The sequence below is a fragment of the Crinia signifera genome, chromosome 9, assembly GCF_055691185.1.
Source record: "Crinia signifera chromosome 9, ASM5569118v1, whole genome shotgun sequence".
In the NCBI taxonomy this organism is placed as follows: Eukaryota; Metazoa; Chordata; class Amphibia; order Anura; family Myobatrachidae; genus Crinia; species Crinia signifera.
In genome coordinates this window covers 142497781-142641568 of record NC_139225.1, presented here as the reverse complement: position 1 = coordinate 142641568, position 143788 = coordinate 142497781, and the positions used below count along the sequence as shown (strand labels likewise).

Here is a 143788-nt window from a genome sequence, read left to right as displayed (position 1 = left end):
TTAATCATTGCTTTACCATATGCACATTTATTACTATTTTTTGCGTCCTCTTTCACAAAATAAAAATCTTGACATTTGTTAGTGGGAGACGCCATCTAGTGGCTATTTGATAAAAATACTGGTAGTGCACACTAACGTTCAGGGTTAATCAAAGCACCAATAATAATCTGAAAGTACCGGTATACTAATATTTTTATTTACCGTGAATGACAGAGATGCCTATTCTGTGCCCATGCTGGTTCGGCATTTCAGTGCTTTAGGACTCTAAATTTCACATTTCCTTAAATCTAAAAATCACTTAGAGCATAAGAATATTAATACTAATTTGAAACAATACAGAGCAATTTAAGTTTTTTTTTTATTAAAATAGAAAAAACATGAAAAATACAGTAAGAAACATTTCATTTTGCAGTAGGGTCACCAACAATTACACTAAAACATATAATTGTACAGAATAAATAACATTTCTAATGTTTCCTTGCAAACACTTCGGTGTTAAACCCAATTATCAGGTATTGAGCTTTGCAGTCCATGTGTGATGAAAGCAGTCAGTAAGTACCCAGCACAGGTAAACAGCATTGCAGCAAGTCCATGTCCATCAGAGCTGCACCTTACTGTAAGTCCCAGGTATTAATCTACCTCCTCAATGGTGGGCCCTGAGCTGTTACCTTGTCTGGCCTGTGCACCACAGCTGGAGCCGGGCATACCACCACCTGGCATTCCTCCCTGGTACAGCTTGGTTATAATGGGCTGGCACACCTTCTCCAGCTCCTTCTGCTGGTGGGCATACTCCTCTTTCTCAGCAAGTTGGTTGTTCTCCAGCCAGGAAATGGTCTCCTTACACTTCTCAGATATGATCCTCTTCTCCTCCTCACTGATCTTCCCTTTCAGAGCTTCATCTTCCACCGTGGTCTTCATGTTGAAGGCATAAGACTCCAGTGAGTTTTTGGCAGCAATTTTCTCTCTCTGTGCATCATCGTCAGCTTTGTATCTCTCGGCCTCCTGCACCATCTTCTCAATGTCCTCTTTGCTCAGCCGACCTTTGTCATTAGTAATTGTGATCTTATTCTGTTTGCCAGAGCTCTTGTCCACAGCAGACACATTGAGTATGCCATTAGCATCTATGTCAAAGGTCACCTCAATCTGGGGCACACCTCTGGGAGCAGGGGGGATTCCGCTCAGGTCAAATTTACCCAGTAAGTTGTTGTCTTTGGTCATGGCTCGCTCACCCTCATACACCTGAATGAGGACACCTGGCTGGTTGTCAGAGTAGGTGGTAAAAATCTGAGTCTGCTTGGTAGGGATGGTTGTGTTACGTTTGATAAGGACAGTCATGACCCCTCCGGCTGTCTCCAAGCCCAGGGAGAGAGGAGCCACATCTAACAGGAGCAGGTCCTGCACATTCTCAGACTTGTCTCCCATTAGGATGGCAGCCTGGACAGCTGCACCATAGGCCACAGCTTCATCTGGATTAATGCTCTTGTTCAGTTCTCGCCCATTGAAGAAGTCCTGAAGCAGCTTTTGCACCTTGGGGATGCGCGTGGAACCACCCACTAGGACAATCTCATTGATTTGTGATTTGTCTAGCTTGGCGTCTCTCAGGGCCTTCTCAACAGGCTCCAGTGTACCACGGAAGAGGTCAGAGCAGAGTTCCTCAAAGCGGGCTCTGGTGATGGAGGTGTAGAAATCAATGCCCTCATATAGGGAGTCAATCTCAATGCTTGCCTGGGTGCTAGAGGACAGGGTACGCTTAGCTCTCTCACAGGCTGTCCTCAGCCTCCTCAGGGCCCTTTTATTTTGGCTCATGTCCTTTTTATGCTTGCGTTTGAATTCATCCACAAAGTGATTAACCATACGGTTATCAAAGTCCTCACCGCCCAGATGAGTGTCACCCGCAGTAGCTTTAACTTCAAAGATTCCATCATCGATGGTGAGGATGGAGACATCGAAGGTGCCCCCTCCCAGGTCAAAGATGAGGACGTTACGCTCCCCACGTGCTCCATTGTCCAGGCCATATGCAATGGCAGCTGCTGTGGGCTCATTTATGATTCTCAGTACATTGAGTCCAGCAATTACACCAGCATCCTTGGTGGCCTGTCGCTGAGAGTCATTGAAGTAAGCTGGCACGGTGATGACGGCATTGGTAACAGGATGGCCCAGGTACGCCTCAGCGGTCTCCTTCATCTTCAGCAGCACCATAGAGGAGATCTCCTCAGGGGAGAATGTCTTCTCCTCTCCTTTATATTCCACTTTCACCTTGGGCTTTCCCCCATCACTCACCACCTGGAAGGGCCAGTGCTTCATGTCAGACTGCACCACAGCATCAGTGAACTTCCTCCCAATCAGCCGCTTGGCATCAAACACTGTGTTCTGGGGGTTGAGCGCCACCTGGTTCTTGGCAGCATCCCCGATCAGTCTCTCGGTGTCAGTGAAGGCCACATAGCTGGGGGTGGTGCGGTTTCCCTGGTCATTAGCAATGATCTCCACCTTGCCATGCTGGAAAATGGCCACACAGGAGTAGGTGGTGCCCAGGTCAATACCAATAGCTGCCCCGTTTGGTGCCATTGTATGCTGCTAGTCAGTATCAGGGGAGTCTTGTGGTGCAGTAGCCGGGCTGGGTGGTTCCTCAGGCAGATGATGTAGCCGGTGATGTTCTGCTCAAGGGTAACAGGTTGTGCTGTAGTAGCTGTAGGTCAGGTAGGTGCTGTAACCGGTGATCTGAAGCTCTGTGGTAGCTGTAGGTCAGGCAGATGATGTAGCCGGTGATCTGGTGTTCAGTGATATCAGGCTGCGCTGTAGGACAGGCAGGTGCTGTAACCGATGATCTGTAGCTAAGCTCAGTGAAACAACTGCTTTACCCGGGCACACAACCCACATATATACAGCACAGGCGCTGGGACGTCACCACCCTCACAGCCAATAACAGCACGGTCCTCACTATGCTCTTTGCGTCGCTCAGCAACTGTCCCGAACATTCCCGAGTGTTCTCCGTTGAACAGCCAATCACCGCGCAGCATTAGTTCAGAACATTCGCGAGGATTCCAGCGTGCTAGAATTTCAGACCAATCAGCGGCGGCGGCTGTCATCGGTCTGAGGGAAGTTTCCCGATGTTTCTCCATGGACGCCTTATGTCAGAATGATGTATCCAATCAGCGCGGGAGGAGGGGGCGTGGTGTGTGACATCTCTGCAACATTGCAGGAAAAGGAAGCGCTTAGGGTGCCACAGGCCACGCCCTCTCCTGCTGTCGGATTATGAGATCTAGTTGTCCGGAGAAACATCGCGAATGTTCTGTCAGAGCCGAGCGAGGCAAGGGAGCTGTCGGGCAATCACTAAGCTGGGTTAGTGGCGGCAGAGCACTGCAGTTTCGGGGGTTGCAGCATGTTAGATGAGCTTATTAATGGCATTTAATTCTCTCTCCTTTTGCGGCAGGCTGTCGATGCTGAACGAGGGTCCTAACTATATGTTAGCATTGTGCTATCGATGTTGTTTAATGCAAGGTGTAGCTCTAGTGTTAACCATCGACTGTTCTTCCATCGATTGTTGATACTATCAAGCGCATGGACAGAAACAATCGGTTGAGTAATCGATGTCTTCACCACGGTGCACATAGTTGCCAAGTCCGCTTGAAACAAGCGGATTTGGGCTTGTTTTTTTCGTGAGTTGCTTATTTTTTTTGATGGTTGCTTGTTGCTTGTTTTTGGGCTTATCATTTTTTTTAGTAGCTTGTTTTGGGCTTGTTTTATTTTGGGCTTCTCTGTAATTCAGTTATTCAGCACAGAGATAAGGGACAAACACAGGTGAGAACTAGGCTTTTAGAAATGGTAATGACTCCCATTATCTATGTTGCGGCTGGTGTGTATTAACCTTGCTCTCTCTGATCCTCCCCCATACCTGTCCTGTCCTTAAGTATGGGTCTACTCCCATGGGGAGGCGCCTATTACCTGCTTCTCTCTTTCCTTCCCCCTATTCAGTTCCTGCTACCTCCCTGCCCCCATCCTGATAACAGCTAGACAATGGGAGCACTTCATGGCCTTTGGTAGCCCAGACTTAATAGTTTATGGTCTCTCCTGGCTATTCGCCGTTCGCTCCTTTTTCTCTAGGGCTAATCTGATTTTAGCAATGATGCTTGTAGTAAGATTGTTCTATCTTTTCTTAAGATGTCCACGCATGGTACAATTTATCCCGCTCACATCACACAGCACAAAAAGTATGTGCTCAATAGATTGCATTGCAGCGCATTCAAAACGCATGCGATCTAGTACAAAACGTACATCGCCTGTCGCACCGTGTATGGTAAATATCTCTCAGTGTGTACAAAGGACAATGTTCACTTGAGATTTTTCTTTAGAGAAAAAAATGAAAGTAAAATATCTCATATTGGGGCAGATGTATGAAGGCGCGCTATGGGGAAGATGGGGGAATAAGCGCATGTTATGTGCACTGATACCGCTTCTCCCCCATGTAAGAAGGAGCCTGTGTGCATAGGCCGATATGTAAGGTAAATGTATGAACGGTCCACAGCGCTGACTGTTCCATCCCCTGCCGCTATCCGCTTCAACAGCTGCAGGGTGACAAAGCCCTATACCCAAAACAGTGACATCACTGTCCCTGCTGCTGGCTTCGGGCTGCGCTGGGATCTCACGTGAGTAGCGAGATCTCGCGCATGCCCAGTACAGCCGGCCATGGGGAAGGAGTCAGCGCGCAAGTTTGTGTTCGCCCGCTTCGGCAGACAAGATGTTAATATATCTTGTCGATGTCACTTCCTGCTTTGCCTCATCAATGAGGCGAAGCAGGAAGTGTTATAGTATTCTTTAAAAGTCAGTTTTTTGCTGATAAAATATCATTGTAAAGACATTACATGTAGATTGTATAAATAATACGTAAAATATAGTCAAATGTAAGTTGGGCTTGTTTTGGGGCTTTTTAGGATTAGATTGGGCTTGTTTTTTGGTCATCAGTTGCTTGTTTTACGTTTCAGAGTTGGCAACACTGGGTGCATAGTACTGGGCAAAATGGAGCTGCCGGTGTTATACCATCGGTGGCTGGGAGATGATGCTGAACTACCATGACAGCCCATCACTGGCTGCTAGAATGATGGGGTTTAACCAGATCTGATTTCTATTGTGTGAATTGGCATTCCATTCGATTATCGAATTACAATGACTGTGTATGTGTACGGCTGTGCAAGCCAGAATAGCGATTGAAATAGGGGTATATTTACTAACATGGGATGTTGCTATGGGCAAATAATCAGATTATACTTATTTATTTAGCACCTTCTATAAGATAACAGAGAGTATCTGATTGGTTGCCTATAGCAGCATTGTATATGAAATAGAACTCCCATCTTAGTAAATTTCCCCCATAGTGTGAATTTGGATGCAAAATGAGAGTTAGTGAACGTTTGTTGAAGGTAATGGGGGTGGAGGTGCGTTGCAGTAGTTTGGGGCCTTGTCAGAGCCAACAATTGCAGCCTTGTATTGCATTGCCTCGGTGTCCTAGGACCTTATTCTGATTGACTCCACCAGACGCCGCCCTGTGAATGGAGATGCGCCGCCCCCTCATTCGCACGGCCTGCAAATGGATTTTTTTACATCAGGGATGGGGAACCTTTGGCCCTCCAGCTGTTGTTGAACTGCATATCCCAGCATGCACTGCTACAGTTTTGCTATTCAGCCATAATAAATCTATTGAAGGGCATGCTGGAATGTGTAGTTCAACAGCTGGAGGGCCGAAGGTTCCCCATCCCTGTTTTAAATTAGCATCCATTTACAGGCCAGGGGGAAACGTCCACATCTTTCGATGGTCGGCGACTCTCAGGTCACTCAGATATGCGTGCACGTTCGAGAGGAAATAGGCGGGCAGCTGACATCACCCGATGTCAGCTGCCTGGCACCAACATCACTGGACGGTTTCCATGGGAACCGCCAACAGCAGTTTCATAGGAACGCCCATGAGACGCTGGGTGTTCCCATGGACGAGTACCCCGGCCCGCCGACCACCACCCACCGTCTGCAATGTTTGGTGCGTGTGTGGTGTACACGGTAGGTTCGGATCTTTAATCCGGGGTATCGAAAAGGCGACAGTAGGTGAGATTCAGATTTGAGGAAGCAGATGTTTAAAAGGGTTATACCTGCTCTCTAACAAGAGGGTAGGTCACAGCGGTAGACAAATCAATTTACGATAAACGGGATGCAGTTACAATCCCGGCGTTCAGAATCCCGACGCCAGAATCCCGACCGCCGAAATGGCGACACATTCTCCCTCCGTGGGTGTCCACGACACCCCTGGAGGGAGAATAAATTAGTGTGCCGAGCGTAGCGTGGCGAGCGCAGCGAGCCCGCAAGGGGGGGGTGATCCACGTCCCCCCCTTGTTGGCATTTCGGCTGTCGGGATTCCGGCGTCGGGATTCTGAACGCCGGGATCCCGACCGCCGGGATCCAATACTGAATCCACGATAAACACAAGGTTAACGGCACAATGCAGCGTAATCAAAGTCACTCACTTACTATGACAGAATTTACATAACAATTATTTATTTATTTTATTTCTTTGCAGTTTCTTATATAGCGCAACAGATTCCGTTGCGCTTTACAATAGTAGACAGTGATAAAACAAACTGGGTAACAGACAGACTTGGTGGTTAGAGGGCCCTGCTGCAAGCTTACAATCTATTAGGTATATAGGAGGGAAACACAAGGACAGGCATCAGTAATAGCATAGCAGTCCCAACAAGTTACAAGTCCAGAAGGGAAGCTATATAATACATAAGTGCCTCAGAGGGTTATGCGTGTAGAACTTAAATATGATAGGCTTGCCTGAAGAGGTGAGTTTTCAGGGAACGCTTGAAAGTTTGGAGGCTAGCGGAGAGTCTAATTGTGCATGGAAGGGCATTCCATAGGATGGGAGCAGCCCGATGAAAGTCCTGTAATAGTGAATGGGAGCTAGTGATCCGCTCAGATGAGAGACGCAAATCTTGTGCAGAGCGGAGTGGAACAATGCTGCCCTATCTAGTGCAATTTAACATCACATCCTGGGAAGACAACTTATACAAGGTTAACCCACAAGAACGTTATCTTAACGTACCAAATACACTTTACTTATTCTAATAACCACAATGTTACAGCGCCTAACAATGTGTGACCTAACGGGACTGGTACCCGATTACTGTCCTGAACCCGAGTCTAGGACTCGGCCTGTGCACAGGAATGACCCTAACAACTTCCCGGGGTGGTGTCTCTACTGGACAATCCGGCCTTCCTACGGATCAATAGCCTGGGTCACAAGTCAGTCAGGCCTTCCTAGTGATAACTAGCCTGGGTCACAAGTCGGGCAGGCCTTCCTACGGATAAATAGCCTGGACCTGTTGGGTGGGGAGATTTGCCTTGAGGGTCCCCTCTTTCTGGGGAGGTACAGGGGCAAACGCAGGATTTTCAGAAGGGGGTTTCCAGAAGGGCGGACCAAAGCACGGAGATGGACACTTAGGTGACCCAGTATATGCTGGTAAGTATTATAGATAGACCAAATGTATAATAATAATAATAATAAATATATATATATATATATATATATATATATATACACACGGGGGTCAACAGCAGTGCAGACCCCTGGGCATAGCAATGTATTGGGGCCCCTACCGATCCTCCAGCGGTAGGGGTGGGGGAAGCTTTGATTTCCCACGGGTGGTAGGGGGTATTATATCAACCGCTCAGCATGTAGGGCCTGGATCAGTAATTTCCACTAATTACCCCATTACTGCACAGATGGTGGGAGATGGGGAGGGAGAAGGGGGCATTGGGCTGAATGAAGGGGCCCTGATACATAACTTCCAGGGTGGTAGAGGATGTTTAATACGCAGAGGAGGGGTGTATAGTGGAGTGGGCTTATTATTCATAATTTTCAGGTGGGAGGACAGCTTGCTTGACTGCAGATATCTCCAGTTCCCAGAAATAGATTTCTTAGATTTTAATGGAATTAAAAACTAGAGAATCCCACCTACCAAATGGTATTGGTGACTAGGGGATCAGAGTTCAGGAGGCAGAGCATTCTGCTAACGAGTATATAAAACTACATACCAGGTGTGTGGAGCTGGAGCAGTAACCAGCTGCTGGAAGGCTGATATCTCTGGTTCTGGGACGAGTAGAGACAAGCTACTAGTGTCCATCAAAGGGGGAGAGTCCCAGCTTTTGGAATGTACCCTCAGAAAAACTCTGTCAGACAAAACCTGAAATATCTGACTGTAAAGTGCAATTAACAGGCTTGGATGGTGACCACTGATTTGAAGTCAGATATCTCCGGTTCTTGTACCTATGGAAAGAGGGGACCCTCAGCTTTCAGGCTAGGGCCCTTAGACTCCTGTGGGGTTTCTGGGTACTCAGAAACCCCCCCTGCGTGCGCTACTGAGGTAGGGACAATCACTCTTGGTCCATCCTGGACTAAGTGACAGCAAAGTCAGTTCCCACATGGCTTTGTTAAAACAGAAGGAGACAGACTCCCCTGATTTGGGGTGATAGCACAGATTCCCTTTTTGGGGAAGAACTCTGACCCTGAGGTGGGTGACACGTAGGGTTTCATCCTGGGGGGGAGATACTGTCCATGGGGCCCCCAGAAGAAATGGTGTTGGGGATTAGATGCCCTCTCCTAATAGGGCCAAGGATCCCCTACTTCTGGAAAAGTACTGGGGTTGTGTGCACGATGTATTGTACCTCCTCTCTTACTGGGCACTGGTATGCTGGGGTGACCTCTGTGTGGGGTCTCTGGTGCAAGGGGTGGTCTATCTGCAAGTATGCCGGAGGTGGCGGGTAAGTGGGTACCTGGGATCTCGCTGCAGGCTCCCGCCTGTCACGACTCTCCTCTGCGCTGTCCGGTCGGCTGGCTGTTAGGCGCTGGGTCTCTGCCGGGGGTGCACCAGTTTAGCGCCGCAGCATGGCCCTAGTCCCCCTTTGATATGCCGGGCATCCTGCTGTGTCGCGCTGTCAATCACCGCCGGGTCCCCGACAGGCGTCTCTTCACGGCGGGTGTCCCGTTCTCCGGCTCCCGGCGCAGTCTCTCCCCTGCGCCTCTTTGTCCACGCCGCCCTCTCTTTGCTCTCCTCGTCGCTCTCTTCTCCGTGCTTCACTCCTCTCCCGCCGTCCTGCCCACCAATCCCCGCTGGCCTCCCCGCTGTCCATCAACAGGGGTGGTCCCACCTCCCGTCTCATGATGCCCGCAGTGACAGCAAGGGACATCCACCCCCTCTCTGTGGTGGTGTCAAAGTCACATGCTCTGGGCAGTGGGACCGCTGCGGGGTGCCACACATGCACCTGGTGAACAATCTGTCGTGGACGCACACACCCGGCACATGTGCATTTGAAACACATCGAGCTCACATGCAAATTCCGGACGGACCTGAATAAGGTCCTTAGTCCAGAGTTACTGTCTGAGCCATCAGAAGATACCAGGCTATCTCACGAAGACTCTCAGGACAGCTCCATAGAGGTGATGAGGAAAAGGGCACCTGGTCTCTGGTAGGGATGGCCATCGGTGCAGTTGCCATCGATGGCCGTCTCTGGGTCGACAATGTCTACGCTGACAGTGACTAGATGGACCACTCTTGGTGGACACCTAAGAATGGGTGACATACCTTAGATCGACAATGACAGAAGCTTAAGGTCGACATGAGCATGGTCCACACTCAAAACGTTGATACATGTTTTTTAGACCGACTTGGTGCATAATTTACTATCCGTAGGGTGAGAATATAACAGTGTGCTAAATGCATCAAGGCCCACTGCCTGAAATAAGGGGGGACGCTGTACATTTATATGGTCTCCATGTTGACATAGACACCAAAAACTGTGAAAAACTCATATCGACCGTCTGTCAATGTCGATCTATGGTATTTTGACCATTTTTAGGTGTCGCTCTAGTCAGCAGGGCAGTGGGGTCTGCCGGGGGTCAGGTGCTAACCAGACATAGGTAGAGCCTGGCCGGGGCGAAGCAGAGTGCAGGGACGGGCAGTAAATATATATATATATAATCTAAACGAAGGTTGTGCTGGAGGGAGAAGGAAAATGACTTAAATGTTATTTTCGTGATAACCCTGTCCGAACTGTAAATAAACTGCTTGCTGTTTGTGATGAGATGGCCTGGTGTACAATTCTTACTTCACTGCCATTCCCAGCACTGGCTGGGTATCACATTTATATCTACCATGGTTAGGGTGGCAGACGTTCTTTTACAATGCCCTAGCATAACAAGCTTTATCTTACGCATTCCTCTCAATGTCCGAAGGTAAGGAAAGACAGCTTTCTTGTGTCACTTGCTGCAGATATGCGGAGGTAGGAGCCAACTAGCAACTAAATGGTCAGGTTCCAACTTCCACTAAGAATACTAGCACCCTATACATGGTGCAGTATATGCATCTGGTAGCATGGTGCAGGTATTTGTACAATTCTGGCCTTGGACTGGATTTCACCATCTGGAATCTGGGTACCTTATGGAAGATGAGAACTTTAAAGGAAAGCCACTGGTCAGTATATGGCAAGATTGCAGTGGAACATGCAAAGGAGAGCCCTACAATTGGGGATCTGGCCTCATGAGTTGTAATGGACGACTTGTAATAACCAAGCAGTGGTATCTGGGACAGATCTCCTTATGTAGGCCAGAGCCCAGTGATGTCATCCAGGTTAAAGTATGAAAAAGCCCATGTCATATAGAAACTGCACTGTGGGGAAGAGAAACAAGGAGAACCACACAAGACGACCATCAGGAGTCCGGACAACGTGTCACACTGTGGGGCAGATTAAGGGGCCCATTTATCAAGCAATATTTGCGGCTAAATCCCCGAAAGCACACGTTTTCGGGGTTAAGCCGCAAATACTAAGTATCACCTAACTGTATTAAAGAGGACCGCAGCAGGGATCTCCGATCCCTGCTGCGATCCCCCCCTGCACCGCCGCCGGCCATATCCCCCATAGGTTTCTATGGGGGATGCAAAGCTGCCCGATGTATAAACATCGGGCAGCCCTGGGCTATCGCCATTCTAATGTGGCGATAGCCCGTTGTAGCCTATGGCTACATATCGCACTGCCGCTTGGTCAGCGGGGTCGCTGGGGGGTCAGCGCATAACCGCTTATGCGCAGACCCCCCAACTTCCGGTTCAGGGCTTCGCAGGGACGGGCTCCTTTCGGAGCCCTGTCCCTGCGCCCTTCCAGATGATACATGGGGGCGAAATGATCGCATTTTACAGTAATATACCACCCAGATCGCATTGTAAATGTGATCATGATAAATGTGCCCCTTATTAAGCTCGGTGAAGTGATAAATTGTCTGTTCTTTATCACCGGCCAATCAGCTCCTGCCTGTAATGTTTCAAACCAAGCCTGTAACTTCACAGTTAGGAGCTGATTGGCTGGTGGTAAAGAACAGAAACTTTATCACTTCACCGAGCTTAATAAATCTGCCCCTCTGTAACTTAACACAAGTCCACTAATTTACCCAATACCAAAAAGAAGAAGTTTAATACAAGGCAAATATATGTACTGTACTGTATATACATACATACACATTAAAGTGGTCACTTTAACAGGTACAGCTGTACACCTGTTTGACAATGCAAATCTTAATCTTGGTGGCCCATTTTTATAGGATTGCATATGCAATGCAATATGGGCAGGATCTACCGCCCAGGATCGCATTGCAATATGTGATCCTATTGCTGGGATGTATGTCCCTGCAGGGACAAGGGCGCCAAAGGGGACCCGTACCTGCGATCTGCTTCACTGGTGCCAGGGTGTCTGCACATGCGCAGTTAGCACTGACCCAAGCCAGCAGTGAGGTCTGTAGCCCATATGCTACAATGGTCTAGCAGCAGGGATTGGAGATTCTTGCTGCGGTCCCTCCATGATACATTCGGGGGGATACTACATTTCTGGCTGTAAATATGATAATGAGCCCCTTGGTCTCGTAGTTGCTCTGGTGACCTGGTTGGAGGATGCACAGAGGAAGGTCGGAAAGTCACTGTGCTAATAAAGGAAGCTGAAGGCTGTAAGGACCTGAAGGCTTCCTCAGTTCCTTAGGCAGGCGGAGAAACATGTTATTGAGCCAGTGAGTACATCGCTAAGGGGCGTTCCTTTAGACAGTGGGAAGGGGCCCCTGAAGCGATAACAAAGGAGCAGGATGCAGGCAGAGCTACAATGGTCCTTGTGGACATGCCACATCATGCAATTCCGGTATTTCAGGCAGTGCACGGCGGAGGAGCTACAGTGATGTAACATGAGTCATTTGGTCGCACAGACCCCCGCCGATGGGAGGGGGGGGGGGGGGTTCGTCGAGGGAGAAGACCAGCATTCTGAAAGGTTTGCAACCCTTGGATACCACCTGCCCAGACCCCAGGTTTGGTACAGCACATTGGACCATAGCCTGAAAGCACCAGCAGCACTGAACAACTATAATAACAGTGGGAGAAAGGTGGAGGTGATTCCCAAGCAGCAACAATATCCTTAAGGTCTATGCCATACTATTGCCGAGAAACCATTTTTTCATACAGCGGGAGGTCTGTGGGGACTATACTTATATATCTATACCATCTGGCTATTATTCATGTCTATTATAGTGTGGATATCCGGATCCATATAATTTGGATTCAGTATTGAATCCCGGCGGTCGGGATCCCGGCGTTCAGAATCCCGACGCCGGAATCCCGACAGCCGAAATGCCGACAAGGGGGGGACGTGGATCGCCCCCCCTTGCGGGCTCGCTGCGCTCGCCACGCAGCGGGCCCGGTGCCTCGCTACGCTCGGCACGCTAATTTATTCTCCCTCCAGGGGTGTCGTGGACACCCCAGGAGGGAGAATGTGTCGGCATTTCGGCGGTCGGGATTCTGAACGCCGGGATCCCGACCGCCGGGATTTTAACTGCATCCCTATAATTCCAATAAGAGACAATAACACTTTTTAGTCTTTAGAAAGGACTCTGCCATAAATACAAGTTATATATCCGACTCCGAGCCTCATTCTCAGATTCAAGCTACAGCTAAAGTTCTCTTGGACTTTTAAGTATATCCTGTACCAAAGCCTCATTTTAGCTGACGCTATATTTAATATGCTTTCTCTCCACATGATGATTTTGCAAAGAGGGCCAGATATGGTGACGTGAAAATGTGTGGGGGCCGCCCATTCAGCCTGACATTCTTTGAACCATTAATCACATCAGAATGATCCCCCACTCTTCCCCCATTCACTGTATGTCCCCCAGCGTTCCCCCATTCAATGTATGTCCTCCAGCATTCCCCCATTCACTGTATGTCCCCCAGCGTGCCCCCACTCATTGTATGTCCACCAGCCTGCCCCCACTCACTGTATGTCCACCAGCGTGCCTATTCACTGTATATTCCCCGCCTGACCTCCCTTCTCTGTATTTCCCCCCAGCCTGCTCCCATTCACTTTATCTCCCCCACTCTGCCCCCATTCACTGTATGTCCCCCACTTTGCCCCATTTACTGTATGCCCCTACTTTGCCCCATTCACTGTATGTCCCCCAGCATGCCCCTCCTTCACTGTATGTCCCCCAGCCTGCCCCCATTCACACCTCTGGAGTCCTGTGCTGTGCTTCCCACGTCAGCCTCCAGCCACCCGCTGGAGGCTGCGGGCTGCTTGAAGTGACATCACGGGCCGCAATTGGCCCCCGGGCCGGACTTTTGACATGCCTGATTTAATGTATTTTAATTAAAATGAATGTAGAAAACATCCGGTTCCATCCAGGATTTCTCCTGATCTGCTGTGACAGCGCCTCTGAGTGCGGCAGGGTTTCTGGTGCTGGGATTTCTAGGCCTGAATTGGGCTCTATGTCCTGCAGTGACAGCAGATAACTGAATGTGTGCTGCGGATTTCTATGGATATATTACACTTACGCTGCTAGCAAATGAGCCCCACTCTGAGTGACCTGGTGCACAGTGCAGGGCAGTAACATGGAACGGCAGTCAGTACTAATCCCTGGTAATGGAGTGACAGCATGTATCCTATACTGCCCTGATGCACAGCATGTACACAGCACGGTTATTTTATATATTGAAAACAGAACCTATAGTCTGCGACCTAATCACTATATATAATGGCCTAAATTCTCCTCACCTTTTTGAGGTAAAGTACCGCCACTGACCACTAGAGTCGTTGGAACATGCCGTTGCCATTGTTGGTTGCCATCGATGGCAATAGTACTACTGGCCATCGATAGTGTTAAACTATGCAATGGATGTCCATCGATGCTTTTACATAACGATGGTCATCCATTTTTTTGACTGATTGGCCTGTGGGCCAATCAAAGCACAGGGACTGGGCTTCATGGGTGTCAGGGGCAGAGCTATGCTCTCTGTCCCAGCATAAAAAAAAAAAAAATAAGCAAAATATCGGTTTTGCTGTGCCATCGATGGAAGGAAACCATTTGCGGTACTTGTGTAGTTTCACGGCACCAGTAACTCTCATGCGATTTGATGTGCGATGCGCTTTATTACCTGTTCATACCCCCACTATCCACTACGGCATGGAGCTGATGTTATATAGTGTGGCGAGCCTGAAGCGTGGCGAGCGGACACGGATTACTTGACATGTATTCACTGAGCCCGAAGTGTGGCGAGGGGCGGTGGAATACATGTCAAGTAATCTGTGTCCGCTCGCCACACTCGGTGGTTCGCTGCGCTCGCCATACTAAATAAAGTCAAGGTAATAAATCACATCGCACATCAGAGGGGCTGGGGGCATGGCCTCGTGAAATGCCACACCCCCTATCTTTTAGGTCACGCCCCCTAATTTAAGGCGCACATGTCCCACTTCCCGTGACTGACTGTAAGTTGTGAGGTATACATTTCGTTCTCCCCCATCGATGGCAAAAGTATTAGACATCGGCCATAAACCATCAATGATTTTGGCTTTTCGATGACCATCTTTATTTCAAACTTCCAGGCTATGGACAGAGGGAGCTGTGAAGAGAGAGATTGGAGGTAGAAGCAGATAGGAACTAAAGCTGTGAACACATGGGCCAACATTGGCAGCCACTGGGACCCTGCAGGGTTCCAGCATCAGCTAACAGGGAGGGAGGGACAGCTGGGAGAACGGGAGCCATGCTGCATTGAGCATCATGGCCCTCATTCTGAGATAATAGAAATAGATTGTGCTGCACAGTCTATTTCTACATTCGATTCCAATGCCATGGGGCCATGCTAGAGATGGCCATCGACGAGTTGAAATCATTGATGGTTTATGGCCAGTGCGGAATACTTTTGCCATCAATGTAAGAGAACCAGATGGTTTCCCTACATCGATGGCACAGGAGAACTGATTATTTCCCACCAAGGTGTCGGAACACGTAGCATAGCCCTGCTCCGACGATCTGATCAGCCCACAGACCATTCAGTCAAAGACAATGGAAGACCATCGATAGCTAAAACTAACAACGGTTATCCATCACATAGTTTATGACCATCGATGGCTGGTTGCAGTACCGCCATCGATGCCATCCCTAGGCCAAGCATAGTGATCAAATCTGGATCTGATGCTGCATAGCATGGTACGAATTGCACCGTGTGTCCACAGCTTCAGCCATCATTTTTACGGGCATGTAACTAATGTGTTATACTTATCATAGTACATGTGATTGTATGATATCTGTGTTATCTGCATCATCTCAGTGTGGTTGCACATTACAGTGGGGCAGATGTATTAACCAGCGTTAAGTGCAAAAATGCACTTAACGCTGGTTAACTGGGGGGGATTACGTCTGTCCCTAATGTATTACTAGCGCACCTAACGTGCGCTAGTGACAGCCCGCCGAGTTACGCTCGGCGGGGCTGTCCCTGCAATCCCCCCCAGGGATTAACGGCCGGGGCGATGTATTAACAGCCTTCAAGGCGTTAATTCGCCCCGGCCGCTTCGCCAGCTCAGGGCTAGTGTTGTCCTATACCCCACTGTGGGGACAACGCTAGCCCTGCTTCTGGCTAGGGCTGCGCTGGAGATCTCGCGTTTTTTGCGAGATCTCGCGCATGCCCAGTGCGGCCGGCCGGGGGACAGGAGATAGCGCATCAGTATTAACTGATGCGCTATCTCCAGAAAGGGACATCGCCGAAGGGGGGAGTTAACGCTCCCCCGCTTCGGCAGACAAGATGTTAATACATCTTGTCGATGTCCCTTCCTGCTTCGCCTCGCTATTGAGGCGAAGCAGGAAGTATCATAGCGGCGCGATAAGCGCTGCTATGATACATCTGCCCCATTATATCCAATGTGACATTATTTGCACATTTCATACCTGTTACTTATAATGTATTTAATCATTGCTTTACCATATACACATTTATTACTATTTTTTGCGTCCTCTTTCACAAAATAAAAATCTTGACATTTGTTAGTGGGAGACGCCATCTAGTGGCTATTTGATAAAAATACTGGTAGTGCACACTAACGTTCAGGGTTAATCAAAGCACCAATAATAATCTGAAAGTACCGGTATACTAATATTTTTATTTACCGTGAATGACAGAGATGCCTATTCTGTGCCCATGCTGGTTCGGCATTTCAGTGCTTTAGGACTCTAAATTTCACATTTCCTTAATTCTAAAAATCACTTAGAGTATAAGAATATTAATACTAATTTGAAACAATACAGAGCAATTTAAGTTTTTTTTTTATTAAAATAGAAAAAAAAAACATGAAAAATACAGTAAGAAACATTTCATTTTGCAGTAGGGTCACCAACAATTACACTAAAACATATAATTGTACAGAATAAATAACATTTCTAATGTTTCCTTGCAAACACTTCTGGTGTTAAACCCAATTATCAGGTATTGAGCTTTGCAGTCCATGTGTGATGATATCAGTCAGTAAGTACCCAGCACAGGTAAACAACATTGCAGCAAGTCCATGTCCATCAGAGCTGCACCTTACTGTAAGTCCCAGGTATTAACCCCTTCCTGACAGAGCCTGTTTTTGCCTTCCTGACAGAGCCCTTTTTTTCAATTCTGACATGTCTCACTTAAGTGGGGATAACTTTTTTTTGCTTTTACTTATCCCAGTGATTTTGAGATTGTTTTTTCGTGACACATTGTACTTCAAGTTAGTGGTAAATTTTCGTCGATACAGTCTGTGTTTTTTTGTGAAAAATACCAAAATATCGTGAAAAAATGGAAAATTTAGCGATTTGCAAAATGTTAAATTTTCTGCTTGTGAGACAAATAATCTTACCACTCAAAATAGTGAATAACTAACATAGACCATATGTCTACTTTATGTTGACATCATTATTTCAACTTCCTTTTAATTTTTCGGGACACTAGGAGGCTTACAATATGAATAGCAAATTCTCAAATTTTCAAGAAAATTTCAAACACTGATTTTTTTAGGGACCAGTTCAGTTCTGATGTGACTTTGAGGGACTTGTATGTGAGACACCCCCATAAATGATGCCATTTCAAAAACTGCACCCCTCACAGTATTCAAAACAGCATTTTGGAAGTTTGTTAACCCTTTAGGTGTTTCACAGGAATTAAAACAAAGTGTAGGTGAAATTTCAAAATTTCTTTTTTTTTGCAGATTTGCAATTTTAATACATTTTTCTAAGGAACACAGTACATTTTACTAGAGAAATGTGACTAAAAATTGATTCCCCCAATTCTTTTGTTTTCATAAATATCCTATATGTGGCCCTAGTGTGCACGGTGACCAAACCACAGGCTTCATAATAGAAGGAGCACCTACTTGATTTTGGAGCCTCCTTTTTATGAGATTATTTTTTAGGCACCATGTAGGTTTCTAGGCACCATAACATGCTAAAAGTTAGGAACCCCCCCACAAGTGACCCCATTTTGCAAACTACACCCCTCAGGGAATTCAGCTAGGGGTATAGTGTACATTTCAAACCCGCAGGGGTTTCACCAATTGTGGTACAACTGGGCAGTGAAAATGAAAAATTATTTTTTTTACACAAAAATGCAGTTCTGGCTCCAAATTTGACATTTTCAGAAGGTATGAAGGAGAAAAAGCACCCCAAAATCTGTGCCCCAATTTCTCCCGAGTACAGCAATGCCTCACATGTGACCAAAAAATACCAGTTGGGTGCATGGCAGGACTCAAAAGGGAAGGAGTGATTTTTGGATTTTGCAGCTCAGATTCTGGTGGAATTTTGGTGGGTGCTATGTCGCATTAGCAAGACCCCCCAAGCACCAATACAGTGGAACCCCCCCACAAGTCACCCCATTTTGCAAACTACACCCCTCAGGGAATTCATCTAGGGGTATAGTGTACATTTCAAACCCCCAGGGGTTTCACCAATTTTGATAAAAGTGGGCAGTGAAAATGAAAAATTACATTTTTTTACACAAAAATGCAGTTCTGGCTCAAAATTTTTCATTTTCAGAAGGTATGAAGGAGAAAAATCACCCCAAAATCTGTGCCCCAATTTCTCCCGAGTACGGCAATGCCTCACATGTGACCAAAAAATACCAGTTGGGTGCATGGCAGGACTCAGAAGGGAAGGAGTGATTTTTGGATTTTGCAGCACAGATTCTGGTGGAATGAATGGTGGGTGCTATGTTGCACCAATACAGTGGAACCCCCCCACAAGTCACCCCATTTTGCAAAGTACACCCCTCAGGGAATTCATCTAGGGGTATAGTGTACATTTCAAACCCCCAGGGGTTTCACCAATTTTGATACAAGTGGGCAGTGAAAATGAAAAATTACATTTTTTTACACAAAAATGCAGTTCTGGCTCACAATTTTTCATTTTCAGAAGGTATGAAGGAGAAAAAGCACCCCAAAATATGTGCCCCAATTTCTCCCGAGTACGGCAATGCCTCACATGTGACCAAAAAATACCAGTTGGGTGCATGGCAGGACTCAGAAGGGAAGGAGTGATTTTTGGATTTTGCAGCTCAGATTCTGGTGGAATTTTGGTGGGTGCTATGTCGCATTAGCAAGACCCCCCAAGCACCAATACAGTGGAACCCCCCCACAAGTCACCCCATTTTGCAAACTACACCCCTCAGGGAATTCATCTAGGGGTATAGTGTACATTTCAAACCCCCAGGGGTTTCACCAATTTTGATACAAGTGGGCAGTGAAAAAGAAAAATTACATTTTTTACACAAAAATGCAGTTCTGGCTCAAAATTTTTCATTTTCAGAAGGTATGAAGGAGAAAAAGCACCCCAAAATCTGTGCCCCAATTTCTCCCGAGTACGGCAATGCCTCACATGTGACCAAAAAATACCAGTTGGGTGCATGGCAGGACTCAGAAGGGAAGGAGTGATTTTTGGATTTTGCAGCTCAGATTCTGGTGGAATTTTGGTGGGTGCTATGTCGCATTAGCAAGACCCCCCAAGCACCAATACAGTGGAACCCCCCCACAAGTGACCCCATTTTGCAAACTACACCCCTCAGGGAATTCATCTAGGGGTATAGTGTACATTTAAAACCCCCAGGGGTTTCACCAATTTTGATACAAGTGGGCAGTGAAAATGAAAAATTACATTTTTTTACACAAAAATGCAGTTCTGGCTCAAAATTTTTCATTTTCAGAAGGTATGAAGGAGAAAAAGCACCCCAAAATCTGTGCCCCAATATCTCCCGAGTACGGCAATGCCTCACATGTGACCAAAAAATACCAGTTGGGTGCATGGCAGGACTCAGAACGGAAGGAGTGATTTTTGGATTTTGCAGCACACATTCTGGTGGAATGAATGGTGGGTGCTATGTTGCACCAATACAGTGGAACCCCCCCACAAGTCACCCCATTTTGCAAAGTACACCCCTCAGGGAATTCATCTAGGGGTATAGTGTACATTTCAAACCCCCAGGGGTTTCACCAATTTTGATACAAGTGGGCAGTGAAAATGAAAAATTACATTTTTTTACACAAAAATGCAGTTCTGGCTCACAATTTTTCATTTTCAGAAGGTATGAAGGAGAAAAAGCACCCCAAAATATGTGCCCCAATTTCTTCCGAGTACGGCAATGCCTCACATGTGACCAAAAAATACCAGTTGGGTGCATGGCAGGACTCAGAACGGAAGGAGTGATTTTTGGATTTTGTGGCTCAGATTCTGGTGGAATTTTGGTGGGTGCTATGTCGCATTAGCAAGACCCCCCAAGCACCAATACAGTGGAACCCCCCCACAAGTCACCCCATTTTGCAAACTACACCCCTCAGGGAATTCATCTAGGGGTATAGTGTACATTTCAAACCCCCAGGGGTTTCACCAATTTTGATACAAGTGGGCAGTGAACATGAAAAATTACATTTTTTACACAAAAATGCAGTTCTGGCTCAAAATTTTTCATTTTCAGAAGATATGAAGGAGAAAAAGCACCCCAAAATCTGTGCCCCAATTTCTCCCGAGTACGGCAATGCCTCACATGTGACCAAAAAATACCAGTTGGGTGCATGGCAGGACTCAAAAGGGAAGGAGTGATTTTTGGATTTTGCAGCTCAGATTCTGGTGGAATTTTGGTGGGTGCTATGTCGCATTAGCAAGACCCCCCAAGCACCAATACAGTAGAACCCCCCCACAAGTGACCCCATTTTGCAAACTACACCCCTCAGGGAATTCATCTAGGGGTATAGTGTACATTTAAAACCCCCAGGGGTTTCACCAATTTTGATACAAGTGGGCAGTGAAAAAGAAAAATTACATTTTTTACACAAAAATGCAGTTCTGGCTCAAAATTTTTCATTTTCAGAAGGTATGAAGGAGAAAAAGCACCCCAAAATCTGTGCCCCAATTTCTCCCGAGTACGGCAATGCCTCACATGTGACCAAAAAATACCAGTTGGGTGCATGGCAGGACTCAGAAGGGAAGGAGTGATTTTTGGATTTTGCAGCACAGATTCTGGTGGAATGAATGGTGGGTGCTATGTTGCACCAATACAGTGGAACCCCCCCACAAGTCACCCCATTTTGCAAACTACACCCCTCAGGGAATTCATCTAGGGGTATAGTGTACATTTCAAACCCCCAGGGGTTTCACCAATTTTGATACAAGTGGGCAGTGAAAATGAAAAATTACATTTTTTACACAAAAATGCAGTTCTGGCTCAAAATATTTCATTTTCACAAGGAATGAAGGAGACAAAGCACCCCAAAATCTGTGCCCCAATTTCTCCCGAGTACGGCAATGCCTCATGTGTGACCAAAAAGTGGCAGGACTCAGAAGGGAAGGAGTGATATTTGGAGTTTGCAGCACAAATTCTGGTGGAATTTTGGTGGGTGCTATGTCGCATTAGCAAGACCCCCCAAGCACCAATACAGTGGAACCCCCCCACAAGTCACCCCATTTTGAAAACTACACCCCTCAGGGAATTCATCTAGGGGTATAGTGTACATTTAAAACCCCCAGGGGTTTCACCAATTTTGATACAAGTGGGCAGTGAAAAAGAAAAATTACATTTTTTACACAAAAATGCAGTTCTGGCTCAAAATTTTTCATTTTCAGAAGGTATGAAGGAGAAAAAGCACCCCAAAATCTGTGCCCCAATATCTCCCGAGTACGGCAATGCCTCACATGTGACCAAAAAATACCAGTTGGGTGCATGGCAGGACTCAGAAGGGAAGGAGTGATTTTTGGATTTTGCGGCTCAGATTCTGGTGGAATGAATGGTGGGTGCTATATGGCATTAGCAAGACCCCCGAAGCACGGTGAAATTATGAACCTAATATTCCATAGATGTGTGGTATAATTTAAAACACTCCTTTATACATAGGCCGGGTTTGTCGGGGCAAGTGTCACACTGGAAAATAGTTTGCTTTCTTATTCCCTTTTTATAGCAAACTTTGCACCTTTTTTGTGTCCTGCCCTTTTTTCCAGTGGAGGGGATTTCATCAGGAAAATGCTGCCCTGGTACAATACGGGGGCCAGTACTAGAAGTACTGGGGCCCTCTGCCTGCTGGTTCCCAAATATTAGGCCCTTTATGACTTCCTCTTGAAAGTGCATAAATGTCCCCCTCTGGCCGGTAGAACGGAATAGCACGTAAGCGTTATACAGTGCCATCTGGATGATATACACGGCCACCTTCTTGTACCAGATTTTTGTTTTCCGCAGGGCACTGTACGGCTTCAGTACCTGATCTGAAAGATCCACTCCGCCCATGTACCTATTGTAATCCAGGATACAATTAGGTTTTGAGGTGTGGGTACTGGTACCTCGTACAGGGACGGAGGTGGTACTGTCTCCGTGAATTGTTGTCAGTATAAGGACATCCCTCTTGTCCTTATATTTGACCAACAACATATTTTCGGTGCATATTCCCCTGCTTTCACCCCTTCTCATTACTTGGGCAATGTGCGTTTTTGGGAGGCCTCTTTGGTTCTTGCGCACAGTACCGCAAGCTGCTGTACCTCTTGAACCAAGGGCCTTAAACAGGGGGATGCTAGTGTAAAAGTTATCCACATAGAGGTGATAACCTTTATCCAGGAAGGGGTGCACTAAATCCCAGACAATTTTCCCACTAACACCTACGAGGGAGGGGGGGCATTCTGGCGGTTGAATTCTTGAATCCTTCCCTTCATAAACCCTAAACCTGTGGGTGTACCCTGAGGTGCTTTCACACAGCTTATACATTTTTATGCCATACCTTGCCCTCTTACTGGGAAGGTACTGGCGGAATTTAACCCTTCCTTTAAAATGTATAAGGGACTCGTCGATACAAATAAATTTTTCAGGGATGTACACCTCTTCAAATTTGGCACTGAAATGATCAATGACCGGCCTGACTTTGAATAGCCGGTCAAAGGTGGGATCATCTCTGGGTGGGCACTGTGCATTATCGGTGTAATGTATGAATTTAAGAATTGTCTCAAATCGAGTCCGGGGCATGGCCATACGGTAAAATGGAGTACTGTACAGAACATCTGTACTCCAATATTGCCTAATTTCTGGCTTTTTTACTATGCCCATATGAAACACCAGACCCCAAAACGTCATCATCTCTACTGCATCTACAGGGGTCCACCTAGCAAATGATGACGTGGGGTTTTGAGCAATAAACTGCTGGGCATATAAATTAGTTTGGTCCACCATTAAATTTATAAAATCATCAGAGAAAAATAATTTGAAAAAGTCAATTTCTCTGAGACCTGTGGAATCAAATTGGATTCCTGGCATGCCCAAAAACTCAGGAACCTGGGGCTCAAAATTGTCTGGTGGTGGGGTCCATACTAGATCAATTATTGGGGGGGGAATCTCAGCTGATCTACGGGGGCGTCTTTGAGGGGGTCCCTCATCAGCAGAGGAGGAAGAGGAGCTTAAGGCAAATCCTTCAAATTCCCCGCTTGCATCACTGCCTGTGTCAGAGTCTGAAGCAAGCATGGCATATGCCTCCTCCACTGAATACATTCTCCTGGATGATTGGGAGGACATTTGGGAGGACATTTGGGAGGACATTTGGGATGCCATTTTTATTTTTTGTGTTACCGGTAGTGAAATGTTTCAACACGTGTATAGTGTAGGGGGGGGCACAAACTTTATTTCAATCCGGGGGGTATGTAGTGTGTATTGTGTATGTGGTGCAGAAAAAAAAAAAAATGCTTTATACCAATAAAAAAAAAAAAAATGAAGGGGTTAAAAAAAAAAAAAGGGGTTAAAAAAAAAAAAAAGGGGTTAAAAAAAAAAAAGGTCCTGCGCCAAAAATTGAGCACAGATGTTGGTCAGTAACGTCTGTCACTGAACAGCGCTCAAAGGCAACAGGAATTTGATCAAAAAAAAAAAAAAAATAGATCAACCCTGTGCCGAAAGAGATGATCAGTGATGTACGTCACTGATCAGCGCACAGCGGCCACAGGACACCCACAAAATCACAGTGTGTGTAAAAAAAAAAATTAAAAAAATACCCCACAGCACACACACAAAAAAAAAAGGTGATCAGTGATGCGACACTGATTACCAGTGAGGTGCAGCAGGTGCACAACCTTTGGTGCAACTGACAGGTATATATAAAAAAAAAAAAACCTCTGTACCCCCAAAAAAGTTGCTGATCACCTCAGATATAGTGATCAGCACAAAAGGCGGGGACAGCAGACACAAAATTTAGCACTCTCTATCACTATCTCTCTCTATCTCTCTATCTCTCACTATCTAACACTATCTAACACTCTATGACACTGCAGCAGCAGCACTCACAGGTATATCTATATATAAAAAAAACCCTGCGCCCCCAAAAAGTTACTGATCAGTTAATTTATACTGATCAGCACAAAAGGAGGGGGCAGCAGTCAGTTATATAAAAAATATATAGCACAATCTGTCACTATCTCTCTCTATCTCTCTCTCTCTATCTCTCTATAACTATCACACTGCAGCAGCACAAAATATAGCACTCTGTCAGTAGGCCTCTCTCTCTATCTCTCTCTCTCTATCTCTCTCTCTCTATCTATAACTATATCACACTGCAGCAGCACAAAATATAGCACTCTCTGACACTATCTCTCTCTCTATCTCTCTCTATCTCTCTCTATCTCTCTCTATCTCTCTCTATCTCTCTCTATCTATCTCTCTATCTATCTCTCTATCTATCTCTCTATCTATCTCTCTATCTCTCTATCTATCTAGCTAATACAGTGCAGCAGCACAATTTCACAGGCACAATTATTGAACAGGATCCAGTAATCAATCAGCAGCGATCAAGTAAGTATTGCAGGCAGCAAGGTTCTGGTCAGTATGGCGGCAGGGGGGTACGGTGACCGCACTGCACGCTTTCCAGACCGGAATGGCGTCTGCAGTGCAGTCACCGTTAGTTTAAATCCCCCTCCTTGGCTGTGATTGGTCCGTCGGTCCGACGGACCAATCACGGCCTTTGGGGGCGGGCGGGGTGAGGTGGGGTGACACCAGTGTCACCCTTACACCCCGCGGTGATTGGTGCTGTACTTTACAGCACCAATCACCTCTGATCCCGTGTCACCGGCGAACGTTATTCGCCGGTGACACAGGAAAACGCTGTGAATGGCTGTTCACACTGAACAGCCAATCACAGCGATCGCCGACGGGGGGGCGGCATCGCAGCCCCCCCGGGGCATGCACGGACATGTCTGCTGTCAGGGACAGCAGACATGTTGAAACTGTCACCGCGTCTATAGACGCGGTGACAGTTTAAAGCCATGACGTACATTTACGCCATGTGTCGGGAAGTGCTTCCCGGCCATGACGTAAATGTACGTCAAATGTCGGGAAGGGGTTAATCTACCTCCTCAATGGTGGGCCCTGAGCTGTTACCTTGTCTGGCCTGTGCACCACAGCTGGAGCCGGGCATACCACCACCTGGCATTCCTCCTTGGTACAGCTTGGTTATAATGGGCTGGCACACCTTCTCCAGTTCCTTCTGCTGGTGGGCATACTCCTCTTTCTCAGCAAGTTGGTTGTTCTCCAGCCAGGAAATGGTCTCCTTACACTTCTCAGATATGATCCTCTTCTCCTCCTCACTGATCTTCCCTTTCAGAGCTTCATCTTCCACCGTGGTCTTCATGTTGAAGGCATAAGACTCCAGTGAGTTTTTGGCAGCAATTTTCTCTCTCTGTGCATCATCGTCAGCTTTGTATCTCTCGGCCTCCTGCACCATCTTCTCAATGTCCTCTTTGCTCAGCCGACCTTTGTCATTAGTAATTGTGATCTTATTCTGTTTGCCAGAGCTCTTGTCCACAGCAGACACATTGAGTATGCCATTAGCATCTATGTCAAAGGTCACCTCAATCTGGGGCACACCTCTGGGAGCAGGGGGGATTCCGCTCAGGTCAAATTTACCCAGTAAGTTGTTGTCTTTGGTCATGGCTCGCTCACCCTCATACACCTGAATGAGGACACCCGGCTGGTTGTCAGAGTAGGTGGTAAAAATCTGAGTCTGCTTGGTAGGGATGGTTGTGTTACGTTTGATGAGGACAGTCATGACCCCTCCGGCTGTCTCCAAGCCCAGGGAGAGAGGAGCCACATCTAACAGGAGCAGGTCCTGCACATTCTCAGACTTGTCTCCCATTAGGATAGCAGCCTGGACAGCTGCACCATAGGCCACAGCTTCATCTGGATTAATGCTCTTGTTCAGTTCTCGCCCATTGAAGAAGTCCTGCAGCAGCTTTTGCACCTTGGGGATGCGCGTGGAACCACCCACTAGGACAATCTCATTGATTTGTGATTTGTCTAGCTTGGCATCTCTCAGGGCCTTCTCAACAGGCTCCAGTGTACCACGGAAGAGGTCAGAGCAGAGTTCCTCAAAGCGGGCTCTGGTGATGGAGGTGTAGAAATCAATACCCTCATATAGGGAGTCAATCTCAATGCTTGCCTGGGTGCTAGAGGACAGGGTACGCTTAGCTCTCTCGCAGGCTGTCCTCAGCCTCCTCAGGGCCCTTTTATTTTGGCTCATGTCCTTTTTATGCTTGCGTTTGAATTCATCCACAAAGTGATTAACCATACGGTTATCAAAGTCCTCACCGCCCAGATGAGTGTCACCCGCAGTAGCTTTAACTTCAAAGATTCCATCATCGATGGTGAGGATGGAGACATCGAAGGTGCCCCCTCCCAGGTCAAAGATGAGGACGTTACGCTCCCCACGTGCTCCCTTGTCCAGGCCATATGCAATGGCAGCTGCTGTGGGCTCATTTATGATTCTCAGTACATTGAGTCCAGCAATTACACCAGCATCCTTGGTGGCCTGTCGCTGAGAGTCATTGAAGTAAGCTGGCACGGTGATGACGGCATTGGTAACAGGATGGCCCAGGTACGCCTCAGCGGTCTCCTTCATCTTCAGCAGCACCATAGAGGAGATCTCCTCAGGGGAGAATGTCTTCTCCTCTCCTTTATATTCCACTTTCACCTTGGGCTTTCCCCCATCACTCACCACCTGGAAGGGCCAGTGCTTCATGTCAGACTGCACCACAGCATCAGTGAACTTCCTCCCAATCAGCCGCTTGGCATCAAACACTGTGTTCTGGGGGTTGAGCGCCACCTGGTTCTTGGCAGCATCCCCGATCAGTCTCTCGGTGTCAGTGAAGGCCACATAGCTGGGGGTGGTGCGGTTTCCCTGGTCATTAGCAATGATCTCCACCTTGCCATGCTGGAAAATGGCCACACAGGAGTAGGTGGTGCCCAGGTCAATACCAATAGCTGCCCCGTTTGGTGCCATTGTATGCTGCTAGTCAGTATCAGGGGAGTCTTGTGGTGCAGTAGCCGGGCTGGGTGGTTCCTTTGCTGGCTCAGGCAGATGATGTAGCCGGTGATGTTCTGCTCAAGGGTAACAGGTTGTGCTGTAGTAGCTGTAGGTCAGGTAGGTGCTGTAACCGGTGATCTGAAGCTCAGTGGGAATGGGCTGCGCTGTAGTAGCTGTAGGTCAGGCAGATGATGTAGCCGGTGATCTGGTGCTCAGTGATATCAGGCTGCGCTGTAGGTCAGGCAGGTGCTGTAACCGGTGATCTGTAGTTCAGTGATACTGCTTTACCCGGGCACACAACCCACATATATACAGCACTGGCGCTGGGACGTCACCACCCTCACAGCCAATAACAGCACGGTCCTCGCTATGCTCTTTGCGTCGCTCAGCAACTGTCCCGAACATTCCCGATTGTTCTCCGTTGAACAGCCAATCACCGCGCAGCATTAGTTCAGAACATTCGCGAGGATTCCAGCGTGCTAGAATTTCAGACCAATTAGCGGCGGCGGCTGTCATCGGTCTGAGGGAAGTTTCCCGATGTTTCTCCATGGACGCCTTATGTCAGAATGATGTAACCAATCAGCGCGGGAGGAGGGGGCGTGGCGTGTGACATCTCTGGAACATTGCAGGAAAAGGAAGCGCTTAGGTGCCACAGGTCACGCCCCTCCTGCTGTCGGATTGTGAGCTCTAGTTGTCCGGAGAAACATCGCGAAAATTCTCTCAGAGCCGAGGGAGCTGTCGGGCAATCACTGAGCTGGGTTAGTGGCGGCGCCGCGGCAGAGCAGTTTCGGGGGTTGCAGCATGTTAGATGAGCTTATCAATGGCATATAATTCTCCCTCCTTTTGCGGCAGGCTGTCGATGCTGAACGAGGGTCCTAACTAAATGTTAGCATTGTGCTATCGATGTTGTTTAATGCAAGGTGTAGCTCTAGTGTTAACCATCGACTGTTCTTCCATCGATTGTTGATACTATCAAGCGCATGGACAGAAACAATGGGTTGAGTAATCGATGTCTTCACCACGGGGCATAGTACTGGGCAAAATGGAGCTATCGGTGTTATACCATCGATGGCTGGGAGACCATGCTGAACTACCATGACAGCCCATCACTGGCTGCTAGATGATAGGTGGTACTTAGATATAAAGTTTGTAGGAAAAGGCGTATAAAACCACTTTTGAATATTTAGATAGTTAATAATGTCTTCACTTTAATCCTTTTATTTATTTTTTTTCTCCGATGTTGTTGACTCTGTGGATGTAATACTGTACAGTCCCGATGGCTTAGGGAATGTTAAAACCCATGTAGGCTGCATAGACAGCAGAGCGAAACCCCTAGATAGAGAGGGCCTCTCAAAACTAGGTCCAACGGGCCAAAGGTTCGGTGCTGAGTCCAGGGAGGTAAAATGGGGTGTGTGCAGGGTTATTTTTCAGCAGGCTCCAGCAGGAACTGAGGCCCTTATTTTAGTTCACTCTTTCTGACAAAATATTTCTTAGATGGACAAAACCATGTGCACTGCAGGGGGGGCAGGTGTTACTTGTGCAGAGATAATTAGATTTGGTGGGGTTTTACTTCAAAGTGAGATCTATATTGCAGTGTAAAAATAAAGCAGCCAGTATTTACCCTGCACAGAAACAAAATAACTCACCCAAATCTAATTCTCTGCACATTTTAAATCTGCCCCCCTACAGTGCACATGGTTTTCTCCATCTAAGAAAGATTTTGTCAGAAAGAGTGAACTAGAATAAGGGCCTTGGTTCCTGCTGGAGCCTACTGAAAAATAGCCCTGGGTGTGTGCAATAGGTCAGGGTAAATGAAGGAGGTCAAGTAGGAGAGGTCTTGTCAGGGGGAGTGTGGGTAGTCATGCTGTGATCATGTTTATGTCTATGTATATGTATATGTCTTCTTACGGTACAAAAGAACTGTGTAGTATGCTATGTCTGGGAAACTGATACTACTTTTGTATTGTATGTATGTATGTTTATGTTCGTTTTTGATATTGAAAACTAAATAAAGACGCAATAAAAAAAAAAAAAAAAAGAATGATGGGGTTTAACCAGATCTGATTCCATTCGATTATCAAATTACAATGACTGTGTATGTGTACGGCTGTGCAAACCAGAATAGCGATTGAAATAGGGGTATATTTACTAAGATGGGATGTTGCTATGGGCAACTAATCAGATTATACTTATTTATTTAGCACCTTCTATAAGATAACAGAGAGTATCTGATTGGTTGCCTATAGCAGCATTGTATATGAAATAGAACTCCCATCTTAGTAAATTTCCCCCATAGTGTGAATTTGGATGCAAAATGAGAGTTAGTGAACGTTTGTTGAAGGTAATGGGGGTGGAGGTGCGTTGCAGTAGTTTGGGGCCTTGTCAGAGCCAACAATTGCAGCCTTGTATTGCATTGCCTCGGTGTCCTAGGACCTTATTCTGATTGACTCCACCAGACGCCGCCCTGTGAATGGAGATGCGCCGCCCCCTCATTCGCACGGCCTGCAAATGGATTTTTTTACATCAGGGATGGGGAACCTTTGGCCCTCCAGCTGTTGTTGAACTGCATACCCCAGCATGCACTGCTACAGTTTTGCTATTCAGCCATACTAAATCTATTGAAGGGCATGCTGGAATGTGTAGTTCAACAGCTGGAGGGCCGAAGGTTCCCCATCCCTGTTTTAAATTAGCATCCATTTACAGGCATGGGGGAAACGTCCACATCTTTCGATGGTCGGCGACTCTCAGGTCACTCAGATATGCGTGCACGTTCGAGAGGAAATAGGCGGGCAGCTGACATCACCCGATGTCAGCTGCCCGGCACCAACATCACTGGACGGTTTCCATGGGAACGCCCAGCAGTTTCATAGGAACGCCCATGAGACGCTGGGTGTTCCCATGGACGAGTACCCCGGCCCGCCGACCACCACCCACCGTCTGCAATGTTTGGTGCGTGTGGTGTACACGGTAGGTTCGGATCTTTAATCCGGGGTATCGAAAAGGCGACAGTAGGTGAGATTCAGATTTGAGGAAGCAGATGTTTAAAAGGGTTATACCTGCTCTCTAACAAGAGGGTAGGTCACAGCGGTAGACAAATCAATTTACGATAAACACAAGGTTAACGACACAATGCAGCGTAATCAAAGTCACTCACTTACTATGACAGAATTTACATAACAATGCTGCCCTATCTAGTGCAATTTAATATAATCAGAACCTGAGTAGACACCCCCCACATCCTGGGAAGACAACTTATACAAGGTTAACCCACAAGAACGTTATCTTAACGTACCAAATACACTTTACTTATTCTAATAACCACAATGTTACAGCGCCTAACAATGTGCAACCTAACGGGACCGGTACCCGATTACTGTCCTGAACCCGAGTCTAGGACTCGGCCTGTGCACAGGAATGACCCTAACAACTTCCCGGGGATGGTGTCTCTACTGGACAATCCGGCCTTCCTACGAATCAATAGTGAGGGATCACACGTCAGTCAGGCCTTCCTAGGGATAACTAGCCTGGGTCACAAGTCAGTCAGGCCTTCCTAGGGATAACTAGCCTGGGTCACAAGTCGGGCAGGCCTTCCTACGGATAAATAGCCTGGACCTGTTGGGTGGGGAGATTTGCCTTGAGGGTCCCCTCTTTCTGGGGAGGTAGGGACAGCAAAGTCAGTTCCCACATGGCTTTGTTAAAACAGAAGGAGGCAGACTCTCCTGATTTGGGGTGATAGCACAGATTCCCGTTTTGGGGAAGAATGCTGACCCTGAGGTGGGTGACACGTAGGGTTTTATCCTGGGGGGGGGGGGAGGAGATATTGTTCATGGGTCCCCCAGAAGAAATGGTGTTGGGGATTAGATGCCCTCTCCTAATAGGGCCAAGGATCCCCTACTTCTGGAAAAGTACTGGGGTTGTGTGCACAATGTATTGTACCTCCTCTCTTACTGGGCACTGGTATGCTGGGGTCACCTCTGTGTGGGGTCTCTGGTGCAAGGGGTGGTCTATCTGCCCTGTAGGGAGGCAGCGCAAGTATGCCAGAGGTGGTGGGTAGGTGGGTACCTGGGATCTCGCTGCAGGCTCCCGCCTGTCACGACTCTCCTCATGTTTTTTAGACCGACTTGGTGCATAATTTACTATCCAAGTGGGCGTAGGGTGAGAATATAACAGTGTGCTAAATGCATCAAGGCCCACTGCCTGAAGTAAGAGGGGACGCTGTACACTTATATGGTCTCCATGTTGACATAGACACCAAAAACTGTGAAAAACTCATATCAACCGTCTGTCAATGTCGATCTATGGTATTTTGACCATTTTTAGGTGTCGCTCTAGTCAGCAGGGCAGTGGGGTCTGCCGGGGGTCAGCGCTAACCAGACATAGGTAGAGCCTGGCCGGGGCGAAGCAGAGTGCAGGGACGGGCAGTAAATATATATATAATCTAAACGAAGGTTGTGCTGGAGGGAGAAGGACAATGACTTAAATGTTATTTTCGTGATAACCCTGTCCGAACTGAAAATAAACTGCTTGCTGTTTGTGATGAGATGGCCTGGTGTACAATTCTTACTTCACTGCCATTCCCAGCACTGGCTGGGTATCACATTAATATCTACCATGGTTAGGGTGGCAGACGTTCTTTTACAATGCCCTAGCATAACAAGCTTTATCTTACGCATTCCTCTCAATGGGCCTATTTTGGTTCATTCTTTCTGACAAAATCCTTCTTAGATGGGCAAAACCATGTGCACTGCAGGGGGGGGCAGATGTAACTTGTGCAGAGAGAATTCGATTTGGGTGGGGTTTTACTTCAAAGTGAGATCTATATTGCAGTGTAAAAATAAAGCAGTCAGTATTTTCCCTGCACAGAAACAAAATTACTCACCCAAATCTAATTCTCTCTGCACATGTTACATCTGCCCCCCCTGCAGTGCACATGGTTTTGTCCATCTAAGAAGGATTTTGACAGAAAGAATGAACCAAAATAAGGCCCATTGTCCGAAGGTAAGGAAAGACAGCTTTCTTGTGTCACTTGCTGCAGATATGCGGAGGTAGGAGCCAACTAGCAACTAAATGGTCAGGTTCCAACTTCCACTAAAAATAATAGCACCCTATACATGGTGCAGTAGATGCATCTGGTCGCATGGTGCAGGTATTTGTACAATTCTGGCCTTGGACTGGATTTCACCATCTGGAATCTGGGTACCTTATGGAACTTTAAAGGAAAGCCACTGGTCAGTATATGGCAAGATTGCAGTGGAACATGCAAAGGAGAGCCAAGGAACATAGTCATGGGCTACAATTGGGGATCCGGATTCATGAGTTGTAATGGACGACTTGTAATAACCAAGCAGTGGTATCTGGGACAGATCTCCTTATGTAGGCCAGAGCCCATTGATGTCATCCAGGTTAAAGTATGAAAAAGCCAATGTCATATAGAAACTGCACTGTGGGGAAGAGAAACAAGGAGAACCACACAAGACGACCATCAGGAGTCCGGACAATGGGGTTTATTCTAGTTCATTCTTTCTGACAAAATCCTTCTTAGATGGACCAAACCATGTGCACTGCAGGGGGGCAGATGTAACATGTGCAGATAGAATTAGATTTGGGTGAGTTATTTTGTTTCTGTGCAGGGAAAATACTGACTGCTTTATTTTACACTGCAATATAGATCTCACTTTGAAGAAAAACCCCACCCAAATCTAATTTTCTCTGCACAAGTTACATATGCCCCACCTGCAGTGCACATGGTTTTGTCCATCTAAGAAGGATTTTGTCAGAAAGAATGAACTAGAATAACCCCCAATGTGTCATACTGTGGGGCAGATTAAGGGGCCCATTTATCAAGCAATATTTGCGGCTAAATCCCCGAAAACACACGTTTTCGGGGATTTAGCCGCAAATACTAAGTATCACCTAACTGTATTAAAGGGGACCGCAGCCGGGATCTCCGATCCCAGCTGCGATCCCCCCCTGCACCGCCGCCGGCCACATCCCCCATAGGTTTCTATGGGAGATGCAAAGCTGCCTGATGTATCAACATCGGGCAGCCCGGCATCGCAGCCCTGGGCTATCGCCATTCTAATGTGGCGATAGCCCGTTGTAGCCTATGGCTACATATCGCACTGCCGCTCGGGCAGTGTGGTCAGCGGGGTTGCGGGGGGGTCAGCGCATAACCGCGCATGCGCAGACCCCCCGGCTTCCGGGTCAGGGCTTCGCAGGGAGGGGCTCCTTTCGGAGCCCTGTCCCTGCGCCCTGCCAGATGATACATGGGGGCGAAATGATCGCATTTTACAGTAATATACCGCCCAGATCGCATTGTAAATGTGATCATGATAAATGTGCCCCTTATTAAGCTCGGTGAAGTGATAAAGTGTCTGTTCTTTATCACCGGCCAATCAGCTCCTACCTGTAATGTTTCGAACCAAGCCTGTAACTTCACAGGTAGGATCTGATTGGCCGGTGGTAAAGAACAGAAACTTTATCACTTCACCGAGCTTAATAAATCTGCCCCTCTGTAACTTAACACAAGTCCACTAATTTACCCAATACCAAAAAGAAGAAGTTTAATACAAGGCAAATATATGTACTGTACTGTATATATAAATACATACACATTAAAGTGGTCACTTTAACAGGTACAGCTGTACACCTGTTTGACAATGCACATCTTAATCTTGGTGGCCCATTTTTATAGGATTGCATATGCAATGCAATATGGGCAGGATCTACCGCCCAGGCACTGGCGTAACTAAGCCACCGCAGCCCCCGCCATGGCGGGGAGGCGCAGAGTAACTATGGGCGCCTGGGGGGCTGCGGGGCTATAGTTACATGCTGCGCTGCTGCCCGGCCGCATCTGCGGTCACTGCCCGTCACTCGCTCCCGGCGCCGGCTCCTGCTGATAATGAAAAGTGATACTTAGAAAATGGCTGCCCCCGTATTGCAGACAGTTTTGGCAGCCATTTTCTAAGAGTCACTTTTCATTATCAGCAGGAGCCGGCGCCGGGAGCGAGTGACGGGACAGTGACGCAGATGCGGCCGGGCAGCAGCGCAGCGGTGACTGAGGGAGACAGTGACCGGCAGGTATGAGAATGGGGGGGGGGGGGGCGCCGAAAAATTTTGGCGGGGGGGCGCAAAATATATAGTTACGCCACTGCACCCAGGATCGCATTGCAATATGTGATCCTATTGCTGGGATGTATGTCTCTGCAGGGACAAGGGCGCCAAAGGGGACCCGTAACTGCGATCTGCTTCACTGGTGCCAGGGGGTCTGCACATGCGCAGTTAGCACTGACCCAAGCCAGCAGTGAGGTCTGTAGCCCATATGCTACAATGGTCTAGCAGCAGGGATTGGAGATTCTTGCTGCGGTCCCTCCATGATACATTCGGGGGGATACTACATTTCTGGCTGTAAATATGATAATGAGCCCCTTGGTCTCGTAGTTTCTCTGGTGACCTGGTTGGAGGAAGGTCAGAAAGTCACTGTGCTAATAAAGGAAGCTGAAGGCTGTGAGGACCTGAAGGAGGATATGGGCATAGCCGGGGGCCCCCCAGTGATGGGTTGTGAGCTGGGGGGAGCAGGGACTGACTGTATCCATGTGCAACCTCTGCTATCCATCCTTTGAGGCCTACCTGTCCCTTCCCCCTCAGCACTGGTGGCTTTGGCTAAGTTTCTTATCAACCTTAGTGACAGGCAGGGGGCGTTCCTGGGTGGATCCCCAGCGTCTAATGGGCATTCTCAGAAAAATGGTGGGCGTGCCCATAGACATTCTGGGCGGACCCCAGCGAACGCAGGCGTTACCCTGCCTGCTCAGGGCTTCCTCAGTTCCTTATGCAGGCGGAGAAACATGTTATTGAGCCAGTGAGTACAGCGCTAAGGGGCGTTCCTTTAGACAGTGGGAAGGGGCCCCTGAAGCGATAACAAAGGAGCAGGATGCAGGCAGAGCTACAATGGTCCTTGTGGACATGCCACATCATGCAATGCCGGTATTTTAGGCAGTGCACGGCGGGGGAGCTACAGTGATGTAACATGCGTCATTTGGTCGCACAGACCCCCGCCGATGGGAAGGGGGGGTGGGTTCGTCGAGGGAGAAGACCAGCATTCTGAAAGGTTTGCAACCCTTGGATACCACCTGCCCAGACCCCAGGTTTGGTACAGCACATTGGACCATAGCCTGAAAGCACCAGCAGCACTGAACAACTATAATAACAGTGGGAGAAAGGTGGAGGTGATTCCCAAGCAGCGACAATATCCTTAAGGTCTATGCCAGTGGTGGCCAACCCGTGGCTCTTGAGCCTCATGCGGCTCTCCCCCTTGTAAAGTGTGGCTCCTGCTCCCACTGCTGCCCGCCGCCCACCATCTGTCCCAGTCCCCCCTGTTGCCGGTTCCCTGAATCCCTTCTCCTTCTGAGGGGAAGAGAGTGCGCATCGCGCATCTCTCCTACCCCTTACTCTCCATCCTTGTGACTGGGCCGTCTGCCATTTAGAGCTCGCGGGCCAGCAGCCAATCAGGAGCCGGCCAGCGAGCTTTGATTGGTGGACGGCCCAGTCACAGGGAAGTGAAGGGGAAGGAGACGCACGGTGTGCTGTGCTCTCCTACCCTCGGTGACATCACAGGACTGCAGGGGGATGCCAGACTGTCCTCTCCCCGCCCGGCAGCAGCAGCAACAATGGTGAGTGCTGCTGCTGTGAAATTTGCACTGTGGGGGCATAGCAGTTTGTGGCACTGTGGGGGCATAGCAGTTTGTGGCACTGTGGGGGCATACCAGCTTTTTGGCACTGTGGGGGCATACCAGCTTTCTGGCACCGTAGGGGCATACCTGGCACCGTGTGGGGGGGCATATGTGTATCTGGCACTATTGGGGGCATATGTATATATGGCACTGCACTATTGGAGGCATATTTGTATCACACCCACCCAAGGGGTCAAAATAGACTACGCCCCTTTTTTTTGGCGCATGCGTCTTCGGCGCGCGCATGATGTCGGCTCTTTAGCTTGACTACCGATATTTTTTGGCTCTTTACCTCTGACCGGTTGGCCACCCCTGGTCTATGCCATACTATTGGCGAGAAACCATTTTTTCATACAGCGGGAGGTCTGTGGGGACTATACTTATATATCTATACCATCTGGCTATTATTCATGTCTATTATAGTGTGGATATCCGGATCCATATAATTCCAATAAGAGACAATAACACTTTTTAGTCTTTAGAAAGGACTGTGCCATAAATATAAGTTATATATCCGACTCCGAGCCTCATTCTCAGATTCAAGCTACAGGTAAAGTTCTCTTGGACTTTTAAGTATATCCTGTACCAAAGCCTCATTTTAGCTGACGCTATATTTGATGTGCTTTCTCTCCACATGATGATTTTGCAAAGAGGGCCAGATATGGTGACGTGTGTGGGGGCCGCCCATTCAGCCTGACATTCTTTGAACCATTAATCACATCAGAATGATCCCCCACTCTTCCCCCATTCACTGTATGTCCCCCAGCGTTCCCCCATTCACTGTATGTCCTCCAGCATTCCCCCATTCACTGTATGTCCCCCAGCGTGCCCCCACTCATTGTATGTCCACCAGCCTGCCACCACTCACTGTATGTCCACCAGCGTGCCCATTCACTGTATATTCCCCGCCTGACCTCTATATTTCCCCCACTCTGCCCCCATTCACTTTATCTCCCCCACTCTGCCCCCATTCACTGTATGTCCCCCACTCTGCCCCATTTACTGTATGCCCCTACTCTGCCCCATTCACTGTATGTCCCCGAGCATGCCCCTCCTTCACTGTATGTCCCCCAGCATGCCCCTCCTTCACTGTATGTCCCCCAGCCTGCCCCCATTCACACCTCTAGAGTCCTGTGCTGTGCTTCCCACGTCAGCCTCCAGTCACCCGCTGGAGGCTGTGGGCTGCTTGAAGTGACATCACGGGCCGCAATTGGCCCCCGGGCCGGACTTTTGACATGCCTGATTTAATGTATTTTAATTAAAATGAATGTAGAAAACATCCGGTTCCATCCAGGATTTCTCCTGATCTGCTGTGACAGCGCCTCTGAGTGCGGCAGGGTTTCTGGTGCTGGGATTTCTAGGCCTGAATTGGGCTCTATGTCCTGCAGTGACAGCAGATAACTGAATGTGTGCTGCGGATTTCTATGGATATATTACACTTACACTGCTAGCAAATGAGCCCCACTCTGAGTGACCTGGTGCACAGTGCAGGGCAGTAACATGGAGCGGCAGTCAGTACTAATCCCTGGTAATGGAGTGACAGCATGTATTCTATACTGCCCTGACATAGGCGAATCTAGAATTATGGTAATGGGTGGTCCCAGATGTAGACATAATAGTAGGGGAACCTTTGCGCGGCGTAGCCGCGCGGCAAAAAGGGGGCGTGGCCTCATGGGAAGGAGGCGTGGCATCACAAAAAGGGGTGTGGTATTACACTTTAGACCATACACAGTAATGCCCATTACACATTTTAGCAAACTCCGTAATACCCATTACACATAAAGCCACACGCCGTAATGCCAATTACACATAAGGCCACACACCATAATGCCCATTACACATTGTGCCACACATCATGATGCCCATTACATACATATCAAACTGTAATGCCCATTACATATTTGCCACATAAGTGCTGCTTACCTACGTGCTCATTGCTAGAGGGTTCTTGCTTGATGGCACCATAGTACCCATTACACATGATGCCGCACACCATAGTACCCATTACACATGATGCCGCACACCATAGTACCCATTACACATGATGCCGCACACCATAGTACCCATTACACATGATGCCGCACACCATAGTACCCATTACACATGATGCCGCACACCATAGTACCCATTACACATGATGCCGCACATGATTAAAGGGAATCGGGACATCTGTCAGAATGAACTTAGGTCTACAGTCATTAGGTCGACCCCACTAGGTCGACTGGCAGGAAGGTCGACCTGACTTAAGGTCGACATGGGCCAAGGTCGACATGACTTAAGGACGAATTTGCATAAAGGTCGACATGAGGAAGGTCGACTGGTCATAAGGTCGACATGGGTTTTTCACTGTTTTTTATCCGAATGTCGACACAGTCGACATGGACACAGTTGGCAATGAGAATCAGACCCTTGCATCGCTCGTTTCGCTCGCTATGCTTCGGACACGGTGCCTCGCTACGCTCGGCACACTATTTTATTCTCCCACCACGCCCTAGTGGATGGTAGGGCATGAAATACCGCCTGTCGGCACATGTCGGCTCAAAAAACAGTGAAAAACCCATGTCGACCTTATGATCAGTCGACCTTCCTCATGTCGACCTTTATGCAAATTCGACCTTAAGTCATGTCGACCTTGGCCCATGTCGACCTTAAGTCAGGTCGACCTTCCTGCCAGTCGACCTAGTGGGGTCGACCTAATGACTGTAGACCTAAGTTCATTCTAATAGATGACCGCTTCCCGATTAAAGGGGGGGGGGCGGGCTGAGGTGAAAGCGTGGAGAGGAATTGGAGCATAAACTGCAGGGGTGACAGTCATTGACAGCTGGGCAGAGAGCAGGGGGCTGCCCGGCTGTATTCAGAGCACTGCAGGTCACGGCTGTTTGAAATAATACCCCTTTCACAATAGAAAATGCAGGGATTTTCCCGGGAATATGGTCCCAGGATCATGCAGGGACATTCCCAGGCTGACCCCTTATACACCAGCCTAGTCCCTGCATTTTCTGGTATGAGGGGGAGAGACAACCACTCCCCTCTTCCTACACCCCTTTAACCAACCAGCTATATCTTCGGAACCAACTGACCCATTTACATGAGAACAGTATCATATTGAAGAACTTTTGAGTTGGCTCTGAATGATTTTGGTCCCATGAAACTTGGCTGTTTGGTTCCAGAGAAATCTGCCCTCAAAAAACATAAATAGTCATGAAATTACATTTAAGAAATGAAAAAAAAAAAACGGTTTAACCTCAATATCCCTGGAACCAATTAACCCATATGGATCCAGCCTTGTATCAGATTGAGGGCCCAGCGATTTGGGTTCGACTGAGATCAACCTCGAGCTTCATTGATGCAGAAGGGGGAGCTGGCAGCCGTTGAACTGGGTGGGGGTCGGAATTAGTGAGTCCCATGTTATTCTATAGGGAAAACGTTCCAGCTTTGCCTGGCCGTATCTCCGGTTCCCAGGGGGCTAGAGACACGGGGCTGGGCTCGTTGGAAAGCCCCTTCCCTCAGCTACAATGGTCCTGTGCACCCCCGGACCACCCCCTAGATTCGCCTATGTGCCCTGATGCACAGCATGTACACAGCACGGTTATTTTATATATTGAAAACAGAACCTATAGTCTGCGACCTAATCACTATATATAATGGCCTAAATCCTCCTCACCTTTTTGAGGTAAAGTACCGCCACTGACCACTAGAGTCGATGGAACATGCCGTTGCCATTGTTGGTTGCCATCGATGGCAATAGTACTACTGGCCATCGATAGTGTTAAACTATGCAATGGATGTCCATCAATGCTTTTACATAACGATGGTCATCCATTTTTTTGACTGATTGGCCTGTGGGCCAATCAAAGCACAGGGACTGGGCTTCATGGGTGTCAGGGGCAGAGCTATGCTCTCTGTCCCGGCATAAAAAAAATAAGCAAAATATCGGTTTTGCTGTGCCATCGATGGAAGGAAACCATTTGCGGTACTTGTGTAGTTTCACGGCACCAGTAAATCTCATGCGATATGCATGCGATTTGATGTGCGATGCGCTTTATTACCTGTTCATACCCCCACTATCCACTACGGCATGGAGCTGATGTTATATAGTGTGGCGAGCCTGAAGCGTGGCGAGCGGACACGGATTACTTGACATGTATTCACTGAGCCCGAAGCGTGGCGAGGGGCCGTGGAATACATGTCAAGTAATCTGTGTCCGCTCGCCACACTCGGTGGTTCGCTGCGCTCGCCACACTAAATAAAGTCAACTCCATGCCGTAGTGGATAGTGGGGTTATGAAAAGGTAATAAATCACATCGCACATCAGCTAACAGGGAGGGAGGGATGGCTGAGGGAGCGGGGGCCATGCTGCATTGAGCATCATGGCCCTCGTTCTGAGATAATAGAAATAGATTGTGCTGCACAGTCTATTTCTACATTCGATTCCAATGCCAAGGGGCCATGCTAGAGATGGTCATCGACGATTTGAAATCATTGATGGTTTATGGCCAGTGCGGAATACTTTTGCCATCGATGTAAGAGAGCAAGATGGTTTCCCTACATCGATGGCACAGGAGAAGCGATTATTTCCCACCAAGGTGTCGGAACACGTAGCATAGCCCTGCCCCGACGATCTGATCAGCCCACAGACCATTCAGTCAAAGACAATGGAAGACCATCGATAGCTAAAACTAACAACGGTTATCCATCACATAGTTTATGACCATCGATGGCTGGTTGCAGTATCGCCATCGATGCCATCCCTAGGCCAAGCATAGTGATCAAATCCGGATCGGATGCTGCATAGCACGGTACGAATTGCACCGTGTGTCCACAGCTTCAGCCATCATTTTTACGGGCATGTAACTAATCTCTTATATATTTGGCGACATGTGTCAATCATCCGGACACTGTGTCCGTAACGCTGGGCGGGGTCACACACCCCCTCCCAGCTGACACATGTAGCCAAATAGCCATACAGCACGACGTCATGGAAAGAAGTGCGTCAGGACCAATTAGCCAACGGGAGCAGGCCGGGGGGGGGCGTGTCCGGCAGGGGGGATGGGCAGGTGCGGGCAGCGCACACTCCGGCAGCGCCTACTCCAGGCGGGCAGGGTGCCATATGCCCCCCGGCATGCTTACCCAGTCCCTGTCTGCGTCCCGCGCTGGACCTCCTGCGCTGGCCGCGGCTTCCAGAAGCAGAAAACGGCCGTGGCTATAGGAAAATGGCCGCCGGCCCCCTGCACTGAGGACATGTACTCAGTGCAGGAGGCCGACGGCCATTTTCCTGTAGCCGCGTCCGTGTTCTGGAAGCCGCGGCCAGCGCAGGAGGGCTGGAGGAGGTCCAGCGTGGGCCGCAGACAGGGACTGGGTAAGCGCTCTTCCCCCCCCCCTCCACGCTCCCCCCCAGCAATATCTAGCACTGTGGGGGCATATCTCCCCCCCCTCACCCCAGCAATATCTGCCACTGTGGGGGCATTCCACGCTCCCCCCAGCAATATCTATCACTGTGGGGGCATATCTCCCCCCCTCCCCCCTGCAATATCTGCCACTGTGGGGGCATATCTGGCACTGTGGGGGCATATGTGTCTGGCACTGTGGGATCATATGTGTCTCTGGCACTGTGGGGCAATATCTGGCACTGTGGGGGAATATGTGTCTGCCACTGTGGGGGGCATATCTGGCACTGTGGGGGCATATGTGTCTGGCACTGTGGGGGCATATGTGTCTCTGGCACTGTGGGGGCATATGTGTTTCTGGCACTGTGGGGGCATATGTGTCTCTGGCACTGTGGCGGAATATCTGCCACTGTGGGGGCATATCTGCCACTGTGGGGGCATATCTGCCACTGTGGGGCCATATGTGTATTTGGCTCTGTGACGGAATATCTGGCACTGTGGGGGCATATCTGGCACTGTGGACATCACATTGTGCGGTGTAATGGGCATCATGGTATGGGGCGTAATGGGCATTACGGTGTGGGCAGCATTGGGTAATTGCCATCACAGTATGGGGTGTAATGGGCATCAAGGTGTGCGGCATAATGTGTCATTAGCATCACAGTGTGCTCTCATTTTAATGGGGCGTAGCCCCCTACGACGGTGTGAACAGTGCCCGTAGGGCGCAGATGAATCACCCAGTGTGTTATACTTCTCATAGTACATGTGATTGTATGATATCTGTGTTATCTGCATCATCTCAGTGTGGTTGCACATTACAGTATATCCAATGTGACATTATTTGCACATTTCCTACCTGTTAATTATAATGTATTTAATCATTGCTTTACCATATACACATTTATTACTATTTTTTGCGTCCTCTTTCACAAAATAAAAATCTTGACATTTGTTAGTGGGAGATGCCATCTAGTGGCTATTTGATAAAAATACTGGTAGTGCACACTAACGTTCAGGGTTAATCAAAGCACCAATAATAATCTGAAAGTACCGGTATACTAATATTTTTATTTACCGTGAATGACAGAGATGCCTATTCTGTGCCCATGCTGGTTCGGCATTTCAGTGCTTTAGGACTCTAAATTTCACATTTCCTTAATTCTAAAAATCACTTAGAGTATAAGAATATTAATACTAATTTGAAACAATACAGAGCAATTTAAGTTTTTTTTTTATTAAAAAATAGAAAAAACATGAAAAATACAGTAAGAAACATTTCATTTTGCAGTAGGGTCACCAACAATTACACTAAAACATATAATTGTACAGAATAAATAACATTTCTAATGTTTCCTTGCAAACACGTGTTAAACCCAATTATCAGGTATTGAGCTTTGCAGTCCATGTGTGATGATATCAGTCAGTAAGTACCCAGCACAGGTAAACAGCATTGCAGCAAGTCCATGTCCATCAGAGCTGCACCTTACTGTAAGTCCCAGGTATTAATCTACCTCCTCAATGGTGGGCCCTGAGCTGTTACCTTGTCTGGCCTGTGCACCACAGCTGGAGCCGGGCATACCACCACCTGGCATTCCTCCTTGGTACAGCTTGGTTATAATGGGCTGGCACACCTTCTCCAACTCCTTCTGCTGGTGGGCATACTCCTCTTTCTCAGCAAGTTGGTTGTTCTCCAGCCAGGAAATGGTCTCCTTACACTTCTCAGATATGATCCTCTTCTCCTCCTCACTGATCTTCCCTTTCAGAGCTTCATCTTCCACCGTGGTCTTCATGTTGAAGGCATAAGACTCCAGTGAGTTTTTGGCAGCAATTTTCTCTCTCTGTGCATCATCGTCAGCTTTGTATCTCTCGGCCTCCTGCACCATCTTCTCAATGTCCTCTTTGCTCAGCCGACCTTTGTCATTAGTAATTGTGATCTTATTCTGTTTGCCAGAGCACTTGTCCACAGCGGACACATTGAGTATGCCATTAGCATCTATGTCAAAGGTCACCTCAATCTGGGGCACACCTCTGGGAGCAGGGGGGATTCCGCTCAGGTCAAATTTACCCAGTAAGTTGTTGTCTTTGGTCATGGCTCGCTCACCCTCATACACCTGAATGAGGACACCTGGCTGGTTGTCAGAGTAGGTGGTAAAAATCTGAGTCTGCTTGGTAGGGATGGTTGTGTTACGTTTGATGAGGACAGTCATGACCCCTCCGGCTGTCTCCAAGCCCAGGGAGAGAGGAGCCACATCTAACAGGAGCAGGTCCTGCACATTCTCGGACTTGTCTCCCATTAGGATAGCAGCCTGGACAGCTGCACCATAGGCCACAGCTTCATCTGGATTAATGCTCTTGTTCAGTTCTCGCCCATTGAAGAAGTCCTGCAGCAGCTTTTGCACCTTGGGGATGCGTGTGGAACCACCCACTAGGACAATCTCATTGATTTGTGATTTGTCTAGCTTGGCGTCTCTCAGGGCCTTCTCAACAGGCTCCAGTGTACCACGGAAGAGGTCAGAGCAGAGTTCCTCAAAGCGGGCTCTGGTGATGGAGGTGTAGAAATCAATTCCCTCATATAGGGAGTCAATCTCAATGCTTGCCTGGGTGCTAGAGGACAGGGTACGCTTAGCTCTCTCGCAGGCTGTCCTCAGCCTCCTCAGGGCCCTTTTATTTTGGCTCATGTCCTTTTTATGCTTGCGTTTGAATTCATCCACAAAGTGATTAACCATACGGTTATCAAAGTCCTCACCGCCCAGATGAGTGTCACCCGCAGTAGCTTTAACTTCAAAGATTCCATCATCGATGGTGAGGATGGAGACATCGAAGGTGCCCCCTCCCAGGTCAAAGATGAGGACGTTGCGCTCCCCACGTGCTCCCTTGTCCAGGCCATATGCAATAGCAGCTGCTGTGGGCTCATTTATGATTCTCAGTACATTGAGTCCAGCAATTACACCAGCATCCTTGGTGGCCTGTCGCTGAGAGTCATTGAAGTAAGCTGGCACGGTGATGACGGCATTGGTAACAGGATGGCCCAGGTATGCCTCAGCGGTCTCCTTCATCTTCAGCAGCACCATAGAGGAGATCTCCTCAGGGGAGAATGTCTTCTCCTCTCCTTTATATTCCACTTTCACCTTGGGCTTTCCCCCATCACTCACCACCTGGAAGGGCCAGTGCTTCATGTCAGACTGCACCACAGCATCAGTGAACTTCCTTCCAATCAGCCGCTTGGCATCAAACACTGTGTTCTGGGGGTTGAGCGCCACCTGGTTCTTGGCAGCATCCCCGATCAGTCTCTCGGTGTCAGTGAAGGCCACATAGCTGGGGGTGGTGCGGTTTCCCTGGTCATTAGCAATGATCTCCACCTTGCCATGCTGGAAAATGGCCACACAGGAGTAGGTGGTGCCCAGGTCAATACCAATAGCTGCCCCATTTGGTGCCATTGTATGTTGCTGTTCAATGACAGGGGAGTCTTGTGATGCAGTAACCGGGCTTGGTGGTTCTCCTCTGCTGGCTCAGGCAGATGATGTAGCCGGTAAAGTTCTGCTCACTGGTAATGAGCTGCGCTGTAGTAGCTGTAGGTCAGGTAGATGATGTAGCCGGTGATCTGGTGCTCAGTGATAACAGGCTGCGCTGTAGTAGCTGTAGGTCAGGCTGTTGCTGTAACCGGTGATCTGTAGCTCGGTGTCGGTGATACTGCTCTACCTCTACCAGGGCACACAACCCACATATATACAGCACAGGCGCTGGGACGTCACCACCCTCACAGCCAATAACAGCACGGTCCACACTATGCTCTTTGCGTCGCTCAGCAACTGTCCCGAACATTCCCGAGTGTTCTCCGTTGAACAGCCAATCACCGAGCAGCATTAGTTCAGAACATTCGCGAGGATTCCAGCGTGCTAGAATTTCAGACCAATCAGCGGCGGCGGCTGTCATCTGTCTGAGGGAAGTTTCCCGATGTTTCTCCACTGACGCCTTATGTCATAGTGATGTAACCAATCAGCGCGGGAGGAGGGGGCGTGGTGTGTGACATCTCTGGAACATTGCAGGAAAAGGAAGCGCTTCGGGTGCCACAGGCCACGCCCCCTCCCGCTCTCGGCTTCTGAGATCGAGTAGTCCTGAGAAACATCGCGAATGTTCTCTCAGAGCCGAGCGAGAGCGAGGGAGCTGTCGGGCAATCACTGAGCGCTGGGTTAGTGGCGGCAGAGCAGTTTCGGGGGTTGCAGCATGTTAGATGAGCTTATTGATGCCATATAATTGTCTCTCCTTTTGCGACAGGCTGTCGATGCTGAACGAGGGTACTAACTGTATGTTAGCATTATGCTATCGATGTTGTATAATGCCAGGTCTAGTTCTAGTGTTAACCATCGACTGTCCCACCATCGATTGTTGATACTATCAAGCGCAAGGGCAGAAACAATCGGTTGAGTAATCGATGTCTTCACCACGGTGCATAGTACTGGGCAAAATGGAGCTCAGCCATCAATGTTATACCATCGGTGGCAGGGAGATGATGCTGAACTACCATGACAGCCCATCACTGGCTGCTAGAATGATGGGGTTACTCAGATCTGATTTCTGTTGTGTGAATTGGCATTCCATTCGATTATCGAATTACAATGACTGTGTATGTGTACGGCTGTGCAAGCCAGAATAGCGATTGAAATAGGGGCTATGTAAAAACCGGACCGGACTAAACCCCGAACTGCCGGACAGGACATCAAAATCTGCAGTCCGGAGCTCGTAGGGTCCTGTCCGGGGGGGTGTCCTGTCCAGGGGTGTCTTGTCCGGGGGGTCCCTGTGATAGCTATCACCAGGGACATGGGGGAGGGGAGATTACAGCCTCCCCAGCTGGTCCGGACCGTCCGGTTTTTGCTACATGCCCGGACCATACAGGGAGGCTTTATTCTACCCCCCCCCCCCCCCCTCCTCTACCTGGTGACAGGTGTGACAGGCAGCCCCCCCGGACCGGAGGCTACAAGCTACAAGCTACAAAATGCAGAGTTTGATGTCCGGTCCGGCCGTCCGGAGGTTTTGTGTTGGTCCGGTTTTCACCCATACCCATTGAAATAGGGGTATATTTACTAAGATGGGATGTTGCTATGGGCAACTAATCAGATTATACTTATTTATTTAGCACCTTCTAGAAGATAATAGAGAGAATCTGATTGGTCGTCCATAGAAACATCCTATCTGAACTAGAACTCCCATCTTAGTAAATTTTCCCCATCCCTGTTTTACATATGCATCCATTTACAGGCCAAGGGAAAACTTCCACATGTTTTCATGGTCGGCGACCATCAAAAGATGTGCGTGCACACATATCAAAAGTGACTCTCAGATATGCGTGCACATTCAGGAGGAAATGGGCAGACAGCAGACATCGGGTGATGTCAGCTGCCCGGCGCCCACATCACCGGGCGGTTTCCATGGGAACGTCCAGAGGTTTCATAGGAACGCCCATGAAACGCTTGGTGTTCCCATGGAGGAGTACGCCAGCCTGCTGACCCCCACTTATTGTCCGCAATGTTGGGTGTGTGTGCACCTGGTGAACAATCTGTCGTGGACGCACACACCCAGCACATGTGCATATGAAACACATGGAGCTCACATGCAAATTCGTATACAAGCGACCGGGCCTGAATAAGGTCCTTAGTCCAGATTTACTGTCTGAGCCATCAGAAGACACCAGGCTATCTCACGGAGACTCTCAGGACAGTTCCATAGAGGTGATGAGGAAAAGGGTACCAGGTCTCTGGTAGGGATGGCCATCGGTGCAGTCGCCATCGATGGTTGTCATCAATGGCCATCCCTGGTCTCTGGGTCGACAATGTCTGGTCTGACAGTGACTAGATGGACAACTCCATGGGCATGGTCCACACTCAAAACGTCGATACATGTTTTTTAGACCGAATTGGTGCATAATTTACTATCAAAGTGGGAATAAAGTGAGAATATAACAGTGTGCTAAATGCAGCAAGGCCCCGCACCTGAAGTAAGGTGGGGGGGGGGACAGTACACTTATATGGTGTCCATGTTGACATAGACACCAAAAACTGAAAAACTTTCAATGTCGATCTATGGTATGTTGACCATTTTTAGCTGTCAACCTAGTCAGCAGTGGGGTCGGACGGGGGTCAGCGCTAACCAGACATAGGTAGACCCTGGCCGGGGTGAAGCAGAGTGCAGGGACGGGCAGTAAATAAATAGGCCCCATAGTTAGCTGGCAAGGAGGCGGGTCCAGCCAATAGAGAAGATGTGGCCAGTCCAAGGAGGACAGGTACTTATGTATTATCTGGGCTCCCATGTTAAATGAACCCCATTTTTTCATACCCCTACTATCCAACTACGCATGGAGTTGATTTTATATAGTGTGGTGAGCGCAGTGAGCCACCGTGCCCGAAGCGTGGCGAGCGGACGCGGTCTCATAAGAAAAACGGGAGCCCAGATATTACATAAGTACCGGAGGACATAGTGTAGTACATAAAGAAAAGCTATACATTGCAAATCAGGAAAATGACACAACTATGATTTATAATGTAGTATACTGTAAAGGCAGGTTTATAGATACTGAAAAGTTTTAAAAGCCATTTGATCCTTATCAGTGAATGGGGGAGTTCTGGTCCAAACCAGCTGTTCCAATTTTTTGGACATGCAGGGTGATAGACAGGAAGTCTTAGGACAAAGGACAGGGAGTTGGAGAGTGTCCCAGAGAGTGTCCTAGAGAGTGCCCGTGCTGGGGCCATGGCCAAATAGGCGAAATTATGGAGCAGTGTGTGAGCAGTATGCCAAGATCATTGATAGGAACTAGGTGAATCCCCACCTTTAGGAGTACACTAGCAGCAGGTGTCTATGAGATATCCCGGTTAGATAGATTGCAGAGAGCCCCCAGTGAATAGGGGGAGAACGCACCAAAAATAAAATAATCCCAGTTTGCAGCTGCCTCACTACTGGTTTCCAGAATGCACTGGTATGTCAAATAGTGTTGTCCCATCATTGTTTATGCTACAAGTGAAAGGAAATGCTGAACTGATGTAAGCTGATATAATCTAAATGAAGGTTGTGCAGGAGGGAGAAGGACAATGACTTAAATGTTATTTTCGTGATAACCCTGTCCGAAACGTAAATAAACTGCTTGCTGTTTGTGATGAGATGGCCTGGTGTACAATTCTTACTTCACTGCCATTCCCAGCACTGGCTGGGTATCACATTTATATCTACCATGGTTAGGGTGGCAGACGTTCTTTTACAATGCCCTAACAAGCTTTATCTTATGCATTCCTCTCATTGGGGGATATTCTAGTTCATTCTTTCTGACAAAATCCTTCTTAGATGGACAAAACCATGTGCACTGCAGGTAGCAGATGTAAAATGTGCAGAGAGAATTAGATTTGGGTGAGTTATTTTGTTTCTGTGCAGGGTAAATATGGATTGCTTTATTTTTACACTGCAATATAGATCTCACTTTGAAGTAAAACCCCACCCAAATCTAATTCTCTCTGCAAAAGTAACATCTGCCCCCTGCAGTGCACATGGTTTTGTCCATCTAAGAAGGATTTTGTCAGAAAGAGTGAACTAGAATAAGGCCCATTGCCCGAAGGTAAGGAAAGACAGCTTTCTTGTGTCACTTGCTGCAGATATGCGGAGGTAGGAGCCAACTAGCAACTAAATGGTCAGGTTCCAACTTCCACTAAGAATAATAGCACCCTATACATGGTGCAGTAGATGCATCTGGTCGCACGATGCAGGTATTTGTACAATTCTGGCCTTGGACTGGATTTCACCATCTGGAATCTGGGTACCTTTTGGAAGAAGACAACTTTAAAGGAAAGCCACTGGTCGGTATATGGCAAGACTGCAGTGGAACATGCAAAGGAGAGCCAAGGAACATAGTCATGGGCTACAATTGGGGATCTGGCCTCATGAGTTGTAATGGACGACTTGTAATAACCAAGCAGTGGTATCTGGGGCAGATCTCCTTATGTAGGCCAGAGCCCAGTGATGTCATCCAGGTAAAGTATAAAAACCGGGGTGTGTGCATGATATTAGCCAGTGACATTATGAGTGAAGCCTCCAGGCAATGGTGGCAAACTGCTATTATGCATACCGAAGGGAAAGCCACCAAAACCAAGAATCCCATGTCATATAGAAACTGCACTGTGGGGAAGAGAAACGAGGAGAACCACACAGGATGACCATCAGGAGTCCGGACAACGTGTCATACTGTGGGGTAGATTTAGTAAGCTCGGTGAAGTGATAAAGTGTCTGTTCTTTATCACCGGCCAATCAGCTCCTACCTGTTATTTTTCAAACCAAGCCTGTAACTTCACAGTTAGGAGCTGATTGGCCGGTGATAAAGTACCAGCCACATTATCACTTCACCAAGCTTAATAAATCTGCCCCTCTGGAACTTAACACAAGTCCACTAATTTACCCAAAGTTTTACCCAATACCAAAAAGAAGAAGTTTAATACAAGGCAAATATATGTACTGTACTGTTTATACGGGATGCGGTCATTTGGTCTACTGCATTATGGTCGACAGTCATTAGGTCGAATCCATTAGGTCGACATGCTAAAAGGTCGACATGACTCTAGGTCGACATGGGAAAAGGTTGACATGATTCTAGTTCGAAAGGTCATTAGTTCGACAAGGTCATTAGTTCGACATTGTCTATGTCGACATTCACAAGGTCGACATGGAGTTTTTCACTGTTTTTTGAGCCAACATGTGCCGACAGGCGGTATTTCATGCCCTACCATCCACTAGGGCGTGGTGGGAGAATAAAATAGTGTGCCGAGCGTAGCGAGGCACCGTGCCCGACGCATAGCGAGCGCAGCGAGCGATGCGAGGGGATGCAGTGCACTTTAAACTGTGTCCATGTCGACTGTGTTGACATTCAGGTAAAAAAAACAGTGAAAAACCCCATGTCGACCTTGTGAATGTCGACATAGACAATGTCGAACTAATGACCTTGTCGAACTAATGACCTGTCGAACTAATGACCTTTCGCTCTAGAATCATGTCGACCTTTTCCCATGTCGACCTAGAATCATGTCGACCTTTTAGCATGTCGACCTAATGGATTTGACCTAATGACTTTCGACCATAATGCAATAGACCAAATGATCCCAACCCGTATATACATACATACACATTAAAGTGGTCACTTTAACAGGTACAGCTGTTCGCTGATGCACATCTTAATCTTGGTGGCCCATTTTTATAGGATTGCATATACAATGCAATATGGGCAGGATCTACCACCCAGAGGCGTAGGGAGGGCGGAGCCACCGGAGCTCCTGCTCCGGGCGCCGATTGGTGGAATGGCGCCGCCGGCCCGCCCCCCCTCCGCAAATGATCCCTGCCTGATCACCATACACTAACGGGGGCAGCGTGTGCCAGCGGCTGCCCTTCCCGTTGCCTGCCTCCTGCCCTGCTGCTGCTCGGTCCGGCTTCCGAGCAGCGCAGCAACACTCCATACCAGAGGCGTAGGGAGGGCGGAGCCACCGGAGCTCATGGCGCCGCCGGCCCGCCCCCCCTGCGGTCTGCAAAAGTTCAAGCATCATGGCAGCCGCCGGCGATGCGCACGCTGCCCATTAGTATAGTACTGTGAATCATTGTACTATACTAACGGGCAGCGTGCGCAGTTCCGGCGTCTGCCCTGCCCAGCGCCGACGGGGTCTTCAGCGGCGGATTGAAGATCCGAAAGTACAGACTCCGGAGGCTCAGGAGCTGCTGCTGCAAGGGAGGAGGTGCCCGGTGCACACACCATGGCCTGGTCCAGCTGTCACTGGGGTTAAGGAGGTCTCTCTCGTCTGCTCCTCTTATCAGCAGCCTGTGCTCAGCTGTCTGCCTGATCAGAGTTCATATGCTCCTCCCACATGTGACAGGCGTTTGCAGCAGTCAGACAACATGAGGAAGGTTATTGAAGTCACAACAGCTGCCTGGCCTGGGGGCTTCATTCTGGGGGTCCCATGAAATCTTGGACACAGTGCTTCAGTCCTAGAGGTGTGCAGGAATAGGTAAGCAGTCTGGGGGTCCTCAGGGTAACTATAATGATGCTTGTGCCTCAGTGTCTTATAGGTTGTTATATAGCGCAGCAAATTCCATTACAGCATGTTATATGGCGCATCAGATTCCGTCACAGTGTCTTATATAGCGCAGCAGATTCCGTTACAGTGTCTTATATAGCGCAGCAGATTCCGTTACAGTGTCTTATATAGCGCAGCAGATTCCGTCACAGTGTCTTATATAGCGCAGCAGATTCCGTTACAGCGTCTTATATAGCGCAGCAGATTCCGTTACAGTGTCTTATATAGTGCAGCAGATTCCGTTACAGTGTCTTATATAGTGCAGCAGATTCCGTTACAGTGTCTTATATAGCGCAGCAGATTCCGTTACAGTGTCTTATATAGCGCAGCAGATTCCGTTACAGTGTCTTATATAGCGCAGCCGATTCCGTTACAGCGCCTTATATAGCGCAGCAGATTCCGTTACAGTGTGTTATATAGCGCAGCAGCTTCTGTTACAGTGTCTTATATAGTGCAGTAGATTCCGTTACAGTGTCTTATATAGCGCAGCAGATTCCGTTACAGTGTCTTATATAGCGCAGCAGCTTCCGTTACAGTGTCTTATATAGTGCAGCAGATTCCGTTACAGTGTCTTATATAGCAGCAGATTCCGTTAGTGTCTTATATAGCGCAGCAGATTCCGTTACAGCCTCTTATATAGCGCAGCAGATTCCGTTACAGTGTCTTATATAGCGCAGCAGATTCCGTTACAGCGTCTTATATAGCGCAGCAGATTCCGTCACAGCGTCTTATATAGCGCAGCAGATTCCGTTATAGTGTCTTATATAGCGCAGCAGATTCCGTTACAGTGTCTTATATGGCGCAGCAGATTCCGTTACAGTGTCTTATATAGCGCAGCAGATTCCGTCACAGTGTCTTATATAGCGCAGCAGATTCTGTTACAGTGTCTTATATAGCGCAGAAGATTCCGTTACAGCGTCTTATATAGTGCAGCAGATTATGTTACAGTGTCTTATGTAGTGCAGCAGATTCCGTTACAGCGTCTTATATAGCGCAGCAGATTCCGTCACAGTGTCTTATACAGCGCAGCAGATTCCATTAGTGTCTTATATAGCGCAGCAGATTCCATTACAGGTTCTTATATAGCGCAGCAGATTCTGTTAGCCACGCCCCCAATTCATTACCGGGGGGGGGGCGTGAAATATGCCCTTGCTCCGGGCAGCATGGCACCTAGCTACACCGCTGCTACCACCCAGGATCATCTCTTATATATTTAGCCAGATCTGTCACTCAACCCCTGTGGAGAACGTTCCTGTGTAGAACAGTTTAACTTTCATGTGTCTGACGTTCCACCCCCTTGACATCACCTCCCCCCGCCCAGCCAGGGCTACAGTACACGCCCACCATCCACCATTACTCCACAGCCACCATCCACCATTACTCCTGCACATCCCTACCCTCTGCCAGGACCCCTGCGACCCCCCTCCCGCGATTCGCGGGACCCCCCGCGAACCCCCCCTCCCGCGATTTGCGGGACCCCCCCGCGACCCCCCCTCCCGCGATCCGCGGGACCCCCCCTCCCGCGAATCGCGGGACCCCCGCCCCCCCCCCGCGAATTGCGGGACCCCTGCGACCCCCCTCCCGCGATTCGCGGGACCCCCGCGACCCCCCCTCCCGCGATTTGCGGAACCCCCGTGACCCCCCCTCCCGCGATTTGCGGGACCCCCCCGCGCCCCCCCCTCCCGCGATTCGCGGGACCCCCCCTCCCGCGAATCGCGGGACCCCCGCCCCCCCCCGCGAATTGCGGGACCCCTGCGACCCCCCTCCCGCGATTCGCGGGACCCCCGCGACCCCCCCTCCCACCATTCGCAGGACCCCGCACCCCCCCTCCAGCGATTCGCGGGACCCCCGCATTCAACCTTTACCGCGAGTCTCGGGACCCCCGCGACCCCCCCTCCCGTGATTCGCGGGACCCCCGTGAACCCCCCCTCCCGCGACCCCCCTCCCGCGATTCGCGGGACCCCCGCGACCACCCCGGTATCCGGACTATTGTTAGACAGCACTTACATCGACAGCCATTACATCGACACCATTAGTTCGACAGCTCAATAGGTCGACATGGTTTTAGGTCGACATACCATTAGGTCAACATGTCATTAGGTCGACAGCTCATTAGGTCGACATGTTTTTAGGTCGACACTGCCATTAGGTCGACAGTGTCTATGTCGACAGTCAAAAGGTCGACATGGGTTTTTTCACTGTTTATTGAGCCGACATGTGCCGACATTCGGTATTTCATGCCCTACTATCCACTAGGGCGTGGTGGGAGAATAAAATAGTGTGCCGAGCGCAGCGAGGCACCATGTCCGAAGCATAGCGAGCAGCTGCGGTACACTTCAAACTGTGTCCATGTCGACTGTGTCGACATTTCGGCCAAAAAACAGTGAAAAAACCCATGTCGACCTTTTGACTGTCGACATAGACTCTGTCGACCTAATGGCAGTGTCGACATAAAAACATGTCGACCTAATGAGCTGTCGACATAATGACATGTCGACCTAATGGTATGTCGACCTAAAACCATGTCGACCTATTGAGCTGTCGAACTAATGGTGTCGATGTAATGGCTGTCGATGTAAGTGCTGTCTAATATCTGTCCCAGACCCGACCACCCCCTCCCGCGATTCGCTGGACCTCCGCGACCACCCCCTCCCGCGAAACGCGGGACCCCCGCGACCCTCCCGAAAATCGCGGGACCCCAGCGACCCCTCCCTCCCGCGAGCCCCCTCCCGCGATTCGCAGGACCCCTGCATCCTCCCCTCCCGCGATTCGCGGGACCCCTGCGACCCCCCCTCCCGGCATTAAAAGGGCCCCCCACGACCCCCCCTCCCGCGATTCACGGCACCCCCCCCCCTACTGTGATTTGCGACCCCCCTCCCGCAATTCGCGCCGCCCCCTCCCGCGATTCACGGAACCCCCCGTAGCGCCACCCTCCCGCGATTTGCGGGCCCCCTCGGCACTTCTCGCGATTTGCGACCGCCCCGTAATTCACACATTCGGGGACCCCACCTCCCACGATTCATGCCCCCCTCACGCAATTCACGGCACCCCCCACACCCCCCTTCCTGCGATTCGCAACCCCCCACGACCCCCCCTCCCGCGATTCACGAAACCCCCCGTAGCGCCCCCCTCCCGCGATTTGCGGGCCCCCTCGGCACCTCTCGCGATTTGCGACCGCCCCGTAATTCACACATTCGGGGACCCCCCCTCCCGCGATTCATGCCCCCCTCACGCAATTCACGGCACCCCCCATACCCCCCTTCCTGCGATTCGGAACCCCCCACGACCCCCCCTCCCGTGATTCATGCCCCCTCCCGCGATTCACGGACCCCCGCACCACCCCCCTGCGCCCACCCTCCCTTGATTCACGCCCCCCTCATGCAATTCACGGCAACGTGGGAGGACACTGCCCTGCCTCCTGTTCTCCTGCCCCGTAACTTCCGCCAGTGGAGACCCGCTCACCCTGTGTTGCCCACATTCCCCTATCATGCTTTACCGCCCAGCCTCCTGCTCTCATGCACCCTAACTCCCACCCAGTCGGAGGAGACACTGACTCCTGTATTTCTGTGCTGCCACGCTGGACCCTCACCCACTCTTTACCACGTAAAGAGTATAAGAATATTAATACTAATTTGGAATAATACAGAGCAATTTAAGTTTTTTTTTTTATTAAAATAGAAAAATACAGTAAAAAACATTTCATATTGCAGTAGTGTCACCAACAATCACACTACAAGAAACTGTACAGAATAAATAACATTTCTAATGTTTCCTTGCAAACACTTCTGGTGATAAACCCAATTATCAGTTATTGAGCTTTGCAGTCCATGTGTGATGATATCAGTCAGTAGGTACCCAGCACAGGCAAACAGCATTGCAGCAAGTCCATGTCCATCAGAGCTGCACCTTACTGTAAGTCCCAGGTATTAATCTACCTCCTCAATTGTGGGCCCTGAGCTGCTACCTTGTCTGGCCTGTGCACCACAGCTGAAGCCGGGCATACCACCACCTGGCATTCCTCCTTGGTACAGCTTGGTTATAATAGGCTGGCACACCTTCTCCAGTTCCTTCTGCTGGTGGGCATACTCCTCTTTCTCAGCAAGTTGGTTGTTCTCCAGCCAGGAAATGGTCTCCTTACACTTCTCAGATATGATCCTCTTCTCCTCCTCACTGATCTTCCCTTTCAGAGCTTCATCTTCCACCGTGGTCTTCATGTTGAAGGCATAAGACTCCAGTGAGTTTTTGGCAGCAATTTTCTCTCTCTGTGCATCATCGTCAGCTTTGTATCTCTCGGCCTCCTGCACCATCTTCTCAATGTCCTCTTTGCTCAGCCGACCTTTGTCATTAGTAATTGTGATCTTATTCTGTTTGCCAGAGCTCTTGTCCACAGCGGACACATTGAGGATGCCATTAGCATCTATGTCAAAGGTCACCTCAATCTGGGGCACACCTCTGGGAGCAGGGGGGATTCCGCTCAGGTCAAATTTACCCAGTAAGTTATTGTCTTTGGTCATGGCTCGCTCTCCCTCATACACCTGAATGAGGACACCCGGCTGGTTGTCAGAGTAGGTGGTGAAAGTCTGAGTCTGCTTGGTAGGGATGGTTGTGTTACGCTTGATGAGGACAGTCATGACCCCTCCGGCTGTCTCCAAGCCCAGGGAGAGAGGAGCCACATCTAACAGGAGCAGGTCCTGCACATTCTCAGACTTGTCTCCCATTAGGATGGCAGCCTGGACAGCTGCACCATAGGCCACAGCTTCATCTGGATTAATGCTCTTGTTCAGTTCTCGCCCATTGAAGAAGTCCTGCAGCAGCTTTTGCACCTTGGGGATGCGCGTGGAACCACCCACTAGGACAATCTCATTGATTTGTGATTTGTCTAGCTTGGCGTCTCTCAGGGCCTTCTCAACAGGCTCCAGTGTACCACGGAAGAGGTCAGAGCAGAGTTCCTCAAAGCGGGCTCTGGTGATGGAGGTGTAGAAATCAATGCCCTCATATAGGGAGTCAATCTCAATGCTTGCCTGGGTGCTAGAGGACAGGGTACGCTTAGCTCTCTCGCAGGCTGTCCTCAGCCTCCTCAGGGCCCTTTTATTTTGGCTCATGTCCTTTTTATGCTTGCGTTTGAATTCATCCACAAAGTGATTAACCATACGGTTATCAAAGTCCTCACCGCCCAGATGAGTGTCACCCGCAGTAGCTTTAACTTCAAAGATTCCATCATCGATGGTGAGGATGGAGACATCGAAGGTGCCCCCTCCCAGGTCAAAGATGAGGACGTTACGCTCCCCACGTGCTCCCTTGTCCAGGCCATATGCAATGGCGGCTGCTGTGGGTTCATTGATGATTCTCAGTACATTGAGTCCAGCAATTACACCAGCATCCTTGGTGGCCTGTCGCTGAGAGTCATTAAAGTAGGCTGGCACGGTGATGACGGCATTGGTAACCGGATGGCCCAGGTACGCCTCAGCGGTCTCCTTCATCTTCAGCAGCACCATAGAGGAGATCTCCTCAGGAGAGAAAGTCTTCTCCTCTCCTTTATATTCCACTTTCACCTTGGGCTTTCCCCCATCACTCACCACCTGGAAGGGCCAGTGCTTCATGTCAGACTGCACCACTGCATCAGTGAACTTCCTCCCAATCAGCCGCTTGGCATCAAACACTGTGTTCTGGGGGTTGAGCGCCACCTGGTTCTTGGCAGCATCCCCGATCAGTCTCTCTGTGTCAGTGAAGGCCACATAGCTGGGGGTGGTGCGGTTTCCCTGGTCATTAGCAATGATCTCCACCTTGCCATGCTGGAAAATGGCCACACAGGAGTAGGTGGTGCCCAGGTCAATACCAATAGCTGCCCCGTTTGGTGCCATTGTATGCTGCTTTTCAGTATCAGCGGAGTCTTGTGGTGCTGTAGCTGGGCGGTTCCTTTGCTGGCTCAGGCAGATGATGTAGCCGGTGATCTGCTGCTCAATGATAACGGGCTAGGCTACAGTAGCTGTAGGTCACGAAGATGATGTAGCCGGTGATGTTCTGCTCTGGTAACAGGTTGTGCTGTAAGTAGACTAGATGTAGGGCAGGCAGGTGCTGTAACCGGTGATCTGTAGCTCAGTGATACTGCTTTACCCGGGCACACAGCTCACATAAATACAGCACAGGCGCTGGGACGTCACCACACTCACAGCCAATCACAGCACGGTCCTCACTATGCTCTTTGCGTCGCTCAGCAACCGTCCCGAACATTCCCGAGTGTTCTCCGCTGATCAGCCAATCACCGCGCAGCATTAGCACAGAACATTCGCGAGGATTCCAGCGTGCTAGAACTTCAGACCAATCAGCGGCGGCGGCTGTCAGTAGGAAGTTTCCGGACGGTTCTCCATGGACGCCTATCGGAATCATGTAACCAATCAGCACGGGAGGAGGGGGCGTGTTGTGTAATATTTCTGGAACGTTGCAGAGAAAGGCAGCGCTTTCTGGCGTCACAGGCCACGCCCCTCCCGCTCTCTGGTGACTGTTCTATCCGGACGGAGAAGCATCGCGAAAATTCCCTCAGAGGGACTCGGATGTCGTCCGTGCAATCATATCACTGCAGCGCACAGCAGAGATGGGCAAACGGGTCACTAACAAAAGTTGGGACCCAACAAATAAGGCCGTGGAAAGATCCGGATCTTCTACACTGATCCACTGTTCGCTTTGAAAAAAGGGGTAATTTAATAATAAAGAAACATAATTTTTTTTACAATCGTTTTTTTACCATTTTTTTTTTTTTTTTTTTTTTAAACAGTGAGCTGAACAAATAAGAACATGTATGACCGAGTAAAACACTGATCGATGGTGGTATCCGGACTATTTGTCTACAGCAAAACCTTTTGGCTTGTCGAACTAATGGAGTCGACCTAATGGTTGTCTATCTTTTTGCTGTAGACAAATGGTCCCGCTTCCTGTTAGCTATCGTTGGTCGACCATTATCTTTAACTGAACGGCCTGTGGGCCAATCAGAATGTGGGGGTGGGGCTTCCAGGTGTAGCGGTAGAGCTATGCTCTGTATCCCAGCACCTTGAAGAAAAAAAAAAAAGAAACATCGGTTCTCCTGTGCTATGTAGGGAAAAAAAGTATTCAACATCGGCCATAAACCATCAAATAGCAGGTGTGCAATTGGGCAATCATTCTCAAGAAGGCAGCATGACCTTTACTTGCTTACTAATATGTAAATCTCTTGATTAACTTGGGCAGTACGGATGGTGTAATGGTTAGCATTGCAGCCTCACAGCACTGGGTTTGATTCCCACCATGGCCCTAACTGTGCGGAGTTTGTATATTCTCCCCGTGCTTGCGTGGGTTTCCTCTGGGTACTCCGTTTTCCTCCCACAATCTAAAAATGTAGGTTAATTGGCTCCCAACAAATTAACCCTAGAATGTCTGTGTGTACACATGTGGTACAGAATATATACATGTGGTAGAGAATATAGATTGTAAGCTCCATGGGGCAGGGACTGATGTGAATCTTCAAATATTCTCTGTAAAGCGCTGCGGAATATGTGTGTGCTATATAATAAACTTAATAAATAAATAATTAACAGCTGGTACATTTTAGCGATAGCTTATACTAACACTAGCGACCCCCTCTGCTTCACACAGGTATATTTTTTTCTAGTATCGATTATGTTTGTAAATAAGAAATTAGTGACTCCCCATAACCCACCCCCTGCTCCAACCAATCCACTCCATGCTCCCTATCACACACCAGCTGCCTTAGCCACCCCACTATATGCCCCCTGCTACCCATTACACACCATCTGCCTCAGCCACTCCATTCCACGCCCCCTACTCCCCATAACTCACTCCCTGCTCCAACCAATCCTCTCCATGCCTCCTGCTACCCATCGCACACCCCCTGCCTCAGCCACCCCACTCTATGCCCCCTGCTTCTCTTCACACACCCCCTACCACCCCATTCCACGCCCCCTGCTACCCATAATCCACCCACTGCTCCAACCAATCCACTCCATGCCCCCTAATGACCACTATTTGCCCTGGCTACCCATTACACACCCCCTGCCTCAGCCACCCCACTCTATGCCCCCTGCTACCCATCACACACACCCTGCCTCAGCCACGACACTATGCCCCCTGCTACCCATCACACACCCCCTGCCTCAGCCACCCTTCTCTATGCCCCCTGCTTCTCATCACACACCCCCTACCACCCCATTCCACGCCCCCTACTCCCCATAACTCACTCCCTGCTCCAACCAATCCTCTCCATGCCCCCTGCTACCCACCGCACACCCCCTGCCTCAGCCACCCCACTATATGCCCCCGGCTACCCATTACAGACCCCCTGCCTCAGCCACCCCACTCTATGCCCCCTGCTACCCATCACACACCCCCTGCCTCAGCCACCCTACTCTATGCCCCCTGCTTCTCATCACACACCCCCTACCACCCCATTCCACGCCCCCTACTCCCCATAACTCACTCCCTGCTCCAACCAATCCTCTCCATGCCCCCTGCTACCCATCGCACACCCCCTGCTTCAGCCACCCCACTATATGCCCCCGGCTACCCATTACAGACCCCCTGCCTCAGCCACCCCACTCTATGCCCCCTGCTACCCATCACACACTCCCTGCCTCAGCCACCCTACTCTATGCCCCCTGCTTCTCATCACACACCCCCTACCACCCCATTCCACCCCCCTGCTACCCTTAATCCACCCACTGCTTTAACCAATCCACTCCATGCCCCCTAATCCCCATCACAAACCCCAACATTCAGCCTTAGTGCCTCCATGAACCCAAGATCTGGAGAAACAGTTTTGATGACCAGAATCCCGATGATTCCCTCAATTTTACCATTTAATTTAAATGAGTCCAGTTCCCGATAACAGTGACTTTGCCAGGACCATAAATAAAGCACAAGGTCACACACGGAATGTAGCTGGAGTTGATCTAAGTGGGGAAGCTTTTCCCGTGGCAAACTTCATGTGGCCCTTTTACGTCTTACATCAAAATAAAATCTTTTTGTACTCACATCCGAAGGAAAAACAATAAGGGGGAAATTTTCTAAAAATAATTTGTGGGAAAAAATCGTATTTTCATACGAAAATACAATTTTTTTGGGTGTATATGTATTTTTGGCATTTACTACAAAAAAAACGTATTTTCGTATATTTAATGATGGGACATTTGTATTTACAAATACGAATGTCTACACCATCGATACAATACGACAGGAATCACCATTCAAAAGAATGGTGACTCCTGATTTACTAAGCAGCCATATTGAAAAAACGGCTGCTAATTGGCGTGAAACAGCCGCAAATATACGGCAGGAAAATACACCTTATTTTCCTGTCGTATTTGTTTTAAGCCTGCACAGATCAATCAGATCGGTGCAGGCTTCAGTGTTAAAAAAATTGTTAAATAAATGAAAAAAAAAAAAATCAGCGTGGGGTCCCCCCCACAGCTGTAACCAGCACCAGGCTGAAAGAGCCGGGGCCGGTAATTAAAAATCAGGGAACCCGACAAATAGGGGTTCCCCGATTTTTAACAACCAGCCCCAGGCTCCAGTTCCGGGGCTGGTTCCCAAAATACGGGGGACAAAATGACTAGGGGTCCCCCGTATTTAAGAACCAGCCCCAGGCCAAACCAGCCAGCAGGGTAATGCCACAGCCGGGGGGAGACTTTTTACACAAGTCCCCTCGGCCAAAGCATTCATCCTTACCGACCAGTCAGCCTGGCCAGGGGCGCTGGGGGAGTGGGGACCCCCCCAATAAAGGGGTCCCCCCCCTCCAGGACTTACCTGACCAGGCTGAAGCCTGGTGCTGTCCTCGATGCCCCTGGGCGGTGGGCATCGAGCTGATTGAGTGTAAAAAAATAGATTTAAAAACTATTGTTTAAAACTGTGGAACTATGAGTCCCAGCAAGCCTCCCACGCAAGCTGGGACTTGAAGAACCACAAGTCCCAGCCTGCGGGGCATTAAAGGGCCCGCTGGGTCTTGTAGTTCCACAGTAATAAAAATATTTAAATAAACACACACTGACACATAAGAAAAATAAAACTTTAATACATACATTACACACATACTGATACTTACCTATCTTGATCCCGTAGGTAGGTCCCAGGGTCTTGGTCCGGTGCCTTGTCCTGGTCCCGGATCCATGTCGACATTCGGCTCCATGTCGATGTCCATGTCGGCGGCGTCCGGTCCGGGGTCCGAAGAAATCCATGGGGGACCTGTGGAAGGAAATCCTACTCACCCAGGTCCTCCATGGAAGATCTGAAGTCTTGATCCGACGTAGTCCTGGTCTTCTGTCACCTCCCTTCATCTTCCGCACCTCTCTATAGAATGATTCTATTGGCCGCTAGGCTTTCTCAGCTCCTGATTGGCCGCCTAGCGGCCAATAGAATCATTCTATAGAGAGGCGCAGAAGATGAAGGATCTCTGCGCCTCTATGACAGTCCGATGCGGGGAGCCGATGGGAGTTGCCGGCATGTCACAGAAGGTGACAGAAGTCCAGGACTACGGCGGATCAAGACTTCAGAGCTTCCATGGAGGACCTGGGTGAGTAGGATTTCCTTCCACAGGCCCCCCATGGATTTCTTCAGACCCGGATGGACGCCGACACAGACGCCGCTGACATGGAGAAGACCGCCGACATGGACCAGGACAAGGCACCGGACCAAGACCCAGGGACCTACCTACGGTCTCAAGATAGGTAAGTATTAGTATGTATGGGCTTTGGATGAATTAAAGTTTTATTGTGTGTCAGTGTGTATTTATTTCACTATTTTTTTTTACTGTGGAACTACAAGTGCCAGCGGGCCCTTTAATGCCCCGCATGCTGGGACTTGTGGTTCTCCAAGTCCCAGCTTGCGGGGGAGGCTTGCTGGGACTCATAGTTCCACAGTAAAAAAACAATAGATTTGGTACTTATGTAGTAACTGGGCTGCCGATTTTGAAATCGGGTCCATCGCATCGCATCGCACCCGACCAAATCGCATGCGATGCGATGCGATGCGATGCGATGGACCCGATTTTTCCATAGGATTCAATGTTAAAATGGACTGAGTCCATTTCAACATGGAATTCAATGGGAAAAGGGGTCCTTTTCATACCCCTACTATCCAAGTGGGCATGGAGTTGGATATAAACCTGTGGCGAGCGTAGCGAGCCACCGAGCCCGAAGCGTGGCGAGCGTAGCGAGCCCCGCGAGGGGACACAGAATACCGTCCCCTCGCGGGGCTCGCTTCGCTCGCCACGCTTCGGGCTCGGTGGCTCGCTACGCTCGCCACAGGTTTATATCCAACTCCATGCCCACTTGGATAGTAGGGGTATGAAAAGGACCCCTTTTTCCCATTGAATTCCATGTTAAAATGGACTCAGTCCATTTTAACATTGAATCCTATGGAAAAATCGGGTCATCGCATCGCATCGTATCGCATCGTATGCGATGCGATATCGCATCGCATCGCATCTGATTGTATGCCTTAACTTAAGGCATACAATCAAAAAATCGGCAGCCCAGATACTACATAAGTACCATAGATTTTTATTCTTTTTATTTATGCCCACCGCCCAGGGGCATCGAGGACAGCACCAGGCTTCAGCCTGGTCAGGTAAGTCCTGGAGGGGGGGGACCCCTTTATTGGGGGGTCCCGACTCCCCCAGGGTCCCTGGCCAGGCTGACCGGTCAGGGGGTTAATGCATTGGCCGGGGGAACTTGTATAAAAAGTCTCCCCCCGGCTGTGGCATTACCCTGCTGGCTGGTTTGGCCTGGGGCTGGTTCTTAAAATACGTGGGGGACCCCTAGTCATTTTGTCCCCCGTATTTTGGGAACCAGCCCCGGACCTGGAGCCTGGGGCTGGTTGTTAAAAATCGGGGAACCCCTATTTGTCGGGTTCCCTGATTTTTAATTACCGGCCCCGACTCTTTCAGCCTGGTGCTGGTTGCGGCTTTGAGGGGAACCCCACACCAATTTTTTTATTTATTTATTTTTATTTCTATTTTTTTTACACCTTGCAGCCTGCACGGATCTGACTGATCCGTGCAGACTGCCTCCACTAATTCATATTAGCGGCCGTATATATGGCCAGCTAATACGAATTAATACGACATCGGAGGGTTACAAAGCAGTCGTATATGACTGCTTTGTAAATCCCCCTCCGGAACACGACTTTGCATACGATGTATGCAGTCGTATTCATTCGTATTAAGAATACGAATGCAACTTTTTGCATTCGTAATCTTAGTAAATTTCCCCCTAAATGTGGTGTATAAAGACATTTTAGAAGTTACTCATTTCTTACTTTTTATTTACAAACATCAAAGTTACTAGAAAAAAATTTGAGGTGATTCACTAGTTATATCCCTTTATATAACTCTTGGGTCAGAGTGTCCACTTATTTTTTTTTTGCAGGTCTACATATTTGTAGACAGGGGCGGATCCGGGATAAAATGACAGGGGGGGCACCATGATAAAAGAGGGTTTGGGTGGGGGAGGGGCGGTGTTAGTGGTGCCAGTGTACATGCTAAGAGAGCGGCAGAGAGAGGGTGGGAATGGGATTAAAAATAGGCCCTGGCATTTAAAGTACGCAGGCCCACCATGGCGACAAAAGTGAAGGATGTAGTTGTGCATGCGCCTTCGGCGCACTCCGGAAAAGGGGGTGTGGCCACTCAACAGGGGTGTTGAGTGTAGTGTACCACACCATATACAACTTCTACACATTATGCAAAAAAATACTAGACCACATTATACTTGCCCCTTACACATGATGCCAAATGGAATGAGCCTAAATTCACATAATGCCAAATGGATTGAGCCAAAATTCAAATAATGCCACACGGATTGAGCCAAAATTCACATAATGCCAAATGGATTGAGCCAAAATTCACATAATGCCACACGGATTGAGCCAGAATTCACATAATGCCACAGGGATTGAGCCAGAATTCACATAATGCCACAGGGATTGAGGCAAAATTTACAAAATGCCACAAGGATTGAGCCAAAATTCACATAATGCCACATGGATTGAGCCAAAATTCACATAATGCCACATGGATTGAGCCAAAATTCACATAATGCCACACGTATAGAGCCAAAATTCACATAATGCCACATGTATAGAGCCAAAATTCACATAATGCCACACGGATTGAGCCAAAATTCACATAATGCCACACGGATTGAGCCAAAATTCACATAATGCCACACGGATTGAGCCAAAATTCACATAATGCCACACGGATTGAGCCAAAATTCACATAATGCCACATGGATTGAGCCAAAATTCACATAATGCCACACGGATTGAGCCAAAATTCACATAATGCCACACAGATTGAGCCAAAATTCACATAATGCCACACGGATTGAGCCAAAATTCACATAATGCCACACGAATTGAGCCAAAATGCACATAATGCCACACGGATTGAGCCAAAGTTCACATAATGCCACACGGATTGAGCCAGAATTCACATAATGCCACACAGATTAAGCCAATATTCACAATACGCTTCATAAACAGGGACATTGTCTGCCAAAGGCCCGCATTAAACATTTACACCATAATATCCATTACACGTTAAGTTACACGCCATTATGTCCATTATGTATTATGCCAAAAACCATAATGCCTATTAAAAATTATGCTACATAAGTGCTGCTTATCTACATGCTCATTGTCAAGGGTTCCATGCTCATTGCCAGAGGTTCCATGCTCGTTGCCATGTGTGCTCGTGGTAAATGGGGGACAGCTGCCGCCAGGCAGAAGAGATAGCCACTGACAGTGACAGAGCCTGGCTGTATTCAGGTCCTGGCTATTTGAAATAATACCCCTTTCAAACCAGAAAATGCATTCCCAGGTTGGCCCCTTTTACACCAGCCTAGTCCCTGCATTTTCTGGTGTGAGGAGGAGAGAAAACCACCCCTCCCCCCTTTAACCAGTTATCTCATTTAACCGGTTATATCTTTAGAACCAACGGACCCATTTACTTGAGACAAGTATCATATTGATGAACTTTTATAGTTTCACACGGTTCGCATTGTATGCAAATTTGCATGCAATGCGATTTAGCACACCGCCACTATCCACATCAGCCCGAAGCGTGCTCCAGACCTGTTCATACCACCACTATCCACGTCGGCGTGGAGTTGTTTGTATAAAAGTGTGGCGAGTACACCGAGCCAGAAGGGTGGCAAGCGGACGCTGAAAATGAGACCAAAGCGTGGCAAGCGCAGCGAGCCCTGCGGAATACACGTCAAGTAATCCGCATGCATTTGCCATTATTCGGGCTCGTTCTCCGCTGCGCTCGCCAGTCGCCACGCTTCGGGCTCGGTGGCTCGCTACACTTTATAAAATCAACTCCACGCCGACGTGGATAGTGGGGGTATGAACAGGTCCACTCGCCACACTTCGGGCTGATGTGGATAGTGGGGGGGGGGGGGGTGCTAAATCGCATCGCATGCAAATCAAATGCGATTTGCATACGATGCGATCCACGGGCAGTGCCGCCGTGAGCTACACAAGTACCGAATAGCGTCCAATCAGAGGTGGTAGAGGACAGTAGAACGATTGCATGGGATAGAAATAAGGATATCCTTACAAAGAAATAAACAAATATAAATTTTAAAAAAAGCGCATTCTAGATGGGCTGCATGGTTCTTATCTGCCGTCACATTCTACGTTTCTGTGTTAGATAATCATTATTATACCCTAAACTGAGGTATCTCTAGGCAGAGGTCTGCATTCGTTCATTGATATCACCACCTTACTGCCCTGTTTTCTGGTAGACACAGCCCACAGCCTGAGGGCTCTGCACACAGACACACAGCCCCCTCCCACGCACTTCTCCATTCATAAAGAGAGAGCAGTGCGCAGAGTCTGCGATACACACACACATACACATCTCACCAGGACTCAACAGAGCAACACACAGAGAGGGGAGACAGGATGGCTCAGAAGACAGATCAGTAGGATTAGGACGATCAGTGTAGGTTTAGAGCAGACAACAACAGTGGAAAGTGCCACAAAAACCACAGAATAGGGAATATAGACTTTTATAGAAGTGTTTGTGTAATGATTGTTTATGCACAGCTGTTTGCTAGTGAGAATCAGTGTGCATGATCTGTGCATACATCACATTCACCTGTACTTATTGTAAAAACATCTGTATTACATCCAACACATATTTACTGGAGTTTCGGCTATTAACTTTACAGAATGCAGTTCTAGTGCATGCAACTACATACATCTAGTGCAGGCTATTTGCTTAGACTAATCCATTGCCGTTTGCTTGCGGATTAACCGATATATATCTGTTGCATATTTCTGATAATATAGATCGTATAATTGTGAATTTTTTTTTAATGGAAAAAAAAAAAAATGAAGTAGGAGTTTCGTTGCCTAGCTGTGATATATTAATATCAATGTGAGCATCACGCGGTGTTACTAAGTGTGTATCTGTGACGGTGGAAGGACAATACGGTCCTGTGTGTTCATCCGATTGCTGCACTTTATCACAGTCATAATCGGAAGGTCTTCTTAATGTGTCAGGATGGTCACCGGACTTCACATAATTCTCCTTGTCATGATCCCAGCAGGTAAGGGGCTCTGCTGTCTATTGTTTTGGGTGGGGATATTTACAGGACCTGATTGTTGTCTTCTTCAATTCCCCCCCTCCCTTCCCATCCTCTGACCTCACTCTCAATTTCCTGTATGCAGACTTTGATGCTGTTGTCATGGAGACACAAAGATCTAATTTGCAGTACATTTCTGTTCTTGCACATACATTATTTTATTATTTTCAGAAATGATGTTGCATTAACATAGCTCGGAGCTGTGGATCTATAGTTGTGAGCACACCAGTTGGGTTTCACACTCTCACCTAAACTACATGTCCCAAGATGCCAGCTAATGGAGGCTGGCATCGGACTGCTAAGAGATTAGGGGGCAGATGTAGTATGTCTTGGAGAAAGTATCAGCTTTTCAACTCCTAACGGTCTTAAAAATCACAGTTTGGAGCTGATTGGTTAGTAGTTTATCACTCTCCAAGACGTAATACGTCTCCCCCTAGATGATAGGGGCAGATGTATTAAGTAGGGTTATCACCTCATCCCTTTAATTCTGGACACATATTAATTACACAGGTTCTGTGGCTGTTTAAAGAAAATAAAAACAGTTGAAATGGAGTCTTGAAGTCAGCCAGCCACAGAACCTGTGTAATTAATATGTGTCCGGAATTAAAGGGATGAGGTGGTCACCCTAGTATCCTAGTATTAAGCCTTAACAAGAGATAAATGCAAGGGTGCTAAGGAGAGATAAACGTCCAGCCAATCACCTGCTAACTGACTTTTTTCAAACCCAGACTATAACATGATAGTTATCAGGTGATTGGCTGGACGTTTATCTCTCTTGATCACCCTTGGATTTATCGCTTGCTAAGGCTTAATACATCTGCCCCAATATTTCTACTCTACATATGATACCCCTTATGGAATAAAGTTTTTATCAAGTGTGTTTTTTTTGTGTGGTGCTATTAGCCAACCAGGGAATGCATACCTCCCAACAGTCCCGATTTCAGCAGGACAGTCCCGATTATCAAGGCCTGTCCTGCTGTCCCTCCCGCGGCCAGCAGTGTCCCGCGGTGAGGGGGGGGGGCTGTTGGGAGTCCCCCCTGTCGGCTGCTAAACAGCGGGGAATAAACGCTGTGCGCATGCGCACAGCGTCTATTCCCGCAGCCAAGGGGCTGGGGGCATGGCTAGAGGCTCACAGAGCCTCTGGGTCATGCCCCCATAGCGTCAAAATGGGGGCGTGGCCTCACGGGGGGTGCGCGATTATAGGCCACGCCCCCGAAATTTCCAACGCGCCTACGCCGCACAGCAGCTACGTCCCACCTCCAGCTCAGCCGAAGTTGGGAGGTATGGGGAATAGGATATTCAGTATCCTAGGTCTTGTGCTTGAACTGAAGAACATGTTTCACTATCACAAGAATATTGTTGCCTGTACCTGGACAGACAACATTCTAAATAGTCATACTTCTAAATGTATTATAATACAATATAGCAAGTGAAATCTATATTTGAAATTGTTATTTTCGAAATATATTTTGGCAAATGGAGTAATGTCTGTACTGTACCTGTACTGTACCTGTGCTGTGTATACATGACATGGTGTAGTAGTGTGTGAGGAGACTGGCACTGCTGCTGTCTGTACTGTACCTGTGCTGTGTATACATGACATGGTGTAGTAGTGTGTGAGGGGACTGGCACTGCTGCTGTCTGTACTGTACCTGTGCTGTGTATACATGACATGGTGTAGTAGTGTGTGAGGAGGAGACTGGCACTACTGCTGCTGTCTGTACTGTACCTGTGCTGTGTATACATGACATGGTGTAGTAGTGTGTGAGGAGGAGACTGGCACTGCTGCTGTCTGTACTGTACCTGTGCTGTGTATACATGACATGGTGTAGTAGTGTGTGAGGAGGAGACTGGCACTGCTGCTGTCTGTACTGTACCTGTGCTGTGTATACATGACATGGTGTAGTAGTGTGTGAGGAGGAGACTGGCACTTCTGCTGTCTGTACTGTACCTGTGCTGTGTATACATGACATGGTGTAGTAGTGTGTGAGGAGGAGACTGGCACTGCTGCTGTCTGTACTGTACCTGTGCTGTGTATACATGACATGGTGTAGTAGTGTGTGAGGAGGAGACTGGCACTGCTGCTGTATATACTGTACGTGTGCTGTGTATACATTTCATGGTGTAGTGGTGTGTGAGGAGACTGGCACTGCTGCTGTCTGTACTGTACCTGTGCTGTGTATACATTACATGGTATAGTAATGTGTGTGAGTAGACTGTCACTGCTGCTGTCTGTACTGTACCTGTGCTGTGTATACATGACATGGTATAGTAATGTGTGTGAGTAGACTGGCACTTCTGCTGTCTGTACTGTACCTGTGCTGTGTATACATGACATGGTGTAATAGTGTGTGAGGAGACTGGTACTGCCGCTGTCTGTACTGTACCCATGTCATGTATACATGTTATGGTGTAGTAGTGTGTGAGGAGACTGGCACTGCCGCTGTCTGTACTGTACCTGTGCTGTGTATACATGACATGGTGTAGTAGTGTGTGAGGAGGAGACTGGCACTGCTGCTGTCTGTACTGTACCTGTGCTGTGTATGCATGACATGGTGTAGTGGTGTGTGAGGAGACTGGCACTGCTGCTGTCTGTACTGTACCTGTGCTGTGTATACATGACATGGTGTAGTAGTGTGTGAGGAGACTGGCACTGCTGCTGTCTGTACTGTACCTGTGCTGTGTATACATGACATGGTGTAGTAGTGTGTGAGGAGACTGGCACTGCTGCTGTTTGTACTGTACCTGTGCTGTGTGTACATGACATGGTGTAGTAGTGTGTGAGGAGACTGGCACTGCTGCTGTCTGTACTGTACCTGTGCTGTGTATACATGACATGGGGCCTTATTCTGGTCGATGCGTACTTTCCCGAATTCTTTCGGATGGCGTTTTTTAGCCGTCTGCGCATGCGTGGGCAACGCTATGTGCCACGCATGGTCTCCGTACTTGTTCGCACTAATACCGTACAGAAATGTGCACCGCATTCACTCTTGAAATATGGGCGTATTATGGGCGTCATTCGGAACTACACAGGGGCGTAGTTTCAAAGTGGGCTAAACTGGGCGTAAACATGGGCGTACACGAGGGAGTGCACTCATTCTGGTAGGCGTGCATTCGGACAGCACACCGAATGCACACGAACCAAAAGGCAAGAAATATGCGGTGTCCATAAGCAAGTATTTCTTTGCGGACACCACTCGGTCATGCGCTAGGCATTCGGAACGCCCAATCAGTACGGGCGCACCGCAACCAATGTCAGCTGAACACAATACAATCCACTCCGTTACTCATTACTCATTAATTACACTCTTCTCATTGCTTCAATTGGAACCATTGCAGCTTAAAGGGACCATTACTAAACACACAAATATATGCTGCAGTTTTGACACACATTTACACTGCAACCAATGGACAGAACTTCCTATCACTAATATAAATATACATGTCACTTCTACATTTACTAATAAAACCACACATTTGGGGATAAAAATATAAATTTTTTACAATAACGTCAAACAGAAAATGGAAAAAGCATGTTTTTGGACACGTGCAACAAATTAAAGGTACCATACCAGGAATGTCGAAAAATAAATAAAAATAAAACAATGTATTATTGACATACATAGCCACAGCAGAATCATTAGGAACACATCAGGTGGCTTCACTACAAAAGTATAGCACCAACACTTCAAGTACAGCAGACAGTAATGGTAGCCGAAAGAGGGCAACAGGGGAACCAAACAAGACATTCGAACCGAGGGCAAATGTCTGTAATGAATGTAGTAGTAATGTGTTTAAGTATGTATTAGGATTTAATTGATTCCAAGAGCAAACAAACACTTTTTAATGAGGTTACCTAATTGCATAAGTGTGTCATGTGACCGATTTCGGAGTTCAGATAAGAGTGGTGATTTTTGCGAAAATACACCGCATCGGTGCGTACGGCCAGGGTCCCGTCCGTTCTGACGCTGTAAGACCGTGCAAACGCTGTAAGACCGTGCAGAATATGTGTGTGTCCACCGCACACGCAAGGTTTGGATGTCGTCCGTAAACACGCCCTGTTCTTCTAGTGTGAGTCCGTCCGTATGCGGAGGTCCGGTGGGCGTTTCTTCGTACGATGTACGCACAGCGTGGCGTGCGGTCCGCTCCGAAAGATTTCGGAAATGTAGGCACCAACCAGAATAACATCCATGGTGTAGTAGTGTGTGAGGAGACTGGTACTGCCGCTGTCTGTACTGAGTATAGTTTTTATCTGCACTGTAGCAATATACTGTACATTATAACTTCTGTCTCCTTGCAGTGGACAGTCGTTGTCCAACGTTGTTGGATTGTGTCATGGAGAGAAGAGAAAAATGTGTTCTAAACAGTGACAAATGTGGCCCCTGCAGACCCCAATTTGAAGAAACAAAGTCTGGCAAATGCATACTAAAAGGTATAGTGAAGAGAGTATGCTAATGTAATAATCAGGTGTTTGAAGGGGATGCAGTCATTAGGTCCACATGCAGAAAGGTGGGGTGTAGCTTGACAAAAGCATTAGGTCAGTGTAAAGGTGCGTACACACGTACAGATTTTCTGTCTGATCTATCTGGTGGGAACAAAAACCTGGAAATGTATGGGAGCAAACACTTGAAAACAGACAGTGATCAGTCAGACAAATCATTTAAATCATTCTGATATAACAAATCTATCAAAGCATATATTTTTTTCTGTTTTCCTGCATTTGGGTGGAAATTTTTGATTGTCCTATGCTCCCATACATTTCCAGGTTTTTGTTCTCATCAGATAGATCAGACGGAAAATCTGTGCGTGTGTATGCACCTGTAGCCAACCACGGTCCTCGAGAGCTACCAACAGTTCACATTTTTCAGACAACCCAGCTGCTGCAAAGGTGCACTCATTACTAGCTGAAACATTTTCAAAGATCCACAGGTGGAGCTAATTACTTCACTTGTGATTCTGTGAGGAGATCTGGAAAACATTAACTGTTGGTAGCTCTCGAAGACTGGAGTTGGCTACCCCAACATTAGGTTGACAGTTGAAAGATTGACATGGGGTAGTTTTTTCACTGTTTTTTGAGCCAACAGGTGGTATTTCATGCCCTACCATCCACTAGGGCATGGTGGGAGAATAAAATACAGATGGAGCCCCTCCAGCTCCAGGGCTCGCCACAATGTCCCCAGAGGGATGTGTCTCACGCACGCGCATCCCAATCATCGGGATCGGAAACCCTGCTCGTCTCTGCTTCAGGGGGACGAGCAGGGTTAGGTGCGGGGAGGCGGTGGCGGCAACTGATGGCGTATCAGTTTGTGGACTATTTTCTTCATATAAGTAAAATTTATAGCGGGATACTTCGTGCACACTAATAGCAGTCGCCCAATCACCACGACACAATCTTTTCCAGCTAAACCCAAACGCAACCGTATCTTCGTGCATAACAAACGGTGCCACATTCGCCTTAGAGCAGTGGTTCCCTGGGGTGCCTCAGGACACTTGCAGGGGTGCCTCAGGTTGGTGATCCAAGACCAAGTCACATTTTTTATGGTCAATTATTTATGGACAAAACCAGTTCTGGTGACTACCAATCATAAAATGTGTGTCCAAACAGAACCCTTTTACCGTATAACTGAACCTAAGGATCACATATACACACACAATTCATTTAAAATTATTAATTTTTTTTCTACATTTTTTTTGGCCTTGGGGTGCCGTGAAAAAAGTATTCTAGGGTGCTGTGATTCAAAAAAGATTGGGAACTCCTGCCTTAGAGGCTTTTAGAAGTAATCGCACATGGGCAACAAAGTGAATGTCGGCTATCACCCAATGACACAAGAGAACCTCTCCACGGAAAAAAAAGGGAAACCCTCTGTGCCTTCAGTAGTATTGTATAGTACAGAAACTTTTTCGGATCAATACCATTTTTGTTTTTCCAATCATGCTGCTGTCAGTGCAGCCCCTATAGCTAGTTAACTACTCCATTATCAAACGTCAAGCTGGAGTTCTGTATGTATATATAGAGAGAGCGAGAGAAAACACATATATATTTCAGAACTCAGCCACAGAAGCTATTTTGATGGCTTTCATTTAATGGTTTTAAACTGACAGTGGTGGAGAGGTGCCCCCTTGAGAGCAGGAGCCCGGCGGCAGATGACTCCATTGCCTCCCAGAGTTCTGCCTCTGGTTATCTTTGATTTATAAAAGACCCACATCACTCTCCTCCCATTTTCAGTAGCAAGTAACCATTTGGGTTGATATGAGGTACTTGTGAGGTTTATTTTGCACCCTACTTTTTATGCATTATTTTGTTTTCAACTTAAAGGGAAGAGGCAATTCTCTGCCAATAGCAATACTTTTTACATTGCTGCATAGTTCACAACCATGATAAAAATAATCACCATAACGTCATTATTTATCACAACGCCCAACTGCCACAGCAATATATTTCCAGACCAGTGACATCTATATATTGCTCTGGCATCTCAATGTAGGGAGGACCATCTATGGCCAATATTGCTATTACTGGCAGGGATGCAGATATATTTTCCCCCTGGAGGAGGGCACATAGCGGTTTACCCACCCTCTTCTCTGATTGGACCTCTGAAATCACCTGTGCCACATTAGACATGCACATTGATGGTTCAAACCATCAGTGATTGTCCGTAGATGGTTTGCTTTTGTCAAGATAAAAGGTACCAATAGCACTTTCAATGCCCATCACTACTTTAAGGATCATCTGTCTTTACATGAAGAAGTTGCCCTACGTTCCCAAAAGACTTGGAGTCCCTCAAATGAGAGTTTTAGGCAAATGGGGAGAAAAGAGAAGTAAGAGTGCAAAAAGTTCTGATTTTGGAGAAACACAGGTAAAAACTAGGGATTAGCAGGTTTGGATTTTGGGAATCCGAATACACCCAGGCACCCCCAATCAGAGTACAGACCCAAACACTGTCCGGAGATTCCCACCCAGACTCGGAGCTCAAAACAAGGCAAAATGTCGTCATCCTGCGTTGGGTCTCACGAGATCCGGACTCTATATAAATCCCACACTGGCGCCGCCATCTTCATGCCGCATTGGAGGGTAGTGGGTGGGCGTGCTCTTGGGCAGCAACCTGCTATATAAGTTCAGTCCTGTGCTGATGGTGTCCTGTGATGCCTAGTGCTGCCAGTGTCCAGTGTTGCTCCATTGGTGCTGAATGATACTGCTGCAGAGGTCCAGTCCAGTGGTACTGCTGCAGAGGTCCAGTCTAGGTGTTCAGTCCAGTGGATAATGCCATTAACCACTTGAGTGGTATGTCCGGGCTCAGCTGCGCTGCCGCAGCGGACTGTACCGGAAATTCTGGGCATACCACTAAAATGAAGGCGTGCGCCAGTGGTGCCTGTAGCTGTGCACCACTGGTGCATCACCTGTCTGGCACCTCCCCCCCAGTGGCTGCGCTGCTCTCCCCTCCCCTCTCGCGATTGTACGCCAGAGCTCCCCTGCCCCCATTAGTTATAGTAATAAGACAAGGAAAAAAAGGGGATTTTGTACTTACTGTTAAATCCTTTTCTCAGACTCCATAGGTGACACTGGAGAGTTACAGTGGGGAATAGAAGGTCGACCACAGGGAGCTTGGGCACTCTAGAATAATTAACAGTGACTAACTCCTCCCCTTCTACTTCCTCTCCTAGGCAGTCTAGGTATGTGCCCGGAGGGAGCTGGAAGAAAGAAAAAACAACACACTTCCGAGAGGAGGTTAAACATAACAAGTCACACACACACTCACATAGAGTGAAACATAGGTTGAAAAACAACATTCATAACAGAATGAAACAAACCCATCATTAAAGCGAAGTATCAATGTCTCCTAAGACATATGGTAACTGATTAGTAACTGATCAACCTGAAACAGCAAGAAAAGAGAGAGAGAGACAGCGTCGGGTGGGCGTCCAGTGTCACCTATGGAGTCTGAGAAAAGGATTTAACAGTAAGTACAAAATCCCCTTTTCTCTTTCCTCCACTAGGTGACACTGGAGAGTTACAGTGGGGACGTCCCAGAGCTCCCAACACGGGTGGGATGACGCTGAGAGCCCCTTAACACAGAACGGCCAAACTGCGAAGCAGTCGCCGCAAAAGTGTCAAATTTGTAAAAACGGACAAAGGTCCTGCGGCCAGACCAAGTAGCCGCTCTACATAACTCTTCAATAGACACTCCACGGGCAGCCGCCCAGGAGGTACCCACCGAACGCGTAGAATGAGCAGAAATAGAAGACGGTGGCACCCTAGAGGAAGCCACATAAGCCTGACGGATTGTCAGCCTAATCCACCTGGCCAAGGCCTGCTTGGAGGCGGGCCAACCAGGACGCAGGGAGTCATAGAGGACAAAAAGAGCATCTGACTTACGCATGGACTCTGTCCTGGATACATATATGCGCAAGGCCCGGACCACGTCCAGCGCTCTGGCGTCCTCTGACTCCTCCCTAAAGGCCGGTACCACAATAGGTTGGTTAATGTGGAAGGCCGAGACCACCTTTGGGAGAAAAACACTAGAGGTGCGCAGCTCCGCTCTATCCTCATGAAAACGCAAGAAGGGTGGCTTACAAGAGAGAGCACTGAGCTCCGACACCCTTCTGGCCGAGGCCAACGCCAGAAGCAAGACGGTCTTCCAAGTTACATACTTTAACTCCACGTCCTCCATGGGTTCAAACAGGGAGGACTGGAGAAAGGTCAAGACCAAGTCCCACGGAGCCGTGGGGGGCTTGAGAGGTGGTTGCAGCCGCAACACCCCTTGGAAAAAAGTCTGAATTTGAGGAAGGAGCTCCAGTTTCCTTTGGAAAAAAATTGATAGAGCGGACACTTGCACCTTCAAGGACCCCAGCCGGAGTCCTGAGGAAAGACCTTTTTGTAAAAACAGAAGCAACCGGGCCAGTTTGAAATTTACAGGAGAGACCCTTCTGGTCTCACACCAGGCCACATAGGCCCTCCATATGCGATAGTAATGCACAGAGGTTACTTGCTTCCTGGCCCTGATCATGGTAGGGATCACTGCCTGAGGGATCCCTGCTTTTCTTAGAATGGACCTCTCAACAGCCATGCCGTCAAATGAAGATGTTGTAAGTTCGGACAGGCGAACGGACCCTGTGTGAGCAGGTCCTCGAAGAGTGGAAGAGGCCACGGCTCGTCTACTAACAGGTCTGTGAGAACCGTGTACCATGACCGGCGAGGCCAGTCTGGAGCTATGAACAGCACTGTTACCGATTCCCTGCGGATTCTCTGTAGGACCCGAGGAATGAGAGGCAACGGAGGGAAGAAGTAAAGGTACTGATCCGTCCAAGGAGCGGTGAGCGCGTCTACAGCCACCGCCTGAGGGTCTCTTGTCCATGCGCAGTACCGAGGCAACTGATGGTTGTGCCTGGAGGCCATCATGTCTATCTGAGGACATCCCCACCGACGGATCAAGGTCTGGAAGACCTGGGGGTGCAGGCACCACTCTCCGTGATGGACGTCTCGTCGGCTGAGGTAGTCTGCCTCCCAATTTTCCACGCCTGGTATGAAAATTGCAGATACGGCCCCCGCGTGCTCCTGCGCCCAAAGCAGAATCCTCTTCACCTCTTTCATCGCTGCACGGCTGCGAGTACCTCCCTGCTTGTTTATGTAAGCCACAGCCGTGGCGTTGTCGGATTGCACCCTGATGTCCCTGTTCTTGAGAATGACTTCCGCTTGAAGGAGAGCATAGTACACCGCTCGGAGTTCCAACACATTGATGGACAACTGCGCTTCCTCCGGCGTCCAAAGGCCCTGGAAGTGGAGACCCAACGTGACCGCTCCCCAACCCCTTAGACTTGCATCTGTGGTGAGGAGCGTCCAGCTGTGAATGGCAAACCGCCGTCCTTCCTGCAGGTTGTTGGAGTCGAGCCACCACGCTAGAGAAGCTCGAGCCTGATGGGAAAGGGTAATTCGCTGATGAAGAAAAAGATGCGACCCTGACCACTGTTGGAGCAGACACAGATGGAAGGGCCGAGATCGAAAACGCCCGTACTGCACCGCCTCGAACGTGGCCACCATCTTTCCCAACAGCCTTGTGCAAAGCAGGACTGAAACCCTCCGATGCTGCAGCACCAGGCGTACCGACTCCTGTAGAGAAAAGATCTTGTCCACAGGGAGGAAGACCCGTCTGTGGACCGTGTCCAGGATCATCCCCAGGAACAGAATCCTCTGCGAGGGAGTCAGCTGTGACTTCTGGATATTGAGCATCCATCCGTGGGATTCCAGTGTCTGTCGCGTCCGCTGGATGTTGTTCAGCAGGACTTCCCTGGACGGAGCCTTCAACAAAAGGTCGTCCAAGTAAGGGACAATGGTAACCCCTTGCGCCCTGAGTATTTCCATCATGACCGCCATGACTTTGGTAAATACCCTGGGCGCAGATGAGAGGCCGAAGGGAAGGGCTCTGAATTGCAGGTGACAATTCTGAATGGCAAACCGGAGGAAGGCCTGATGAGGAGGCCAGATGGGGATGTGCAGGTATGCATCCTTTATATCGATGGATACAAGAAACTCCCCGGGCTCCAGACCTGCAATCACAGACTGCAGAGACTCCATCTTGAACCGTGTGAAGCGCAGAAACGGATTGAGGTGTTTTAAATTCAAGATAGGCCTCACGGAGCCGTCCGGCTTGGGAACCAGAAACAGGCTGGAGTAGAATCCCTTCCTTCTCTCCAACTCTGGGACAGGGATAACTACCCCCATGTCCCTGAGTTTCTGGATGGCCCTCTGCAGTGCCCTGCTTTTCTCTGGAGAAGCTGGCAAACCTGTTGGAAAAAAACGAGGAGGAGGGGGTAACAAGAAATCTATCTTGTACCCTACTGCAATAAGGTCCTTTACCCAGGCGTCCTGACAGGAAAGGGACCAAACCTGATGATAAAACAACAGGCGGCCTCCCACCCTGTGCTCCAAGACGGGGCTGGGAGAGTCATGCAGAGGGCTTGGAGGTAGCCTTGGCATCCAGGATGGGGGTGCCGGCTGAACCTCTGCCCCTGCCTCGGAATCCCCGAGAACTGACTGCCCCCCCCCCCTTGATCTGCCCCTAAACTTAGGTGTGGGGCGGAAGGATCGAAAGGACTGGTTTCCCGATGTGGGAAAGGTCCGACGAGCAGGAGGGACTGCTGAGGGAAGAAATTGGGACTTACCTGCCGTAGCCTGTGAGATCATCTTGTCCAGTTCTGGACCAAAGAGCGCATCCCCGGAGAACGGCAATGCCTCCACCGCCTTCTTGGAATCGGCGTCCGCGTTCCACTGACGCAACCAGAGGGTGCGGCGAGCCGAAACCGACAAGGCCGAAATACGAGCTGCCAGCAGACAGACATCTGATGATGCCTCCACTAGGTAGCCTGCTGCCTCCCGTATGTGTTCTAGCAACAAAACCAAGTCACCTGAGGAGGGGTCATTTCCCAGATTAGAGGACACCTGACCGGCCCAAACCTCCATAGCCCTATTGACCCAACATCCCACCTGCGCAGGACGCTGAAGGAGGCCCGCTGAGGTGTAGATGTTTTTAAGGGTGCTGTTCAAGCGCCTATCCGAGACATCCTTGAGTGTGGAAGCTCCCGGTATAGGTAGTACTGTTTTTTTGGACAGACGGGATACTGATGGGTCAACCGTAGGGGGCGTCTCACAGGACTTTCTGCTATCTGCAGGAAAAGGGTAAGAGGTAAAAAATCTCTGGGAGACCTGAAATTTTTTCTCTGGATGTAACCAGGCCTTTTTTAAATGGTCGTCCAATTCCTCAGAGATTGGGAAAACTGCCGACTGTCTTTGCTTCTTAGCAAACACAGAAGGACGCTCAGAAGGCCTCTGTTCTTCTGTAACATTAAGCGTTAAGCGGACAGCCTGGATTAAATCCTCCAGACCCTGAGAGGTAACCTCTGGCTCTGGTAGCAATGGAGCCTCAGGCTCCCCCACATCACCCTCCTCTAAATCCGGCATATCATCATCAGTGTCCTCCAATAGGACAGACTGAGGAAATATCCTGCTTGCAGGAGCCAAAATGGGAGGAGGAGGCTGTGCAGAAGGATCTGGGTTTAAAGTCCTAGTTAAACCCTCCACTGCAGCAGCCAAATCAGCCTGCTGATTTCTGGCTGCATCTCTGTCCTGCCTGGAGGCAGATAGTTCAGAGGCCAATTGTGAAATCACAGTAGACAACTGTGACGCCCATATAGGCACCTCTTGTGAGGGAGGGGGTGACATCATGGGACCTGCTGTACAGGGGTCACATATAAGTGAGCCCTCAGTCTGAGGGGTAAACTTAGCCCCACATTTCTTACAGGCCACCTTTTTTGAGGAACCCCCAGCCATATTCATACACCCAGCAATCACCCAGGGAAAGCAGGAAATGCTGGACAGGAGAGGAGTATAGGGGACAGATTGTCACAAGCCAGCAATAGCGCTCCGTTTTAAGCGAGCGCCTGGCTATCAGGGAGTTTGGCAGCCCAAATCACCTGTCCTCTCTAACGCCCACTGTAACTCACAGTTTTAGGGCTGTCTGGCGCTGGTAGGAAGACTGCCGCTTCGTGATCTCCAGCGCTGTAAGCGTCCGGAGAGTGCCTCGTGCTCTGCAGCGTGAGGAGGGAGGAGACGGAAGCCGGCATCACAGTAGCGCGTCGCGCTAAGCTCCGCCCCCTACCGCGCCGTACCTTCAGGTACTTAGCCGCGCTTTCTGTGAAATCCCACCCGGATCCCTGCTAACAGGGACCCGGGGGTTATACTACCCCTGTCCAGATGCTGTTGTACGCGGCGTTGGCTTCTGGTCCGCGAGGCGCGCTGCATGCAGCGGCGACGGGGACCCCAGAACGGTGGTTCTGGCAGCCGGGTTCTGGAGGCGAGCTGCAAGCAGCTGCGACCAGACCCTCAATAGCGCCCTCGTCGCAGGCAGATAGGACAGGGACTATCTGCCTGTTGATGATCATAAAAAATAAAAAAATTTCAGATGAAAAAAAAAAAAAAAAAATTATATATATATATAAAAAGCCCAGAGTGAGCTAAAAATGCACCCAGCTCCCGCAGGGCACATTCTAAGACTGCCTAGGAGAGGAAGTAGAAGGGGAGGAGTTAGTCACTGTTAATTATTCTAGAGTGCCCAAGCTCCCTGTGGTCGACCTTCTATTCCCCACTGTAACTCTCCAGTGTCACCTAGTGGAGGAAAGAGAAATACCACTAGGCGCCTTATGTACACTCAAGAGAACATTTAATAACAATTTAATAAATCACAATAAAAACAATTAATTGCATGCATGCAGATTAAACCTAAAAATCAGGGATATATAATCCCAAAAATGCAATAAATTAATTGATTTTGTAGCAAACAAAGTAACTTGCTGTTAAACCCTGGTATAGGGAAAATGTCCCATCAGTGCGCAATCAGATGGTATAGCATCACATTGGGATTTTGTATTCCACTTTTGAAACCCCCAGTGAGGTAACTGAAGTGCTCAGCTGTTTTTATGTATAGCGTCCCAGGTCTGGGGAAAGAATAACAGTCACAGATGCGGTACTTACTGCTTCCCGCAGTTGATTTTGGTCCGTGGCTTTATGACAGTGTCCAGCAGGGCGCCTCCTGTATGTTGTGCGGGGTCCGATGACACCTCGCGGTGCCCGCTTACTGCACGCCGGATTGCTGTATTGCGGAAGGGAAGCAGATGGTAGATTAAGCTGATCACAGCTGCTGCGTCCTCTCCGGTATCCGGGATAATGGCCGGGCTGTGTGGCCACTCTGCCGATGTTGCCAAGGTGGGAATGGGACGTTTTAACAATTTGCTGAGTATTGATAAGTCTCTCCAGTCCTTAATCCTCAGTAGTGGGGATATATCAGAGTCCTCAAAAACATGTTTCGCCGCGCTCAGGGCGGCTTTTTCAATTTCTGAATTGTAAGCTAGCAAGCAGGGCCCTCCTACCTCTATATCGGTCTGTGACTAGTACTACCCAGTTTGTTTTATCACTGTTGTTCCAATTGAAATGCGCAACGGACTGTATAACATCCCTACCATCCAGCTACCTCTATGAAACCCTTTGGCCTAAAACCAACATTGTGAGGTGCTCAGGATAGACTGGAAATTAATGTTATTGGGGTTAATAATAGTGTAGGAGCAGAAAAAAAAAATTCTGCAATTTAATCGTTTTTTATAAAAACAATACAGATCCAAAACACGGAAGGGCTGTGTCTTGAAACAGATCAGACCCAAAACATGGCCAGAGATACAGACCCAAAACACGAAAAGTGCCCGTTGCACACCCCTAGTAACAACCAGTAAGTGGAAACAAAAATAAAATATTGGGCACTTTTCAATAGTTTAATCAGTGGGGAAGGTGGAGAACATGTTTTGGGGTAAATTGTAACAGTAAATATGATGTTTTCTGCTATTGACCTAGACAGGGCATCAAAGTTCATGGGGCCAGATTCGATGATCGACTTAATCCAAGAACATCGAATGAACAAAGGTCGCAGGATAAACCCGACAACTGCAGGTATGTCATTGCACGCACTTCTCTTTGTTTTTATGGAGAGATATCAGTAACTCCCAGTCATGGCACCCAATATGGAGGGGTCTCTCAACAGAAAGTAGTTGTCTCTAAGCATCCGCCTCCCCTCTATTTACATGTCAATCACAACAGGGGGAAGACTGATTTACCGCAGGCCCTAACCCTTTTTTCTGTGTTACGTAGATGATTTGTTACCCTCTAATCTCAAAACATTTCCTTTGCAGCTTCTACCACAACCAGTATGGCCACCTCACCACTGGGAACATCACTTGGGTTTAAAGCTCAGCTTCACCACAATGCCACTGTGGCAAGGACTCCGCCGCCAATCGTGCCAACCTTTGCATCCCAGATGAAAGAGTCTAAAATGGGCAGGAGGAGGAAATCAGAGCTCAACCAGACCATGTCGCTAAGTAATAAATGTTACTTCTATTTCATTTATACATATACTGAAAGCCACATCTCTAGCCTGGCCTTGGCACATCTTACCGTATAGGCGCCCCACTTACTGTAGCGATGACCAGCTAACTCCCCCAGTGCTGCATGTCCTCTTTCCTCTCGTTGAATCGGTTTTATCTAGGGGTAGATATATATTATTTGTCCCCATACTTTAACAGTAAAGGGAAGCTGTATCAAGTAAAGAGTAGAATAGTGGACGTTTCCCATAGCAAACCATCGGCTTCTTTGCATCATTTTAATGTACTCGATAAATGGTACCTCAAAGCCGATTAGTTACTAGGAACCACTTCTACACTTTTTAAAGAGCTGGATACATCTTCCCCAAAAGTCTTAACTGTAAAGACAATGGTCTGAGCACAAGCGATTAAAAAGAGTCATTAAAAAACATATGCTAAAGTACAATATGTCACCCTTCTGCATCTACATAATATAATGTTCCTGTATAAGAAAAAACACCACTTTCCAACATTATTTCAGCTTTATATTTGCTGCTTTACTCATAACAGTCTAAGGGCAACCGGGGGTTAACCGCAAATATTTAGTATCCCCCAAATGTATTAAAGGGGGACCGCAGCAGGAATCTCCGATCCCTGCTGCGATCCCCCCCTTCACCGCCGCATCCCCCATAGGTTTCTATGGGGGATGCGAAGATGCCCAATGTATCAACATCGGGCAGCACGGCTTCGCACCCCTGGGCTATCGCCATTCTGATATGGCAATAGCCCAATTTAGCCCATGGCTACACATCGCACTGCCCGAGCAGATTAGTGCGGTCACAGGGGTCGGCGTGCGTCAGCGCATAACCGCGCAAGCGCAGACCCCCCCGGCTTCCGGGTCAGGGCTTCGCAGGGACAGGCTCTTTTCGGAGCCCTGTCCCTGCGCCCTCAAATTGATACATCCCTGCGGTATCATATGATCTGGGCGGAATGTTAACGGCAGAAATGCGATCCCATTGGTGGTACAGGTTTGAGTATCCCTTATCCAAAATGCTCGGGACCAGGAGAATTTTGGATAATGGATTATTTTAATATTTCAATGATGTATTTTTAAGTATCTTGCATTTATGCTGTGTAAACACATCAACCACATGAAATCTCTTATATATTTAGCCAGATCTGTCACTCAACCCCTGTGGAGAACGTTCCTGTGTAGAACAGTTTCACTTTCATGTGTCTGACGTTCCACCCCCTTGACATCACCTCCCCCCGCCCAGCCAGGGCTACAGTACACGCCCACCATCCACCATTACTCCACAGCCACCATCCACCATTACTCCTGCACATCCCTACCCTCTGCCAGGACCCCCGCGACCCCCCTCCCGAGATTCGCGGGACCCCCCGCGACCCCCCCCTCCCGCGATTCGCGGGACCCCCCGCGACCCCCCCTCCCGTGAATCGCGGGACCCCCGCCCCCCGGGAATCGCGCGACCCCCCTCCCGCGATTCGCGGGACCCCCGCGACCCCCCCTCCCGCGATTTGCGGAACCCCCGTGACCCCCCCTCCCACCATTCGCGGGACCCCGCACCCCCCCTCCCGCGAGTCTCGGGACCCCCGCGACCCCCCCTCCCGTGATTCGCGGGACCCCCGTGAACCCCCCCTCCCGCGATTCGCGGGACCCCCGCGACCCCCCTCCCGCGATTTGCGGGACCCCGCGAGCACCCCGGTATCCGGACTATTGTTAGACAGCACTTACATCGACAGCCATTACATCGACACCATTAGTTCGACAGCTCAATAGGTCAACATGGTTTTAGGTCGACATACCATTCGGTCGACATGTCATTATGTCGACAGCTCATTAGGTCGACAGCTCATTAGGTCGACAGCTCATTAGGTCGACATGTTTTTAGGTCGACACTGCCATTAGGTCGACAGTGTCTATGTCGACAGTCAAAAGGTCGACATGGGATTTTTCACTGTTTATTGAGCCGACATGTGCCGACAGGCGGTATTTCATGGCCTACTATCCACTAGGGCGTGGTGGGAGAATAAAATAGTGTGCCGAGCGCAGCGAGGCACCGTGCCCGAAGCATAGCGAGCGGCTGCGGTACACTGCAAACTGTGTCCATGTCGACTGTGTCGACATTTCGGCCAAAAAACAGTGAAAAAACCCATGTCGACCTTTTGACTGTCGACATAGATTCTGTCGACCTAATGGCAGTGTCGACCTAAAAACATGTCGACCTAATGAGCTGTCGACCTAATGAGCTGTCGACATAATGACATGTCGAACTAATGGTATGTCGACCTAAAACCATGTCAACCTATTGAGCTGTCGAACTAATGGTGTCGATGTAATGGCTGTCGATGTAAGTGCTGTCTAATATCCGTCCCAGACCCGAACACCCCCTCCCGCGATTCGCTGGACCTCCGCGACCACCCCTCCCGCGAAACGCGGGACCCCCGCGACCCTCCCGCAAATCGCGGGACCCCTCCCGCGATTCGCAGGACCCCTGCATCCTCCCCTCCCGCGATTCGTGGGACCCCTGCGACCCCCCCTCCCGGCATTAAAAGGGCCCCCCACGACCCCCCCTCCCGCGATTCACGGCACCCCCCCCCCTACTGTGATTTGCGACCCCCTTCCCGCAATTCGCGCCGCCCCCTCCCGCGATTCACGGAACCCCCCGTAGCGCCCCCCTCCCGCGATTTGCGGGCCCCCTAATTCACACATTCGGGGTCCCCACCTCCCGCGATTCATGCCCCCCTCACGCAATTCACGGCACCCCCCACACCCCCCTTCCTGCGATTCGCAACCCCCCACGACCCCCCCTCCCGCGATTCACGAAACCCCCCGTAGCGCCCCCCTCCCGCGATTTGCGGGCCCCCTCGGCACCTCTCGCGATTTGCGACCGCCCCGTAATTCACACATTCGGGGACCCCCCCTCCCGCGATTCATGCCCCCCTCACGCAATTCACGGCACCCCCCATACCCCCCTTCCTGCGATTCGGAACCCCCCACGACCCCCCCTCCCGCGATTCATGCCCCCTCCCGCGATTCACGGACCCCTGCGCCCACCCTCCCTTGATTCACGCCCCCCTCATGCAATGCACGGCAACCCCCCACACCCCCCCTCCTGCGATTCGCAGCCCCCCCACGACCCCCCCCCCTGCGATTCATGACCCCTCCCGTGATTCACGGACCCCGCACCACCCCCCCTTGACTCACGGCACCCCACGCGCCCCTCCCGCAATTCACGGACCTCTGCAACCCCCCCTCCCGCAATTCACTAACCCCAACAACCCCCCTCCCGCAATTTGCGGACCCCCCTTCCCACGATTCAAGCCCCCCGCGCCCCCGCCCACGATTTGCGGACCCCCGCCCCCTCCCGCTAACCGCGGGTCCCCACACACCACCCCCCCTCCCGCAATTTGCAGACCCCCCAGACCCCCTTCCGGCAATTCCACCCCCCAGCGGACCACCGTGGCCCCCGCTCCCGCATTTCACGTACCCCCGTGACAATGGGGGATCCTGTACAACCACAAGCAGGTACCGCCCCTAGGTGGGAAATCCGGCCCTGGCTGCCGCACTGCAGGTTTCCCCACTGCCCTCTGCACCAGCGCCACAACTTTTATCAATGTCTTGCCCACATACCACTATTATACAGCCTCCTGCTCTCATGCACGCTCACTCCCTCCCAGTGGGAGGAGACGCTCACCCATGCCGGGAGCTGCATACTGTCCCCCACCCTTCTCCAGTTCTAGGGATGCCCATCGACCATCAATGATTTTCAAATAATCGATGGTTTATGGCCGATGTTGAATACTTTTGCCATCAATGTGGGAGGACACTGCCCTGCCTCCTGTTCTCCTGCCCCGTAACTTCCGCCAGTGGAGACCCGCTCACCCTGTGTTGCCCACATTCCCCTATCATGCTTTACCGCCCAGCCTCCTGCTCTCATGCACCCTAACTCCCACCCAGTCGGAGGAGACACTGACTCCTGTATTTCTGTGCTGCCACGCTGGACCCTCACCCACTGGCAGAAGCTGCACAGTGTCCACCACCCTCTTTAGTCCCCCGTATGCCCACACACCCCTATCACTACCCAGCTTCCTGCTCTCCTGAACCGTAACTTCCACCACTGGGTAATCGCTGACGCTGTGTTGCCCACATACCCCTATCATGCCTCATATCCCAGCCTCCTGCTCTCATGCACCCTAACTCCCACCCAATAGGAGGAGACACTGACTCAGGGCCACCGTCCGGTACTCCTGTGTTGCCACGCTGGACCCTCACCCACTGCCAGAAGCTGCAATACAGGGCATCTCTCATACAATTCTAACCATATTTCTCACAATACAAATGTTCACAAATTAAGGGGCGTAGCCCCTTACGCCGGTGTGAAGAGCGCCCGTAGGGCGTGATGAATCACCTAGTACACAAATATATGTTATTTGTTCAAAATGTGTACTATCTCAGGCACTGAATTTGAATGCCAAGCAATAATTTTTTTGCACATATATATTGGCAGTTACATATCATGTTCCCAGTAATTTTATATATATTGGCAGTTACATATCATGTCTCCAGTAATTTTATATATATTGGCAGTTACATATCATGTTCCCAGTAATTTTATATATATTGGCAGTTACATATCATGTCTCCAGTAATTTTATATATATTGGCAGTTACATATCATGTCCCCAGTAAGTTTTTAGCAAAAATAAAAAAAAATTCACTTTCTAGAATGTATGGTTTTTGGAATAATTCGGATAACGGATATTCGGATACGGGATACTCAACCTCAAACTCTGAAAAAAGAGCCCGTCACTGCGAAGTCCTGAGCCGGAAGCCGGGGGGTCTGCGGTGTGTACAATGGACTATCGCCATCTCAGAATGGCGATAGCCCAGGGATGCAAAGCCGGGCTGCCCGGTGTTGATACATTGGGCAGCTTCGCATCCCCTATAGAAACCTATGGGGGAGATGGCTCGCATCGATGCGGTGGGGGGAAGGAAGAGATCAGAGATTCCTGCTGCGGTTCCCCTTTGATATATTCAGGGATACTTAATATTCGCAGCTGATTTAGCTGCAAATATTGTTTGATAAAGGTGTCCCTAAAAGCCTATACACACACACACACACACACACAAGGGGTGGGTGATTTTGAGCAGAAAGCAGCTCACTTTCACCTTTTCAGCTGCTTTTGGCTCAAAAGCCGCCCATTGTGTATGGGCCAGTGATGAGCAGTAAGCACTGATGCACGCTCCCACATCATCGCCAACCGCCACTGTTCATCCAGCCGAGTGGATAGCTCTCCATATCGTCCTGCTATGGAAATCAGTCCACCCCACAAAAATCACCTGGATGGGAAAAACTAGCTGAATGTGTATGCACTGAGCAATTGTCACTATCATCGCTGTGCTTACACGCTGGGCAAAGCCGTCCAGGGAGGATGCACCTTAACGGGTAAATTCATCCCGGTCGCAATTTTTGCCTGTTTTTAAAGCAAATTCGCCCTATTTAATCCCCATGACAATTTTTCCACCTGGGCGCTGGTGAAAACCACGTGGATCTGTGAATCCGCGTGGTTTTGTCAAATTTGCAAACCCCCACCCACCCCAAAAAAAATACAATAGATAAAATTATTGCAAACCTCAGTTTTTGGCTACAGATCCCTTAGCCATCCTGAACCTAGACCGTTCATGTACAATAAGGTGATACGTTTCTTTATGTACTTTGTCGTATGACTTTCTCCCACATTTAGGGGGATATTCAATCTCCGGCGAGCACCTCCCATCGGGGAGATGCCCGCCGGGCCCTATTCAATGCTGTCTTCCCCGACAGCATTGAGCAGGGTATCTCGGCAGAACGAGCCCGACATCACTAGCTGTCGGGCTCGTTCTGCCGAGAACAGCCGGGAAGTGACGAGCTGCCGGCTGCAGCTCGCCTCTTCCCAGCCGCAATTCGTGGCCACGCCCCCTTTTCGCTCCCCAGCAGGCGGGACATTGAATCCCGCCTGCATGTTCTCGGTCGAGCTGACCGAGAACGGGACTGTGTCACGGCGGTCGAGCAAGCTCGACTGCCATGACCCTTACATTGAATACCCCCCTATATATGGAACCTTGGTAGATGTTTAGGTTTCATCTGATCCCTTTAAAAAAAAAAAAATACTTTGTTCCAGAACTGTACTTGGCTCATCTGTGCGATGGCCACTTGTAATCTGGTGGATTTGTGACCATAAGGAGAGGTTTGCTAGAATTGTAAAAGGCTTACGTACATCAGATGCGCTTGCTTCTGCAAATAGATTCCGATGCGGCTAACTTTGCACTGGCGAGGCTACTGCAGAGGTTGCTATGGTTTTACCGTTGTCAGGTTCTCTAGAGAGTAAATGATCTCATTCTATGGTGGAATTATTCCCCCGAAGAGAGGAGTTCATGCTAGCCGCAAGGAAATAATGCTATACGGAGGGTCTCATTGGTACCTATAGTATTCCATGTGTACTTACCCATCGTTTATCATATTTAAGCCACCCCCCCCCCCTTGAGCCACTTCTGGAACGGTACTTGTTTCCTAGCACTGCGCCCACGATTTTAATCTTATGCCATCGATTTGATCGCATGCGACCAGATTGCATGCGATGCGATCAAAACGATTTTTTAATGGGTGATTACTATGTTATATGCACCCCCATTGTTAACGCCACCGCCAATATGAACCCCAACCCGAAGCGTGGCGAGCAGCGGCGGTACGCGTCCTCTGACCTTTTCATACCCCACTATCCACGTCGGCGTGGATTTGATTTTAGATAGTGTGGCGAGCCACCGAGCCCAAAGCGTGGCGAGCCCCGCGAGGGGACCCGGATTACTTCACATGCCACGCTTCGCGCTCGGTGGCTCGCCACACTATCTAAAATCAAATCCACGCCGACGTGTATAGTGGGGGTATGAAAAGGTCGGAGGACGCGTACCGCCGCCCCTCGCGGGCTTGCCACGCTTCAGGTTGGGCATTGATAGTGGGGGTGGAATTAACAATGGGGGTACATTTAACATAGTAATCACCCATCAGGGTGGTTGTACAATTGAAAATCGGGTGTAATCGCGTCGCATCGCATGCCATTGTAATGGCATGCGATGCGACGCGATGTTAAAATTGTATAGGAAGCTCTTAAAACCCTAATATCGGGTCAGATCGGGTCCCATCGCATACCTTAACTAATGATATGTGATGGGATCTGACGGTCGCTGTGCTAGGAAACAAGTACCCCTGGAACTTCCCGGGCGGAGGATCGCAGGCGGTGCTTTTCAAAGTGATCTATAACATGCAATGTCTGCTGCCGGGTGTCTACACAGACTTCCAGCTTTCCTCCTGACCACTGATCGTTTTATGGATATACATACACCAATCCACATTCATAACATCATGGTACAGCAGAAAGAACCGCCAAGATAATAAATCCTATCCGATTATAGCACGCCAGGCGTTGCTAAGAGAACAGCCATTGCTGGACGTAGCGTACAGCTGCTGTATTACCTCTCTGCTATTACTAGAACCAGTATCGTCTACGGTTCACTCTGAATACTGAGAATATTAGAATCATTTCCTCCACCATCCCCTATTCATATGGTTTTTAGGATGTGAAGGCCATAAGGTAATAGCGAACACCATTATTACACATTCCCAAATCTTGTGTGCACATATTTACCATACAAGGAGAGTGATACCCAGAAGGCAACAGCCCCAATAACTGTTCATATGTGCAATGGACAACTGACGACACATAGCGATAACTATCACATGACCATGGGCCAGATGTACTAAGCCTGAAAAGTGATAAACCACCAGCCAATCAGCTCTTACCTGTCATTTTTCAAACCCAGCCTGTGGCATGGCAGTTATGAGCTGATTGGCTGATGGTGTATCACTCTCCTTTTTATCACTTTTCAAGCTTAGTACATCTAGCTCCATACCTTACCAGCAACATACAGGAGTATAATCTAGTTCTAGATCTAGTGTTCCCTCTAAGCTTCATTTGCAGGGTGCTGCACCCTGCCCATTTTTAAAACCTCAAAATGCACCCTGCCCTTTTTGTGTGTGGCACTGTGGGTCCTTGCGCTGCCCCGCTACCATGCCGCGGAGAACTTTCAGTGTGTGCCATCATGTGTAATGGGCATTATGGTGTTTAGTATAATGAGGCATTACCATGTTTAATGGGCAATTTTTAATATTTGTTTGTTTCTAATGTAAATTAGAAGAGTGTGCTGAGCCTGAAGCATGGCAAGTGAAGGGCGCCACGGGTTTCACGAATCGGGGTTCCAGGTTGACATTGCCATCAAATAAAATGTGAAAAATTCATATTTATCTTTTGGACTGTAACTAGACACTGTAGATCTGATAACCCACACCCTTACAAGCCGATCCGTCAGCCTATTACAACTTTACTGTGTTTATACCACAGGCTCTCAAAGTCGGTCCTCAGGACCCCACACAGTGCATGTTTTGCAGGTCTCACAGAATCACAAGTGACATAATTAGCTCCACCTGTGTTTTTTTTTTTTTAACTTTCCAGTATTGAGTGCACCGGTCAGGTGACCTGGAACAAGTGAACTGTGTGGGGTACTGAGGACCGCGTTTGAGAACCCCTGGTTTACAATAACAGCCTCTAATTAAATAACTTCATAAAGAGGCTGCTGTTAAATGTATTTCCCATATACACCAACTGATCTATTCTGATGCGGTGTTCCTTTTAAGCCCTGATTGTCATATGCGGCCTGACTGCCCTGTCCGGAATCCTCGTAGCAGCTCTCTGCTGGTACAGGTAAGTGGCCTAAGCACCTTCATTATATTAGGTCATTGTTTTATTATTATAATTGTTAAACCTGGAGGGAAAAAAAAAATTGTAATTACAAGTCAACTGTGTCTACCAGTCATCCTTATGGTCTTTACGTGGCGGCGTACAGTTGTGTTTTATCAATCACATGTTTTAGGATTGGCAGAGTTTGATTTGGTCCTGGTCCATTAATCCCATTCACCCCTGCAAGAGCCTCGCAATACACCAGGGTGCCTGAGAACATCATTTAGGAACCACTGGCCGAAGAATGGTCAGCTAAAGCAGAACCGGTATATGCTGTACAGGCCTAGTTCAAAAAGTCTGTGCAGCATATACTTTTTAAACTGTTCGATAGGATGTGTGCGGGAACGTGCATCTCACCCACAAATTGCACCGTGTATGGGCACCTTAAAGTTTGTGTGCGATCTGAACTAAAATGCATGCAAGTATTGCATTGGCCCTTATTCTGGTTAATGCGGTAATATCCGCGTGCGTTCGTGCCGCCGATGTTTTGTGTCTGCGCATGTGCAGAGGCGTCTCTGCGCATGTGCGAGCGGGGCGTACGGCCAAATCCCGCATGAAATGTAAACACTCCGACCAGGGGGTGGAGAGGGGCGTGAAGGGCTATTTGGGCTCATTACCATATGCATACACCCCGCGTTTCATGGGCGTTCCCATGCAAACGCTGGGCGTACGTATGGTAATGCGGCCGTGACGCACGTGTAGGGGGCGGACATATGACATCGCCGGATGTCAGCTGCCCGCCCAGATCCCTGCTTTTGCATGGAGAAATGTCCGTGTGGTCTGAGGTTGCGGGTGCTGGTGGAGCACTCGGTCCTGCATTCGATGGTCTGCGACCATCGAATGATGGGGGAGGTTTCCTGAGATGGAGGAGGCGTATTCCGTGAAAAATACACGTGAGGTCCGTTCGGCCAGCTTCTTACCGCGTATGGACGGAGTTGGCGATCCGTATGGAAGGCGGGGTTTCGCACGCACGGTCCTGGCCGCACCGATCAGAATAAGGGCCATTGTGTATGGGCACCTTAAGAGCTCAGTACTTGATCTCCACACGGGCCAGGAATACAGGGAAATGTAATTCGCTCCAATTTGTCCAAATTTTCAAAGTCTCACAGCTGAAGCATTTCGCCAAAACAGTATTAGAGAACCACAAAATGCCTTAACTGCTGATGGACCTGGCAGACTGTGAGCGGAAGGGATGCCAGAACTGGGGTCAGCAAGTGCAGGGTATTTCATATACTTAGCCCCCAGAACAGGGGCTATTTCCATCCTACTAAGACACATCCAGTTATACACCGAGCAGCAGCGTTTGGCCATCCAATCCCCTGAGATGCCCAGGACCTTCCTGGGAAACAGGATCACTAGCATTGGGTGAAAAGTGGCCAAATTGGACTAGTGTATGGGGACCTTTAGCCAAAATCAGACGATTATTCCATTCTGGCACCGTGTGCTAAACCGCTTTTGAATTCTTGTGCAGATTCATGTTCTGCCGCGGTAATGGCATATTTGCTGGTTGGCATTCCCCGATTCTGACAACACTTTCGTTATCAATCTTAACGCCAACCGGATTCTGCTAGCACAGTCTGAAAATGACAGAACTTGATTGGTTAGGACTTTCTCTCCACAGCTTGAGCCATCTCCCTCATTAACAAAAAAATGGATTATATACTGTTATTTGTCTTAGAAATGTGCATGTTAGAAGCTTTAGATGTAAGCACATATTTATGACTGTACCAGTGACAATGCCAGGCCGATGCAAGAGATACACGGGGCTTTTAGTACCACATCAGGAGAGACTGTTTAGCTGGTTTTGCAGTGTAAATGATTGCCGCTTTAACAAAAATTTGTGGGGCTTTGCCTTTAAAAATAGGCAAAGCCCCAATCGCTTAGCCCTATCCAGCCATTGAATGTCTTTTATGCACCCTCATTCTCACAGCACATTACCGGATCAAGCATTTTCTAGCATATTAGGGTAAACCTGGGTCGATGACTTGGAAATAAAGCAGGGTTGAAGACACGGGAATGTCGATCTGTGTTGTCCGATACATGGAAAAAATAAATAAACCTTTGTTGAAAGGCAAATTTCTGGGTCGAAATGCTTGACCAATACCCTTGCTGTGACAATGATCAGGGAGGCTCCAAAGGTGGGGCTGTAGCACAGTTCAAAATTCAAATAGCGGAGCCGCACCCCGTGAGTCAGTTTGGAATGGCAGTTGGTAGCAGTGGGTGTGGCTCTACTATTTGAATTTTGAACTGTGCTGTAGCCCCTCTGGAACCATTGGTAATGATTACACCTGTGTACCATCTAGGCGGTCTGGGAAACAGACATCTCGTAGATCTAAAAAACTGGTTTGTCCAACCCTGCAGTAGATTAATGCATTCAGAACCAGTTGCTATTTGTCCATATATCACTAATGTTTCCTTGTCTAGGTTGCAGAAAGAGGTGCGGCTGGCACAAGAGATGGCATATAAAGCCTACAAGGGCAGCAGGCAGCACCCCTGCCAGAGGGTAAGGCGCATCCTGGGAATTGCACACACAACATGGAAGGGGTAGGAAAGCCTGCACACAGATCATTCTAACAGTTCCTTCTGCCATGTCCATCTTCTCCAGCAGTCTGCAGATCAGATGTCGCAGTACATGCAGCACTACAGCAGCCAGAAGAAGCACTTCCAGGCCCAGGAGAGGTGAGCGATACGAGCAGAAATAGCCACATTCACACCCTTAGGCCGGTTTCACACACTCCGGCTCCTGCTGGACGGTGAAATCCCGCACTGGCAGGGAACACGCACACAGTAGTTTATCATGGAGGGGATGGCCACAGCCCGGCAGCCGTCCCTTCCAGTGGCGGGATCCAGCTGCAACCGTGTGGCCGGGCCGTGGCCGTCCCGTGTGAATGGACACAATAGTGTCCATTCACAACTAATGTGTGCGGCACGGCTCCCTGGCCGTGCGGGATTTCACCGTCCGGCAGGAGTGTGTGAAACCAGCCATACGGGTAAATATACGAAAACGGGATGTTGCCCACAGCAACCAGATTCTATTATCTTCTAGAAGAGGCCTAATACATAAAAAGTAGAAGCTGGTTGCTGTGGACAACACCCCATCTTCAATAGAACTCCCACCTTAGTAAATGTATGCCTTATTCCCTTGCTCAATCAATATTTTTCCTTGGGGAATCCAGATCCATTCATACTCATAGGATTTCTTAGGCCAAGAGCGGATTGCCTTCAGGCCCCCGTACACAGGCCTGATTCAGCTCGTGTATATCAAATTCCAAAGGATCGGCCTGATATCGGATGAAAAGTGGCCAATTCTGAGGCGTTCCTGTGCGCATTGGAGTGGAACCTGGAGACCTTATGTGCAGCATATAAGATAGGACACAATTCATACAATCTGCATTAGATTTGCACTATATGGTCATTGTTGCCCTGTCTATCTGGGTTTCGATTTGTGCTGTCACAGGAGCGCGCATCGGGATCGCAACGTAAAGAACCTGTGCGATCTGCATGCGATTTTCACTATATAGTCAAAATCTAATGTCAACGCTCACCATGTGTACACAGCAATAGTTCAGAATCTGCCAAACAATGGTACTTTTTAGCACCTGCGATATATCGCATTAGACTTTCCTTGAGCTCCTGGCAGCTCTTCCACATGCGAATTATCACATGTAAAAAACGTCACATCAAGTGCCAAGTGGGATGGGGCCCTCCCGGGGAGCTGCCAGGGATAAACAGGTCCGATTTGTGCCTCCCTGTGTATGGGAACCTTTACATGTCATTCTAATTCCCCCCCCCAACTCTAATTGCAGAAAGCCCTGCCAGCAGCTGTCTACCGACTCAGAAGCCGACGCAGAGGAGTTCGCCATCTACGAGTGTCCCGGACTTGCGCCGGTGAGTTTACGTAGTAAGCCACACAATTAGTGAGTTTAGATGGGGACGGGCTGGTCACTCACTGCTTCTCTCTCCCCACAGACCGGTGAGATGGAGATACACAACCCTCTGTTCGACCCATCCAGGACCAGTCAGTAATGTGGTGTGCAACCTGCAACACGTGTATATGATAAGCTTCATTTATAAAGTGTATACCTGCAAGTATCCCATCGGACTGGCGTCCATTAAAATTTTAGTATATAGTAATTACAGTTATTTCTACACCCAATAAGGAGGACAACATCCATGTGACGATTATCCCTCTGGACTAGGCTACCAACATTTGAGTTTAGGCCTGTGTGTATGCCCAATAGCTCCCGACAGAAGGCCTGCAGGCAGCGCTGCCGTCTGGGCTGTATTCAATTAAATCAAGATGGAACGTTACTATGGAAGCAGGGACAGGCTGGCCCACAAGGGTTCCCCCTGTGGAGGGGAGGGGCACTGCTTGAGGCCCACCACTTTCAGGGCTCAGGTTCCAGACTGAACTAATTTTACATATATTACATGGTACAGACTAAATTGTATAGTACATTGCGGTTATTAATCTGGTACCTAATGCATGCACCAGTTACTATATAATATATATTCATCAAGGGGTCCAGATCATGCAAGCTAATGGTTCGCATTAGATACTGCATGGAATTACTAATCGCCCCACAGCTCTGAAATGCACATGGATGGCTTTAGCAATGCTGGACAGTCATAAATATCCCCAATGCCGATCGGAAATGTTCATGTACAAAAGTCTTATCTGATATACATTCGATACTAGGCTGCAGCAGACACCAGCAACATCTTCGTATTCTCCGACAAGGTTTCGGGGGCATCATACAAACAGTACATTGATAAATAGTCCACTTAGCCGTTAATAAAGGAAAAACTTTGGGGCAGTTCTGTAATATTCCAGATGTATCTGCCCATAACTACAATAATGCCTTAGGCCAGTGGTTCCCAAACTGTGTGCCGTGCCATCCTGGGGGACTTGCAGGGGTGCCCTGGGTTGGTGGTCCAGGACCAATTCAAGCTCTTTATGTGCATTATAAAAACATTTCTGATTATTCAGGGTGCCGTGAGTCGAAAAATTTGGGAACCCCCGCCTTAGGTAGTTCTATAGGCAAAGTGACTCCTGTACAGATGCTGCTCATCCATGCACAATCAGACATGCAGGCCTTGCACAGGACACTACACGTGAGCATGGTTACACCAATTTGTACCAGGATATGAAGTTCATGACTTGATTCTTAATGTAAAAGGTTTATGCAAATGGCTGCCCATTCAATATTGGTGGCCTCCAAGACCCAGCAGGGCCCTTGTTACAACACAGTAGAGTAACGGAGTTGTATTTCTACTTTCAACTCCAGTGCTGCACATCGGGATCGGATGCAGGCACACATGGGGCGACTTGCCCTAATTTGCTATAGATTTTGGACTATATAGTCAAAAATCGATAGCCCAAATCGCACTGTCACACTATTAGTTTAGCATAAGGTGCACATGATGGGATTCCGGCTAAAGCCAATTTTATACAATTTTCTTGAACTCCATGGAGCCCAGAACCACTAACATATACAATATACTGCCTGCAGTTTATTTGTACTTGGGATAAATACCTAGTAAGGTGTACATCTGCATGACAGTATAGTTTGTGTGCAAGAAGTACAAACTTTTCCTTCAATTAGGACTATATTCTAAAGACAGAAGTACTTATCACACAGGGTATATGCACCTTTAGGTGCATATACAGGTCAGAAGTCCAAAGTAAAGTGGAGCTGCACTTAGCATAATATTAGTTTTCTCACTTAGGAGAATGGACAAGCAAATTCCTGATTTGTTAAATAGATTTACTCTGCACATACACTACATCATAATGAAAGGAGCAGAAATTGTGGCTCATTGGCAAAAACTCGCTATCCAACCTACGCAAAACAGATTTCTTCAAAGACACAGAAGGGAATATAACCGCTTCTGTGTTTAGCAGGCCCAAAAATTATTTATATAATACCATTTCAGTTCTATCTTCGAGCGCTGCATGTTACCCATTTCTGACTGACTACAAATGGGGTGGCCAAACTGGTCCTTGAGATCTACGAACAGTTCAAGTCTTACAGAGCACCGAGCTGGTGCACAGGTGCAGTCATTACAACCATGTGCTGCATTCATTCCTACAGATAGCCTGGAAAACATGAACTGCTGGTCAATCTTAAGGACCGGTTTGGCAACCCCTGGCCTACACTGTACGGCTCTAGATCACACAGTCACTCAGCCATACGGCAGAGAACAGAAACTATATTTTTTGACCTTTTGAGGAATTTTTAGCCTGGGTCGTACTAAAGACTGTAGTGGATAGTAATTGGTACTCTGCCCAAGTAGCAAAAATGAGGGCACAGAAGTCTGAAAGTCTAGTAGTACAGATGGAGCGCCGCTCGTTCTTGCAGGGGCTGGCGCTTCCATCAGCAAGGGGGGTGCTCCCCGCCGCCGTCATCGCCGGTCCCCACCCCTGCCCCGACCGTCTCCCTGAAGTGGAGACAGGCAGGGTCCCGCCGCCCAGCGTGCGAGACGCACGTGCGTCCCAGTCTGGTGGAGCACCCTCTCTCCACCTGCTCTCACCAGCGGGGACGTTTTGGCGAGAGCCAACAAGAATGAGAGGGGCATCTGTACATGCGGCAATTTTGTGAAATGTAAGATCAGAGCTGCATGTGGGTAAAATATGGCATCTTGAACAAGCACGCAGCCGATTTGGGGAAAGTACGGTTGTAACTTGCTATATATGAGGGAAGAGAATGTGCTGCCCTTTGGAAATTTAGAGGTCTGCATATTATGGCCAAGTCTAACATGTCTAATGTAATAAGCATTTCTCGAAACAAGAACTCTAGCTATTCCCATTAAATACGATCAATAATTGCAGCCATCACTACTGGCTCTGTGTTTGAACAGCGCTATTGTTAACATACCAATTTAATATTGGCCTAGAATACACCAGGCACAAAGCAATATCCATGTCATCAAGCGGTTGCCAGGTTGTAAAACCTCACACTACTGACGTGTTTGCTCAAATAATATGTGCAGCCAAACGAGAGCAATGCTTCCAGTGGACTTTATTCAGTTGCGTTACCAGAGATTAAGATATCCGATACAGTGGGAGAAAAGGAAGAAATACAAATCACAATGCTTAATTTATCCTTAATATAACGATTGGTCATAAGATCAGTGCATGTGTACAAGGCGGACATAACCATAGAAACCGGCTAGCCGGTGCATAATGATCTAATATTTTGAGAGCAACTCCGGTATTTTGTTCATGGGTCCTGCAAAGCCTATGCTATTAACATGAGCTTTGTGCCGCCTGACATTATGACATCACAGAATACAAGGATTGCCTGTGCTGCCCCGGGGAGGTCAGGGGTCAACTTTAAAGCTCCAAGTGCACGTAGATTTTGCATACTGGTTCCCAAATGCTACATGTTCATCCCCAGACCTGAACGAAATATTAGAATTAATTTAAAAGGGTGATTACAAGCTATGTTTTACATTACCTGATTTATATATTAAAGGGGGAAAAAAATAAGTAATCTCAGATTAAAGTAGAAAGACTAGAAAAAGGTCTTTGCTGCAAATTTGTCCAACAGTAGAAGTTCTGTACGTTTGTATGGATGATAGAAGAGTCCTGAACCGGGTTAAATAACGAAGGGAATTGAAAGGTACAGTACAGTAACGTCCCCACATTGCCTGTGTAAGGACATTTTACAACCTTCAGACTAATGCATTAAATGTATCACCTGCTGCAACTGCTCTCTTAATGGTCTTATAAAAAAGGGTGAAGAGACAGTTGAGTAAAGGAGCAAAAAGGCGACAATAAGAGAAAGTGGGCAGTGTTCACCGGCCTGGTCACGTGCAGCCGCAGTGGAAGTCTGCGTCTTGCAGGGAGGTGAGGCTGCGCCCAATGCACACAACATGGTACCAGGAATCACAGCGGTCGCACTGCACCCAGCTGACAGTGTCTTCCTGCGGGAGGCAGCAGGATCGATAGGCACATGGTTCCGCACTTGACAGAGTCTGGGACACCACCAACGGAGGGGCAGGGTTCTTTCTGGGGCGACCACGGGGCTTCCTGTAAAATAAAGACTGAAAATCAAGTGCTTGCAAACCATACGGAAGAGGCAACCACCACAACATTGTGGCTAGGGATGCCAATCTTGGGATTCGCGATTGAAAAATGCTCAATCCTGGGATCCGCTCCCTTATAAAAAAAAAAAAAAAAACCGCTCAAGATCCGCCCCCCCCCCCCCCAAAAAAAATTGTGCTGCACATTTTCTTACATATGAAGCAGCGGTGACACCAAAAGTGGGCGGCAGTGGCGTGTGCAACGTGACCTCTGACCACCAAGCTGCACAGACGCACAACTGGGTCAGGAGCAGCCAGACAGGGTCTGAGCAGATGCGCAGACGCTGCCCGGCATTAGACTGTACATGCGCACTCTAATCCCGAATCAGAGAATTGGAAACTCAGCAATTTTGGGGCCAAACCCCGAGACCCAGCATTGGGCACCCAACTACCCCTTTCACACTGACAAATATTTCCTGGGTTATTGCACATGAACGTGCAACAAGCTGGAAAATTGATCAGTGGTAAAGGGTCCTGAAAGATTGCCCCGGGACACTCGTGGGTCTAGGGGCAATGGGAACAGGTGACCCGGGTCCCATTCACAGCACTGTAAAAGGCGCAGCTAGAAAATGCTGACATCTCCCAGTGCCGGCCCCCCCTCCCGATTACTCCACCTCGCCCAGCTTTATGCCGGGTGGTTAGTGTGAAAGCACTTTCATTGAGGCACAAGAGAAGGGAATCATGATCGCTATGTAGCTGTTCTAGCAGGTAATATTTAGACAAACAAAATCTCACCTGGCAAATTCCATCTGTTGTACAGCCCTCTGCTCATCTTCCTTCCGCCTCCATCTTTTTCTTTTCCTTTTATCATCGTCCTCCTCCTCCCTCTTATCATCGTCTTCGTCCAGCTCACAGAGAACCTTATGCTGAGCCTTCCTACGACTGCTCCTCCTCTCCAGACCCGTACGGGAAGGCAACGGAAGGTCCGGGGTTGGCGGTTTGCACAGTTCGACTGTTCCCCCCACCAGCCCGCCGCTGTGCATCCTTTCTCGCTTCATCTTGCTAATGCTACCGATGGAGTTCAAGATGACCGTGGCCCCAGTTGTGTAGTGAGGAGATGCTCCACGTTCCCTACCCAGGCTGTGTGTGCCCAGCACTGGAGTGAAGCAGTGAAAGGTGTTCCGGACACGTGGCGATGTGATGGCAGAGAAGTCCAGCGGACGTACGCTAACGCGCTGGAATAGGAAATAGGTGTCAGGAGATGCAGATGGAGGGGACGGGGCAGAGGGTTTTTCTTGGAAGCGAAGAAGGTCTCCATCCGATAACTCGAACCGCTGACCCCGTTGCAGCTGGACATCATTGACGTAAATGCCTGACGGAGGAGAAATATTAAATATTCAGCATTGGATACACAATTAGTGTGAATGAGAAATGGAGAACAATGTAGAAACTTAGAACAGAGGTTCACGAGTCAGTAAAGTCTCAGGTATTATCCAAAATATAATTAAGATGTATTTTATAGGTTATGTGGTCATTAGGTCGACAGTCAAAATGTCAAACACTATTTTTTGGCAGTCACAAGTTCAAAACACATGAAAAAAGGTTGACGTGAGTTTTGGGGGCTACATTCTTAGGTGGCCAATTGGGGTTCCAGATGGCTGATAGACAATGGCATCAATCCTATTAGCGCCAAAGGGCGCAAGGTGCCATTAGGGTGCCGTTTAAACTCGCACCCGAATTAAGCTGATCTTGCACCATTCGCTGGGCCAAATTCGCTTAAAATTGCTTGCACCCATATGCAGGTGCGAGCACTTCTAAGCAAATTCAGTCAACCGTAAATTGCACCCGGTGCAGTGATTATTCGTGAGTGCGAATCATCCGCACTTAATAGGATCAACCCCAATGTCTAGTCAGATGTTGATGATATTTTTTCATAAAAATAACCAATTCATTCTTTACCATCCCAGTGGACGTGTAATAGTGTCCTGAATGCAGCAAGGCACTGTGCCTGAAACATGGTGTGCCAAGTGCCCCATGCAAGGGGATGCCGTACACGGTGTCCTTGTGGACCTATGTCAACATAGACCTAAAAACATTGTAAAAAATAATTATGTTGACCTTTTGCACACGTCAACCTGAAAACCTGTACTCAGAATGATTTTTAAGACAGGGAAAATACACCCCCATACACACTAAATGAGTCCCCGCCAGCGCAGATATTGGTGGTGGCGGGGAGCCACTACTACACGTAGTAGTGGGAATGACGGCCGTGCTACCTCTGCATCATGGCCATCATTAACAAGGACCCCCACGTCTAGACATACTGGAAACAGCATCTGATGACCATAACAAAACAGCTGCTCCATGGGAAAATAATTGCCATCAAATCAGGTACACAGCGGCATCTAGGAACGGACAACGCATTGCGATGTTTCACTGCCAATGTTTTTGTTTCGATGGTAGTCATTTTACCATTCGATGGTGGCATTCTGATGTTTACCGCCAATCACTTCCAAAGATACGATAGGGGTCTTCCAATGTCATAACTATTGGCATCGGACATTTATTCATAGAGAAAGACAATCAATAGTGGGTCTTTAGACAGGGATGGCCTATTAGGGGAATGAAAATAATAAACTACAATTAAATTCCGCAGACAAACTAAATCTATATGTAAAATAAGTGAAAAAAAAACAACTATTAAATATTAAAATATAGTCACCACAATTGGAACAGCTCTCCAAGTTGACCTGCCAGTCTCCGCTGGTCTCTCGCTCAGCATGGATCTGTGCATGGACTACAGGTTTCCCAGGTAAGGGGACATCACATAGGTCGTGCCGTGCTCCTAGCCGGTAGATGCACCGCGGGGAGTCTGGCAGAAAGGTGTACAGGTCTTGAGAGGGCGGGCTTTGTGCATTAGAGGTGGGAAGGGTTCCAAGGTTCGAGCCCATACGAAGCAGTTGGAAACATGGCTGCACCTGGGTCAGGGATACCTCTGACCCTACCATGGCAGCTGGTTCTCAATGCAGGACAACTAATTATTCACTAGGCCAGGAATCGTCCCCACTAAATCAACTGTCCTACCCACCAGGCCTTACCTACACCGCCATCAATTTTCCTCAATAAGCCAGTTATGCGCCTTACCCACTGTGCAACTCTTACCCACTAAGCCAGATACCTTACCCACTAAGCCAGATATCTTACCAACCTTAACTATTGGGCATGCTCTTTTGTACCACTTAAACGCACTAGGCCAGTTTCCTTGATCATCAGTTTTACCCACCAGGCCAGCTGGCTTTTGCACCAGCCTTACCCACTGAGCCAGCTGCCCATATGCTGGAAGAGTCTGCCAATGCTGCTTACAGTCTAGATTTCCCCAACCCACTCCCCCCCAGTGCGGGATAAGCCCCTCTACCGACGCTACTGGCTTCCACGATCTTAGATTTCACCCGGGGGGGAGGGCGCCACCGGTGATGACAGCGCGGTGCTCACTGACAGGCGCCCGGAGTTGACCAGCGGCGGCGGGAAAACAGAAGGAAGGAAGCGCGCCTTTGAAATTTGGCGGGTTTTTCCGGGCCGAGACAAGCCCATAGAAGACAACCACGCCTATTTCCTATCTCTTCTCAGGTCAGACAGCTGCTTCGCCACGCCCACTGCGGCGTGATTGGGCACTCAGAACATGCCTTTCCCTAGTAGGCGTAGTAGAAAGGGGAGGGGTTACGCGAGATGCAATGTGATTGGTAGCTACTCACTTCCCCGGGACAGCTCGCACATACTGCTGACGCGTTCTTCTTCCTACAATAAACTTTATCGACAGAAGAACATCCTGACAGGGCCTCGCCGTTACTAGGCTTGGTTTGGTTGCTAAGGGGAGGGATAAGCATGGCTGGCGAGTCGGTTGTGGTTCCCGGCTACAGAGCCCGCCTGAGCATCATTTAGAGGAGCGAGGTAACGCACGGGGTGAGCGGCCGGCGCACTGGTGCTGGAGAGCAGATGGAAGGTAAGGCACAAGAGCTACATGACTGCTGCTACATGACACAGGTCACACTGATCATCCCAGCTGCTGCTACATGACACAGGGTCACACTGAGCATCCCTGCTGCTGCTACATGACACAGATCACACTGAGCATCCCTGCTGCTGCTGCTGCTGCTACATGACACAGGGTTATGCTACACTGAGCATCCCTGCTGCTGCTGCTGCTACATGACACAGGGTCACCCTGAGCATCCCTACTACTGCTGCTGCTGCTACATGACACAGGGTCACACTGAGCATCCCTACTGCTGCTGCTACATGACACAGGGTCACCCTGAGCATCCCTACTGCTACATGACACCGGGTCACACTGAGCATCCCCGCTGCTGCTACATGACACAGGGTCACACTGAGCATCCCTACTGCTGCTGCTACATGACACCGGGTCACACTGAGCATCCCTGCTGCTGCTACGTGACACAGGGTCACACTGATCATTTCTACTGCTGCTACATGACACAGGGTCACACTGAGCATCCCTACTGCTGCTACATGACACAGGGTCACAATGATCATCCCTACTGCTGCTGCTACATGACACAAGGTCACACTGATCATCCCTACTGCTGCTACATGACACAGGGACACACTGATCATCCCTACTGCTGCTACATGTGGACTAAGTGAAAACCGGACTCCGGAACGCCGAACCGGACTATCAAACTCTGTATTCCGGTGGGGTGTCCAGTCCACCTTCTCTCCCTGGTGACAGCTGTAACAGCAGCCCCACTGGAAAGACACATCACCAGAATGCACCTGAAGACCACCCGGACAGGAGTTTTGGGGTGTTGTCCGGTTTTTAACCATACCCTGCTACATGACACAGGAACACTGGAACACTGAGCATTCCTACTGTACCTACATCTGTATGCCTATGCACCCTGGGGTGCCTCAGGACACTTGCAGGGTGCCTTGGGTTGGTGGACCAGGATTAATTCCTATCACTTATGGCATGGTTGCCTACCTGACCCTCTCCTTTAAGGAGAAAATGTTCTGTTCCTGGACTTCCCTGGTAATGTATGATTGCTATCACCTGTGGTGAAACACCTTTCTTCTCAATGACCTAGCTCACCACAGGTGCTGGCAATCATACATTACCAGGGAAGTCCAGGAACAGAGCATTTTCTCCCTGAAGGAGAGGGTCAGGTAGGCAACCCTGACTTATGGGCAATGTAACAGGCAAAACCAGTGCTGGTGGCTGCCAGTCATAACAGATGTGGACAAACAGAAGCAAATCGTGTCCCTCACCACATAACTTTAACTATTTCAGGATGGCAAGGGAGCATTGCTGGCCAGCATTTCTGGAAATTGGGTGGAGGTGGGGGGGACCCATACCCCAGTTTTCAGGGAGTGCAGAGGGTGCACTGGTGCTGATGTCCTTTACAAAGCTACATCGTCGTGTCTATGTAACTTGGAGATTTCTCAGCTGCCCGATGGTCCAGCAGAGCGATCCGATGCTCCGCCACACATTTATCTATTTTATTTATTAACAGTTTCTTATAAAGCGCAGCATATTCAATTGTACTTTACAATAGGAGACAATTCTACAACAAACTGGGTATTTACAGACAGTCAAAGGCATGAGGGCCCTGCTCGCAAGCTTACAATATATAGGGAAATAGGCATTAATTCCACCAGAATGCAAAGGTTCCTGGTGTGCTGTAAGATATGGTGACCCAGCAGTTTGGCCAGGGGTCGGGAGGATTCAAAATGTGAAAAAGAATGAGAGTGGATATGTGATTACATATGAACGGTATATAAAGGTTCTGTGGCTGGTTCTGGAATTTGATAAGCTTGCCTGAAGAGATGAGTTTTTAGGGAACGCTTATAGGTTTGGAGACTGGAGGAGAGTCTTATTGTGCTTGGGAGGGCATTCCACAGAGTGGGTGCAGCCCGAAGAAAGTCCTGCAGTCGGGAATGGGAGCGAGTAATGAGTGTGGATGAGAGATGCAGATCTTGTGAGGAGCATAGAGGTCGGGTTGGAAGATATTTTGAGATAAGAGAAGAGATGTATGTTGGTGTAGTTTGGTTTATGGCTGTGTGTAGGAGTAAAAGATTTTAGGTGGAAGCTGCAGCTATGTTACCAGAGACAACATCGGAATCTGGCCCTGTTGAAAATGAGTTGGGAGAGTTTTGCCTCTGCACTGTACCACACTGTACTGCACTGCACTGTACCGTACTGTGGAATATGTTGTCGCTATAGTAACTGAAGCTAATAACTGAGTGATTATTTATTGCAGAATACTGAAGAGTGATGGAGAAGAGAGCATCAGGTCCACCTTCTGTGTTCCTCCCTCCCAAGGGAGTGGGTAAGTGCCTGGAATGATGATGGGTCACTGCATCTAACACAGAGTTGTTGCTGCAGAACTTGCTGGTGACCCTGTGCCTTCCTTTTCCTCAGCCATCATATCTGATGGAGGCGAGTGCAGGTAATCTGCTTATTTCACATTTACAGCACTTTATTGGGGAGAGTGGTCTGATTGGTGGCCTCGCTCTCAGTAGCCTCTAACAGTCAGTGGCCTCCCGATGCCCGTCTCGCAGACAGGGTAGCCTCACACCTTATACATGCAGTGTGTCCGTATGTCTTTGTAACTTGTCCGTTACATTGATGGGATATATAGGGATGACTGGCGCTGTGGATGCCATCCCTCAGAATGCACACCCTAACCCTTCATCCCCATTCATGCCAACCCTGTACACCGCAGCCTAACCCTAGCCTTCCCACCCCCACAGCCTGACCCTAAAGGGGCATAAGCACAGGCCGATTTCGGCCCCATTTCTAAGCGACCTGTATATAGCCCCCGGCGACGCGTTGCCTGACTAGATTTTGACTGCATGCAGAGCGATCTGTGCTTAACTAGATCTCTCGGCACAAAGCTCCTGTCACCCGTGTGTACCTGTCCCTGCCTAGTGCCTTATCCATCATAATAGATTCAGTCACCTGTGCATGAATAAAGGCTACAGGACAAGTGAGCTGCTGCTGGTACTTGGGGACTGGATCGGAGAATCCTTGTTTGACATCAATGTTCTGATTCCTTGTTCTATTTGAAACACCATTCTCCTATCAGGTCACAGTGGGCTGATCCCTCCTTCTCACTTTGAAACCCGTCGGCAGGCGTCGGCTCCGCTCCCTCCACCCCCGGCATCACCGGCTAATTCTGAGCCCTGGGAAGAGCTGGCAAAAGAGTTGGCTAAGCTGAAACAGGAGAACGAGGAGCTGAAAAAGAGACAGGACAGAGGGGATGGAGCCAGATCTAGGTATTCAGAACATTCACTCACATGCAGACAATCCACAGGCCCCCAGCAGATCTGTCCTGTGCTGAACTAGCAGTCATTCTAGCACCCTGCGCCTTTCAAAACCTGTGCAGCTCCTCTTTCATGTCTGGATGTCGTTCTCTGTTCTGTTGCTTCTAGTACAGTCTGGTCTGTATCTCATTACTGAAATACAGACCAAACCATGCTAGAAGCAGAGAGTGAACCTCAGGCAGCAAATAGGGACTGCACGGGTTTTGAAAGAAGGTGCAGTATGCTAGAATGATCACACCTGATGTTTTCTGCAGGTCTCTGGAGCGTCATCCTCCCGACGTGGCACCGTCTGAGTCTCGGGCCCTGGATATTATTGCCCATCAGATGCGTGAAATGCAGAAACTAGAAAGGGCAGTAGCTGATGCCAGGGATAAAGATGAGGAGCTGCGGAGGCTGGCACAGGAAGTACAGGCTTTGAAGCTGGTTGTCACCAAGGCTGGGCAGGCAGAGGAGAGAAGGAAACAGGAGGAGGAGAGGAGAAGACAGGCCGAGGAGACAGCGGAACAGCACCGGCTGGAGGAGGCAGGTTCCGGGGGAAAACTGGGCCTGTGTCTGTGGTATATGGTCATTAGGTCGACTGAAGATCAACATGCCAAAGGTCGACAGGGTTGTAAGGTCAACAGTGGCTAGGTCGACATAAATTTTTCACATGATTTTTTTTTTTTTTTATGCCCTGCCTTTCAACCCTGTCAACCTTAGCCATGTGGACCTAGGCCATGTTGACCTTCTGTGGTTGACCAAATGCATGTCGACCTATTATGGGTCGATAAAATGACCCCTACCCTGTGTCTGCTGTATTCTGTGTACAGCATACATACATATATAGTGTATTATTATTCATATTCCTGCCGTAAAGTGCTGTGATTTCTACATCAGCATCCTGTAATGGATGACATCTGCGGAGCACAGATGACCGCAATCCCATGAATAGCTGCCTATGTCCTATTTTGTTCCCCAATTTGAAACGGAAGCATCAATATAAGTCTTTTTATCTCACTCCAGCTCCGATTATTGTCAGAGAGCCACAGGATGGAGTTGGATGGTGTAAGGAGTAAAGCACATTTGCTGGAAATGGAGCTACAGGAAGCACATGAGAAGAAAGCACAGGAAGTGACAGGCCTGGCAGAGCAGCTTCAAGCAGCCAATCACAAGAGGGAAATGGCGGAAGCACAACTGAGGTGTGGTGCATGGGGCAGAGGCGGTCTTGGGTTATCTCCTATTTTATGTTCTTGCAAGAGCACCTTGCTGAGAGCATCCTGGGAAATGTAAACGTTCCCTCCCAGACAATTTTGATTATTGTCCCTTATTCAAATCAGATCGCAGTACACTTTTTTTTTCAAAATGGGCAAAACCATGCTGCACTGCAGGTGGGGCAGATGTAACCTGTGCAGAGAGAGTTAGATTTGGGTGAGTTATGTTGTTTCTGTGCAGGGTAAATACTGGCTGTGTTATTTTTACACTGCAATTTAGATTTAAGTTTCAACACACCCCACCCAAATCTAACTCTCTCTGCACATGTTACACCTGCCCCACCTGCAGTGCACATGGTTTTGCCCATTTTGAGAACAAATTTGTACTGCGATCAGATCTGAATAAGGGCCATCGGTATACGGCAACAAAAGGTCTGTAGAGTGGATATTGGTAATACGTGGCACACATTACAGAGGACGTGGCACCCGTAAGACTGCTTTGTCCTCTCTATCCTCTAGTCAGTGCCACTCTGAGCTGGAACAGCAGAACTCTCTGGTGCAGCAGCTGAGGACGTACATCGGAGAGCTTGTTCCAGATAATCGTCACGTAGAGGAGCAGAAGATGGAGATGACGGAACTGAAGAACACAGTACAGGTTACCCCTGCCACAGATTATATTCCTGTAATGCATTGCTAGTATGGCATACTTACATCTCTCTGTATGTGTAGATTCTGGAGAAGGAGCGAGATGCTCTGCAGACCTCTATGTCTCTCCTGCAGACCCGCCTGCTGTCCCTCACACACATTCTGTCACTACAGGAAGGGGATCTGTGTAAAAAGTCAGTAAGTACAATTTGCAGCGGTTTCTTTTATCCTTATAGAAGTCTTGTGGGACGTAAAACTGGAGCGGTGTTGAAGATCGACATTCTCTATGTCGACAGTCATTAGGTTGACCGGTAAGAGCAGACAGGATCAAAAAGTCGACATGAAAATGGTTGACAGACGTTTTTAAAAGTTTTAGTTGAGTTCTCTTTTTATGTTTCTCATATGTAACAACAATCAGCGCAAACGTATACACGCGCCATGTGTCGGGCAATGTGACTGGCTCCGCAGCACTCCGCACAGACTTCCCAGTCGAGTCCACATGGATAGTAAATCAAACAGAAGTTGAAAAGGTCCCCAAAAAACTTGTCGGAAAATTGACGACTTTTCGTACCTGACATTCTAATATGTTGATTATATGATGTCGACCTAGACATTTTTAACCCCCTGAAACCTACTCCCCTTCTGTAGAATCTACTGTGTAATTATTATTATATTTTATTTATAGGGCGCCACAAGTGGTACGCATTGCCGTACATTTTGCACACATTAGAACAGTACAGGGTATACAGAGCTAAACATCAATAGAATAACTAAACAGAGCACAAGTAACAATAAGCAGCACAATTGTTAGTACACAATACAGCTGAGATGTAGGGAAGTGAGTGAGAAGACGTGGGTATAGATTGTAGGTGAGTAAGCGAGCTGAGATGTAGGGAAGTGAGTGAGAAGAGATGCGGGTATAGATTGTAGGTAAGTAAGAGAGCTGAGATGTAGGGAAGTGAGGGAGAAGAGATGCGGGTATAGATTGTAGGTGAGTAAGCGAGCTGAGATGTAGGGAAGTGAGTGAGAAGACGTGGGTATAGATTGTAAGCGAGCTGAGATGTAGGGAAGTGAGTGAGAAGACGTGGGTATAGATTGTAGGTGAGTAACCGAGCTGAGATGTGGGGAAGTGAGTGAGAAGACACGGGTATAGATTGTAGGTGAGTAAGCGAGCTGAGATGTAGGGAAGTGAGTAAGAAGATGTGGGTATAGATTGTAGATGAGGTAGAGAGCTGAGATGTAGGGAAGTGAGTGAGAAGAGATGCAGGTATAGATTGTAGGTGAGTAAGCAAAATGAGATGTAGGGAAGTGAGTGAGAAGAGATGCAGGTATAGATTGTAGGTGAGTAAGCAAAATGAGATGTAGGGAAGTTAGTGAGAAGAGATGCAGGTATAGTTTGTAGGTGAGTAAGCAAGCTGAGATGTAGGAAAGTGAGAGAGAAGACATGGGTATAGATTGTAGATTAGATTAGATATATACGTCTTTATTGTCATCACCCCAATTAGGGTGACAAAATTCAGTTTAGCATCCATCCAAATACATACATATAATAAAATACAAAAATGATCCACAGGTAATTTACCATAAAACGTAAGTCCCAATTACCCTCCCCTCATGACCCAAAATAGCAATTAATTCTAAAATGGCCCTGGGAAAAAAACTATTCTTCATCCTACTGGTCCTATTCCTTAGGCAGCTAAACCGTCTACCCGAAGGCAGTAATACAAACAACCCATTAGCCGGGTGGGTACCATCTTTTAAGATATTATGCGCCCTACACAGACACCGCTTCCGCTGAATGTCATCAGCAGAGGGGAGAGTAGTGCCCATTATCCGTTGGGCCAGTTTAATTACCCTCTGGATTGACTTCCGTTCTGCAACAGTACAATTCCCATACCAGACGGAGATACAACTGGTCAGAATGCTCTCCACTGCACAACGATAAAAATTCAACCAAAATTTGCAGTGATAATTGCTGTTTTTTCAGCATTCTGAGAAAAAAAAGGCGTTGATGGGCCTTTTTTACCAAGCATTTTATGTTAGTTGACCATGTTAAATCCTCAGAAATATAAGTGCCCAAGAATTTAAAATTAGAGACTTGGTCAACATTTGTCCCATTAATCTGTACCGGCATAACTGGGGAAGATTTTTTTCTACGAAAATCTACCACTATCTCTTTTGGTTTGCTTGCGTTGAGAAAGAGATTATTGGCACTACACCACTCAGCCAAATGCTGAATCTCCTCTCTATATGCCGTTTCATCGTTGTCATTAATGAGGCCAATTAATGTTGTATCATCGGCAAATTTAATGATGATATTGGAATCGTAAGTGAGTAAGCAAGCTGAGATGTAGGGAAGTGAGTGAGAAGAGATGCAGGTAGATTGTAGGTGAGTAAGAGAGCTGAGATGTAGGGAAGAGAGTGAGAAGACGCGGGTATAGATTGTAGGTGAGTAAGAGAGCTGTAATTGAAATGCACGTAGAGTGCTGTGAGAACCACCCCTCCCCCCCCCCTTGCCTTCACCCTTGACCCCAAACAGCCCTGCACAGTGGCCCATGCCACAACACACCCTGCTAGGGGGCAGAAAGCATGCATAATGTATGTAATTCTCCGTCCTGATTCTGTCTCCTTTGGAATTATGCAGCCTCCTCTTAACTGCAGAACTCTCCACAATTTGACTAATAACCTTTGAATATTGTAAACAACCCATCTGAAATCTTCTCCCTGACTCAGGGCACCCACACGGAGGGGCAGAAGACCCAGATGCTGCTAAAACGGTGGAGGGAGAAAGTTTTCAGTTTGATGGTGCAGCTCAAATCAGAAGAAATCAACAAGGAGAGCGATGAAAGGAAGATGCGAGAACAGGTCAGCATTGGGGGTTACAGGGGGGTTATGGGAATCTTTGGGGTTGGGAGTGTATGGTTTGCGTATTATGAGCCTGCATCACTTTCTCCTGCAACAAACCAGATTTGTTCCCTGGAAAATGCTCTTCAAGAGAGTCACCAGCAGTTGGCCCTCTACTCGCATACCATGCAGGACCGCACGGCCGAACTAGAAATGGAGCGGGTCCAAAACCAGGTGAGTAAGCCGTACGCGGAGTGACGTTACCAGTTATGTCTGGCTTCTGCAATACACTCAGCAACCACATGGTGGCTTTTACACCAACATCATCTGCTGTCTCACCATTCATCCACTATCTCGCTGTCCTACACTATTTTGGTGTCACCCTTTCCTTTAATGTCACCCACTGCCTCCATGTCATTATTTCCCTCTCCGTGTCACCCGCTACGTCTGTGTCACTCTCTCCCTCTCTGTGTCGCCCACTGCCTCTCTGTCACCCATAATCTCCATGTTACATACTACCTCACAGTCACTCTCTACCTTTCCATGTCACCCTTGCCTCTCTCTGCCACCGTCCTCACCCGCTGCTTCACCGGTCACCCACTATCTCCCTGTCATACACTATCTCATTGTCACTCCTGCCTCCTCAATCACTCACCATTTCCCAGACACCATTTTCCTCTCCCTGTCACCCTCTGTCTCTCCTTGTTACCCCTCTACATCACCATTTGCCTCTCCCACGCACCCAAAATCCCCCCCTCCTTTTTTTTCCCCTGTCATGGTGCCCACCCTGGATCCGCCCCTGTTCCTAATAAATATGAGAGTACACAGTGTTCTATTGGTTAATAGCCCTGACAGTTAAGCTGTGTACACACTAATAGATATCGATCTACAGACGGATCAGGCCGCTTGTTCTCAATACACGCTGCCCGATCCGTCGGGACTGACATCACAAATGGGCGAGCGCATGATTGATCTGTCAATCACTGGCGGCTCCTGGCACGGCTGTACGTACACACTGGCCGATGGTGCTTCAATATATCTGCCAGTGTATACGCCTTATTCACCTTTTAGAAGTCAGGGAACCGCGGGCACTTGTAGAAGATACTGCCCCCATTATACCGTGGCTGCATGGTGTGATTCCATTCAGTACTGTTAAGTGAAGTTACACTGAACTGACTCATATAGGGTTTGTAATGAACAGCTAGAAGAGTATAAATATATTACCTGTGCTGTGATTATAGATGCTTGGTCATGTAGTGCTACAAGCATATACTCGTTATAAGAAAGATTATATATTTAATGTAATATAATTATTTGTCTATCTACATGTTAATATATAAATGGCATACTGGAATGTCTCACCAGTGATAAGGGAGGCGAAGTGGCCCATGGCAACCAATCAGCTGCTCTGTATAATTTTACATTATGCAAGTTACAGATGTTACTTCAGTGCTGATTGGCTGCCATGGGCCACTTCTCCTCTGGCTCACTTCTCCCTTATCCCTGCTTCATACATCTACCCCATGGTTCTCACAATGCCTTTGCAGTGTTTGCAGGACAAGCTGGGTGCCGCACTTTCTACATCCTCCCGTCTGACCAGCAGAACTGAAAAAGCTGAACAGACTGCGCTACAGCTTAAGCAAATGATTGACAGGTACGAGTCTATACAAAACGAATCAATATAAGTCACTTTTGTACACTATTATATAAACAATGTTACCTTTGCGGTGGGCACGTTGCTAGAACATGGAAATGGGTGTTGGTAAGACTTCTGACCCCGATGGGACTTCATTGACCCTATTGCCATCAGTTAGGGAGTAAAGTGGTGTACATAGCACATCATTAATGCACGGGTGCCAAGTGCACTACCTATAATGTAGTCAGAGGAAGGGGCAGGGCGTGGCCCTACATCTCAGAAGAGCTGGACACTCCCACTTCCCTTACGCTCTGTTGCTCTGCTCCAGCCTGACAAATGTTGCGACGTAAGGGACTGTGCTTCATCTATAACCAAGTTTGTCTTCCCGTGGTGTTGCAGCATCTCCGGGACACATTGCTCCTCCACAGCTGGAGACCACTGAGCTGGCTACATGTGATCGTCACCCAAATACAGTATTGCATGGTATAAGTGTAGTGACTGTGGCTCAGCTGTCATTTATATACACCCCTTGTACTTCCAGCTTTGTACAGGTGCTGTCCGTGCAGGAAACGTCCCTACGGGGTGCGCTGCAGCGCCTGGTGACACTGGGACAGAGGGTCTCATTTGCTGCCAAGAGGGTGGACACTATACAGGGTAAGAGTACTAATAATTATTATTGTGGCAATATTGGTCTCCGTTAATGTCTGGTGCCATTTAATCTCACATTAATGGTGTGTTTTATTATTTACATACCAATGCTTCTAGACTGGTTCTACCATAAGATAAGCAAATCAGGGGACAGATGTAGGCCGAGGTACACTTGTGTCTGTGCTGCGGCGGGACCTCTCTCTGCAGTATGCAGACCTCCAGTACAGCGTAATGATTATACAGTATGCCAGCTGCTGTCTGTGAATGTGGTTCTATTTCTATCCACACTTATACCAGGATACATATGTTATCCAGGCGGTGAGGATGTCGGCAGTAAAAAACTGCCCCCTATACATAGAGTCCAAACATGGGCTTCCTAGGTACCCTAGCCCTCCCTACATCTGCACACCACAGCCTAACCCTCCCCATCTAAGTGCCTAAACCTAATCTTCCCCTCCCCGCAGCATTATACTAAGCTGCTAGTGCCTAGCCCTATCCTCCCATTCCCAGGCCTGGACCTAACCACCCAGCATACTCACAGATCGGGATGCCAGCTGCCGGTATTCAGTGTCGCAGCCTGACTCTTTCGTCATTCCGGGGGCCGGCCTCCTGATGGTGTTTGGGACACCAGCATTCTGACCGAATCCCCTAATACCTACCTGTTGCTGGTTGATAGAGATTTGTGAGCTTCTAATCCTATGATTATCACAGTGCTTGGAATTGTTGTCATTGGAGTTGATGCTTTCTTTGTATCTGCAGTTTATCTCATTTAAATCTACGCCCTGTAAAAAGACAATTGTCTGTCAGGATCTTTAAAAAAAACTTGAGCGTCACCTGAATTGCTTTGGTTTGGGCCCTTATTCTGGTTGACTCGCAAAGGCAAATTCCTTCTCAAATGGACAAAACCATATACACTGCAGGTGGGGCAGATGTAACATGTGCAGAGAGATTTAGATTTGGGTGAGTTAGTTTCTGTGCAGGGTAAATACTGGCTGCTTTATTTTTACACTGCAATATAGATCTCACTTTGAAGTAAAACCCCACCCAAATCTAATTCTCTCTGCACATGTTACATCTGCCCCACCTGCAGTGCACATGGTTTTGTCCATTTGAGAAGGAATTTGCCTCTGCGAGTGAGGGCCTTAGACTCTAGCTGTCAGTACCTGGGATTCTCACTATCCCAGTAATACCTTGTGGTTTCTCGCGTACTGTATGTTCCTCAGACAGATCTGGCCCTTAGTAGTGTCGCCCAGCTGCTCTCCCCGGATGTTCTCGTTAATGCATGTTCATTGTCTGATTCCTGGTGATGGGTGGCATCACTGTGACTTCTCTGTGCATTTCCTCCATCAGGTTTGGTAGCACAAAGACTCGCTCTGGTGAGGCTGGCACAGGAGGAGCGACCCAGTAATACAGTGACAGAAGCTGACATGTAAGTTGTCAGGTACATAGAGAACGTTCTGTGAGCCAGTACAGATGGTGGGTGGTCATTGTACAGATGTGTCCTCTGTGGTGTCAGAGCAGCGCCAACTGTACCCAGCGCAGAGATCCTTCAGGACCCGACTTACCCCTGTACGTCTCCCACAGCTGCCGCCCATCATATGAGGATCTGGAGAGTGAAATGAAGCTCTTACATGAGGAGAGAGACCGTCTGAGCGCGGAGCTGAAGCGCGGCGTTCTAATCATTGAGGGGAAAGTGACCGAGACCAGAGAAAGATGTATGTGTATAGAGAAGCTCCCACCAGGCTCTGTACTGTCAGTCAGTGCGTCCATGTCTGATGCTCTCTGTCCCTCTGTGTAGTGGAAGCAGAAATAGAGGAATGTCATCAGACTACGTCTCTGCTGCGTCAGTCTCTCCAGGAGGCAGAGGAGAGGGAGAGAACCCTGAGAGAGCAGGTGGCAGAGCTGGAGCGCAGATTGCAGGAGGCCTCTGAGACCAGCACACAACTGAGAGAGGAACTGAGCAGCCAGAAGGGGGACTATGAGAGAGGTACGGAGGCAGGGAGGCTTCATGCTGGACATATGTGAAGCTACCCATATATACTATACTAATCAGTGATGTCTACAATGGTGGGTACAGGTGTATTACTGAGGTCTCTGTACAGGACAGTGGTGGGTACAGGTGTGTTACTGAGGTCTGTATACAGGACAGTGGTGTGTGTGTAAGGTGGGTACAGGTGTATTACTGAGGTCTCTGTACAGGACAGTGGTGTGTGTAAGGTGGGTACAGGTGTATAACTGAGGTCTCTGTACAGGACAGTGGTGGGTACAGGTGTATTACTGAGGTATGTATACAGGACAGTGGTGTGTAAGGTGGGTACAGGTGTATTACATAGGTCTCTGTACAGGACAGTGGTGTGTGATGTGTGTAAGATGGGTACACGTGTATTACTGTGGGGTGTGCTGTGTATAAGGTGGGTACAGGTGTATTACATAGGTCTCTGTACAGGACAGTGGTGTGTGATGTGGGTACACGTGTATTACTGTGGGGTGTGCTGTGTATAAGGTGGGTACAGGTGTATTACTGAGGTCTCTGTACAGGACAGTGGTGTGTGTAAGGTGGGTACAGGTGTATTACTGGGGTCTTTATACAGGACAGTGGTGTGTGCTGTGTGTAAGGTGGGTACAGGTGCATTACTGATGTCTGTATACAGGACAGTGGTGTGTGCTGTGGGTACAGGTGTATTACTGAGGTCTCCATACAGGACAGTGGTGTGTGCTGTGTGTAAGGTGGGTACAGGTGTATTACTGAGGTATGTATACAGGACAGTGGTGTGTGCTGTGTGTAAGGTGGGTACAGGTGTATTATTGAGGTCTCTGTACAGGACAGTGGTGTATGTAAGGTGGGTACAGGTGTATTACTGAGGTCTGTATACAGGACAGTGGTGTGTGCTGTGTGTACAGGTATATTACTGAGGTCTCCATACAGGACAGTGGTGTGTGCTGTGTGTAAGGTGGGTACAGGTGTATTACTGAGGTCTGTATACAGGACAGTGGTGTGTGCTGTGTGTAAGGTGGGTACAGGTGTATTACTGAGGTCTGTATACAGGGCAGTGGTGTGTGCTGTGTGTAAGGTGGGTACTGGTGTATTACTGAGGTCTCTGTACAGGTCAGTGGTGTGTAAGGTGGGTACAGGTGTATTACTGAGGTCTCTGTACAGGTCAGTGGTGTGTAAGGTGGGTACAGGTGTATTACTGAGGTCTCCATACAGGGTAGTGGTGTGTGCTGTGTGTAAGGTGGGTACAGGTGTATTACTGAGGTCTCTGTACAGGACAGTGGTGTGTGCTGTGTGTAAGGTGGGTACAGGTGTATTACTGAGGTCTGTATACAAGACAGTGGTGTTTGCTGTGTGTACAGGTGTATTACTGAGGTCTGTATACAAGACAGTGGTGTATGCTGTGTGTACAGGTGTATTACTGAGGTCTCCATACAGGACAGTGGTGTGTGCTGTGTGTAAGGTGTACAGGTGTATTACTGAGGTCTCTATACAGGACGGTGGTGTGTGCTGTGTGTAAGGTGGGTACAGGTGTATTACTGAAGTCTCTGCAGCACAGTGGGGTGTGCTGCATGTAAGGTGTGTACAGGTGAGGTGTAAGGCCTGTATAAGCGTAGCATAGAGACCTCCTGTACAGACCGGTAGTGAGGTGTACGGCCTGTATAAGCGTAGCATAGAGACCTGTACAGACCGGTAGTGAGGTGTACGGCCTGTATAAGCGTAGCATAGAGACCTCCTGTACAGACCGGTAGTGAGGTGTAAGGCCTGTATAAGCGTAGCATAGAGACCTCCTGTGCACACCGGTAGTGAGGTGTAAGGACTGTATAAGCACAGCATAGAGACCTCCTGTACAGACTGATAGTGAGGTGTAAGGCCTGTATAAGCACAGCATAGAGACCTCCTGTACAGACCGGTAGTGAGGTGTAAGGACTGTATAAGCACAGCATAGAGACCTCCTGTACAGACCGGTAGTGAGGTGTAAGGTCTGTATAAGTGTAGCATAGAGACCTCCTGTGCAGACCAGTAGTGAGGTGTAAGGTCTGTATAAGTGTAGCATAGAGACCTCCTGTGCAGACCAGTAGTGAGGTGTAAGGTCTGTATAAGTGTAGCATAGAGACCTGTACAGACCGGTAGTGAGGTGTAAGGTCTGTATAAGTGTAGCATAGAGACCTCCTGTACAGACCAGTAGTGAGGTGTAAGGCCTGTATAAGTGTAGCATAGAGACCTCCTGTGCAGACCGGTAGTGAGGTGTAAGGCCTGTATAAGCGCAGCATGGAGACCTCCTGTGCAGACCGGTAGTGAGGTGTAAGGCCTGTATAAGCGCAGCATGGAGACCTCCTGTGCAGACCGGTAGTGAGGTGTAAGGCCTGTATAAGCACAGCATAGAGACCTCCTGTGCAGAAACGGTAGTGAGGTGTAAGGCCTGTATAAGCACAGCATAGAGACCTCCTGTGCAGACCGGTAGTGAGGTGTACGGCCTGTATAAGTGTAGCATAAAGACCTGTGCAGACCGGTAGTGAGGTGTAAAGGCCCCCATACACTAGCCGATTTTGGTCAGATTTCGGCCAGATCAGTCAGATCTGGCCGAAATCGGACCAAAATCGGCTAGTTTTGATGTCCCCTCAGATCCGATGCGCGGTCCTGTGCGCATAGGATCTGCATCGGGTGGTCGGACATGCTGCACGTCCGACCATCCGACTTGGGACCTAGTGGGGCGGCGCAGCGGTGGAGGGAGCAGGGGGGGCTGGGGACGCTGCGGGGGACACAGGCGGCATAGAGCCGGGAGCTGTCAGTACTGAATAAAAAAAAAAAGCCCATACAATGAATGGGCGGCCTGTGATTGGCTTAGCGCTCTCTCAGCCAGTCAGCAATTGGCTGAGAGAGCGCTCAGCCAATCACAGGCTGCCCATTCATTGTATAGGCTTTTTTTTCTAGCACTGACAGCTCCCGGCTCCCTCTGCCCGGCGCTATGCCGCCTGTGTCCCCCGCAGCGTCCCCAGCCCCCCCTGCTCCCACCAGCAGCCCTGCTCTGTAGCCCCCTCCCGCTCCCCGGGTTTTTTACATGTGATAAATCGAGACGATTTATCACATGTAAAAAATGGCACATCAAGTGCCAATCTAATCAAGCTCCCCCGGGGAGCAGCCAGGGAAGCTTAGGGGGAAGTCGGGGGCGACTTGTCCTAAGGACAAGTCGCCCTAGTGTATGGGGGCCTTAAGGCCTGTATAAGCGCAGCATAGAGACCTCCTGTGCACACCGGCCTGTATAAGTGTAGTTTAGAGACCTCCTGTGCAGACCGGTAGTGAGGTGTCAGCCATGTGTAAGGCTTGCACAGGAACAGCAAAGATGCCCCATTGCACAATGACAAATGATTAGGGGGTGCCGGACACAGGCTCGACAGTCAGGATCCCGACAGTCATTTACCCGACGTCGGGATCCCGACTTTCAAAACGCAGACAGACGGGTGCCCGACGGCCACCCACTATTTTCCCTCGTGGGGGTCCACGACCCCCATAGAGGGAGAATAGAATAGGTGGCGAGCCACCGTGCCCGCAGCGTGGTAAGCGCAGCGAGCCCGTAAGGGCTCCCAACTGTCGGAACCCTATACCATACCCATGGTTAGTTTTGGCCTCTGCTTTGTATACAGATAGGCATAGCACCATGGCCCTGCATGCAGCTGGCTGTATATTACCCATGTATGTGACTGGATGCAGTTTTATGTTCCCAGAGCTGCAGCATAAAGTGAGTGCAGTGGAGGAGGAGACAACTCAGCGCTTGGCTCAGATGGAGAAGCAGCTACACGAGGCGAGACGGGAGCACACTAAAGCGGGTAAGTGTGCCACACAGCGTATACTACCTGCTTATTATTACATGCACCATGTAATCTGTGGTGATAATCAATGCTGACTCTCCCCACCCAGTGGTGGCTCTCCGGCAGACTGAACGCCAGATGCAGCGAGAGAAGACGCGGAGCCAGGAAACCATGCACACACTAGAAGATGGCGCACGTTTGCGGGAGGAGCAGCTGAGCCGACAGCTACGGGAGGCAGACAGGGACAAAAACCTTATGATTGTGAGTGCAGTACACGGAGATAGGGTTTAGCGGACAAACCGCTTCCGCAGAGCCAGTGAACCTACCAGCATATTTTGGGATTATGGAAGGGAACAGGAGTACCCTGTGGTGGAAACCCCCACAAGCACGGGGAAAATATAAAACCTCCACACACAGGTAAATTTACTAAGATGGGAATTTCTATTGAAGATGGTAAGTTGCCCATAGCAACCAATCAGATTCTATTATCTTCTCGAAGGTGCTGTAAAAAAGTAGAATCTGATTGGTTGCTATGGGCAAAATCCCATCTTCAATAGAAACTCCTATCTTCGTAACATCCCATATTCAACAGAACTCAAATTTTAGTCCATTTACCCCTGAAGGCCATGGTGGGAATCAACCCCATGACCTTAGTGATCTGAGACCATTTTTTGCTGACTATTACAGCAGGCATTCCAAGCCTTGTCCACTTAGAGCAGGTTTTCGTGATATCCATGCTTGCGCACAGGTGACTTAATTAGTACCGGAGTTATTTTGAATAAACCACCTGTGCTGAAGTCTGGATATCAGTAAAACCTGCACTGCTGGTGTGCCTTGAGGACCGTGGTTAGGAATACCTGTATTACACCATCCGTGCTGCCCAAGTTATACTGCACAGTACTGAAACGAGTATCCTGGTACTGTGAGAACAAGGACAGGTATAAACTGTGCAATACTGTGGTCACTGCTGCCTGTAGCTAAAGCTATGATTCTCCTGGCTTAACTCAGACATCTATGGCAAAAACATGGACCATTAGTCGCAAACCATCAATGGTTATTAACTGTCGATAGTCTCGATGACCATCAGTAGATTGTTAGCTCCGCAGAGCAGGGCCCTCTTGTTGTCATAGCCCTCTTCTCCTCACTTACAGCCCTCTCCTACTCAGGGACCATCTCTGCCCTCACACTCTCCTGCTGGTAAAGGCTCCTCTCTATCTATGGCCGCCAGCCCCTAGCAGTACGCTGATTACTCCCTTGCTACTTACATCTAAGCTGTAGTGTGTATTGTAATGTAGTGCTCTTTGTTACATGTACTCGATTTTTGTTATTTATTGTAATGTTAAGTTCTGTCTCCCTGTACGGTCCCTGTATGCCCTATGTATGGCGCTGAAAAAACACCTGTGGCGCCTTATAAATAAAATGTAAAAAATAATATTCTCTACCATTGAATTTTTTTTTTTTCTGGCAGCCCATGGTGGATACTGAGACTGTGGGTATTATGGGGACTGGAGGGACCCCGGCACAAGGAAACTTCATGGCAGTGCAGCCTGTGGCTCCTTCCCTATACCCCAACCTGTATCCACCATGGTTTGCGGAAAAAAGGATTTTACAGGTAGGGACAAAAATCTCCTTATTAATGGCAATAGCAATTTCCTATGTAAGGTCTCCAGTTTACTAGCCTGGTTTCAGCTCTTTTTATTTCACCTTTTATACCCTTCCCTACAAATTCCAGTCACCCCTCAGACTGTATCCTCCTCCATCTTATAGAGCAAAGTGCTAGCATGTTCCGTGTCTGTAATTGGGGAATACTATATTAGCTGTAGGATTTAATACTATACAAATCTTACAATGGTGCACATGTTCCTTCCAGGCCACACTCCGCCAGGAGGGACTATTGGCCACATACCAGAAGAACAGGACTGCTGCCGTCCAGCCGGCAGATGCCAGCACCGACAAGGGACACAGACCAGGAGAGGCTGCGGGATCTGGTTGCACTCCGGGGCTTAAAGGTAAATTAGAGAATTTGATTTTGTCCATTTGAGAAAAAAATGTGTATTACAATCAAGTCTGAATTCTACCCATAGTATGATTCGTTAATCATACACCAAACCGGTGATAATAATTATCATATGTAGGTTAAAACACAGTCAGTAACTGAAACAGAAACTGTTGAGTAGAAGGCTGAACCCCTTAAGTGGTAATCCCAAGAATTTTCTGGGCTGTGCCTCGGGGTTATTTTGGTTCACTCTTTCTGACAAGTTCCTTCTTAGATGGACAAAACCATGTGCACTGCAGGGGGGCAGATGTAAGTTGTGCAGAGATAATTAGATTTGGGTGGGGTTTTACGTCAAGTGAGATCTATATTGCAGTGTAAAAATAAAGAAGTCAGTATTTTCCCTGCACAGAAACACAATAACTCACCCAAATCGAATTCTCTCTGCACATTTTACATCTGCCCCCCTGCAGTGCACATGGTTTTGTCCATCTAAGAAGGAATTTGTCAGAAAGAGTGAACCAAAATAACCCCCTTAGTGCCCAGTCTGGCAAGCCTGGACAATTCTCGGGATTGCCACTGTTTAGAACTACCTCTCCTCTGACCTCCCCCCCTCCCTCCTCCAGGCTGTTCTATTGAAGCCGGCGCCGGCTACGGCTACTGACATGCCGCGGTGCAGGGCCGGGCAGCCACTGGCATAGTGTTCAGCTGCGCTGCTCGGCCCCCCAGGGGGAGAGCGTGGTGGGGTTTTTTTTTAGGTAGCGCTCCCCCCAAAAAACTTGCCTAGTGGGGAGTGCTACCTTAAAAAAGAGGTGACGCACACCTATTCTATATTTGTGGTATGCTCGGAAATTTTCTGGGACAGCCCGCTGCGGCAGCGCAGCTGAGCCTGGAAAATTTCCGGGCATACCACTCAGGTATTTAATGGATAAGAAAATAAACTTTTTGAAAGCATGATTGCTTTGCAGCATTTTTTCCACACCTGTCTAAAATTTTAGCAAAGTATTGTCTCTTCTACGAGCCATAGGAGACACAGGGCTGACTTTGAGTGTAGGTTGATGGACCTGGCAGGCTCCAAACAGGTTAAAAGATTTGTCTCCGGACAACCCAGGCTCTCTATCTTCCTCCCCTTCCCCCCTATACCCCGCCTACGCCTCCAGGCAGCCAGTTTTTTGGCAGGAGCAGCACCTTTATAATGGGCCGTTTTGTTTCTTTTATTTTTATTTATTGAATTTCTTTCACATGGGCTAGCAGTGGTGGGCAGCTGCAGCACCACTACCGAGTGAGTGACCTCAGCTGGGATCCTCTGCAGGAAGGAGCCGCAGCGAGACACCGGGAGGAGGTAAAAGTGTCACTTCAGTGTGCCTATCGCAGCTCCGGTGCGGGATGACCATAGGGCTGCGCTGATCAGATGGGGACCGGGTCGCTCCCTCCCCCGCTAGACCTAGGGTTACCACCTAGTCCCTTTAATTCCGGACACATATTAATTACACAGGTTCTGTGGCAGTTTAAAATCAGGTGAAGTGGAGTCTTGAAGTCAGCCAGCCACAGAACCTGTGTAATTAATATGTGTCCGGAATTAAAGGGACTAGGTGGTAAACCTAGCTAGACCACCAGGGTGTTTGTCGACAGAGATGCAGCGCTGGCAGTGGGGATTCCCAGCATTCCACAGCCATTTTTCCCTGGGGTATCCAGGATCAGCAGGGGGAGGCAGGTTCACTCAAGTTGACTCCTCCCCTGGCTCTGCAGGCACCAACTCACTGAGAGTTTCTTGCCGCAGGCTTTCTCCTGCCCAGGTCGCAGAACGGCCATTACTGCCTAGGCTGCACTCCTGCTGCACCTCCGGAGAACTTGAGCTGTCCCCAGTATACCTCTCCTCCACAGGTCAGGCTATACTTGCTTCCTCCTGCCAGCCTTGGGGCTGTGGTCAGTTGAGAGCAGCTGCAAGTTCCCCCAGCACCACGGGACCTGGGTTTCTACTCCAGCTTCTTCCTGGTACAGAAACCCAGTGGGGCGAATCGGCCGATACACAACCTCAAATCCCTCAATTCGGTTCCTCTGGGCAAAATTTCATATGGAATCCCTACGTTCCATCAGTCTGGCCTTGGAAATGGGGGACTTCATGGCATCCCTGGATATACTGGATGCCTACCTTCATGTGCCCATTCTTCCGGAACATCAAAGGTTCCTGCGCTTTGCAGTGCTAGACGATCAGCATGGCCAAATAGTAAAACTGTAGCAGGGCATGCTGGGATGTGTAGTTCAACAACAGCTGGAGTGTCAAGGTTTGCCACCACTGTCCTATATGGAGCCCACAAGCGGGGTTGGCCGGCGTCTGTGGCCCGTTGGATCAGATCTGCTATGCGCTAAGCCAATGTGGAATCCGTTCTTACAGTTCCTGACGGGATTCGAGCTCACTCCACGAGGTGGTGAGTGCTTCTTGGGCTGTCTGTGGTGGTGCTACAGCTTTTCAGGGCAGAGACATGGTCACCCGCTCATACTTTCCTACACTTTTATGTGTTCGATACATTTGCCCTCGGGGACTCTGGCAGAGTCTTTAGCGCAGCTCAGGCGCGGCCCCACCCATGAGATGTTGCTTTAGGACGTCCCAGCTACAGCCCGGTGTCTTCTATGGCTGGAAGAAAATGAGATTTATGTTCTTACCTGTTAAATCTTTATTTGAGATCCACAGGAGACACCGGGATCCCTCCATGACGCGCCTGCTGTTATGCGTTTTACTGTTATGTTAATCCCAATGTTATGTGTGGACTTGTATGTTATGAGGTTTCTTCCTTCTCTCTCTGCTCCTGCCTTGGGCTTGTTTAGTAAAACTGGCTGCCTGGAGGCGGGGTATAGGAGGGGCGGAGCCTGAGTTTCCCAGAAACAAACTTTTTAACCCGTTTGGTGGCTGCCAGGTCCATCAACCTATACCCAGCATAAGCCCTGTGTCTCCTATGGATCTAGAAGAAAGAGATTTAACAGGAAAGAACATAAATCTCATTATAAGGATTACAAACAAAACAATTGTTGCTGTTAGTGAATTGTGACCATAGTAATGTCTGCTGTCCTCATTTTATTTGTAGAATCTATATCCAGCATGCTGGCCAATCTGCAAAGCCTTGGCGCCACTTTACTCAGTGATGAGGACGGTGAGGATGAAGACCACTAGGGGGCAGACAGTATAACATGTACAATGTATAATTAAAGTGGAAGAATTAGGAATTAGTCTCGGAGCGAATAATAAACATAGCTCGTTACCTCTTTGAAGCATTGATGTTCTCAGATTAGCAAACTCCAGATTCCATAGAATACTAATATTATTATTCTTATTATAAATGTCAGCAGGAGACTTGAAGTAATTACATGCTAGATCAAGGATGGGGAACCTCAGGCCCCCCCAGGTGGTGTTGAACTACAAATCCCAGCATGCTCTGCTATAGTTTTTCTATTTGTAGTTCAACAACCACTGCAGGACCAAAGGTTCCCAATCTCTGTCCCAGAGTGATATATAAAACATTCCACACTTGCAGGGTAGAACTATACAAATGTTATGGTAATAATTAGTTGTTCACACGCAATGCTTTATGTAATTATTATCTAATGTGGTTGGTTATACACAGAACTATAATGAATGAGAGTTGCTGTAAGTATGTAAAGGTTATGTAGATATTTATTTTTTGTAAGACCAGAAAATTGTTGTATTGTTACTGAATTATTAAACGTCCTATTGCCTTTTGTGAGACTTATCATTTTTCTTGTCACTGATCCCCATTCCTGACTCCTTGCCAGGGACTGGATTCTTGGCTCGAGAAGCAGAGGAAAAGTACAGCTTGGTACAGTAATAGGCAAATTTACCATAGGGCAGATGTAGGTAATTGGAAACACCCCCAAATAGTCAGGGGATGTAACTTTTCATGTCTGATGTCATTGAAGTTGGCATTCCGTTTTGGAATTTCTAGGTGCTTTGTGAGAAAGAAAAAAAATCCCCCTCCAATGATTAGTGCCGTAAGTAAATATTTGCTTACCTACGTTACCTAGTCTGTGACCTTGTAAAAGTCATAGTTTGAAAAGACCAAAGTCGTGCTGCACCCGATTGTAACTAGCTCCGCCTCCTGTATGAGAAGTGGCAAGACTTGGACTGACATCACTTACTTATAATGTTAAATGCCACGAAGGTCCGTGTCTGCATTGTGTTTTTTTTCAGGAAGGAGGTAACTTGACCACAGAGCTGATTCTGCATCAGATGCAGTGGCATCCGTTTCTGCGTCTTTTGCCACAGCATAGTAATACTTGTGTCCGTCCTTACATGGTGTACACATCCTTGTGTCTGAATGTGGAAGGACTGAGACCCAATTGGGGTGTCTTAAGAGGCCACCATCTGACACACCATGGAAACAGAATCCCGGTCAGAAAATGGCCTCCTTTGTAGGCAGTTTGAGTTTGCAAGACAGTACATCGCTGTGGGGTAAATTTATTAAGATGGGAGTTATATTGAAGATGGGATGTTACTATTGGCAACCAATCATATTCTAGATTATCTTCTAGAAGGTGCTAAATAAATAAGCAGATTCTGTTTGGTTGCTATGGGTGACATCCCATATTGGATAGAACTCCCATCTTAGTAAATTTACCCTCACATGTCCAAACGGGAATGGGTCATTGGGTCGACCACTGAAGCTCGACAGACGAAATAGATTGACGTGGCATTAGGCTGAAATTAGTTTTTCATGTTTTTTTTGTCCCGAATGTTGACCGCTGCGTTCGGCACACTATTTTATGCACTCACCATGCCGTAGTGGATGGTAGGGCAGGAAAAGGAGAGTTCTGGAAGATCTACCTTAAATTCACCCTCCTCTATATCTGGCATGTCATCATCTGTATCATCTAACAGAGGGACCTGAGGAAAAATCCTATTAACAGAAGCCAGTCTAGGGGGAGAGGGTGCTGGGGAGTCTGCATGTAATGCTCTAGACAGACCCTCCACCGCAGAGGTTAACTCTGCCTGCTGATCCCTGGCTGCATCCCTGTCTTTTCTGGCTGAAGATAACTCAGAAGCCAGCTGAGAAATCACTGTGGACAATTGAGAAGCCCATACAGGAATATCCTGCCCTGCCGCTGAAGGAGGGGGGACTGGGGCTGCAGCACATGGGGGACATAAAATGGCGCCCTCAGCGTGTGGGGTGAACTTAGTGCTGCACTTCTTGCAAGCAATCTTTTTTTTTTTTTTTTAACTTTTCTTTATTTGCATATAAAAAAGACATACATGTATATAGAATTATGCAACTTATTTACACAGGATTTATACCAGTGTTATACTTTTATGTGTTGCCTCAACAACTCTCGTTTCTCATATAAAACCTATACAACATCTGTGGGAAAACCCCCGCACAATCTATATACCATACAATCACATAAAATCCCAATACCCCCCTACCCCAACAACATTTATGATCCCCAATCTTGTCATCTTCCTAGATTCCAAAGCACATACATTACCCATCAAACTTCCCCTATAATTTAAGTAAATAGCATATCCCCTATAATAGCCTTCTACGCCAGTATCCACTAATTTCTACCGTATCCACAGAGCCGGCCCTAGCCTTAATGACGCCCTAGGCAAGATTTTGGTTGGTGCCCCCTACCACCGCCACTAGTTCCGCCTCTGACCCTGCTCCCCTTTCCCAGTACCATCAACAGTCATCATAGCAGTCATCATTTTGGTGCTCCTATCCGCAATATTTTAAATAGAAACAGTGCACACATTTGGTGCGCAGCCCAAACAGGGTTGTGTTTTTGCTGGGAAGGGGCATGGCCACACAATAGTACCCCCAATTCACATTATGCCACACAGTAGTGCAACTTTATTCACATTATATCATGCGATGGTGTCCCTTATTCACGTTACATCACACAGTAGTACCACTTTACCTTATATACATTTTTCCTCACATTATTCACATTATACCCTTAGAAAAAAATCCTGAGAAAATATTGTATTTTAAGCACCTCCATGGCCACACTGCAACCCAGCACAAAGCAGTGTGTGCTGGGCAGAGGAGAAGAGCTTCAGCTGCTGCTGACTAAGGGGAGGGGGCCCGGGGCCCCCACTGGGCCCTTCCATCAGACTTTGGCCTGGGTAATTTGTACCCCCTACCCCTTTCTCTCGGCACCCCTGATAATACCACACAGTAATGCCCCTTACACATGACACACATTATTAATGTCCTTATAACCATAATGCCCCTTACACATTATGCCAACCTTTATTAATGCCCTTCATACACATAATGCCCCTTACACATATGTTGCACATTATTAATGCCCTTATACACATGACACACATAATGCCTGTAACACATATGTCGCACATTTATAATGCGTTTATACATGACACAAATAATGCCCCTTACACATATGCCGAACACTATTGCACAGCCATCCCACCCGCAGACAGCACTCGCACAGCTGCTAACACTGTGACCTCTGCCTCTGCCTGGATACAGATGTTTCCTCATACATCTTGTCTCAATAGTCCATGCAGCTCCTGGCCAGTTCTGCTAACGTTGGGTGCCTTTTTTGCTGAAAATTCGTCTTATTTGCATTGTTATGACCAGCACACACAAGGAGCTTCCGATGATTAAAATGATATGTGGCATGCCTATATTCTGTGTGCGACTGTGGCTGTACCTGCATACGGAATGCTATGTTACAGTGATTTCCATGAATACACTATTTCATATGCAGATACAGCCTCACTCACACACAGAATATAGGCATGCTGCATATCATTTTAATCAGCAGAAGCTGCTGATGCCCCTAGACATTCCAAATGCTCTAGGCAATTGCCTAGTTGGCCTATGCCTAAGGCCGGCTCTGCGTATCCATCTAATATAGTATCCCCATTCCTGTTCTTAATTTACTCATGCTTACTGTTCAAAATTCATCCCTTCCATATGGTATTTAATAAATACATTAAATACTCCCTATTAAAGGGAGGGAAAGGGAAAGAAAAAAAAAAAAAAAAAAAACCCAAGGAAGAGGTTTAATCAATACTACCTTTAAATATTAACCATTTGTGCCATATCTTATTAAATTTTTTTAATCCATTTCTAATTTTATAAACGTGTCTCTCGTGTTTTATTGTGTACTTAACCAGTGCTCTCCACTCTGCTATCTCCGGACCTGTTTTTGCTAGCCAACTCCTTGCTATAACAACTTTGGCTAGAGAACACATAATGGAGATAAATACTTTAGTAAAACTATCCATATTAACATCTTCTATCATATTTAACAAACAACACCTATTGGTAAAAACTTGTTCTGTGATGCCTACCTCCACCAAATCCTTTTTTACCTCCAACCAAAATTTTTGTATACTTTGACATTCCCATACCAGGGCCCTTATTCTGGTTGGTGCGGTCGAGCCGCATATGCGGCTCCGACCGCACCAGACGAATCCCCGCCTACAAGACGGATCGGCACGGCCGTCCGTACACGGACGGCTGCCGATCCGCATGAAAATGGCGGGGCGTACGCCTCCACCATGTTGGGAGCTGCCCCCTGCATTCGATGGTCGTCGACCATCGAAGGCAGGTCCGCACGCCCCGGCAGCTCCCGCAAGCTGAGACCACACGGACAATCGTCCGTGTGGTAGCTTGTATGGGGGCTGAAAGCTGACATCCGGCGACGTCAGCTTTCCGCCCCCATGAGTTGCGTCATGCCCTCATTAGCATGCGTACGCCCCGCGTTTGCATGGGAACGCCCATGAAACGCGGGGCGTATACATAGGGAAATGAGGGCATGAAGCCCCTCACTCCCTTATACGCCCCCTTTGCGGCGTAGTAACGTTATGTGCGGCGAATTCGCCTGCACATGCGCAGATTGACCTCTGCGCATGTGCAGACGGAAAACATCGGCGGTACGGCCGCACGCGGGCCGTACCGCACGAATCAGAATAAGGGCCCAAGTGATAAAAGGTGCCCTTTGCCCTATTACATTTGGGACATATATCTTCCCTAAGTGCTCCAAATTTCAAAAGCCTTCCTGTTGTGAAATATGCTCTGTGTAAGATAAACAATTGTATTTGCTGTGTCTTTATTGAATTAGTTAATTTTGGAATTGATTTCAAAACAATATGCCATTCTTCTTTATTTATATGACCCAAATCTTCTTCCCATTTAGATTTTACTTTCCCTAGTCCTTCCTCATGTTTTTTTTTTAAGAGAGTATCATAGATCCTAGATATCTTATTAATTTTCTCACCACTCACCATAATTTCTCTCACCGGGGAGGGACCCATTTCCTCAATCTGTTCTCCATACTGGGATTGTAGAGCATTTTTCATTTGGAGATATCTAAATATATAGGAAGATGGTAAACTATATTCCTCCTTCAGTCTAACAAACGATTTAATTTTATTTCCCTCATATACCTGGCCTAATGATCTTATTCCTTTCTTGCCCCAAAACTTAAAGATCTGTGAAATATCGGGATCCTTTCTAAAAGTATCATTACCTAGCGGGTGGTTTATATCTATGCCATTGAAGCTAAATACTTTATTTACATCTCGCCATATTTGAATTGCTTGTTTCACCATGGGAAGACTCTGCTGCACTTTTCCTCCTACTATCAACCTTTGAGCTGGTGTATACTCCCCACCACTATCTCTGACCAGATCTTGTATCCCTTCCCCAATGGTAGAGTCCCCAAACCAGTCTGCCATCGCTCTTATTTGACAGGCAAGATAATATAGCCTGAAATCCGGCATCGCCATTCCACCATCATCCTTTTTCCTTAACATAGTCTGGAAACTAATTTTTGGACGAGAGTTTTTCCATACAAAAGATCCAATTATACTATTTAATTTCCTGAAAAAATCATTCGGAATATATTGGGGGGATTGTTGAAAAACATAAAGAAATTTCGGGAGGGTAATCATCTTTAATAAATTAACCCTTCCCATAGTTGTTAATGGTAATTTATTCCAGTGTTTTATTCTATTCCCCAGATCCTGGGTTAATGGGAGCAGGTTTAATTCCCCAAACTCATCAATATTGGCTGTAATCCATATTCCCAGATATTTAAAGGACTTAACTGTTTTTAATGGAGTATTTAATGCGGGGATCCCAGATCGCAAAGGCAAAACACTGGACTTACCCCAATTTACCTGAAAACCTGAATATCTCCCAAATTCCTCTATTATGTTTAGTGCTAACGGAATCCCCTTTCCCCCATCCTGCAAGAATAGTAGAACGTCATCGGCATATAGAGCCACCACATCCCTCTCCTTACCCCGTATAAAGCCCTCATTCCTCAGTTGTTCCCGTAGGAGGCAAGCCAATGGCTCCATTATCAATGCAAAAAGGGTGGGCGAAAGGGGGCAACCTTGTCTAGTCCCTCTACTGATCGAAAATGGTGAGGTTGTGTACCCATTTGTTGCAATTCTAGCCACAGGGTTCTGGTATAATAACTGCACCCATTTAATGAAATTAGGGCCGATCCCAACCCTCTCCATTACCCCCCAGAGGAATTGCCATTCCACTACATCAAAGGCTTTTGTTGCGTCTAAAGAAACAATTACCGGGTGTCGATCTTCTACATGTGATTTCTGTAGGTGAATAAAAACTTTTTTCAAATTGATTGAGGTATCTTTTCCCGGCATAAAGCCCGTCTGATCCTCAAATACAATTTGATTTATATATTTGTTCAATCTCCTAGCCAGCACTTTGGCCAATATTTTGGCCTCTACTGCTATCAACGAGATTGGCCTGTATGAGTCCAGAAGCTCCGGGTTCTTATCACCTTTTAGAAGCACTATTATTTTAGTCTCAAGCATCGATCTTGGAAGACCGTCCTCTTCAAAGCAAAAATTTAGAATCTCCAAAAAAATAGGTGCTATTACATTTATGTATTTTTTATATATCTCGCCAGGAAGGCCATCTAGCCCTGGGGACTTACCATTGGGTAGGTCCATGATGACTTCTTTTATCTCATTCAGGCTAATTGGGGCATCTAGCTCTTCTCTACCAGCTTCCATCAATCTGGGTACCTTTATATTCTCCAAAAAAGATTTTATTTCTTCCACACTACAACCACTTTTAGATGAGTATATGGCTCTAAAATATTCTGAGAAAGCCTCTGCAATCTGTCTAGCTGTATATACTTCCTCTCCCTTACTATCTCTAACCCTCATAATTACATTAGGAGGTTTTTCGACCTGAGCTATGTATGCTAGGAAGGACCCCGATCTATCTGAACTAGCATAGTTTGTAAAAGAGCTATATTTTAAGAATCTTGCATTTTCTAGTTCTAGAGAATCTAACCAGTTTTTTTTGGCCTCTATCCACTTATTCTTATTTTGCTCCGTATTACTATATAGGTATATTTCCTCTAACTTCATGCTTTCTTCTTCTAGATCTTTTAATTTTTTATTTTTTTGATTTTTCCCGGTAGCTAATCCCTTTTTTAACAAACCTCTCAAGTAGGCCTTAAATGCGTCCCACACGTATCCATTAGCAGAGGTACCTTTGTTGATATCCCAAAATTCCTTCAGGCTATCGGGAATTCCCTCATCATTACCCAGGCAATTCAGTCTTCTGGTGTCAAATTTCCAATAACAATTGCCCCTATCTCCTTCTTTCATAAAGTCTAATACAAGGGGAGAGTGGTCTGAGACCCCTCTGGCCTTATAGTCCACTTTATCTACTACTGATATTAAATCCCTTGATACCCAAACCATATCAATCCTGGAAAATGAGTCAAACTGGGTGGAGTAGCAGGAAAACTGCTTTGCACCTGGGTTTCTCACCCTCCAGATGTCCACCCAGCCCAGTTCATTTATAAACTTATCCAGTCCCATATTACTCCTTTTTGTTATAGTTGTCCTATTACTCCATCTATCCTTGTTGATATCAAGCACGTTATTAAAATCCCCTGTACATATAACCGGGAGCCCCGGTGCAACAGAGATAAATTCCAGCGCTACTTTCAATATATCATATACGAAAGGCGGTGGAATATACACTACCAAAAGATGGACCTGCATAGCATCCATAACACATTCCATAAATATATATCTTCCCAAAGGATCCTTTAAAATTCTCTTACAAGTGAATGGCAGGGATTTTTTAACCAGAATTGACACACCTCTGGAGTTTGATGTATGGGATGAATGGAAACTCTGTCCAATCCAGGCCTTGTTTAGGGCTTTAACCTTATTACCCACCAAGTGGGTCTCGGCAAGACAAATAATATCTGCTCTATTTTGTTTGATTTGGTTCATAACTAAAGTTCTCTTAATCTTATCATTTAGGCCTCTTACGTTCCAAAATAACAGTCTACTCATCCCCCTTCACTTGGTATATATAACAGCATACCAGACAATCCTAGCGTAGAATTCACTCCAACATATCTGAGAGTGGCCCACATTTTGATAGGTCTATACATGTACTTTAAATGAATAACACAACCTTTTACTTGGGGATCATTAAAACAAAACACACTCATAAACAAACAAACAACACATACCCCTCCACCTCCCCCCCCCTCCCCCCTCCCTGCATACCTATCCCCCCCTGGTATACCTAATCCCATATCCTCCCCCCTGCGTCCCTTAGGGCTTTACTCTAGGGCCACCAACGTGCGGTAGACTCCCTGGACTTAAACGTCAATAACAAATTTTAATCTGCAGACATCTGGGTGCCCCCTGTCGCCCATTTATCCACCCAATTGGCGGCTTCCTTCGGTGTCTGGAAAAAATGGGTCTGTCCATCATGAATCACTCTCAATTTTGCAGGAAACAGCATCGAATATATTATTCCCCTCTCTCGCAGCCGTTTTTTAACATCAAAGAATTTTGCTCTGCTTTTTTGTACTTCTACGGCCAGGTCAGGAAATATAGATATCCTTGCACCTTCATGGACTAAAGGTTCTGCCACCCTCGCCTGTCTGAGAATGGCATCACGGTCCTGAAAATTTAGCACCTTAATAATCATAGTACGGGATGGTGCTCCTGGTGGAGGCGGCCTTGATGGCATTCTATGAGCTCTTTCTATTGCAAACAATTTAGATATTTTCTCTGCGCCGAACTTAGCCCGACACCAATCTTCCATAAACTTTATAGGATCGGACCCCTCCACTTTTTCAGGGAACCCAATAAATCTCAAATTGTTCCGTCTCAACCTTCCCTCCATGTCCGTCATTTTTGCCTTCATCTCCTTTACTTGGTCAATTACTGAATCCATTTTAACAATCAGGAGAGCATTACTGTCCTCAACATTAGAGATTCTGTTTTCTGCCTCCTTGATTCTCCCCTTCACCTCTTTTATCTCTTGTCTGGCCATCACTATTTCGGCACGTATTTCATCTACTTTCCCCATAAGTCGGTCTTCACTGCCTTTAATAGCCTCCATTAGTTGTTGAAGGGAGATCTCTGGAGGAGAATTTGGGGGGACATTACTTTTTGCTGGGGAGTTAACCGGTGTGGATGTGGGGGTATTAGTTCTTTGTGACCTTGCAAAGCGCTCCAGCTTCGCTGCAGCTGCGGCGTTCCCTGTTTTCCCCATTGGACTTTCCCAACCGACCGGGTTTTAATCACAAATATGTAAGAAGCTCACAGCTTGCTTTGGGGCTCTTTATGGGTACTAATACTCTTGCAGGCCTCTCTGCCTGTTAGGTGATCTATGTCCAGCTATAAAGAGCCTATGTCCAGCTATAAAGAGCTCACTATTCAGAAAACCAAGGAGCGCTCACACCAGTATTTTAACAATACACAGCAGGCTTATATACTTTTCAGCCAAGGTACTGCTTGCCAATGGCGAATACAGTCTTTCCCACGCTAGCACCCGCCAGCTGTCTCTGGCTTGTTGCTGCTTCAATCCCTCCACACCACCCGGTACCTGACTCCGTTTTGACTTGTTTGGCTATTGGCCGCTGGTCTGTCCCTCCGGAGGCTGGCTGACGGCTTCCACCTTAGGCCTTATGTCCGGTCATTCATCAGCCGACGCGGATTTTTGCTGCCGGGGGTCGCATATCTAGCCACGCGGCGCGTTCTCTGTGTCACTGGCCGCCGCTTCACACTCTCCGGCAACTCCGTCAGATCTCCGGCAGCCGCTGCCCCGACTGCTTTGCCGCCTTCACCCTCCACTCCGGCTGCACGCTCTCTCTCGCCGCACTGTCTGAGGTCACACAGGTGCAGTTCCTCTCGTCCGTTTGTGATGGAGACCGATATGTCTTCCCAGCGGATCACAGTCCCTCACTCTTGCCGCGTCTAGGGCTTTTGCTGGGCGGCAGGCTTCAGCGTCATATGTGTAGCAGGATGGAAGCCCAGGGAGTCACACACCACACTCCTCTACTCCCGCGCTGCCGTGGCCACGCCCCTACACATTTCTCTGCAAGCAATCTTTTTAGGAGCCCCACCAGCCATCATACACTCAACAATCTTCCACAGAGAGGAGAGAGAGGTTAAGCACCGGACAGGAGGTATAGAAAAAGGCAGAGTCTGCCACAAGCCCGATACGCGCACTGTATATAAATATAACTTGCGCCGGCTAAGGGACCTTTTTGGACACAGTCCAAGCCGCCCTGACCTCCTATGTCCCGCTGTGACTCACTGTACCAGGGTCACCTCGAGGGAGCCGCGGATCACGTTGCTGCTTCAATGCCTGCCGCACCTATGAAGGAGGAGGAAGCGGAAGTACCCAGCATGCCGCGCTCCGTGCTCCGCTCCTCACTAATGGCGCTGTATTTAAAAGTGCGCTGCCGCGTCTTTCTCACTGAATCCCCCACTAACAGGGGATCAGTGTTATACTTACCCCTGCCTCGGCTGTCGGGTGCGGCGTGCTGACTGGTCCTCGAGGCGCGCTGCGTGCAGCGGCGACGGGACCTCAGGATCTGTGGATCCTGCAGCCGGGTACCGGAGGCGAGCTGCGTGCAGCTGCGACCGGACCCGCCGACAGCACCCTCGTCGCAGGCAGGTAGAGATAGGGGGCTACCTGCCTGTCCTCCTGCTGATTGCAGATCATAAAATTAATTAAAAATAAAAAAGCCCAGGAGTGAGCAATGAATGCACCCAGCTCCTGTAGGGCACATGCTAAGACTGCCTAGGAGAGGAAGTAGAAGGGGAGGAGTTAGTCACTGTTAATTTATTCTAAAGTGCCCAAGCTCCCAGTGGTCGCCTTCTATCCCCCACTGTAACTCTCCAGTGTCACCTAGTGGAGGAAAGAGAAATGGTGGTTGAAACGACATCTGCTAAAGGTCCACGTACCAATGCCGGCCAGGCTGGGGCTATTAGAATGAGATCCCCCGCCATCTAGTTTGAATTTACTGAGTACTCGAGGTATCATGGATACCAAAGGAAACGCATAAGGAAGATGATAATTCCAGTGTACTGCCGGTGTTAACTCCCCCAAGCCACCACGGGGTCTCTGGGTCCATTGTTAAGCCACTGCTGCACCCCACTGCCCACATACACTACACTACTAGTGCTAACCTGCACCCCCATCCATGCAAATGCTGCATTATTCTACCATGTTGACCCCAACCGCCAAAGCAGAAAACCCAGCGTGCAATACACATTGCTAATATCACACTACCCCCCCCCCCCTCCTTCCATCCCAGTACACATTCATATGTTACTCCCACCCACTACCCAGCATACATCATGTCACTTCAACCCCAAAACACATTAAAATGTCACCCACCAGTACACATTATCATGTCCCCCTCTCCAAAAAAACATTAGCATGTCCCGCCCTAGCACACATACCTGGATTGTGTGGCTGGCAGTATTGCAGCAGGCTGCTCCCCTGCCCATACATGCTGGCTCCTCGTGCACCATGCTCAGCAGAGCAGAGGAATGCCTGCCGGCTTCTGCTACGAGGGAAGGGTGGAGGACTCGGCAGGAGAGTAGAGGGGAGGCGGAAGGTGGTGTCAGTCTTCGAATGGTAGGGATGAGAGGAGGGGAAATTCTGCTGCGGGCCTGCGGCTGCCTCTCTTTCACCGACAGGAGCCACAGAGTGGAGCAGTGAGGAGAGGCAAGGGCCCCAATACAGATCATGCTGCCAGCGCCATTACTTTTCAGACAGTGTTAGTGGTGCAAAAAGTACCAAAAATTGGGTTAATACACTTAATGTGTATAACCCTGGGAGCGCTTGTATCTAGAGCTGCTGACTCAATTGAAGCAGCTGCTTAAGTGGAGAGGGTCAGTCTCCACAAAATTGCAAAAAAAGGGGAAAACCAAGAAAAAGCAGCGCTCACATTCATTAATGAGTGATTCAAGATTTAGTCTAAAATGTAAGCAATTTATTAATTATATATCATAATTAGTTTGCACATATATTATCAAGCACATATAAACACATATAAAAATGTACACTGTAGCAAAAAATATATAAAAAAAATGTTGTTTTAGTGGTGCAGGGTGCGGCAGCCGATAGTCACTACACAGCAGTGGGGATGTAGAGCGCCGGCTCTGCGTCCACCTCTCCCTGCAGACTCCGCCACTGCGGGCCCATAAAGTTACACCACTGAGGGTAAGGGGGATTGATACAGATTGTTGGTGAGGGAATATGCCGGGTGTTGAGGACGGGGAGGGGTGATATGAAATATGCCATGGGGGGTGGAGCAGTGGCGGAGGGCAGCTTACTGTACGTGTGCTGTCACTGCTGTGTGATTTGAGAGGGGAGAGCAGCACAGTGCAGAACTGGAGCCTTCTTATTATCAGCACTGGTTACTTAAGCCACCTCATAACATTTAGGCTTCCATGGCATCTTAGAAGGAGGGGGGAGATGAGCTATGGGATAGCAAACTTTCTTTGGCAGTGTGTGGTGCCGCCCTCCAGTGGCCGGCGCCCATAAGCAAATGCCTAAAGCTGCGCCGGCCCTGGCTGCTTGTGCCTCCTTGGCGGTTTATGTATGCCTCTGCTCGACGTTATCCGATCTGACTTGGACTGGCTTTCCTCGAAGGAGGTCCTGTGAGCGAATGAGAGCGTTGCATACTGCCGAAGCTCCAGTACAGTGATGGACAGACAAGTTTCTGGTATGGACCATACGCCTTGCAAGGACTGGGATTCTACTACCGCTCCCCAGCCTCGCAGGCTGGCATCTGTAGTGCGGAGAGACCAGTTTGTGAACCAAAATGGACGCCCCTGGGTTAGATGGGTGGTTTGAAGCCTCCATTGAAGGGACATCCGAGCCTCCTGAGTCAGTGATAGGAACGTGGTTTTGATGTGATGGTGACGTCCGTCCCATCTCTGCAGTATGAGACGTTAAAGGGTGAAATTGTGCAAAGTTGATAGCAATGAGCATCTTGGGTCTCATGGTAAGTGAATTGAGACTTTGAAGAAACAGTCAAATCCGCTGTTGTAATGAGTGACACTTGTCCAATGGCAGAGATAGTCTTAAGGCCTGCGTGTCCAAAAGTGCTCCCAGATGTAGCATCTGATGCGATGGGGTGAGAGACGATTGCTCTCAATTTAGGAGCCAGCCGTGCTGTTGGAGGACATTGACCGTTATGGTTTTCTATCTATGGTCTTATGGATGTAATCTAATGCACTGGCATACAGACTGCCTGCATCCTTAACATAATAATGTGGGGTAGCGTTCTGGCCTATACACACTAGACCAGGCATAGGTAACCTGTGGCTCTCCAGCTGTTGTGAAACTACAAGTCCCAGCATGCTTTGCCACAGTTTTGTTTTGGGAATGTTAAAACTGTAGCAAAGCATGCTGGGATGTGTAGTTTCACAACAGCTGGAGACCACAGGTGGCCGATGCCGGCACTAGATGATGAGTTTAGTGAAAGATGTTGCACAATTTCCCTTGAACTTTCCAGTATCCTGAACAAACTATATTGTGCGTACACACTGAGCGATCTGCTGAACGATCTACAGTAGCTAGAGCCTAGTACTATGCAGATATTTGTGAACGACATAGCCAAAATTGAGCTGCATGTTTAGACAACAGAAACCCTCGTAATGACACGCAGGAGCGCATGTTGTACATTACACACTGGCCGATATTTTATACAACATCGCGCAGAAGGGCCAAAATGAGGGATATTGTTCAAAATATTGCCCAGTATGTATGCACCTTTAGAGTGGGGGGTGTTTAAGTGAGTTACTGGGGTTCTAGTTAGGCACTGGCGGGGTGCTGAGGATTACCCCTCCTTCAGTACACTGGCGTCAGTATTCTGACCGCCAGGATCACCTCAACAGGTCATATGTATACAACTCATCACAGCCCAGTGCCCCAACTGGAATTCATGCCGCTCATGTTCTGGGGATGGGTAAATCCTATCATATTTTGAACAAATAAAACCTAAATGGGCCCCTAGTACAGGCATGGCCAAATTATGACCCTCCAGCTGTTGTGAAACTACAAGTGCCATCATGCCTTGCCACAATTTTCCTATTAGGGAATGCTAAAACTATGGCAAGGCATGCTGGGATGTGTAGTTTCACAACACCTGGAGCGCCACAGTTTGCCCATGTCTGCCCTAGTATATTATTGCTAGTTTCTTTTATAGCGCACACATATTCCACAACGCTTTACAGAGAATATTTGACCAATCACATCAGTCCCTGCCCAAGTGGAGCTTACAATCTTTATTCCCTACCACATGCAGACACATTTACTTTTAGGGTCAGTTTTGTTGGAGCCAATTAACCTACCTGTAGATTTTTGGATTGTGGGAGGAAACCGGAGCAATGGCTTTGTGAGATCACAGCATTGCTCCAATGTCCTACAACTCCCATCAGCCCCCTCAGGCAGCCACACCACCTACTGTACGGGGAACCACGTGTTCTGGAGTACAACTAACGGTTTGTGATCGCGCACACATTGTGGGACTCAGCTGGAGAAAGCTCGTACTTTAAAAGTAAACCAAAAAAAGACCACTAAACAAAAAATACTGTGCGTTTATTATATACACAAAGTCTCCACTGTATATACAGGAATAGTGTTAGCCCTGTGCTTAGGATTCAGGGATATTACTGCGCGCTGTGCTGGCGATGGATCTACAATTATATCAACTTAGCATCAGCAGGTTTACATATTCTAGAGCATTTAGCTTCCTCTCTGTCCGCTCGGTCAAACAAAGCAAGAACAATAAACAAGCGAGAGCAACAGCAATTAATTATCTAATGAGAGCTGTCCGGTATCACAGCATCTAGCCCAAATCTACAACTACTACCTTGGTTGGACCTGCTGATATTATTGCTACATTGTCTCTACATTCTGTTGATCCACAATTAGGTCAAGACAGAGAAATGTTCCTGCGAATACAACCCGGCATCTTACGGGCTAATTGCGGTATTACTAGATAATTGAGGTGAAGTGAGACGTAATCGTGTGGGGTTCCTTTCAATAGAACTGTAAAACTACAAAAAACATTTAAAAAAGGATCATTGCTAATAAAACTATTGAAAATAATTTAAGTGAAATTGTATTACTTATTTTTGTTGTTATGTGTCACTCGTGTCCACCCTGTATACTGTGCAGCCATTAATGTATGGGAACAGCAGATTTGCCGTATCCTAGAAACCAATACTGTGACCCTTAGACAGGTAACCCTGTGTTAATGTTGTTTTATCTACAGTGCTAATTGCAAAAATCTGCTCATTAAAAACAAGCGTACGAATATTCTATGTAATACGTAAGGAGCGATATCTGTACAAAACTCAGCGTCTCCGCTTGGCCGGAGTCGGTCCGGCACTCTCCGCAGCAGGGTTTAGCAGATAGGCGGATGGATTTACTTCCTGGCGCAAGATCCCGCTCAGAATAAATTCCGCCGTGGTGACCGGGATGGACGATGGGGCTGACTTGCAGCGAGCAGCGTCTTCGGGACATGACACAATGACGCACTTTTCCTAGAAGTAAGAGAAAGGGGGAGAGAGGACATCATCCACTGTCTGGGAACCTCTCAGGACCCAAGTCCCAACCAGATGTATTTATGCTTCAAGCCTTAGACTATTTTACCTTGGATGTCCGAGGCATTTTTGGGAGGAATGTTGCCCCACTGCAGCGGAGAATGTCCTTCATATTCTCTGGCTCAGGCTTGACATTAGAGGTGATGTGAATTTCATAACCCTACAAAGACCAAGCATTCAGGAGGATTACCATATAAGTACCAGTACCGTTGCCTTAAAACCCATCCGGCTTACCCTCCCCCCCCGATCTCTCATTCCCTATCCCTAGGGTAACGCAGTACAGTTGGCCATCTCGTACCAGAGTATATATGTATGAATCCCCTCCCCAATCTCCCATCCCCAGGGTGAAGTCATCTGGCCACCTCGTATTGGAGTCTATATGTATGCATCCCCTCCTCATTGTCCCATCCCTAGGCTAACCCAGGACAGACAACCTATGGCTGTACCAGGTATCTCCCTCAGGTTGGCACACAAAGGAGAAGCTACAGATGTATTCAGATACCATATACAGGGTGATAGAGACTACCTCCCATGGCAGGAAGACACAAGGGGGTCACACAAATATTTACATGGAGAACCCTGGGGTCTGTACCTCAAGAAGCGGCTTCCTCTTGGCTTTCTGCAGTGACTTTGCTAACACGAAGTTGAAGATCTTCTCTTGCTCTTTGTCGTTAACCAGAAATCCAGTTGGGGACAAAAAACAGCCGCTCTTCTTACACTACGTAGAAAGACGCGGATGACGTAAGAACAAATAATACATACAACTGGTAGAACGAGGGGACAGTGACATATGAAGAAATGTAAAAGGGGAACCAAAACTAATATTCTTACCAGCTATGCCCAGTATAAAGAATTGGTTTGTTGGGTTGGCACTGATACTGGGGGTGCCTGGTTGAGTAAGGCAGGCGGTTAGGGCTTATGTTTTTGTTTGAGCTCATTGAACTCCATACCCACTGCTAAGCTGGGAGAGACAGGAGGAAGGGCTGGTGTCAGTAGGAAACTGGGTACAGTGTTCGAGAGATGGAAAATGGCTCCTGATAAGGTTATATGGGAATGGGGCAAAGGTAACAAATTTGCACCTTATCTATCCAGTCCAAGGTGACGATGGGAATACCCCGTGCAAGAGCACAGAGAAACTTCACGGTCCTCCTGACACGGTCGGTTACCAGGTGAGTGCAGTCAAACACTGAGTCTGCAATGTCGCCTCCCAGTGAGCGGATTACCTGCTCACCCATCGCATCCACCACCCCCGTGAAAAGAACCTGAGGGAAAAAAGTGAAATAATGACTTATGAGATGGATGGAGTGTGGCACAATGCACTTAAGACATATGGTGGGAAAACAAAATAGGTGGAGACAAAAAGGCTGAGACAGAGGAGAGGTATAGAAGATGAAGATGATGATGAAGAGAAAAGACATAAGCTGTAAAAGCCAAAGATAGTTCTTATAGAGAAAATGTGAGGGTGACATCTGACCTTGGGAGCGGATCCTGAATGGGGAACATATGGGCTGGTGGCTGCAGCCGACATCCTGCTAGTGCGCCGTGGGGTACGGACCTCTGGCTGGTTACTTAAGGCAGGACTTGACCTTTGTCGGCTGCTCCGAGATGGGGATGGGTCAGGAGGGGAGATTTCCTGGGGGAGAAGTTATGGGGCAGGTTATAGTAAAGTCCTGTGCAAAACTTTCATGTTCTTTAATGAACAATTTGCTCCCACCAAATGACACTGTTGACAGTATGATTTAAATCTCACCTGACTAAATATAGCTCTATATTATTAAATGTATTCTCAACTGGTGGTACCACTAGCAGTAAGGGATACCAGGTGCGGTCACCAAGAACTGTGGATTGACCTCAAAACTATAGGAACAGCTGTATGGTAGACACGTTTTTAACTTTTCCTTGAGCAGGACAAAATTTGGTTAGGCTTACGTTCATCTCCAGCTTTCCCTCTCCTGAATATCCAAACTACACCAGTTTCTGAAATCTTCCTATTGCAGCCTTAAATACATTGATCTAGACAACGCAACATCTACTAACCTTAGCGTTTCCAGCCTGTGTGTTGCTTGCTTCTGCTACTATTTTTCGCGGCCGGCCTCTTTTTGGCGTCGTTTCTACCTTGGCTACTGGTTTCTGGTCTACCTCCTCATCTGACTTTTTCCTCTTGACTTCCACTTCTGATTTAGATGGCTGCCCTCTCTTCCTTGCAGCAACTGGGGTGGAAACCTGAGGCACATCTTCCTTAGCTGCCGTTCTCCTGGTTCTTCCAGCATTCAGCCCTGACTTTTCCTCATGTACAGGCAACTCCGCTTGTGGCCCCTCCACTGCTCTCTCTCCAAGCTCCTCCTTTCTCGCTCTCTCAGCTTCTTCGGTTTCCTCTGTTGAAGTTTTTCTCCTTGATCTTGAGGATGATCTTTCAGGCTTGGTGTCAACCTCAGCCTTATGCTCGCTTCCAACATTTTTACCATCTTTGGCATTTTTCCGAGTTCGGAGAGTGGTCTTTTGACCAACTGGATCTGCCTTTTGGGTCTCTGCAATGGTCTCCTCTTCCTTTTGATCAGTCTTTAACTGTTCCTTGGAGCCCTTTCTAGGCCTTCCAGATTTTTTGCTTTGTTCTTCTGCTAGTCCTGCAACATCTTCCTCTGATGAATTTTTCTTGGTCCTTCTAGAAACTGCTTCTTTTACAGTTTCACCTTTTTCCGCACTCTCCTGGTCCCTACATTCTCTCTTTGTCCTTCTTGTGTGAGTTTCACTAACTGTTGGCTCTTCCTTGTTTCCTATATCATTTTCGGTTATCTGCTCATCTTTCAAATTTTTCAGTGTCCTCCTTGGTTTTCTAGTTGTGTCACCTTCCTCGGTTTTTCCAACATCTTTCACTTCCTCTAGATTTTCTGCTTCAACCTTAGTATGTCTAGTTCTCCTTGTCATTTTGTTACTGACTGGACTATCCTCAGAGTTTCCTTGGACTTCTTTTTCTTCAACTTTCTTTTCGCCACCTCTTAAACTCATACTCCTCTTAGATGTCCCTTTCACAACTTGTGACACTTTTTCAGATTCCTCTTTGATGCTTTCTGTCAAATTCCTCCTAAGTGTCCTTGGTTTCTCATTTCCCGAACAGCGGTCAGGAGTAGATACTTGGACCTCCTTATTTTTTCCTGTTCTTGTGGCTGTGGCTTCCTCGCTCTTTTCTTTCTTTTGCTCCACAGACTCTGCAGATGTGGCACCAGACTTTCGAGTTTTCCTCTTTCCTAGATCCTCCGCCACTTTTTGTGTCTCCAATTTTCTTGACGTTGGCCTGTGAACATGAACTTCTTCTTTCTGTTCTTCATTGCTTTCATCTTCTACCTTATTTACATTATCCCTGGATTCTGGTTCAACTGCACTAGTTTTTTTTAGCTTTGTATTAGCACGTGTTTTGTTTGTAACACGCTTCTTGTTTGGAACGTCACTGCTGGACTCAAGCACAATTTGGGTAGAACTTCCATCTGAAACCATGTGAACCTTGCTTTCAATAATTCCTGAAGGAGACTTTCCTCCATTTCCTTTGTGCTCAGCAGAGGCAGACATACGTTCTTTGTCATTTTCACTTTTTTCAGTCCGCACATCCTCAGTCTGCTCTGGCATATGTTTGACCAAATTATCTTTCTTGTCATCTTCTGGTGTTTGACTTTCGATAATTCCAGCAGGATTCAATGGCAAGTTCCCAGTGGAAGAACTATCCCTGCTTTCCTCAGTGGAAGGACCAGACTCTTCTTCATTGCCATCTTCCAATTCTTTCTTGGCCCTTTTATCAAGGCTCTTGCCAGTCGGTTGCTTCTTCTTAACCTTCTCATTAATCCCTGACTTTGATGGTTCAGCATCGGAAGTGATTCGGTTAGTCCTCTTTCTGGTAGCTGTCGAAGAGGCCTCCTCCTTTGTTTTAATTTGGTCATCCACGTCTTCTACTGCCTTTCTTCTTGCTCCTCTTCTTCCTCCTTTCTCTGCCAT

At 48.2% G+C, this 143788-nt stretch overlaps 8 protein-coding genes across 12 annotated transcripts in view; 2 read left to right on the top strand and 6 right to left on the bottom strand.

The window, feature by feature from the left end:
* Positions 1–362: 362 nt before the first annotated feature.
* LOC146036182 (heat shock 70 kDa protein-like) lies at positions 363–3226 on the bottom strand. The gene has a single exon (XM_083160037.1). The coding sequence runs from the start codon at positions 2563–2565 to the stop codon at positions 631–633; it is 1935 nt and encodes a 644-aa protein (XP_083016163.1). The 5' UTR covers positions 2566–3226; the 3' UTR covers positions 363–630.
* Positions 3227–25171: 21945 nt separating this feature from the next.
* On the bottom strand, positions 25172–27485 carry LOC146036178 (heat shock 70 kDa protein-like). Its single transcript, XM_083160030.1, has one exon. The coding sequence runs from the start codon at positions 27130–27132 to the stop codon at positions 25198–25200; it is 1935 nt and encodes a 644-aa protein (XP_083016156.1). The 5' UTR covers positions 27133–27485; the 3' UTR covers positions 25172–25197.
* Positions 27486–27792: 307 nt separating this feature from the next.
* LOC146036181 (neural proliferation differentiation and control protein 1-like) lies at positions 27793–94841 on the top strand. 4 transcript variants are annotated; one of them, XM_083160036.1, is made up of 9 exons: positions 27793–27914; positions 71299–71430; positions 81391–81486; positions 81726–81911; positions 90647–90713; positions 93174–93252; positions 93355–93428; positions 94556–94637; positions 94719–94841. In XM_083160036.1, the coding sequence occupies exons 2-9, from the start codon at positions 71334–71336 to the stop codon at positions 94773–94775; spliced, it is 738 nt and encodes a 245-aa protein (XP_083016162.1). In that variant the 5' UTR covers positions 27793–27914; positions 71299–71333; the 3' UTR covers positions 94776–94841. The 4 variants fall into 4 exon arrangements, with proteins under 4 accessions (XP_083016162.1, XP_083016161.1, XP_083016160.1 ...); XM_083160035.1 differs by lacking the exon at positions 27793–27914 and adding an exon at positions 57855–58056; XM_083160034.1 differs by lacking the exon at positions 27793–27914 and adding an exon at positions 66223–66962 and having other exon boundaries at positions 93358–93428.
* LOC146036175 (heat shock 70 kDa protein-like) lies at positions 42533–45107 on the bottom strand. Its single transcript, XM_083160027.1, has one exon. It carries the CDS (start codon positions 44707–44709, stop codon positions 42775–42777), a length of 1935 nt encoding a protein of 644 aa, XP_083016153.1. The 5' UTR covers positions 44710–45107; the 3' UTR covers positions 42533–42774.
* On the bottom strand, positions 55082–57550 carry LOC146036179 (heat shock 70 kDa protein). Its single transcript, XM_083160031.1, has one exon. The coding sequence runs from the start codon at positions 57222–57224 to the stop codon at positions 55290–55292; it is 1935 nt and encodes a 644-aa protein (XP_083016157.1). The 5' UTR covers positions 57225–57550; the 3' UTR covers positions 55082–55289.
* A 2913-nt stretch (positions 94842–97754) lies between the features above and the next one.
* Positions 97755–102373, bottom strand: TCF19 (transcription factor 19). The gene is made up of 3 exons (XM_083160032.1): positions 101500–102373; positions 99573–100149; positions 97755–98784 (listed from the first exon to the last, which is right to left on the bottom strand). The coding sequence occupies exons 1-3, from the start codon at positions 101783–101785 to the stop codon at positions 98562–98564; spliced, it is 1086 nt and encodes a 361-aa protein (XP_083016158.1). The 5' UTR covers positions 101786–102373; the 3' UTR covers positions 97755–98561.
* A 163-nt stretch (positions 102374–102536) lies between these two features.
* Positions 102537–124614, top strand: CCHCR1 (coiled-coil alpha-helical rod protein 1). 2 transcript variants are annotated; one of them, XM_083160029.1, is made up of 19 exons: positions 102538–102777; positions 105056–105124; positions 105217–105244; positions 105884–106073; positions 106376–106643; positions 107124–107299; positions 107831–107966; positions 108041–108154; positions 110690–110821; positions 110924–111034; positions 112348–112454; positions 112978–113090; positions 114435–114513; positions 114669–114799; positions 114883–115071; positions 118803–118904; positions 118996–119147; positions 120757–120895; positions 123963–124614. In XM_083160029.1, the coding sequence occupies exons 3-19, from the start codon at positions 105229–105231 to the stop codon at positions 124046–124048; spliced, it is 2241 nt and encodes a 746-aa protein (XP_083016155.1). In that variant the 5' UTR covers positions 102538–102777; positions 105056–105124; positions 105217–105228; the 3' UTR covers positions 124049–124614. The 2 variants fall into 2 exon arrangements, with proteins under 2 accessions (XP_083016154.1, XP_083016155.1); XM_083160028.1 differs by lacking the exon at positions 105217–105244 and having other exon boundaries at positions 102537–102777.
* Positions 124615–138773: 14159 nt separating this feature from the next.
* The window catches only part of MDC1 (mediator of DNA damage checkpoint 1), a 16926-nt gene continuing 11911 nt past the window's right edge, over positions 138774–143788 (bottom strand). Inside the window, exons 11-16 of the mRNA XM_083160026.1 lie at positions 141842–143788; positions 141279–141437; positions 140884–141066; positions 140397–140522; positions 139854–139964; positions 138774–139744 (exon numbers count right to left, since the gene is read on the bottom strand). The exon at positions 141842–143788 is cut by the window's right edge and continues 126 nt beyond it. Of these exons, the coding sequence (XP_083016152.1) occupies positions 139556–139744; positions 139854–139964; positions 140397–140522; positions 140884–141066; positions 141279–141437; positions 141842–143788 (2715 nt within the window). The 3' untranslated portion in view covers positions 138774–139555. The remainder of the gene's footprint in view (positions 139745–139853; positions 139965–140396; positions 140523–140883; positions 141067–141278; positions 141438–141841) is intronic.

Bases quoted from the DNA above. Each gene is read 5' to 3' on its own strand.
- LOC146036182 (XM_083160037.1), bottom strand. From the start codon at position 2,565: ATGGCACCAAACGGGGCAGCTATTGGTATTGACCTGGGCACCACCTAC.
- LOC146036178 (XM_083160030.1), bottom strand. From the start codon at position 27,132: ATGGCACCAAACGGGGCAGCTATTGGTATTGACCTGGGCACCACCTAC.
- LOC146036175 (XM_083160027.1), bottom strand. From the start codon at position 44,709: ATGGCACCAAATGGGGCAGCTATTGGTATTGACCTGGGCACCACCTAC.
- LOC146036179 (XM_083160031.1), bottom strand. From the start codon at position 57,224: ATGGCACCAAACGGGGCAGCTATTGGTATTGACCTGGGCACCACCTAC.
- LOC146036181 (XM_083160033.1), top strand. From the start codon at position 66,917: ATGGTCACCGGACTTCACATAATTCTCCTTGTCATGATCCCAGCAG. The intron at 66,963-71,298 runs GTAAGGGGCTCT...GTCTCCTTGCAG, and splicing joins CCTTGTCATGATCCCAGCAG to TGGACAGTCGTTGTCCAACG. The intron at 94,638-94,718 runs GTGAGTTTACGT...CTCTCCCCACAG, and splicing joins AGTGTCCCGGACTTGCGCCG to ACCGGTGAGATGGAGATACA.
- TCF19 (XM_083160032.1), bottom strand. From the start codon at position 101,785: ATGGTAGGGTCAGAGGTATCCCTGACCCAGGTGCAGCCATGTTTCCAA. The intron at 100,150-101,499 runs GTGACTATATTT...CTCCTCCGTCAG, and splicing joins GGAGAGCTGTTCCAATTGTG to GCATTTACGTCAATGATGTC. The intron at 98,785-99,572 runs GTGAGATTTTGT...TTTATTTTACAG, and splicing joins CAACAGATGGAATTTGCCAG to GAAGCCCCGTGGTCGCCCCA.
- CCHCR1 (XM_083160028.1), top strand. From the start codon at position 105,070: ATGGAGAAGAGAGCATCAGGTCCACCTTCTGTGTTCCTCCCTCCCAAG. The intron at 108,155-110,689 runs GTAAGTACAATT...TCCCTGACTCAG, and splicing joins GGGATCTGTGTAAAAAGTCA to GGCACCCACACGGAGGGGCA. The intron at 110,822-110,923 runs GTCAGCATTGGG...GCAACAAACCAG, and splicing joins AAAGGAAGATGCGAGAACAG to ATTTGTTCCCTGGAAAATGC.